At 44.4% G+C, this 144,179-nt stretch overlaps 1 protein-coding gene across 1 annotated transcript; it reads right to left on the bottom strand.

The window, feature by feature from the left end:
* Positions 1-42,568: 42,568 nt before the first annotated feature.
* Positions 42,569-122,709, bottom strand: LOC124795526 (juvenile hormone acid O-methyltransferase-like). Its single transcript, XM_047259597.1, has 5 exons — positions 122,686-122,709; positions 83,506-83,881; positions 68,714-68,846; positions 68,343-68,490; positions 42,569-43,588 (listed from the first exon to the last, which is right to left on the bottom strand). Exons 2-5 carry the CDS (start codon positions 83,874-83,876, stop codon positions 43,407-43,409), a joined length of 834 nt encoding a protein of 277 aa, XP_047115553.1. The 5' UTR covers positions 83,877-83,881; positions 122,686-122,709; the 3' UTR covers positions 42,569-43,406.
* Between the last annotated feature and the right edge of the window lie 21,470 nt (positions 122,710-144,179).

The following is a 144,179-nucleotide window of genomic DNA, read 5'->3' as shown; positions in this document are numbered from 1 at the left end:
CTTTGCAACTGATATTGATCTTCGTATGACCTTACTAAACATAAATTACAGCATCATCTGCGAATAGCCTAAGAGAACTGCTCAGATTGTCACCCGGGTCATTTATATAGAACAGGAACAGCAGAGGTCCCAGGACGCTTCGCTGGGGAACACCTGATGTCACTTCTGTTTTACTCGATGATTTGCCGTCTATTACTACGAACTGCGACCTTCCTGACAGAAAATCACGAATCCAGTCGCACAACTGAGACGATACCCCATAGGCACTGTGGGGCGGCGGGTGGAATAATAGAATAAATGTTTTGTATTTATGCTGTTTGACGTTCTCAACACTGGCTCTCTAACTACAATATTGGCAACCAGAAAGTGATTAGCAAAACGTGAAGCCTGTAATTAGAATTCCTAGTGCCCACTTCATCTGAGAAATACATTTATAGCTACAGCTTATAGCTCTGAGGAATTAGGAGATTGTCTGGGATTCATAATCAAAAACCATTCTCTCTAAAATTTCACTATATTCTGAAAGTCACAGACCAAAAAGAATCCACACAATCCAACTACCAGAGCAGTTCAGAGACTAATGCGCTGATGCCAGTATAACTGTTCAAATTAAATGTTTAAGTGAATGTTCGCCATAATTTGATGATAATGTTCATCAAACGCCATGCTAATAATGGTAGAATGTCTGTCCTGCGGTGGCATGTGAAAATACGACATACGCAAACCAAAGATAGATCATTAAAATCATCCCAGAATTAACACTTCACTCAAAAACGATTTCATGGTTACGTGTATCCTGAGTAACTTATTACGGCATCCGCAGCTGCTTATAGCAATGATACCGACGTGACGTGACTCCCGGCACAGGTGGTGCGCTAATCAGCATCTGGAGAGAACTGGGGCCTCTCTTCTTCTCGCGCAGCATTCTTACATATAAAGCCGCTGTGCGGACGGCTAAGGGAACGCCTGATAAAATCTGCTCTCCCGACTAGCCGCTGGGCTAGTAATGCACCACTTTAAGTTATCGAAAAACTCATTGCTTCCTTTGCTGATGGCCTATGAAGCTTTCAATTTAATTGTACAATCAGCACACAAGTAAGTAATCATTATAAAAGTCTGACATGGCTAAGTCAAATATTTTGGGCGAGAGAATTAATTTAATTACACTACATGCAGTAGACGAGCTCTGAACTTGCTCTTTGGAGATAGGCTATAGCTATAGTTTTGTAGTTATTCTGTTGAAACGTCTCACATTTTTATGATTATAGCGTATCTCCCTTCTACTTAAATTTAAATATCCTAGCTTTATTTATTCGCCTACTTAATCTATCTTGCTTCCTTAATTTCTAAGGCAAACACCAGAAAATCATGAATTTCAACTAAAATTTTAATTTGTGAGATCCAGAATACTGTTTCTACTAAATTATTAAGCAAAAGGAATCTACATATAAATTTTTAAGTTTCTAGCTCTTTTCTGTTTTGCCAATGATTTTTACAGAAAAACATCCAAATTTCGAAAATGCTTAAAGTTATTGAGCTGATATCCAACACATATTGATTTTGTATTACTCCTGACATGCTAGAAACGTTTCAGGTTATTTACTTCATTTTAAAGTAATGCGTAACATTTATGACATCAGAGCTAGTTACAGTGGACTGGCTGGCACACAATGGAAAGACTGATGCGAATTTTATAAGGTGTGAGTAGGCTGCTTCCCTACATCACCCTCTACTTAATTTTTTTTATGTAAATGAAAAAAAATTAATTACAAAAAGGGAAGCAAGAGTACAGCTTAACTCCCTATGAAAATGAAAATTGAAATGTAAACATATAGAAATATTAAAAGAAAACTTATTACCTACTTCAATTATTTAAATTGCTGGCATGTTCACTGCCTCTTAAGCAACATTATCACTCAAAATTTAAGCAAAATCAATAAAACACTTTGGCATACATATTGCCTTAGACAAACAAACACATAAAAATATGTAAAATTATAAGAATCTTAGATCCATTAAATACATTTTTACATACACAAATTCAATGAAAATAAGTTATTCATGATGCATAAACAGATGATTATATCTTAGTAGTCTTTTCTAAACCTGAAAGAGAATTTTACAAATAATTTTTACACACGTGGTTGTAGCCGCTTTGGCTGGCCTTCTACACTTCCATTCACAAGGGTAGAGGAGGGGAAGTTGCTATGGTGTGCGTCCTTCAAGTTCACTCTAAATTACATGGGGAAAGGGGAGGGGTCACTGTGAGTTGTGTCCAAGTCACTCCACGCTTTCATGCAGCTACCAGGCTGCCATTATCTGGTTTGTCCTGTAGAACAAACAAAAAGAGTGCCTCAGACTCTGTTCAATTAATATCTAAGGGTGGGTCACAATGAAATGGGGATATACACATTTTATCTTCCAATATGTTATTAGAACAAAGTCAACAGAACTTTTTCAATTTTACTCTCGCGCTTACTTAACTGTCATAAAATCGGTAAACAAATGGCTCAAAAAGCCGTTAGTCACGAACTAGAGAAAATTTATGCTAAAGGCATACAATCATAAATCCTATTTAATTTCAATTTATTATTTCTGGGCCGGAACACTGAACCAATGCTCGGTACATTCCTGACAAATCTGTACTTTATTTACTTAACTGACTCATCTTCGATTACCTTATTCTTAGAAATAGTATGAGTATAATTGATTAGCAGTTGTCTTCTAAGCCTCTTTGTACATGTGAGTAACTTGTGGTAATAGTACAGTTCTGAGTGTTCAAAATACACTACGTTTAGTTGACTACTAAATCCACTTATTGGTCCTCTGCTGCTGTGTCAGTTCCACATCTGCAGTTATGTACTTACTTCATCGAAGTGTATTTATGCTGAGCTATAAATAATGTTTTACGTCTGCCATTATGTTACTGAATTATGTTGCTAGTGTATGTACTTATTTAACACTCACTCTATTAACATTTTTAACGCATAGGATAGCACATTTATTTCATATTTATAGTGTATTGCAGCTGATCAGTTTGCCCACGTTGCAATCCATTTCCACTTGATTGGATGCTGAAACCACAGGTAGTCTCTCTCGACCTACCACTAAAGTCCATTAAGTAATTATGGCCGAGCATAATGCTAAATTCCTTAAGCCTATAGGACACCATGAGCTGCTCTGTCTCATCTAACATAAGGGTACCTATGGTCGCACTCACGCCTCCAACTCATAACCTCAATACGTGTAGGTGTGTCCTGTCACACACTACACCAAACAACGGCCGGCTCCAACCTTATAAATATTTCAAGGACGTGTCCTTCACGTCTCAACCACAAACACTGTTCAATTCTATTACACTGCCATTCCTTGCTACACAAGGTGAGTTCATTCTTACAACTTATCTGCATATTTTTCATAACACTAAGCAATCTCTTTTACTATCAATTAGTTAGCTCTACAGCATACAATAGGTTTCACTGCCACTTCAGATCCTGCTTGTAAACGAATTTGTGTATCTTTTTAAATTACTGTTGGTGGACCATTTCCAATAAAACAACAACTTTGTACGTATAATTTTACCAGGGTTCTATACATACTTGTTACTCAAATACCTTTGTATCTTAATTACATCGTACTTCTCTGTTGTTTATGTCACTGTTAGGTTTGTCACATTAGGTATTTTCTTCACTAATCGGTGGATAGAATGGTTACAGAACTCATGGCTTGATAGCCATGACGGAAAATTTTTGTATTGCAAAGAAGGAGTCGAAACTTTGGTGGATAGGAAAGATGAAGATAGAGTTAGACCTGAAATGGGATAGAAGATCTCACTCAGCTGGGACTGCACAGCTGCCACACTATGTAGAGGTTACAGAACAACCTCCTCCCTACAGAATTCATTAGCTTAATGGTGGCTTGATAGTCATACCGGAAGATTTTAGTATTTGAGAGTAAGAGCCGAAATTTTGGTGGATAGGAAAGATGAAGAATGAGTGAGACCTGAAAAGGAAAGATCTCACACAGCTGGGACTGCACAGCTGCCACACTGTGTACAGGTTACAGAACATCCTCCTCCCTACAGAATTCATTCACTAACTATGAACTTCTTTAGGTCGATCACGTTCCTGAGACCGAATAGCTTTTTACTCTTAGGGTACTCTAGCCTATATACATTGGCATGTGTTTTTCCTATGATCCTGAAAGGTCCTTGGTATACGAACATGAATTTCTTTGTTTCTGCATTTATTTTCTTTCATTTTTCCTTGGTTTTGACAGGGACTAACTGACCTATTTCAAAACTGGTGGATACAGCTTTTGCGTCATGACGCTTCTTTCTTTCTAATGTTCTTTTCCTTATATTTGCCCTAGCCCTTAACTTCTTTTCGTCTGTGGATATTTGCGTTAGAATAGGGAATTCTACCGTATCTGCAATCACATTGTGTTGTTCTTGGCCAAATATCAGTTCGCAAGGCGCAAAAACAGTTGGATCATGCCTTAAGTTGTTAATTACATTATCAAAATACTTCATGTGCTCTGCCCAACTTGAGTGTTTCCGAGCACAATAAGTCCTGCAAAGCCTATTCAATTCTCTCATAATACGTTCACTCATATTTCCTTGGGGTAAATACGCAGATATTTTCAGATGTTTCACTCCGGCCTTATCCAGACATTCTTTAAATCTATCAGAAGTAAATTGAGGCCCACTGTCTGGCAGCAAATTCTTCGGAACGCCAACGTTCACGAAGAAATCTTTTTCCAACTTTTCTACCAACGTTTTTGCATTTGCTATTTTAATTGGGTATAGCTTAACATATTTACTAAATCCATCCACAACAACAAAAACATGGGTGCACCCACCTCTCGAAGCAGGAAGATGGCCAAACAAATCACAAGGCAGTAATTCTAGGGTTTCAGTTGGCTCTACTGAATGCACATCCCCTTGTATTCTGGTGTTAGCAGCACGGACTTTCTCGCATACTACACAAGATGCTAGTCGCTTGGCAACACGGCGGTATATGTTGTCAAACACAGCCTTCTCTTTTAATTTGGCAATGCACTTCTTTGCACCGTAGTGCCCATACCTCAGGTGTACATAGTCGATTAGTAAGTCTACATGTTGTGAGGGAAAGCACAGCTTCCACTCTGAAACTTCTACATTTTTCCTTCTAAACAGAATACATTTATGCAGACAATAGTATTGCGAAACCTTAGGATAGTTCGCATTTCCTAAATAGCTCTTCACTAATTTCAGCTGGTCATCTGCATTCTGCTCACGTCTCAAGTTCTTAATCACCCTCTTTAATGCACGTTCTTCCTTTACTTCGTGCAACGCAAACATTCGTACTTCACTTGGGTCAGTTGCTATAATTCCCGGGTCATCACATAGCTCCGCACTTCTAGATAACTCATCAGCTACCAGATTGTCTTTCCCTTGAATATACCTAACCTCAAGGTCAAACTGCTGGAGATACAATGACCATCTTACCAAACGAGCATTCCTCAACTTACAGGTCTTTAAAAAGGTCAACGCCTTATGGTCACTGTAAACAATTATCTTGTGACCTAATAGATACTGCTAAAATTTCTGTACCCCAAATACAATTGCCAATGCTTCCAGTTCTGATATGCCATAATTTCTCTCTGCTGCCTGTAAAGATCGACTTGCGAAAGCTATAGTCTTGTGCACTTCTTGTTCGTTCTCTATTTCTACTTGGAATATCTCCACAGCTATACCATATACCATAGCCACTAGCATCAACAGACATACAGAATGGTTTTTCAAAATCAGAATGATGTAAAATAGGACTATTAATGAAAGATTGTTTAAGTACCTCGAACGCCTGTTGGCGTTCTGCTGTCCAAACCCAAGGGGTATTCTTTTTCAGCAGGAGGTGAAGACAGGGTGCATTAAAAGCCTGATCACTAACAAAATGCCTATAGAAGCCGAAAAGACCGAACATCGATCACAACTGCTTCTTGTTCCTGGGAGCCTCAAATTTTTCAATGACTGCTAGCTTGCCTGGGTCAGCCAGAATACCTTTTCCACTTATCATATATCCCAAGAAACCTATTTCCTCTTTAACGCACTCTGTCTTTTCAATCTTTAGTTTCATGCCACCTCTCTCAATAGCCTCTAACACTTCCTCTAATAAAACTATGTGTTCTTCCCAGGTAGGAGTTGCTATTAACAGATCATCTACGTAGACTGTTATTTTATTACTTACGGCTGGTCCTAAAACATGGCACATCACACGTAAGAAGGCACAAACAGAGATATTAAGTCCGTAAGGTACCACACGGTATTGGTAACAAACTCCTTCGTACAAGAAAGCTGTGTAATTCCTTGAACTTTCCGCCAGTGGCAAATTTCAATATCCACACGTGATGTCCATAGAGGTTAAGAATTTTACTCTCCGGAATTTTTGCAATCACTCGTCCATGTTCTGCGCTCTATCACTTTCCCTAACCACCATTTCATTCAACCAACGAGCGTCCAAGACCAATCTGACACTTCCGTCTCTTTTTGGTACAACAACAAGAGGATTATTGTACTCACTGACCGCTTTTTCAATCACACCCCACCCTAGCATTCTCTGTATCTCCTTTAGAACCGCCTTCTTCCTAGCTACATGTATTTGGTATGGCTTCCTGAAAAACACTTGGCCAGGTTTCACCTTTAATTGACATTCATAACCTTTGACCACGCCAGGTCGATTTGAAAATACCTTATGATGCCTTTTTAAAACCTGTCCCAGTTCTTCCTTCTGATTAGCTGAAATTTTATCGATTTCCTGCAATTTAGCTTCTATTTGGTCCAAATTAATTGCAACTTCTTCTTCTGTGTTTAGCTTACTTTTACTAAGATTAACACCTTCGTCCCAATATCTCCTATTTTTCAGAACCCGTATAGGCAGCTCCCAAGTTTCATCATTAGTTACTACATGTTTATCAATAAAAGGTACCGTAATTACTGCGGTTATCGGCAAGACCAATTTTAACTGGCTTCTTTCAAAGTCAACAACACTCTGATATTTCGACAAGAAATCTATGCCAATTAAAATCTCGATACTGAGATTGTTTACAATTAAGCATGGATGATCAATTAAATTACCATCAATATCGAAGGACAGTAAAGCTTCTTGCTTTACCGTTTTTGACACCTTGCCAGTAGCACCAATTATTCTTAATCCTGATACCCTCATTACTGTAAGCTTGTCTTTACCACGTAATGCATCAAAGAAGGACTGAGATATCGCACTCACCTCACTTCCACTGTCTAATGGACAACGTACATTGATACCCAACATATTCACTATTATTATAGGGTGGCTTATTCTAGGTTGTACAGGTGGTTCCTCAAACTCATCCAATAGTTCCTTTTGGATTTGTCCCCAACTAAAGTGATCGACATCTGTCTTCATTACATTTAGGTCAAAGTGTGTAGGGGTTTCCTGAACTACATTTTCAGCTGCCTTTTCCAGTCGGTCTATTAATTTCAAATCGAAACACCGCACGACTTCATTACATTTAGTTTCCTGAACATGACCCAAATTACTGTAGTCTGACCGATTCTTCGCCTCCAGACCGGGCATAACACTAGTTACAGCTAAACCACTTTCACTATTATCGCCGGGTTCCTTCTCCAGTGACAACTGGTCACAGCTACTGGGTTCATCGACCCCCAACAGGCTATCCTCTACATTCTCACTTACCTCCTGTCCTAAATCTATTAGCACAGTATCAACATCCTGCACAGGCACTTTAGATAAGAGCACATCATCCTCATCGTAAATATAAGCATGAATTTCTTCTGCTTCTTCACCTGACAATTCAGTATTTTGTAGCTCTCCCCTACCGTTACACTGCTGCGCCTTCTCTTTCTCTTCCCACTTAGAAAGCGTCTCTAACACGGTATCTATCATATACTGTGAGTGGTTTAATATTTCTGCAGTATCCTTGGATGCTACCGACCCATCATCCGAATCCTCAGTTTAAGTATTCTGATCTGTCATACTAATTACTGTAATTACTGGCTTAGGAAAAGCAACCGCCTGGTGAGCACCAGTATCCTCACAGACAGGAACTAGTTTTCCAGCCTCTGCCTACTACTGTTACCTTTATTTGCATTATAGTTAACTGGCACAGCATTGCTTTCAACATTGTTGTTTACTTGTACATTTTTGTTAGGATCAAAATTACTATCATTTGGATGCCATTGTTGGTTCTGGTAATTATTTCTCCAATTCCTACCTTTCTTAGGATGGCGAACACCTGCTGTTCTGATGATTACATTGCCATTCTGCTCGTTCTTAAAATTACTACTAGTGTTATTAGCATTTCTGTTATTACATGCTTGCTCCTCATTGGCAGCCACACGCTCTACACGTTCCAAATATTCAATGAAACGATCCAGATTGTCTCTAGGGGCAGATATAATTCTAGTTTGCCAATACCATGGCAGTTTGGCTTCAAGACCTAGTATTATCATTTCAGGTTTTAGCTTTTCGGCCAAATGTGAGAAACGTGAGATCCATGACCTGGCAAACTCTTTAATAGATTCCTTGCCTGCATTGAAGCGCTTTCCACTCCAAAATTCTCTCAACACTTAATTTTGCTTATTGCCAGACCAATACTCATTAATGAAAGCTGTTTTAAATTCCGCTAATGTTTTACACTTCAACATAACATCAGCTGACCAACGCGTGGCGTCACCCGCTAAATGGCTTCTAATAAATGAGATTTTCTCTCGTTCAGATCAAGTTGGTGGAATCACATCATCAAAATCGTTCCAGAAATCTAGCGGGTGGATATTTTTATCTGGATCGAACCGCAAGAACTGCCGACACCCGATAAAAGCGGCGTTTGCAGCTACAACTTGTTGCATACTACCATTACCAGAAGTTACTGAAGCTACTTTACTCTCAATGTCAGCAATGTTAGTACTAATATTTTCTACTCTCATTTCAACATTATCTACTCTTTGCACAATATGAGTAGTATCAGTTTTGATTGCGTCTACTTCTGCTTGACATATGTTTACTTTTATATTAACATCTTTAAACCTATCTGAGCACAGTTCAGGTTCCGCCTCGATCTTTCCTGTTAACTTGTGCTCCAGCTTCGCATCTCCCATTTGGAAGTCTTTGCGAACCTCAGCAACTTCGGATTTTACTTTTTTTATACATCTCAGATAACTGTTGAGCAACCTTTTTCTTAATATTCTCATGGTTGTAATCAATTTTATAATTTAAACTGTCCAGATCCTCTTTCAACTTATTGCAGCCAGTCTTGAAGGAAGTTTCTAATTCAGCTTTATTGGATTCTAATTTATTGTCCATTGCGTCAAACCGTTTATTAAAATTGGTTTGGCTGGCCAAAATCCTGTTATTTACCTCAATTATATCAGATTTTACATCAGCTGTCATTCTAGCGTTACTGGCAGCTATTGCTTGTAATATTACATTTAAATCAGTAGCCCCAGTATCTTTGGGTTGCTCACTAGCTGGCTTTTTATTACACTCAGGTGACGAAAAACTAGCTCCAACACCAGAATCATCAAAACTAAATGAAACTTCTGATTGATCAGTCATATCTAACTTCTCCTTTTTAAACTCTACCATCTCTGATGACTGTTTCATTTTTAATTCATCAGAGAAACTATCATCCAATAACTTAACACTTTCTGATTTCTGCTTTACTATAGGGGTCTCTACTATTGAATCGTTGCCCTTTTTCACACTACTGTCAGGAGACACTAGTTCGGATTTCACTTTAACATTACTATTTTCATGCATATTTACACTTGAACCGTTGTCTGGATTTACTGTTCCTTCAACAGACATAGGTCCTGATTTAGGTTTAACTTCTGTTTCCTTTTTGCGGTTCCATCGCCGACAGTCTTTTAGAGCAGGTTAGTAAAAGTTTTAACAGCCTTTCACTTAACTTAGTTCCTTCTGCACGACGTATGGCGTTGCCGGCGCGGCGTACCAGGATTACTGATGTGACGGCACCTCGACAACTGCTGTGTTGTGGGCGTAGCTCGCAGCAGCAGACGCGGCTCCGGTCGCTCCGACGGATGACTGCGGTGCGGCGCGACTGACTTCTCGCGATGCCAGTAGTGCAGCTAGACTCAGCGCCAGCCCCATCAATCCAGATGCGTTGTTAATCCAATTGCGTCGTCCACATGCACAGGTAACACTGTCTATCACTGTTCCATTGCTCAGTTGCGTGTCGCATCTCACTTCCAAATCCGAATATTTAAAAATCACTTTCACTTTTACTCAGTTTGTTTCCTGGTCGATTAGCAACATATGTGGGACAGCAGGTGGAATAATAGAATAAATGTTTTGTATTTATGCTGTTTGACATTCTCAACACTGACTCTCTAACTACAATATTGGCAACCAGAAAGTGATTAGCAAAACGTGAAGCCTGTAATTAGAATTCCTAGTGCCCACTTCATCTGAGAAATACATTTATAGCTACAGCTTATAGCTCTGAGGAATTAGGAGATTGTCTGGGATTCATAATCAAAAACCATTCTCTCTAAAATTTCACTATATTCTGAAAGTCACAGACCAAAAAGAATCCACACAATCCAACTACCAGAGCAGTTCAGAGTCTAATGCGCTGATGCCACTATAACTGTTCAAATTAAATGTTTAAGTGAATGTTCGCCATAATTTGATGATAATGTTCATCAAACGCCATGCTAATAATGGTAGAATGTCTGTTCTGCGGTGGCATGTGAAAATACGACATACGCAAACCAAAGATAGATCATTAAAGTCATCCCAGAATTAACACTTCACTCGAAAACAATTTCCTGGTTACGTGTATCCTGAGTAACTTATTACGGCATCTGCAGCTGTTTATAGCAATGATAGCGACGTGACGCGACTCCCGGCACAGGTGGTGCGCTAATCAGCGTCTGGAAAGAACTGGGGCCTCTCTTTTCTTGCGCAGCATTCTTACATATAAAGCCGTTGTGCGGACGGCTAAGGAAACGCCTGATCAAATCTGCTCTCCCGACTAGCCGCTGGGCTAGTAATGCACCACTTTAAGTTATCGAATAAATCATTGCTTCCTTTGCTGATGGCCGATGAAGCTTTCAATTTAATAGTGCAATCAGCACACAAGTAAGTAATCATAATAAAAGTCTGACGTGGCTAAGTCTGACGTGGCTAAGCCAAATACTTTGGTCGAGAGAATTAATTTAATTACACTACACGCAGTAGACGAGCTCTGAACTTGCTCTTTGGAGATAGGCTATAGCTATAGTTTTGTAGTTATTCTGTTGAAACTTCTCACATTTTTGTGATTATAGCGGATCTCCGTTCTACTTAAATTTAAACATCCTAGCTTTATTTATTCGCCTACTTAATCTATCTTGCTTCCTTAATTTCTAAGACAAACACCAGAAAATCATAAATTTCAACAAAAATTTTAATTTGTGAGATCCAGAATACTGTTCCTACTAAATTATTATGCAAAAGGAATCTAAATATAAATTTTTAAGTTTCTAGCTCTTTTCTGTTGCGCCAATGATTTTTACAGAAAAACATCCAAATTTCGAAAATGGTTGAAGTTATTGAACTGATATCCAACACATATTGATTTTGTATTACTCCTGACATGCTAGAAACGTTTCAGGTTATTTACTTCATTTTAAAGTATTGCGCAACATTTATGACATCACAGCTAGTTACAGCGGACTGGCTGACACACAATGGAAAGGCTGATGTGAATTTTATACGGCGTGAGTAGGTAGCTTCCCTACAGCCCGCAGCTTGATTAGAAGTCGCTTGTGAGCAACGGTGCCATAAGCTTTCCGGAAATCTAGAAATACGGAATAAACTTGAGATCCACTGTCGATAGCGGCCATTACTTCGTGCGAATAAAGAGCTAGCTGCGTTGCACAAGAATGGTGTTTTCTGAGACCATGCTGATTACGTATCAATAGATCGTTCCCTTCGAGATGATTCATAATGTTTGAATACAGTATATGCTCCAAAACCCTACTGCAAACCGACGTCAATGACATAGGTCTGTAGGTCGATGGATTACTCCTACTACCCTTCTTAAACACTGGTGCGACCTGCGCAATTTTCCAATCTGTAGGTACAGATCTATCGGTGAGCGAGCAGTTGTATATGATTGCTAAGTTGGGAGCTATAGTATCAGTGTAATCGGAAAGGAACCTAATCGGTATACAATCTGGACCTGAAGATTTGCCCGTATCAAGCGATTTGAGTTGCTTCGCAACCCCTAAGATATCTACTTCTAAGAAACTCATGCTAGCAGCTGTTCGTGTTTCAGATTCTGGAATATTCCATTCGTCTTCCCTGGTGAAGGAATTTCGGAAAACTGCGTTCAATAACTCCGCTTTAGCGGCACAGTCGTCGGTAACAGTACCATCGGCACTGCGCAGCGAAGGTATTGACTGCGTCTTGCCGCTTGTGTACTTTACATACGACCAGAATTTCTTCGGATTTTCTACCAAATTCCGAGGCAATGTTTCGTTGTGGAACCTATTAAAGGCATCTCGCATTGAAGTTCGTGCCGAATTTCGCGCGTCTGTAAATTTTAGCCAATCTTCGGGATTTCGCGTTCTTCTGAACTTCGCATGCTTTTTCCGTTGCCTCTGCAACAGCGTTCGGACCTGTTTTGTGTACCATGGGGGATCAGTTCGATCTCGTACCAATTTATGAGGTATGAATCTCTCAATTGCTGTTGCTACTATATCTTTGAATTTGAGCCACATTGAATTTCTTGAGATGCGAGATACATCGTCGGCCTTCTGATTTTCCACTCCTGAGCGTCTCAGTCTGAACAGTGTTGTTATGAATTATTTTCCTCATTCTGTACAGACCAACACATATGTAAAAGAATTTATAGTTTAAACTTTCTTGTGTGATCTTTTCTGGTCATCAGCAACTCTCGATTGTCTGCTGCAAACCACATTTGCCTTATGGTGCCTTTCTGGTTTTCTTAGCGTTCCTTAGCCTTTTCTTTGGTTCGATCTAGAGCACACTTCTCTATCTCATGATGACGTTTATGACGGACATGTGGGTAGTCCACTACCTCACTTCGTCTGTCGGTGGGCTGCTGATTCTGCAGTGTCAGTTTTAGTGCTAATCCTATCGCATCATGAGGCAAATTATTGATTATAACCTGGAAGTCAGTTAATTGTTCATCCCAGAACGTGTGACGGTTGTGGCAGTAGAGGCGCGACCTAATTTTACAATTTCCCTCATAATATTCTCACCTGTGTACGACTCCAGGTGACAGCGTGAGCCCTTGTTCGTCATGACACTTCTTCATGTTCGCGAGCGGAACTAGCATCCATCGCCGGTCAAAATTCTTTTCGCTCATCCAACTAACAGAGAGTGCCTTTCGGTAGCTCTGTTTACTGTTCTCCCAGTGGCGCTTCTCAGTGGGGCGAGAGTCACAAACTTTGAAGTGAGCTCAACGGTAACTAAAATACACTGGCGTTCCCTACCTGAATTTTGGACAAAGCTGAAAAGATCCGAGGTGGTGATGACATGCAAACCCTTCTACACTATGGGATACAAAGGTGCAATATGAGTAACAGTCATAGTTATCACCATCTGCTTAACACCTTCCTAATGCACATCTCCATTTGTTAAAATACATGGATTCTCGTTGTTTGTAAAATCATTTGCTTGGTCTGAAATGCGCATGACTCAGGCGAGTGCATCACACAGGCTTGTAACGAATTCCTCTTGCTCACACACCAAACAGTTGCTTTCGTCAAGTTTATTCTGCCTGAACAGTGCGTTGCTTCCACCCAGATAGTATACTCTGATATTGGCAGCATCGCCATATCGCCATCTTAATTTGACATCTCAGAAGATGGGATCCGTGTCCTGTTCCCGGCCGATATCGACAACTGCAGTCCCTAAAACCGTTCAAAAGTTTCGTTCTTCTTGTGTAGAATATCGAAACTTCTCTCCTTAAGTTCATTATCATTTTCTCTGGTTAACCCAGTGGGTGCTCTGGACAAGGAACCTGCCACAACATTGTCCTTTTCCTGGTACATACTCGATGCGAAATATAAATTATTGGAAGTATACTGCCCATTGAGAAAGCCGTTTCTACGTTAATTTTGCACTCACAAGAAATTCTAAAATTCTGTGGTCACTCCAGTCTTCGTTCATTGTTCCGATCAAAAGTTTGGTGAACCCCCACACTACTGCCAGTGCCTATAGTTCCGTCACTTAGTAGTTCCTCTGTGTTATTTAAAATATGACTCCCTAACGTTATTGTTTGTTTATGTATTACACCACCTTCTTCCACCACTTGGAAAAGCCGTACCCGGGGACAAGTATGAGACGCTTTCGTAGAATGCAAAATTATTTACTCAGATCGACGTGGAACAGAAGTGGAGCCCTTGCTAACGCTTCTTTAACCAGGTCAAACTCTCGCTGCTCTACTTCTGTCCAACTACATGCACTGCCTGTCAGTAGGCAGAAGCTGGTAATCGTGACTGTCTCTTTTATGAACATATTATAGAAGTTAATTAGCCGCAGGAAGGGGCGTAATCGCCTCTTGGTTCTGGGTAACGCGTAGTTCTCTATGACCTCGAGTTTTGTTGCGTCCGGCAGGATACCATCTGCGGAGATTACGTGCCGCAGGAATCCTACCTCTCGACCTCCGAATTCTGACTTCATTAGGTTAACCGTAATTCTGTGATCCTTGAAAACACTAAACAACTGATCCAGTACCACATTGTGTTCCTCAAACGTCTTCTTTTCGACGAGTATGTCATCGATATACAACGTCTCTGTGTCCCTTACAGTAAACCCCTTGTGTGCGAGGTTGCAAAAGGCCAATGATGTTCACGGCACCCGACGCTTCGCATAATGTCTACCATGCTACCACAATATTAGCTGTTAATGCCAACAGGGGACGGAACTGAGGGTATCCAAAAGTTGAGCACAGCATGAGGCCACGGAGAGTAACTGAACTGGTCAGTCGACGAATAACTCGCAGCAGTGCTACTGTGCTAGTGGTGTTGACACAAATTAGAACAATGGCAATAATAAACAAAGCAAACATTGCATTATGTGTCCAATAATAATTGTCGAATTTGGCACTTCGTCAGAAAGGAAATCAAGGAATTTTGCAGAGTGAGAAAGAAGTGGCAGATGACATATTAGCGTTTCTACAAGATGGTCAATGGAATATGTGGTGTTGTATACGCTCAACTATCCGGACAGTGTACCTTACGTGAGGGGTATAATGATGAGCCGGCCGGTGTGGCCGAGCGGTTCTAGGCGCATCAGTCTGGAACCGCACGACCGCTACGGTCGCAGGTTCGAATTCTGCCTCGGGCATGGATGTGTGTGATGTCCTTAGGTTGGTTAGGTTTAAGTAGTTCAAAGTTCTAGGGGGTTGATGACCTCAGATGTTAAGTCCCATAGTGCTCAGAACCATTTTTATAATGGTGACGATAAATGCTTAACACGTGAAAACGATATTGAAACGGGCGTCGAGCCATGTAGTTAATCTTCCTTGTCGGACAGGAAGTCACAAATCCCGCCTCCAATGAAACTTAATAATGGACAATCGTTGTCCAAGGTGCTGGCACTAAACATAATTACGTACGTGGAAAATCATCTGCAGCAAAATAAAAAAAAAGATTATGAACAGATTTCGAATAAGTCTGCAGCAACATGATCTTGTAGTGCATAAGAAAAACTGCGGTATTTTCAAGGGAGGACAAGACGCACTTGTTACAAAAATTTTTGTTTACACGTTTCAAAGATACTCGATACAATTTACAGGATGTGCACGATAATGAACTACTATGTTATGGGCATCAAATTGCATTCACATAGATTACAGTGATTTCAAAGCTTACATAACTTCAAACAGTGCTACAGAACTGGAAGACGTAAGACGACGAAATCTCAAATAAAGTGTCAACTTGATGATACACTACAAACTGCGGAATTGGCAGAAAATTTTTAGATGAGATAAACAAACTTATCCCATCGATCAGTAAGGAATTTGTTTTAAACTCTGATCAATCGGGACTAAATGCATATGAAAGACTAAATGCATATGAAAGACGCTATGGAAATTGGAGGTACGAAGAGAGTTGTGTCAACATCAAGTAACATCAATGCCTTAACGCATTCGTATAAAGTTGTGCCGACTGTTAATCCAGGTGGAAAATTGGCTGGCAAGTTATTTATTGTGCTGCGAGAGGTTGGAGGTGCTCTGCCTCCTATGATTCTTTCTCGTGTGCATGTTCTTGCAAGAGCGACAGAAAATTTTTCATCATCGCAAGCAAGAGTGGGAAAATGCGCGTAAGAGAACTATAACTATGTTATGGACTGTGTTTTTGCCAATAGCTGGTCAAAATTACTTGATTTTGCTTGATTCCTGGTCTGCGTATGAACATTATTCTAATTTAGAGTAAACTATCCCTCCTGAAAAACATGTGTCATTGGAATTCATACCACCTGGAACCACGGGAAAAATTCAGATTCTGGATGTTTGTTTTTTCCATGTTTATAAAACATACTATCGCACTATCTACAGCTACGCCTTAAAGGACAGACGCGCCATTTTTCATTCTGTGTTCATGGTGCAAGTTATGATTTGTTCTGAACATTTCTTGACTGTCGACGATGTTCATTATGTGAAGTGTAATACATAGGCCCCATAGAAGGTGAATATCTGCACCTCTCAGACATTTATTTTCTGTCGCCTTCGTGATGCAGATGGTGAGTCATTAGTAGCTAATATTTTTCCTGTCTCAGCACATTCAAATGAACCCAACTAAAGATTGAACTTGTGACCTCGCACTCAAAGGGTTCCTTGTTAGTGTTTCTGGGAACCTGGAACCCAGCGCCCTAATCAAGACAGGTGACTCCACCTTTACTCCAAACGGCAACGTTCTATGCATGTAGCACCATCCAAAACATAGAAATTCTGTGTACTGTCGGCACACAGGATGCAGTTCAGCCAGCCAGTAAGTAGTTCCCAGATGCACTGAAGCTAATACATGCACACCATGGGACCGTTGTAGCAACTCCTCTAATTTTTCTCGCCTACCGATTTCTGTCTCAATGATCGTGTAGATCTGATGTAAATCCAACACCAAACGAATAGAACCGTAATTTTTAATAATATACAGTAGATGTTCGTTATACGAGCTGACTGCTTCTTCAAGAAAACCTTCTTGCTGCATGTCCCATATTTCCTTCTGCACCTTCTGCTTACCCAGCAGTGAAACTAAACAGAGATTAAAATTTTTTGGTATCCTTTATTTTAAACTGATATTGGAACATTCGTATCGTCCCTGGTGCATCAGGAAAAGTACGTGAATCTGTGCACAGAACCCTCCCTAAACCATTCTTAGTACCTCGAGATTCAATATGCTGAAGTTTCTTGGTAATCTCATCCCCTATGTTTAGCGGTTCATCGCCACCTGGACCTACAATTCTCAGAGTTATGTTATTTGATCATCTATCCTTACTTGTGTAATCAGTAAGATACAAGCTCGCTTTTTGGCATGTAACTCCAGCCATAACACATCTACTAAATGCATAGCCTTGTCGTACTAGAGCGTAAAATCTAGGCCTAATACGGCTTCAACTGTTATCCCGTGGCTTATCTTGATGTTTGTACTGAATATGTGCCACTGACACCTGAAGTCAAGGTGGACTTTTTCTTTTATTTCGGCAGATTTGCCGTGAGCAGCACTATTAAACTTCATGTCTTTCGCTCTGAAAATCGGTCAAAGTCGTTCCCAGTCACAAACATGACATGCACATTTATCCAAACTGATATCTGACTCCAAGTGTAAAATGCATTATAATTTCCTACATTTTATATTAAATATTGGGTAACTAATGCTAATTTCCTCTTCTTCTTCGCTTAATATTGTTTGTCGAAGCTTCTGGATATCAACATATAGCATCTTTGTTTCCCTTGCACTCAGGGTAGTGATTTCTGTAGCAGAGGATTCCAATCAGTCATGCCTCTCATTATTTCTTTCACCGTAATTCCTCTGGTTATGGCGTGAGTCCAGATTATATCTCAATTATTTTCACACCCTCTCTTCCCTGATCATAAAATCTTCCGTAATTTCGTCTCTCATCTGCCTGTACGCTGATGCCCACGAACCGCGAGTATCGTTCCTATCCCATCTATTTCCATCTTTGGCAATCGATGCATCTCTCGACAGTTCGAATTAGGTGGTCCTTCTTTTGGTGGCCCGAAGTGCATTTTCACAAATTGCAATGGTTCTTTGATGTCAACCTCATTATCATGACCAAACTCGTCAAGCAAATGCAAAAATGTTCCTTCATTATTGATTCCACGACAGGCCAACGTAACATCTTTCTTTATCCTGTTAAGGAATTTTGTTTTGGCACATCCATATTAGCATTCTCTGCTCAAACGAGGCACCTAGGATTTAGTTTATTTTGACCACTACTTTAAAGTATTGAGTTGGACTGTGAAACTGTGATCCGACATACAGCTCCATTATCAAAATGATGCGTTCCAGTTTCTCTTGCGCCCAAAATTCCTGTAGAAACACCTTCTTGTAAGTCCTGCATTTTGCTGTACTCACTCGCATCGTGGCGGCTTACGATTTTCAAAGACATTCACAAATGCTATTGATTTTATAGCCGGCACATCATGACCTCAGAAGTCCATCCTGGAATTGTTAGATCCAAATTTTTGACGCACACGATTCCCACGATTCCTCTCTTCGGGAACAGCACAGAAACAATAGGTTTTCTAATTTCCTCCTCTTTGAGATCCTGATCACTCATCCCTACCAGCACAGCGGAGTGTACATACACAGGTGGCAATACATGGTCGCCGCGTGCAAGACTATGTCTGACGGTTATTTGATGTAACTCCTCCTCTTCCTCCTATCCTCTTCTTCACTCATTAACGTCTCCCCAGTCCTCGTACTTTCGGCTGAACCAACATTACGCTGACTCTCATCAAACAATTCTGCCAACGCTTCAGACAGCGACAACACTCATATTTCATCCAGTTCTTTCAAGTTTTCAGGAACAGTCCTATCTGAACCCGTATCACTACGTAAAGACTAATGCTCTGTTAATTTCTTGACTTATGTTATCTGTGACTTCACCTTTCTACTCTTTAATGACATCAGTATCCTTAAGCAACTCGCAAGTTGTGTCCTTCACCTCCTGATCTAATCTGCCTAATTTATTATCGTTAAGTACTCTTTGTTCCTCAACTAGGTGTTTCATTTTGTTTTCGGATTTCTTAATTTTTTCCCAGTTCTTTTTATCCATTGCGCCATCTTTTCTTCATACCCTTGTAACTGCAGTCCTAATCTCTTGAAATGTTCGCTATGTTCTTTGAATTGTTTGCCAATCTTTGTAAATCATGCATCATTCTTATCATCTTGTTGCCTGTTAATTAGCTCAAGTGCTGCAAAATTCTCTTCTGTCTTTTTGAAAAATTGTTCTGACATTTTGAAGCTCATCGGTAATTTTATATCGTTCTTCCGTCTTTTTATGACGCTTATCATTATTTTGATATTGGCGCTTGTTTTCTAATATCATTTTGATTAAAAAGGACTGGTCATCAAAAGGTGGTGGTGAAGAAGGAGCAGGTGTGTGACTGGTGACACTTTGTGTCGCAACCTCTCATCCAGTGGCTATAGACATTTCAGTTGTTGGTGACACTGTCACATTTTCCTCGCACACCAACTCAGCTCTACACTGTTCTCTGTTAATCTGCATGTTATTAAATTCAGTATTCATTTCTAACGATCCTTACAATTTACTTTCATGTCTTTCTCTAAACTCAGTACAATGCGAACGGTCTTGCACAAATTCCATATTAACTTCACTTTCAAAATTACAGATGACTCTTCTCTATCAGTTGTACTAGTCTTTTCTAATCAATATTCTCGAGCGTAAGCTAACTTTGACATAACCAAACACTTATTCTCTAGTAACTAAATTCCAAACTTGGACGTGCCACAAAACATAATGAAAACATGCTGAGGAAGCTGCCTCTTTCAAAATAATGAATGGAATTTGTTTGATTATCAGGGTCGCTCGGGCAATCGTGATATAATTGTTTACTGCTGTTACTCCTACGTAAACAGGATCGATGTTCACCGTATGAGCAAAGTTCGTGCCGGGCCAACATTAAATGAAAGGCTAACCCCTAGTTTTGTGCGATCATACAGTAGCAACCATTTCTCTGCGATTTTTGTCTCATACTAAGAGGCAATATATTACTCGGATACTGTTACTATTTGAGAGATCCCTTGTGTAATGTAATTTCATAATCATTAAACACATATGGCAATATTAATTTGAGGGTGGAGCGACAAAAAAGAGCGACTCAACTAGGAATCAGTTCCAGCAACAGAACTTTTTTTTACAGATAATTCCCTCTCCACAAAGGATTCATTACATCACGGAGAAACATTAGTTCACTAAGGTCCGTTGCACAATGCAATGTTTAACTAATTAATAAATGATCACAAAGGATTGTTGAATTTGACGCATGGGAAGTTAATAAACGAAATTGGGTCGATTCGTCCCTAATAATCCATCACGTACAGAGAGGAGAAATCCTAAGATCTTCTCACATTAGCAAAATCTGATTATTTCAGTAATATATGAAAAGGGGACGATAATCATGTACATAGGGATTCGTTACACTCAGTGTAAATAGTACCATACAATTAAAGAGGCAGCTTACTATTAGACAAGGGAAGGACAGAGCCACTCCGTGAAGTAAAACACATTACTTCCAATAAAACTGGTTTACTGAGAATCGTAACTGAGTATATAGGGATTCTTTACAACCAGTGAGTTGTGCGCTTTCTAGTAGAAAGGATTTTTAACTGTAAAAAACACACTCGTAACACGTGGTGGACAGTACAACACAAAGGTTTGTTTCAACCTACCAGATGTATAATATGTAAACAAGAAACCAAAAGGACCGCACTTCCATATAAGGAGAGAAGTTTGCTGAAGGCAATTAAATGGAAGAATAATGAAAGGAAATTTGTACTTGAAGGGAACAGTACGGTGAACCATCACTCACCATGCAAACAAAAGAATTCTGCTACATCTGAACAAATTCATTCTCGTTGTATGTCATGACAAGTTAACACTCAGTGAAATCACTGGCATTCATATTGAAATATAAAATACCAAACTTAGTAACAACTTACATACTAAGCCTACGTGGTTGTTAATGGACTAAGGACAGAACATATTTGCAACATTCCATGTAATATGTCAATTTTATTAGAATGAAAATGTGAGCCTCACTAATGTATTAACAATTACTAGCTTCACATGAAAGCATTGACTTATATCTACCACATCCAAGCCTGACTTGGTCATGTTCCAGAGGCACAGCAAACTCACACGAGAGCAATAACCACAAGAGTGATTCAAGAAACCAGTCCCCAGACGTCCGTTGTAGAACAAGCCTCGTTTTTGCAAGGACGGGGATGGTGATATTCGGCTATCCTATAAAAGGGAAGACTCCGATTTTGCAGGATGCTCTGTTACAGGACATGTACGGGATGGAAATATGTTATGGTTCGAACCAAGAACCAGGGAAACTTCTCTGACCTACCTTGCTATATTTGAAAAGAAAAAGAACCTTCACCCTAACATTAGTGTCATATAGACAGACATGCTAAACATGGAAGGGACAACGAAATGCGTCATCTCCAATTAAATAAAACAGAATAGTTTCTTTATATCCTTTTCCCAAATATCTGTACAACTTCCCCAAGACAGCAGGGGCAACAAAAATTTATGGTATTAGCAAGCCATGAAATCATAAATTGTGAAAGGGGCAGTAAGATATAACCCATTCATCATACTGGTACTTGGAAAAAATTATGCAGTAACTAACTATTTTTAGTCTATCATAAAGATTTAGTACAAAGAAATTTTTCTTTGCTGACGTACTGTAAGTATATCAGAAATATTAAAGCGGAAAGAGAAATTATCACCCTGGATCGTTAGCGCTTTTATTACGTAAATAACAAAACATTAAAAGCAAGGTTATCATGTGGTCAACATTACAAGGAACAAAACATTAAATAATAGAGTGGAAATCAAAAAATGCAAAATTTTTGTTAAATTACCTTTCTTATATCAATGAAAATAAATATTTATTTCTGAAAAACGTAGGAAGTTCTAAATGCCACACATGTATTGGGAAAAAACGAGGTGAGTGCCAACGAAAGAAATCAAGCACTTCTCAGTTTTTTAATAATAAGCAGATACACTTTTCAGATACTCTGTCCTATGATTAAATTAGTTTGAATCATTCTTTTAACTTTATAGAGCGCAAAGCAATTTTAATTGATTAACTGTTCGAAAAATGTTCTGCATTATCTGTTGCAGATCCTTTTTCTTTTCAGTTGACAAGTTGTTCTTACATTGTTGTGACTGTAAAACGAAGTTCTTTATTACTTATCGTCGATGTACCTCTAACGACACGTTCATGGTATGGCCACATGGGAGAGACGCTCTTAACCGCTCCGTAGATCATTATTTAATTGCCTCCATCCCAGCATCAAGTTGATGATGGAAGTTGAAAGGGTCTTGATTTACAGAAAGGATGATGGGACACTAGGCTATAGTGTTTATCGACAGCACACGTACACGGACCGTTACCTGCGTGCATCGACCTGTCATCCATCGTTCCAAAATACCGCGGTTCTGCGGACTTTGGCAAGAACAGCTTATGCTGCTTCAGATGCAGAGAGCTTCACACAAAAGTTGGATCATCTTTAAGTTATGTTCAGAAGAATGTGTACACAGACAGATAGATCCGTTTTGCTTTCCAGTTTGGACCTTCGCGGGAACCATTAGAAGATACATTAAAATCGGTGGTATTCCTATCTTTTGCTGGTAACTTATCTTGGAGTATCAGAAGAGTTTTAAAAAGGTATGAAATCAAAAGTGTTTCTCGTCCGCCAGCCAACATTAGAGCCCTCCTTGGCTCAGTGAAGGATGACTTGGGATCAAGGATGCCCGGTGTGTACAAAATCCCCCGTAATGGTGTGAAAGCTTATGGTACATTGGTCAAAAAATCCGTACCATTCTGTACCGATGTGTTGAGCGACAGTGCCAAGCACGTTTATTTCATCCTGAGAAATCTGCAATGGCAGAGCACTGTCTTACCGAGGGACATAAAATGTTGTCTGAATAGACACAAATGGTTCCTCCTGCGTCTCGCTATTGGAACTTGTTTTTCTTTTTTTTAAAAAAAAAAAAAAAGAGTCCATTGAAGTTCAGCTATCTGACAATCTTGTAAATAGAGACGCGGGTCATGTTTTAAGAAAGATTTGGAACCCCAATGTATCAGACATTAAAAACCAGCGATCTTTGATTCAGCGCTCCGAATAGTTTTTGACAGCGATTTATAGACTTCGCTAGCTTCTACCAATGGGGCGCTATTTGTTCGCTTGCTAAAGAGGGCAGTTACGACTATTTCTTGCGCACGTGCTGTTGGCCATCCGCGGCGTATAATGACCCGTCGCTCGCTGTCTGAATTCAGTTCGGGCGACTTCGTGCTCCAGCATACTCACCTGAATATGGCGGCCAAGTGCATCACGGAAACATCGTGTCAGGATGACTTTACGATCCGGCTGCAGACCTGAGAAAAATATTATCAATACTTGACCATTAGTAATCAAATTGGCAAACACATCAAAACAAGAAACTAAGCATGGCAGTCGCTTTTAATTCTAACAACTGAAATGGCAAACTAAGTGTTCACATGGTGTACCTACAAACATTAATCTTTTGTTACTGGAAGCTCACACAGATTACACACTAAGAGAACAGGTTGGCAAGACATAGTCTGTCATTACAGATTATAAAAACACACACTCTCAGTTATGGATAGTATCTGCCCTGTGTATTTATCTGCCGCGTTGCTGAGAAACTAGAAGACGCAGGCCCACAATGGGGTGCGTGGGCAGCGATGAGCGGGGATATAGGGCCTTGCAGCATTATGGAAAGGTGGAAGTCTTGTTTTACCTAGAACGTGCCGTTGCTCCATTGGGTACAAAATAGCTGGAAGGCAGTGGCTTAGGCTGTGGAGTGTTATTAGTGCCTTCACGCCCGTTGGAGTGTAACCGTCAGCTATTCGACTACTCTAGGAAACAAGCCTGCTCGGTAAACTGTTGCTTGTCTGCATTGTGGATTCTTCGGTGAGCCTTTTTCTGTAACGGCTAGTAATTTTTTTCTGAACTCACGTCTGACCCAGTGAATCCTGCTTGCTTTTGGATCTAGCTGGTATTTGTGGCCATTTCTGCGATATTCTGCTGTGAGCGAAGGGACTGGTTTGTATTTTTCTACCAGGCTGTGTTTAGCCGATTTTTTCAACACGTCATCGCGATTTGTGGAGAAAATGAACTGTAATTTGGATTTTGAGCTCTACTTCTGTTCACAAGCCTGCACTGACTGTTAAAATTTTTCTGTAAACTACTAGTCTGGTGCATTACCCATTCAGTGCTTGGCAGCCTTGTTTGGTTGGTATATTCTAGTGCAAAAGTGTTAAATTCTTCTTATGTGTGTGCTATCTTGTTTACTGAATTCAAGAGCGAACCCTGAAAGGGGTCTCACTATATACTTTACTTGGTCTTTTGGCTTTCATCACATCATTGTCGGTAATGCACCTGTGGAAAAGGTACATATTGTTGTAAGTCATCTGCCCAGTTGATGCTAAAAAATGGCTCTCAGGAGTATGGGGCTTAACATCTGAGGTCATCAGTCCCATAGAAGTTAGAACTACTTAAACCTAACTAACCTAAAGACATTACACACATCCATGCCCGAGGCAGAATTCGAATCTGCGACCGTAGCGGTCGCGCGGTTCCAGACTGAACCGCCTAGAGCCACTCGGCCACACCGACCGGCAGGTTGAAGCTAGTATTTGTTATTAGCTGCTTGCCGAACTATCCATCTGACGGTTACGCCAAACGTTATCAAAAATTTTCACTGCTTAAGATCTAACAGCAGTAATTTACATGACAACCTGTGTACTGTATTACAGGACAGATTTCAGATCCTGTCGTGTAAACTAACACGCATGTCATTGCTATAGAGCTACATAATATGCCACCTATGATGGGCTATAAAAGCGAAAACCGGATTTGGGAAATAAACATTTCTAGTACATCTCGTGGTGTACGGAAGATGTCCTTTAATAATTATTTGAAAACTGCGAGCAAAAAGCATTCAAAATTATATTGTAATTAGTTTGTTTCCGCTTCTGTCCACCGGGCTTAGTTAATGCTATCTGTACATTGGATCGGCTACTTCCGTCGTTTGCTTGCCTGTAACCCTGTGAGATCGAGCCCTTATTTTGGCGTTCTGTATTTCAGCTATATATGATGCCGGCCTGGGGGCCGTTCTAATTACTTTCCCTTGTGGTTTACTACATCTGATTCTTTCTTATCCACGCTGAAGTAAACGTAAGCAACACCGTCTAGAGTTGGCTTTTAGCATAAATTTGTTTCGGACGGTTGCGGCACCCAGTAAGTTCCAGGCAACTTGCCGTAAAGGTCTGACGAACTTCCCACGTTGCACGAGGTGTTTTTGATCGGCCATTGCGGCGTAAATCTCACTGTGTTTATAAGCCTGATAGTGCCTCCCTGCAGAAGCATGTCTGGACCTAAGCTTAAGTTCCCTTCAAATAATTACTAATGGGCATCTCGTATTCTTAACTGAATTTCGTGCAAAATCCTAGAGCACAATCACCCATTGTAAAACGTATTTGCATGGCCACAGGCTGTTGATTCTCTTAGAAATTCTTCCAATCCATATGTGGCACACAGAAAACCAGTGCTTAACAGTATTGGTTAAAAACGGTCTTGGTTGCAATTTTAGTTTTTTTATTTTTCAACGACGCGTTTCACCTTATTTAGGCATCTTCAGGTTATCTTAATTTGGTGTTTCTTAGAAGAATCCTTTAGTCAGTATAGCCAAAGGGCATCGTCGAATATATCAGGCCAACAGCGCCTTCGTTAAACTCAGTAAAAGCTTTTCTAGATGGGCGCGAGTGACACCGAGATCTGCATAACGCGTTCCCGTTCACAGGAGCGAGTCACAGAATAAGGCGGGGGCTCACATTACAATGCAGCCACTGTCACAAATTATGATTATGATGATGATACAACACAAACACCCCCTCCCCCCCCCCTTCCCCGGGCAAAGAAAATCCCGAACCCGGGACCTCGTGATCCAGAGGCAGCAACGCTAGCCACTAGACCATGATCTGCGGACTCTTATGGGGGAGCGCGAGCTGTTCTAAAGCTTTGACCAGGCCCTTTTCAGTCAACGTGTTACTTCATTTTGTTCGCATCTTTATTATCATTTATATGATACTGGAGAGTATCTTGTAACACTTAACAGAGCGTAAGAGATGTTTTTGGGAACGATTCTGGTGTTCACCTAACGACCCGGAAAAACCTCCTCAAATCTTGTCCAGAAATGGAGGAAGCTGTACAGGGCAAAAGTGAAGTGGCAAAACACGAATATAAGTTACTGAGGACTCTGAGTGAAGAGATTGGTGCGGGAGAGAAATCCTGGCAGGCTCCACCAAATCAGTCAACTATTTATAACTACAAAAAGTTTAAAATTTATAGTATTCCGGCAGTCGAAAAGGTTTCAAGAATGTATGAATAAAAAAATAGAGTAATGTTAAGATGATGGTTTTAATGCCTCGTGTGTTCTACTTACAAGGGGAGGCCACGACGTTTGGAACGCGGATTTTGTGCAAACTTCGTACACTCGTAGTACTCCATTAGGGCAACAAAATGTTTAAGCAGTAGCGTGTACTTCCCAAGCGTTATTGAGAAAATCGCAAGATAATTTCCGTCGTCAAATGTGTATTGTGCGTGGCCATTTTTACCATGAAGGGGCAGCAGACGAGATGTTAGCGTTCAAGCCCCGTAATCGCTTGATCGAGTCCCGTTCGTCAGTTTTTTCTTCCAAAACAGTCATATTCTTTACTATGTATATTACAACTGATATAATGGGAAAAATACATGTAATCGTATGAACTTTACAATGTTATTTGGCAATCTACAAATTTTTAGTATCACAAATAATATAATATTCGTAACTATCGATTAGCAAACGACCAAACACAAAGTGATGCTGAAAATGTGTAGTTGTCCGTGATCTAAGAAATCCCTTATACCTGGAAGGGGCCCTAAACTACTTGTTGCCTGCAAGTTTTGACCGGCACAGACGGCTTTCGAAAGATGTACAATTAATCGTCGCATTCTACAGGCAAGCTAAAAATTTGATTAAGCGTCTTCAGAATTGTTCTTATTTAATCGAAAGAGAACGAGAAACTACTTCTCATGAAGACGCTATTCAAATACACTCAATACTGCATGACCAATTATCAGCGCCGATATTTAAGATACTTCTGTGTTATGCATGGTTTGCTTCCAAATGATTGGCTGAAAGAGGGGTTTATGAAAATGTTAACGAGGTTTGTTTTTCCACGGAAAACCTCAAAAGACCTTGCGTATGCGGAAAAATAGCTTCACAAGCTGCGATATCGTCACGAAAAAACAGTGACCCGTATATGTAGTAAGTTTCCTTTAATTTAAATCTATGGTCACAAACTTTTTACTAACAGATTACCGGTTTCGGTCTTTAATGACCATCATCAGATCTACAGCAAAAATGGGAAAAACATAAATGCATTCGCACACTGTATACAGCTTAAGAACAATACATGGACCATAATGAAAAGTAGTACTGACAAAATTTACATTTGTGCGCTTTAAATATGAGGAGGGGTACCTGTTTCATAAAAACAAAGTCCTAATGTAGTGCACCCATAGTGGCATCGTCAAATGTTAAATTCAGAATCAGCACCAGCATCGTCAAATACATATAAATAACATCACATGCACGAGTCATGCTGTCAGTTCTACTACTGTTTAAAACAAGCTGCCGTACAATAGCCATAAGATGTTTGTTTTGTAAGTTCACCAGATGTCGCTAATATCGGCATACACTAGTGTATACAGTGTGCGCGTGTATTTATGTTTTTCCCATTTTTGCTGCAGATCTCATGATGGTCATTAAAGACCGAAACCGGTAATCTGTTAATAAAAAGTTTGTGACCATAGACGTAAATTAAAGGACACTTACGGAAAAACAGCATTTATTCAATGCAACTGGTGCCGTTTAACTTTATGTTTTCCATGTTTTTACGAAAAATACCATCGTGCAACTTGTATTGGTAATGTCGAAAGCGACGATTAATTGTACATCATTCGAAAGCCGTCTGTGCCGGTCAGAACTTGCAGGTAACAAGTAATTCCGGGCTTCTTCCAGGTATAATGGATTTCTCAAATTACTGACAAGCATACATTTTTAGTATCGCTTTGTGTGTTTGGTCGTTTACTAGTCGATAGTTATGAATATTATTATATTTGTGATAGTAAAAATTTGTAGATTGCCAAATAACATTGTAAAGTTCATACGATTACACGTATTCTTCCCATTATATCAATTGTAATATAAATAGTAAAGAATATTGCTATGTTGAAAAAAAAACTGACCAAAGGGACTCGATTGAGCAATCCACCAAGTACGGGGCTTGAACGCTAACCACTCGGCTGCCGCCGCTTCAAGGTAAAAATGGCCACGCACAGGTATATATTGGACGGCCGAAATTATCTTGCGATTTTCTCAATAATGCTTGAGAAGTACGCGCTACTGTTTAGACATTTTGTTGTTCTGATGGAGTACTACGAGTGTACGAAGTTTGCACTAAGTCCGCGTTCCAAACGTCGCGGCCTCCCCTTGTTAGTCTTCTCCCGCTGGGTTGCTACTGACAGAACGCTCATACAACAATGTGCAACTGTCAGAAAAATACTTCTTTGGGATGTTGTTCAACTCGCGCTCCACATTGCCTTGAATGTTGGTTACGACGTCAGAGTGTTGACTACTGATCTGAATTTCAGCATTTTGTTGTTTTGTGATAGTTTCGCATAGATAACATCATGTCTCGTCACCAGAGACGATTTTAACCAAAAAAGAATCGAGTCGCGGCATGCGCCCACATTGATTGCTTTTGTTCAGGAATCAAGGCAAGCAAACTTAACACTCATTTTCCTGTTCTTTAGAAATTCTGAAGGATGTATTAAACTCGTGATTTAGAGATTTTGCTCCATTGCTGTTTGTGACAACAACTTGGGACATTATGGCCGCACGCCCACGCATGCTTACGACTGACTTGCCAAATGAACATCCGTTGTTTACAGTTTTTAGTTCAAGCTGCTACCATGGTTACAGCACTGATGTCACTTGTATGTCAGGAACAAAAGCAGTTTTAGAAACCTTTGGACCGGCGGTACATAGATTCACAGTAAAGAGCTCATACTCTCCATGGCCGCAGTTAACACACTGTAATGCCACGGTGTTTAGCCGGAAGAGACTCAGTTCGAATCCTGGTTGCGAAACAAGTTTCCCCGGGAAACGAGCGAGTATATTTTCCTATCACGGACCACGTCAATGTGTCGGGAAGACCCGAAGCCTCTCACACCTCCAGGTACGAATGAGTGCAATCGTCGTGGTTGTACTAAAAGTAGGCTTAGCAACTTTTAATCTTTTGTAAATCACGCTTACAATGATATTCGACACGTCTAGGTATTACAATTCAACAACAATAGAAATAGCGCAATTTTTGTATGTAGCCATTTACATACGTACAGGTCAAGTTTGACACGAACGGGGTAGGTAGTCGGCCATGGCCTTATAGTATGTACAATCCTGGCATATTGCTGACGTAATTTAGAGAATCCACGGAAAACCTGTATCACAATGGGCAGATGACGATTGGAGTGAGGAGTCTGCAACCTACCGAATACACGGCCGACAACATCTTCCCATTCTATTCACCTCTAGTGCACAATACGTCTTTGTTATTTAATAATATAAAATCCTAGCGCTACATTATTCATTCATTTCTTCCTCCCAGTCACTGAACACATTACACACGACATGAGCGAATTATTTCACAATGTAACACTACACGCACTATCAGTTGACTTCAAGACCATAATGATGATGTTTCGTTTCCATTCTGTGAACAGCTACTTCTCATTTACTAGCCTAAAAACTGAGTCAGCATCCCTCTACAATAAGTGTGATGTTGAGCTCAGAAGAAAAGCTGTTACAATGTTGTACATTGCACAGTTTTGGGAGTAAAGTTTTTCAGGAAATAAACGTATGAGACAGTGTTATGTGAAATAATGGATTTATTATTGTTATTACGGTTATTATTATGTTCATACATTTTTTACTACACCCCTAATCTGTGTTATCTAAGTAATCCTCCGCCGTATACAATGTATTACGTAACATGTACTTTGTCTTTTTAAATAAGTTCGTTTCAGTGATCTTTTTAAACTCTGTGTAACTTACTGTAAACTTTTATCCCTAGGTAGAAAATCCTATTTCTTCTTCATTCTTTCTTGGGAAATGTAAGGTTAGTATAGATCTTGTTCCATGGTCATGGGCAGAGCAATCTGTGCAGCAATGTCACATTTGATGTACTCAGATTATCTAGTTCAGATTTGCAGTATTTTGAACAGACCTTAACTGTGTGTTCAAATATTTTCGGTTACCATTTTTGAGAGCATTTTCCGTAGTTTGAAAACCGTGTTCACATTTCGTGCATTTGTCTCCCAGTGCATATGAGAAGTATGTAACTGGAAGACACTGTCTGTTACACACTGATGAGGATACTCCCAGGGCATATCCTGCTGATGTAATTCAGTTTGCAATTATCTGAGTGTGTTTACACGACTTCAGTTGAGAATATGCATTCGTACAAATTTTGTATTTATTACACTGTTTGTAGAAGTGCCATCTACATTTAACTTGAGTGTCATTTTTCCTCTTGAAACTGATATACGTAAGATTCGTTTTATTTATGTTTAATGTAACTTTGGTTGCATACCATCTGTAATCTTCCTTGAGAGTTTCATCCGCTTTCTTTCAAAGGAGTTAACTTTTTTCGTAGTTATTACAATATTGATGTTACCAGCAAAGCGAATACTCGTATTCCTAATGATTTTAGCTTACTTAGTAAAATATTATGGTCCGTAGCATCAAAAACTTTAGACACATGACACACTCAACCTTGTCAAGACTGTCAAGTGTAACTTCTGTGATATTTTCTGTGGCTGGTTCTTTACTTTTGCTACTCTGAAACCCAAACTATTATTCACTCAGAAGGTGAACTAAATAGTTACGCTGTTTTTCATAACTCGCTGTATTACTTTTGAGAATGATGGCAGCAGGCTTGCCCGTTTTAAATACTCTTTATGACAGATGCTCGTATGCTCTTTACGCATCGTTTCCGTACACACACTTATACTCAGTCTAAGCCTTTTATTTTTTAGGTTTTGTATAGTTTTGCTGGGGTCATGCTGTGGAGGAACATCATTGTATTTACTGCATAATTATTTGGAGGTGATATATTGGTTTTTATGAATTTTAATTTCTCTGCAATTCTTGAAAAATAGTCATTCACATAGTTTACATCTTTTATTAGTATGTTGTTCTGATTTTGTTTGTTTGTCCCTATTTCTTTTTAATGACCTCCGGCTTATTCGTCCATTGGATGGAGACGTTAGGCTTGGTAGTGGCTTTTACGGCCTTTAGGGGGAGTAAGATAGCGAGTTCTCTCTCTCTCCCCTCCTCTTCTATCAACAACTCAAACACGACGCCACATTACATAAACACTCGTCACAGCCAAACATGCACACGGCTAAGACACATTCGTGACATGCTGGACTGAGGAAATTCATATTTCACTGTCCTGCCGTCACTCGTGGAAATAGGTCGCAATGCTTGAGTTCGTCTGAAGTCCATGCAACAAGTGTAACTCACTGAGCTGATTGTGGCCGCTAAACATATGGTTTCTGAGCTGTGGAGAGATAACGTCAGATGTGTCAGCAAATCAACCACTGTGTAGGTTTTAGTAACGCCCACATTCTTGTCTCGGTCAACACTGAGACCAGTCTCTGAACTTCTTGTTCGGAGTATTACCCACAACAAAACAGTTAAGTCCAGTACAGAGTACACGTTTTGGTAACATAAGCCAAATTTTCCTTCCCTAAAATAACACCTCCCCTTCGACTGGTTTGATGCTTTTTCCGACCCTATTTTGATATGTCTGATCCATCGACTTCTTTCTTCATGTTTTGTATCTACTAGTTCTGCCAAATGCACATTGCCCATCAGTTTCATTTTCAACAACCTTTTGTGCCAATTTGTGTTTTGTTCCTCCGACTATCATTGAATTTGTACAGATTATAGTTCGTCTTTGTTGCTGTGGCAGTCTGTTGTCACATTCTGTCCCAAACCATTGAATTTTTTTAATTCACTTTTCAGTTTTACCTTCAGTATGGCATATAGTTGGATGCTTCTTATCTTGTACCAGTCGGGTCATTTATACATACATGCAACATCGACATCCTCCAAAGCTGTATTAGTCTGCTATGTTTTCTCAGTTGTTCCCTCCAGGGCGTGTGTGCCTCAACAGATACACTGATCGATCAATAGCTTCTGCTGGCAAACGTTTTCTACATCGTTAGTTCCTTGCAGATCGGTTTTAGTGGATCTTTATTTCATGCTTTCTTTGTCAGTCTTACCTTCAACATCTCGTACCACTATGACGTACGTGCTGTGTTGATATGGTAAGAATTTTAATTCCCACAATCCATCTATAAATCGGCCCTATCTTCATGTCACAGTCTGCGTTTGCTGGGTGTTTTGATTTTTAATTGTTGTCTTCGGTACTATGACACCGCTTATAAGTGTTTCATTCATGTACTTCTGCTCATCAACTGTAAAAAACTGCCTTTCAGCGCCGGTAATGTAAAACTTTATTCTGCTACACGTCTCGCGTAACTGAATAAAATATGACAAAATTTCAAGGAGTGAGGTAGAGACGGTATCACTTACGCAGAAGCACCTAAATAAACTTTACAATGCTGTACCATTTTGTTTAGATAAACTTTTGAAAAATTAGTAGTTGTTATTACCAGGTTCTTTTGAGCTTTTAATCAGAGGATATGCCGAAGTTTTTTGTAAATCGGTACGTCCGAAGTGTGACATATAGTCACCGTAAAAGAGTTTAATCAACCTCTGAATATCCCTGCTGTAACTGTTTTTACGTAACAATATTTTTCTAAACAAAATAAAATGTATTACCCATCACTTCACTTCCATCTGTAGACGTGCTGTTAATATACGAGGGTCGTTCAATAAGAAACGCCTCACATTTTGTTCTCAGAACGTATTTATTGTTAAGAGTCAGACAACACATAACATGTCTTGTCCACGTCCTGTTTCTCTTCATAGTCTCCATCACGTTCTACAGCCATACGCCAACGTTGTGGAAGAGAACGTATTCCCTGTTGGTAAAAGCTCTTGTCCTACAAGCGTAGCCATGTTTTCACTGCATGACTGATACGCTCGTCATCTTCAAAAAGGGGGTCCCCCTGGAGTGTCTTTAAGCGGCCCAAAGAGATGCAAGTCCGAGGGTGGCAGGTCTGGACTGTAGCGTCGATGAGGCAATAGGCAATGATGTCCAACCCAATTTCGTTGTGTGTTCCCGGGTTCTCAGACATGCATGTGGGCGTTCATTATCGTGTTGGAGCAACATTTCTGCTGGATTCTTGTCTTCGACCGAACGCGTCGGAAACGGTTTTTGAGTTTATTGAGAGTCTTCACGTATGCCTCTGACCCCCTTGGCATAACATCCACGAGAACGACGCCATCAAAATCCCAGAAGACTGTCACCACGATTTTTGCGGAAGAGGGGGTTGTCTTGAATTCCTTCTTTTTTATTGGATGAGGATGATACCACTCCATAAACTGCGTTCTTGTTTCCGCCGCAAAGTGGTGCACCCAGCTTTCGTCCCCCGTAACGATCCGTGACAAAGTCGTCTCCGTCGGTCTCAAAACACTGCAACAATTCAGATGAAATGACCTTCCATTGAATCTTGTGCTCAGCTGTGAGCTTTCGTGGAACCCATCGTAAGCACCTCTTAATATCCGAGACGCACTTCCATTGCTGACCGACAGCTGTAGAGCCAATTGTCGAGTTGTGATGCGCAGGTCTGGCATCCGCTCGATTCAGCATATCTGGAGCACTGGTTGTGACAGGACATCCCGAGCGTGGCTGATCATGGAGCTCTGTTTCTGCATTTCCAGAGGCTGTAACTTTCTCTATCCATCGCCTAACTGTGATATCAACTGCAGCATCTCCATACACTGCACACAAACGTTTATGGATTTTCACCACGGTTTCTTTTCCTGAATGCAAGAATTCAATAACAGCACGTACGAAAAAATGTGTGTGAAATCTTATGGGACTTAACTGCTGGGGTCTTCAGTCCCTATGCTTACACACTACTTAACCTAAATTATCCTAAGTACAAACACACACACACCCCCATGCCCGAGGGAGGACTTGAACCTCCGCCGGGACTAGCCGTACAGTCCATGACTGCAGCGCCTTAGACCGCTCGGTTAATCCCACGCGGCTACAGCACGTATGTAGAAGCCGTTTTGATGCTGTACTACGGCTCTGCCGTCTGCCAGAACGGTTCGAAACTTCCCCGGAGAATAGAACAAACATCAAATGTAAAGTACCAACAAGGACGTTTGCCTATGTACATTAGTGGCTTTTTTTAAAAAATAAAAAAAGTGGGGGGGTTACTTATTTAACGACCCTCGTAATTTCGGAAAAAGATTTCTACGGAAGTAGCTGATAGATTTTTTAAAGGTTACTTGCAATAAACCAGTACTATATCGTCTGTGAAATGACTATCCCCATAAAAGTTCTTTACGCAAAGATGTGCATAATTGAGGCGAAAAAATGTTATTTTGAAGGAGAAAAGACTGTTGAAAAGCAACTGAGCAGTTTTATTTTAGTTGCAATGTTCTGCATAATTTTTCGCTGCCGTAACGATTTACACCGATGACACAGTAACCCAGCGCCGATGGGCGCCGTTGGGCGAGTGCAATCGCTGACTGGCGCCACGCAGTCGGCTAATGGCCAGCTGTGTGATTTGAATGCAGGTTGCTCGGGGTGGACGTCGCTCGACTCACACGGTGGACGTGAAACATAATACAAAATACCGGAAATGAATTATTGTGCTATCCACACAAAAATAAACATTTCGTTTACTTATAGAGTGTGGCTGAAGCGGGAAAGTGTGTCAAACTTCAGGTTTTGGGACACGACATCACCACAATTATGTACACTAGAAATAGAATTTCAAGAATTTTGTCAATATTATTTACCAGCTGAGATCGTCTTTCAAGAAAATTTTGTCACTAATGCGAATGCACGTGAGAGAGCTTCATTACTTTGGGCGTCTTACTACAATCAAGCCTTCTGCAGTACAGAACTTTCTCATTTCGTCTTCTACTCTGCCGTAGATAATTTCAATGTTTAGCAGTCTACTGTGTTTCCTTATATTACCGTTCATAACACTCACCGCAGTCTCTGACATCAACAACAAGGATCTGCCATTCTGGCCTGTGACAGGCATTGACGCTATAGTGCTACAACGATGAAAAATAATATTACGACGATGTCAAACCTTATTTTCATGATATAAAGGAGAACTGGCGATATTAAAAATGTAATTATAATTTTATTATTTTAGTTTTTGTGCTCAGTGAATCAAAGACTTTCTAGTGCACGAAATTAACTAGTAGTTTTTGTACTACGAAACTACACTCCTGGAAATTGAAATAAGAACACCGTGAATTCATTGTCCCAGGAAGGGGAAACTTTATTGACACATTCCTGGGGTCAGATACAGCACATGATCACACTGACAGAACCACAGGCACGTAGACACAGGCAACAGAGCATGCACAATGTCGGCACTAGTACAGTGTATATCCACCTTTCGCAGCAATGCAGGCTGCTATTCTCCCATGGAGACGATCGTAGAGATGCTGGATGTAGTCCTGTGGAACGGCTTGCCATGCCATTTCCATCTGGCGCCTCAGTTGGACCAGCGTTCGTGCTGGACGTGCAGACCGCGTGAGACGACGCTTCTTCCAGTCCCAAACATGTTCAATGGGGGACAGATCCGGAGATCTTGCTGGCCAGGGTAGTTGACTTACACCTTCTAGAGCACGTTGGGTGGCACGGGATACATGCGGACGTGCATTGTCCTGTTGGAACAGCAAGTTCCCTTGCCGGTCTAGGAATGGTAGAACGATGGGTTCGATGACGGTTTGGATGTACCGTGCACTATTCAGTGTCCCATCGACGATCACCAGTGGTGTACGGCCAGTGTAGGAGATCGCTCCCCACACCATGATGCCGGGTGTTGGCCCTGTGTGCCTCGGTCGTATGCAGTCCTGATTGTGGCGCTCACCTGCACGGCGCCAAACACGCATACGACCGTCATTGGCACCAAGGCAGAAGCGACTCTCATCGCTGAAGATGACACGTCTCCATTCGTCCCTCCATTCACGCCTGTCGCGACACCACTAGAGGCGGGCTGCACGATGTTGGGGCGTGAGCGGAAGACGGCCTAACGGTGTGCGGGACCGTAGCCCAGCTTCATGGAGACGGTTGCGAATGGTCCTCGCCGATACCCCAGGAGCAACAGTGTCCCTAATTTGCTGGGAAGTGGCGGTGCGGTCCCCTACGGCACTGCGTAGGATCCTACGGCCTTGGCGTGCATCCGTGCGTCGCTGCGGTCCGGTCCCAGGTCGACGGGCACGTGCACCTTCCGCCGACCACTGGCGACAACATCGATGTACTGTGGAGACCTCACGCCCCACGTGTTGAGCAATTCGGCGGTACGTCCACCCGGCCTCCCGCATGCCCACTATACGCCCTCGCTCAAAGTCCGTCAACTGCACATACAGTTCACGTCCACGCTGTCGCGGCATGCTACCAGTGTTAAAGACTGCGATGGAGCTCCGTATGCCACGGCAAACTGGCTGACACTGACGGCGGCGGTGCACAAATGCTGCGCAGCTAGCGCCATTCGACGGCCAACACCGCGGTTCCTGGTGTGACCGCTGTGCCGTGCGTGTGATCATTGCTTGTACAGCCCTCTCGGAGTGTCCGGAGCAAGTATGGTGGGTCTGACACACCGGTGTCAATGTGTTCTTTTTTCCATTTCCAGGAGTGTATATATGATTGTTAAGTGAGAACTTATTGTATGTAAGACATTTTGTCTGGGCGAATTTTGTTCGCGTACTGGTCGGTAGAGAAAAAAATGTTTCCTAATCGATGCATGTAATGTGAATGTATAAAGGCTATAAAAGATTATATATATATATGCGGACAATCAAATGGCTCTGAGCACTATAGGGCTTAACATCTGAGGTCATCAACCTCCTAGAACTTAGAACTAATGAAACCTAACTAACCTAAGGACAACACACACATCCATGCTCGAGGCAGGGTTCGAACCTGCAACCGTAGCGATCGCTCGGTTCCGGACTGAAGCGCCTAGAACTCCGGCCGCCCTTGCGGACAATCACCATATTGTATAAGAAAAGGTAAATATAAGTTATTCAAAACAGATATCTCTAAAGTATATCGTCTTGTGATCTCTAAAAGACTGAAAATTGCGGTGTTTAAACTAAACCTGCCCTGAATAACAGCAAAGAACATTTATGTCATCATATGTTTTCTTCGTTTGACCACGGCTGTGATTCACATGTTACCCTTTGTTACGCGACGTGTTGGGAATATTTTCATTATACGCCCAAAAGTGCACACAGCTTTAATCGAACCCGCATCTTTCGGAAACGATAACTATCAGTACAATTACGCGAATACCGTCTAAATCGCAACCGTGATCACAAAAGTGTTTCCTGGACCTGATTTTTATAAATGTGTAGACTTGAAAGCGAACAGCATTGCACTAACGCTGGCTCGCAACAATTGAAAGAAAACAAAAAAGGGACTGAACAAATTTAAATTTTAACGCCGTCAGCGTTACGAAATCTGAACGACGTAAGTTAATTAAATATTAACAGGAAGAGAATTATTAAATTTTAAAAATTAAATCGTAGCAAGAATTTAAAGCATTTTAGCATCATTACGTTTCTTTGCATTAGTACTTGAGTATCATAATCATATCTATTTAAAACACAGTGCGTAAATAAAGTTGCCAACTTTTTAATTATTATTATAGCAGCAATTCAAAGCCGACGGACAGCCTTGTTGTTTGGAAGTGACATGGTGGAGCATGGGGTCAGCACATCGCTCTCCAGGCGGACCTTTAAGCACCTGCTTCTCACGGCAGTGTCTCCTTAACTGGCACCACAAGGCTGCTTGGACCTCGGTCCTGTTCTGTCGGCAAGAGGAAATGCCTGAAAATACTGGTGATAGATCCTGAGTCCTCTAGAAAGCAGTCAAACACGATGACCACACAGCCATGGAGGCGTAAAGCATTGTACAACGTGTCCCAGGACAAATGTTTAGTATTCAGGGATACTACAGGAATGATAATTCGAAACAAAAAATCTCTAGCAAGCATGGCATGCCTTAAGAGCTATGACCACTTCGTCTCCGGAACTGTGAAACTAGTTTCTTCTACTGCAAGCTCTTTGCTGTCCACATTTTGAGAGGTGTTGGTATCGATCAAATCAACAAAAAATATTCGTTGAACATGGACTCTACAGTGCATACAATAAGAGCGAACGCAATGCGGTGGCCGTTCTGCCTATCTGAGTAATTGCTACTAGTAACTTGCATAGCCGCCGATAATGTGTGCCTGTCTTCTGGGCGCTTCACATTTTTGGTCAACATGCGTACTCCACACTTTTTTTCCATTTCGTCTATTAAGGAAACCTGGTAAGGTTAACTCCCTTTCGCAAATATTTCTTTGCGATGCTGCTTCTTTGATGCTATGTGTGTTTCTAAATTTTTGATTTCTAAGCTGGAGCTGCTTGTTAATTACTTCTCCGAGAATACCTGAAGGTCTGTTTTGTTAACCTATTGTTAGTCGTTCTACGCAAATGTCAAGAAATCATTACCCTACTATTATTTGCAGGAGTCTGTGCCTTTTGGACGAAAAATTACCCGAATTCTTGTGTTCTATTACCTGTTTCTCTAATTTATAATTCAATGCTATGTATGCACTTCGATAGACGTATTCTGTCTACAATATTGTGTTATGCGATTCTTTTCTTTTTTCCTCAGTGTTTTTACTGAAAATACAGTACTGACTATTAAAACTGCTACACCAAGACGAAATGCAGATGATAAACGGGTATTCATTGGACAAATATATTACACTAGAACTGACATGTGATTACATTTTCTCGCCATTTGGGTGCATAGATCCTGAGAAATCAGTACCCAGAACAACCACCTCTGGCCGTAATAACGACCTTGATACGCCTAGGCATTGAGTGAAACAGACCTTGGATGGAGCGTACAGGTACAGCTGCCCATGCAGCTTCAACACGATACCACAGTTCATCAAGAGTAGTCACTGGCGTATTGTGACGAGCCAGTTGCTCGGCCACCATTGACCAGACGTTTTGAATTGGTGAGAGATCCGGAGAATGTGCTGTCCAGGGCAGCAGTCGAACAGTTTCTGTATCCAGAAAGGCCCGTACAGGACCTGCAACATGCGGTCATGCAGTATCCTGCTGAAATGCAGGGTTTCGCAGGGATCGAATGAAGAATAGAGCCAGTGGTCGTAACGTATCAGAAATGTAACGTCCACTGTTCAATGTGCCATCAATGCGAACAAGAGGTGACCGAGACGTGTAACCAATGCCACCCCGAGACGTGTAACCAATGGCACCCCATACCATCACGCCGCGTTATACGCCAGTATGGCGATGACGAATACACACTTAAAATGTGGGTTCACCACGATGTCACCAAACACGGATGCGACCATCATGATGCTGTAAACAGAACCTGGATTCATCCGAAAAAAAATGACGTTTTGCCATTCGTGCAGCCAGGTTCGTCGTTGAGTACACCATCGCAGGCGCTCCTGTCTGTAATGCAGCGTCACGGATAACCGCAGCCATGGTCTCCGAGCAGATAGTCCATGCTGCTGCAAACGTCGTCGAACTGGTCATGCAGATGGTTGTTGTCTGGCAAACGTCGCCATCTGTTGACTCAGGGATCGAGACGTGGCTGTACGATCCGTTACAGCCATGCGGATACGAAGCCTGTCACCTCGACTGCTAGTGATACGAGGCCGTTGGGATCCAACACGGCGTTCCGTATTACCCTCCTGAACCCACAGATTCCATATTCTGCTAACAGTCATTGGATCTCGACCAACGCAAGCAGTAATGTCGCGATACGATAAACCGCAATCGCGAGAGGCTACAATCCGACCTTTATCAAAGTCTGAAACGTGATGGTACGCATTCCTCCTCCTTACACCAGGCATCACAACAACGTTTCTCTAGGCAACGCCGTTCAACTGCTGTTTGTGTATGAGAAATCGGTTGGAAACTTTCCTCATGTCAGCACGTTGTAAGTGTCGCCACCGGCGCCAACCTTGTGTGAATGCTCTGTAGCACGTCATCTTCGTGGTGTAGCAATTTTAATGGCCCGAAGTGTACTAGCTGACAAACACGGCATTGCGGGAGTATCCATTTTCCCAATTTTTGGACTAAATGATGCTGCTGATGACTGGTTTGCGGGGCGCTGAACTGTGCAGTTATCAGCACCCGTACAGATTCCCCGTCTCTTCACTATCCATTCTCGCCACTTCCCCAACAACACAAAGACCCAGTCCCCGGGTGGCGTTTTATATTAGAAACGTACAGTTGCTGTACGCTGGGTGCAGCTGCTTCACGTATCTACAGCGCTATTTCATAAACGCCTGTGGCAACGCCTCTCCATCGCTCTGCACTCTGCTATTCCTTTCGCCTACAGCCTTTTGCGCTTCGTAGTTGAACGTTCTCGAAAGTGCTGCCAGGTGTCAGGCATTTCTGTAACTGAACTCGATTGTAGGGCTGTCTTAGCAGTAAAGAACAAATGAAAATTCCATACACGATGCAACATTTTTTCACGCGTCTGTTTTTATGACGCCATATCTCCTAAAGTATGATAGGTTGGTGGTTCTTACCCCCATAGGGATTGTTGTCTGATAGTAAAGGTTAAGTGCAGCAACTTTAGTTGTAATCTGTGCCGTGGTTTGCGAGTAGATGAAAACCGACAAACAAACAAACGCTCGTGCGTTTATGTTGATTAGTTATAATTTCAGACGCATATCCTATTTTTCGAATCTTCTCATGAATGGAAGATTTTTTCCGACACATTGTCTCGAATTATCTTTCCTCTAACTCTTTAAACTCTATTTCACCACCGTCTTTCATATAAATTTCGTTGCATTTCTTACGTCGAATAAAAATTTAGTTTTCATAGCAGAGGCTCTTAAACCTGCCCTATCGGATCTTTTTTTCAAAACACAGACATATTTCTTTGAAATTTACATTGCAGAGCGCGACCCCTCCCGCCGGTGGTTAGAGTCCTTGGTGTGTGTGTGTGTGTGTGTGTGTGTGTGTGTGTGTGTGTGTGTGTTTCTTAGCATAAGTTAGTTAAAGTAGTGTGTATGTCTAGGGACCGATGACCTCAGCAGTTTGGTCCCTTAGGAATTCATACACATTTAAATCGTGGAGTGGAAAGTTTTACCTCATACTCGATATAAAAATGGTACCACTATATGACACTGCAGTGGTTATTACAAATTAAAATAAAAAATTCGTACAGAGTAAGAAAGCAGACCAAGGAAAGAAAACAACATTCATGCTACCAGTAGCAGTTGATGGCAACTGAATGCGGTTAAGCATCAGCTGAGGCATCAAGGAAAAAGGAGAACTGTGAACAGAAAATAACGCGTGCCTAAGTCCATCCTCTGTTGCTGTGGCAATTCTCGTAAACTACAAGCTGTTACTTCGTGTTCCGAACCAAGTACAAATTAACAAAGAGAGAGGGATGTGGCTAATGCGAGGCGTTGGTGTGGCTGGTGTGACTTGTGCGACTTTTTTTTTTTTTAGTTTTAAACGTTAATTTCAAACAGACGTTACTTTGAGAGCAATATGATTCAAATGTTCAAATGTGTGTGAAATCTTATGGGACTTAACTGTTAAGGTCATCAGTCCCTAAGCTTACACACTACTTAACGTAAATTATCCTAAGGACACACACACACACACACGCACACACACACATGCCCGAGGGAGCACTCGAACCTCCGCCGGGACCAGCCGCACAGCCCATGACTGCAACGCCTCAGACCGCTCGGCTAATCCCACGCGGCAAAAATATGATTACTTTATTTCTAAGACAAAGTTACTCTTTCGATTACTTGAGTGTGGGAATTAGGTCAGCATTAGAAAATTATTTCAGAAATCATCTGAAGAGAAATTTATTGTATCCACTTAGCAGTTAATACAATAAATACATGCAATTAACAGGCTATGAAAATATTAGGGTAAAACAGTTTGAAAGACCAAGTTCTGAGACGTTTTCAGTAGCTTTAAGTTAAAAATCATTATAAATAGTACACACGAAATAATGGATTGCCAGGTTGCATCATCGTTTACTGTTTCTAGTGGTAAAAAAATAATTTTTAAATACTGCCTATAATTAAAAGTTACTAATTATTAAAAGTTACCAATTTACGTTACAGGCTTTTTAACCAAGTTCCTTTCACAACACCTATCCTTACGTAAACAATGTTTGTTTCCACAGCTTATTTCTTGTCTGTTACTCAGGAGCACTACCTTCCTACATTCGGCATTTATATGAAGCAAATAATAAAAACGGGAAAAATATTATTCTTCTCTATTACCTCTATGACTAGATTATTTCTTACATAGACACACACACACACACACACACACACACACACACACGAGATGCACTATAAACGGTAGAGCGGTAGAGCGTCCTAAGATCCGACAAGGCAATGTTAAACCACCATTGACGATTGCTTCATGGCAGTGAAGAAAAATCCTGAGCGTTCGTCGTGAAAGTTGTTTCTGGAGTATATGCCGGAGGAATATAATTTTGGGCCAATCCTCAACTCATATTTTCAGTCATAGTATAATTCTGCTATTCTCTCATGTATACTAGTTTTTGTGAGAGAATGGCTTTTGAATAACGCTAGGCAAGTGTTGAAGTATTCTTGTCAAGAATGAGTTGAGATGGTATTCCACAAACTCATATGAAGGACAGTGGTCGCGAAGTAGCATGGATTTAACGAGAACGTTGCGCACACAGACGATACGAGGAAAATAGAGTAAAATGCGAGCTTTTCGAATCATTAGAGATCATGACTGCAGAAGCCACCAAGCTCAGGCCTTGACTGCATGGGCGAACATGGCGCTGTACGGCAAGGAGTAGACGGTGCCGCCCGGCAGTGTGTCAGCGCGTATCGTGCCGTTACTGTAGGCCTCTGCCACGCAGTCTTGTATGAAGGCCTCCAGTTGTTGCTGCGGGATCCTGCCGACGAACGGGTTTATCGCAGTTATCGTGTCTGCAACACACAAAGCAATGCGATCTACAGACAGGATCATGTACAGCGTGAATAATGTGTAATTGTTCACCATGAATATACTTGCAAGTGTGGAAAATATAGAAATTGTCATTTAGAGAAGTAACATGTACATCTGCATCTAAATGGTCATTCCGCGAATCACATTATGTGCCTGGCAGAGGGTTCATCGAACCACTTTCGCAATGATTCCATTATTCCACTCTCTTAACAGCGCGTGGAAAAAAACGAACACCTGTATCTTTCCGTGTGAATTCTTATTTCCCTTGTTTTATTATGATGATCGTTTCTCCACATTGAAGGTCGGCGTCAACGAAATACTTTCGAATTCGGACGAGAATGTTAGTGATTCAAATCTCGTGAGAAGATTGCTCCGCAATGAAAAACGCTTTTGTTTTAATGTTGTCCACCCAAATCCTATGTTATGTCGCTGACACTCTCTTCCCTATTTCGCGAGAAGACAAAATGTCCTGCTCTTTCTACTTCCTTGATGTACTCCCTTAACCTTTTCCTGTAAGGATCCCACACCGTGCAGCAGTACTCCAAAAGAGGATGGACAAGTGTAATATAGGCAGTATCTTCAGTAGATCTGTTGCGTCTTCTAAGTGTCCTGTCAATTAAGACAATTCTTTGGTTTGCCTACCCCACAACATTTTCTGTGTCTTCTTTCCAATTTCATTTGTTCGTAATTGTAATTCCTAGATATTTAGTTGAATTTACAGCCTTTAGATTTGACTGATTTATCATGTAACTGAAGTTTAGCGGATTACTCGTATGGATGACCCCACACTTTCGTCCGCAGCTCGTGGTGTAGTAACTAGCTTTGCCGCCCCTGGATCACGGGGTTGGTTGATTTAAAGGGGGAGGGGGAAGAGACCAAACCAAGGTCATCGGTCCCTTGTTCCCAGTAGAACAATTACATAAGGGAAAGAAGAAAACAAAGACGACGTACTGTACAATAACAGGAGAAAGGAAGAACCAGAAGAAAGAAGGACAACAAATACTACAGTGGTCAAAACAGGACAAGAAAACCACACCATCAGCTATCGAGCCGTCGGTGTAAACCAGAGCCCCGGAACACTTCAAGAATCAAGACGAAGTGGCAGCAGAAAGCCGAAGAGTTAACAGAGTCCTTAGGGCTTCGGCCTACGTCTACACGGACGTGTACGTGAATGGACCTCGAGGAAAGGTTGTCAAGGGAAGGACTCCAGACAGAAGCGATCGCACGCGAACCGCAGTCCTTAGCCCTGACCTGGGCCGCCTACGCAGGAGGTGAACCGCCGTGGTTGGGAAAAGAAGACGGTTATTATGTCCAGGAGCGCTATGAATGTGTGCAACGTAACTGGCGAGTAGTTGTGCACGTCTGATCTTCAATGTAGGGACTCCAGCCTCCACCAGTACGCTTGTTACCGGACTCGTCCTAAAAGCTCCTGTCGCTAGTCGAACTCCGCATTGGTGCAATGGGTCGAGCAGACGCAATGCTGAGGGCGCCGCCGAACCATAAGTCACAATCCCATAGTCAAGGCTGAAATGAACAAGAGCTCTGCAGTGCTGCAGCAGCATTGAGCGAGCTGCGCGCCAGTTGGTGTTGCTCAAGCAGCGAAAGGCGTTGAGGTGCTGCCAACACTTCCGTTTAAGCTGACGAAGATGAGGAAGCCAAGTCAAACGAGCGTCGAAAATCAGACCTAAGAATCGATGTCTCCATTGCGGTGAGTGGATCCTAATTAAGGTAAAGTGCTGGTTCCGGATGAAGGGTACGACGCTGACGGATATGCATGAGACACGTCTTCAGGGCGGAAAACTGGAAGCCATGCTCTACAGCCCATGACTACTGCTTTTGGATGGCTCCCTGTAGGCGACGCTCAGCAACACCAGTAATGGAGCAGCAGTACGAAATGCAGAAGTTGTCTGCAAACATAAGGTGAGATGGAGGGCCCGACAGCTGCTGCTGCACTGTTAATGGCCACTAAAAATAGAGACCCTCAATACAGAGCCTCCTGGGCATAGATGGAACTATGGGAGGCACCAACTTCGAACCGGAAAGTATGGAGCGACATGACGTTTTGGATAAAACCCGGGAGTATGGCCTCGGCGACTCCACTCATACAATATGGCAAGGATATCATGTTGCTAGGTCCTGTCGTATGCTTTACTTAAATCAAGAAAGACGGCAACCAGGTGTTGGCGTCTGGAAAACGCTGTTCGGATATCAGACTCGAGGGAGACAAGATTATCAGTGATCGAGCGACCCTGCCGAGGAACCGCCCTAGCATGGAGCCAGTAGGCCACGTGACTCCAGGACCCAGCCCAACCGCCGACACACCATACGTTCCAGCAGCTTACAGAGAACGTTGGTGAAGCTGATGGACCGATAGCTATCCACATCAAGCGGATTTTTACCGAGTTTTAGCACCAGAGTGATGATCCTCTCCCGTCATTGTGATGGAAAGACCCCATCGCACCAGATCCAGTAGAGGATGACGAGGAGATATCGTGTGTTGTCAGACGAGAGATGTTTGATCATCTGGCTGTGGATCCGATCTGCCCCAGTAGCTGTGTCGGGGCAATGTGCAACGACGCTGAGGAGCTCCTCCTCTGTAAATGGAGCATTATAGGGTTCATTGTGACGTTCAGTGAACGAGAGTGCTTTCCTTTCCATCCGCTGTTTGAGTGTGGGGGATAATTCTCTGAAGCGGAGGCTCGAGCGTAGTGCTCAGCAAAGAGCTCGGCAATTGTGTTTGCATCGGTTCAATATGGTTCAAATGGCTCTGAGCACTATGGGACTTAACATCTATGGTCATCAGTCCCCTAGAACTTAGAACTACTTAAACCTAAGTAACCTAAGGACATCACACAACACCCAGTCATCACGAAGCAGAGAAAACCCCTGACCCCGCCGGGAATCGAACCCGGGAACCCGGGCGCGGGAAGCGAGAACGCTACCGCACGACCACGAGCTACGGACTTGCGTCGGTTGATAACACGCCATTGATGTTAATGCCAGTAACACCTGTCGGGTTCTGGTACCCACAAACATGTCTGATCTTCGTCTAGACTTGGTAAGGTGACACATGGCACACAATGGTCGAGACGTACTTCTTCCAACACGCCTGTTTCCGTCTCTGGCGAACGCGAGCATGGAGCCGCTTAAAGGCTATTAGGTGCTCTAGGGAAAGGTGCCGCTCTTAAATTGCCACAGCGACTTCCGGCGACCACCAAGGGCTGTCTTTCGCCGGGGGCACCCTAGACAGCGAGGGATCGCGTTTTCCGCCGCAGAAATTATCTTTGGTATGACATGTTCAATCAACATCGATGGCACCACTTAGGGGAGATTCAACGGTGACAGTAGAGGTGAAGGCTACCCTCTCTGCCTTGTTTAAAGCCCATCTGGGTAGGTGTCCGTGGGTATGACATTGGCGGAGTGACAGCACGATGGGGAAGTGGTCACTACCACACAGGTCGTCATGTGCTCTCCAGTGGATAGATGGGAGAAGTCCTTGGTTGCAAATTGATAAATCAATGGCCTAGTAACTAACATGTGCCACACTGAAATGTGTGGCAGCCCTAGTATTTAAGAGGCAGAGGTCGAGTTGGGACAGTAAATTTTCGACGTCACTGCCATGACCAGTAAGCATGGCACTACCCCAGGTAGGGTTATGGGCGTTAAAACTGATTAATCATTTCAGCCAATACGTTCAGGGGTACCGCACCATCTGGAGATAGATATACGTCGCAGACCGTTATTTCCTGTGTCGTCCTTATCCTTACAGCCCCAGCTTCAAGGAAGTTGGGAGGCCGCACAGGTTCACTAAATACCGAGTTCAGGACAAATGCAAACTCCACCTGACACACTATTATATTCGCTACGGTTCTTGCAATATCTCCTGTAGCTTCAAGGAGGTGGGTTACACTTCAGGGTCGCCTTCTGCCACCGATCGAGTATTTGTATCCATTTCCATTGTGGATGAGGCATCAGTTAGATCCAGGTTCTCAGGGGACACTGAGATCTCCACCTCATCCACAAGTGCAGAATTGATAGGGAGTGATGGTGTTCGGACCATCAGAGGGTCCTTTTTCTTGCTTCTCTTTAGGGTCTTACTGGGAGGACTTCTCTGAAGTAGCTTCAGACACAGAGAAAGGCCATGAAACTCTTCGTCCAGCAGCTTTTGGCTTCTTTAGCCACTAGCAAATGTTCGCTATCACATTGGGGGAGGGGGTCACAAGGGACCCCTTCCATGTGATAGGAGCCAGAGGAGGCTGTTGCTTCCCGGGCTGGGGGAGGGGACCAATGTCCCATGCATTTGGGGGGCCTTGCTCCCGAAGTAGGTACACTGGGAGCAATGGAAGATTTTCCCCCTACCAGCAAGGGGGCAGATGTATTCTGGAGGCCTGGAGGACCCACAGTTCGTGGCACAGAGTGTTGTATGACTGGTACTTGTGATGGCAATGGTGATGTAGCTGCAGCATATGTGGACATCAACCGAACAGGGTGTAACCATTCAAATTTACGTTTTGCCTATTGATAAGTCATCTGGTCCAGGGTCTTGTACTCTATTTTCCGCTCATTTTGGAGTAATGTGCAATCTCGCGAACAGGGGGAGTGCTGCTCTCCACAGTTGATACAATTGGGAGGCGCACATTCAGTATCTGGATGCAGTGGATGTCTGCAGTCTCGACATGTGGCGCTGGAAGTGCAGCAGGAAGACATGAGCCCAAATTTCCAGCCGTTAAAGCAGTGCATAGGGGGAGGGACGTATAGTTTAACGTCACAGCGGTAAACCATCACCTTGACCTTTCCGGGCAATGGATCACCCTCAAGGTCCAAGATGAAGGCACCAGTAGCAACCCTGTTGTCTTTGGGTCCCCTGTAAACGTGCAAGATGAAATGAACACCCTGCCGTTCTAGATTGGCGCAGAACTCGTCAGAATGCAAGGAGAGGTCGCAATGGAAAATAATCCCCTGGACCATGTTGTGACTTTTGTGCAGAGTGACGGAAACGGAAAATCACCCAGCTGGTCACAAACGAGAAACACTTAGGATTGGGCTGGGATGCTGTCTGAATCAAGAGTAGACTGCTTCTCATCTTGGACAGCGCTGTCACTTCCCCAAACTTATCCTAAAGGTGTTCAACAAAAAACTGAGGCTTCATAGGTAGAATGGAGTCCCCATCAATTCTGCTACAGACTAAATACTGAATACTCTTTCTGTAGCCCTACGTTCCTCCCATGGTGTAGCGAGGGAGGGGAGCGATTTAGGGTCATATCTGTCAGCATTGTACTCGATCTTGCCCTTCTTAAAGACTACTGGCGCAGTACGGTCACCACCAAGAGATGACAGTCCGCTTCATTGTGGGTCATCAGCCCTGATGCCACCCACTCCAATCAGGGGCTCTCCCAACAGGCATCACCCAGTCACAGCAAAGACTACCTGGTATGATGGCCATTGCTTGGAGTTCTGATGCCCCAGGAAGACCGTCATCTACTGCTTGGTATACACGGGGAGTTTGCAGCTCAGGCATCAGCAGTGCGATCCCTGTGCTGTCAGGGGGCTACCACCAAATGGGTACATGAAGTCCCCACCACAAGGGACTGGTACTGCGCTGGATATTGGGTGCAGATAAATCCAATACTGTCATGGAGGCGAAGAGGACAGGGGACAATAAAAGAAGATGACATACCCTGGAATGTGTTGGGTTGGGTTGTTTGGGAAAAGAGACCAAACAGCGAGGTCATCAGTCTCATCGGATTAGGGAAGGATGGGGAAGGAAGTCGGCCGTGCCCTTTCAAAGGAACCATCCCAGCATTTACCTGGAGCGATTTAGGGAAATCACGGAAAACCTAAATCAGGATGGCCGGACGCGGGATTGAACTGTCGTCCTCCCTGGAATGTGTGCTCGCCCAAATAGTTGAATTGCAGGTGGAGATGCGAAGCCATGACAAGAGGTTCAGGAGATCGAATCTAAGGGCACTATGGATAACACACACACACACACACACACACACACACACACACCACGTAAGGCGTCCTTCCCCATATGGCCCGCACTTCTGTAGAATTTGGAAAGTGGCAGGTCAAACCACAAAATGGGACCTGAACTTATAGGGCCGAAAAGTGTGAGACACCTTTTAGTCGCCACTTACAACAGGCAGGGATACCTCAGGCCTGTTCTAGCCCCTGGACCCACAGGCGGAGAGAGCGTCTTTCAGCTTTCCCCACAGGCCAGTCACGCGACGGGTCCCCTGCTGAATCCATCGATTATGAAACAATTCGTGAATATATACTGTAGTATTTTGTGCACAAAGGGCTGGACAGCTTCCTCCTAGTCTGGAGGGGAACGTCTTTTAGGGTCTGTGGAAGATTGTTAGGAGGCTGCAATACTTGTGCGCGTTCTGCTAACAAAGGACCTATGAACTGATGGTTCACTATTCCACACCACATGTTTACACTCAATGGACTGACGTTCCACCCGACGATGCCAACGGGGATTCTCAGAAGACCAATAGTGCATTTTTCGGCGGTTCACCTGGCCATGGCTTCATCACTGAACGATACATGATTGTTCTGGAATATTCTGTCTTAATACACATGTACAGAAGTTAATACGATTCTCATAATCGTCTCCATGCAGCTCTTGATAGAGAGGGAAGTGGCAGAGCTGGAATCGATGTCTATGGAGAATGCGTATGACACTTGCCTGACTTGTGCGATTGCGCGGGAGCTAACACGCGTATCAACTGCAACAGCAGCAAGGATGTAAATTTTCCCCTCTTCTGTCATCACGTGTTTCCTTCTGTTTGGATGTCTAGGTGTTACACTATCACTTTCACGTAATTGGTTGAAGAGGTAACTAAGTAACTGCCGAAATGGTTCACGTCTATTGGGATATCTTGACACATATACCGTACAAGGACGAACTACATTTTTCCTGCACTCTCCATAGACGATGAACATGGTGACCTTCTTGCACTGGTAAATCCCATCGTCTACTCATGACCTCCTGCTTGGACTGTCACACTCATTAGTAAGTCGCAATGCATTCAAGGAACACACAAGCACGCTAAGTTGCTGTTTGAACGGCACAAACCAGTGTCGGTGCAGAAACTGTTCAAAATAGTGTAAGTAGGCTGTTTAGGTTTTTATGTTGGTAACGCCACGTAGCACTCTGTATGAAAATCACTGACTGTGCTGTGTGAAGGCTGTTGTTGGTTTGCATTGTTGGAATTCGCTATTGTAGTGTTGGGCAGTTGGCTGTTTATGGCGCGTAGCGTTGCGCAGTTGGAGGTGAGCCGCAGGTAGTGGTGGATGTAGGGAGAGAAATGGCGGAGTTTTGAGAGCGGATGATCTGGATGTGTGTCCATCAGAGACAGTAAATTTGTAAGACTGGATGCCATGAACTGCTAGATGACTTTTGAACACTTAAGGTAAATACATTGTTTGTTTTCTATCAGAATCTTTCATTTGCTAACTATGCCTATCAGTAGTTAGTGCCTTCAGTAGTTTGAATCTTTTATTTAGCTGGCAGTAGTGGCGCTCGCTGTATTGCAGTAGTTCGAGTAACGAAGATTATTGTGAGGTAAGTGATTCATGAAAGGTATAGGTTAATGTTAGTCAGGGCCATTCTTTTGTAGGGATCATTGAAAGTCAGATTGCGGTGCGCTAAAAATGTTGATCAGAATAGGTAAAGAGCGAAATGTCTGAGTACGTTCAGTTCTGCTCAGCTGTTTGAAAATCAAATAATGTAAGAGGTTTATCAGCACAGTAATTCATTGATTTTTCTAAGGGGACGTTTCAATAGGATATCTCATAAACGATTTGCATTAGAATCCTGCAACAAGCACCACAGACGTTCTAATTTACTCTACTTTTAGTTTTTATTTCAATATGCTGTTTCGATTTTGAAATCTTATGCATGCACAAAAATACACTTCATAACTATTACTACAATCTTTTGATTGGCTAACAACACGAGCCTATGATTACCAATCCATTCTGTGAAAACTGCAGATCAGTAGCACTCCCCATTTGCGCAATATCTGCAGTACAAGATTTAGGTGTGTCACCCTGTATAGCCGGCCGCGGTGGACGAGCTGTTCTAGGCGCTTCAGTCCGGAACCGTGCGACTGCAACGGTCGCAGGTTTGAATCCTGCCTCGAGCATGGATGTGTGTTGGTTAGGTTTAAGTAGTTCTAAGTTCTAGGGTACTGATGACCTTAGACGTTAAGTCCCATAGTGGTCAGAGCCATTTGAACCATCCCTGAATACCCCACGCACTTCCAGTTATTGCACCCTGTAGTGCTACAACGATGAAAATTAATATTACGACGATGTCAAACCTTATTTTCATGACTTAAAGAAGTATTCATGATATTAAAAAAGTAATTATAATTTTATTATTTTCATTTTTGTGCTCAGTGTATCAAAGATACATCAAAGATCACAGAAGACATTAGCATTGTTTGTACTACGAAACTATATATGATTGTTAAGGGTTAAGCATGTAATAATTCGATGTAAGACATTTTGCCGAGTCTGAATTTTGTTCTCGTACTGGTCGGTAGAGAAGGAAAAGTTCCTTAATCGATGTAAAAAAAAAAAAAGAGAGAGAGAGAGAAGGTAAAATACAAGTTATTCAAAACAAATATCTCCTAACTGCAACGTCTTGTGATTTCCTATAACTATTACTTGCAAGGTCTAATCTGAGCCTGTCCTGAATAACAGGAAAGAACATTTATATTATCATATATTTTCTTCGTTTGACCACGGTTGTGATTCGCATGTTTCTTTTTGTTACGCGACGTGTTATGAATATTTTCATTTTACGCGCAAAAGTGCACACAGCTTTAATCGAACCTGCGTCTTTCGGAAACGATAACTTTTAATCAGTACAATTACGCGAATACCGTCTGAATCGCAACCGTGATCGCAACAATGTTTCCTGGACCAAATAATTCTTATAAAATGTGTAGTCTCCAAAGCGAGCAGCATGGCACTATCGCTGACTCGCAACAATCGAAAGAGAAAAAAGTGCTTAAATAAAATTGCCACCTTTTAATAATAGGATGCTGATCCTCCCACTGGGTGGCGTGTACCGCCGGAGGATCATACACGATTCCACCAAATATGTGAACAATACACTAACGTATGTCGCATTACCTGTCACTCGGGCGCAACGGACCGCTGTGAATACAAATGTGTGCCCCTTTTTCAAAACATGGACTTACGCCACTTTCAAAATAAAAGATCAATATACCAAAATAGTAGACTAGAGCATTTGAATACGACCGCCGCTCCGCGGCGATAAACAGGAAAGCAGCGCCTCCAGATGAAAGACAGCATGAGTGAGCGCCGCCACGAAACAGCAAAAACTACTCTCAGCACCAGTGGGAAAGTGTTAATGCAGGCATGCTGCACTATATCTCTATGATTAACAGTAAAGGACTTCGACAAAATTTGGCTGCTTCATCGTCTAGGCTTTCACTTCCATTACACAAAAACTCACCTACTCCACTCTCCCGAACACCAGTCACACTCGGTGTCAGGAACTCTGTTGGAGATTGAAGTGGTTGAGCAATGGAGGGCTTCGACGGTGGTTCTACGTGTGTGACAACAACAAATGCACGTAGCAGTAAGAGCGTGGCTTATATGACTAAGTGTCCTTGTATTCTTGCCTTTATCCTCTTCCTGTCATTTTGTTCCAGTTACGTCAGGGATAGACTGAGTTATGATGCCTGAGGGAGGGAGGGGGGGGGGGGGGGTTCAGAGGGAGAAACCTGCGACACCGGTTGTGTGTACCAAATGTAATCTACCTGGGAACGCAGCACCGTGCGCCGAATCGAACGATATAGCATAGTGGGTACACCGATACTGAAGACATTAACGCCAGGCAGTAAACTAAAACTCATTGCTAAAGCAAGAGAATTTAGGTCATCGTAAACAACAGGCAAATACAAGCATGGGTAGATGTACAGGCTACTACATTCCAACATATCTGTTTACAAGTGCATATGACAGGTCTATATAAAGTAGAGTGAATGCTGTAGACAACGTTCAGCCTAAGAAATATAACAATCGGTAAGAGACAAAGAACCTATAATGTTGTAGTATGGTGACCACTGGGCCAATATGTGGTGAACACTGTTAGTTCTAATGACGTGGATGTAAACAATGGCAATGCTGACAAGGAAGAACAATGACCAAGTGTCGCAACAGTATCGTTCAGTTACAGTTTCCTGGATTTGAATCATGCAACACTGAGGAACCAGCAAGACACTGAGACGTCACAGGTGCAATATCAGTTACTGGCCGTGATGTCAAACCGTTCCAGGGTCCTCGAGATACAATGATCATGATAGCAAAAAATCCCCTGAGGTACCTGTCCAAGCTAAAAATATGACTTAAGTGAGAAACGCATCACGGATTCAAGAAAGTATTAGACGTATCTAACATGTATCTTTGGTGAAGAGGGCAGCTGAAAAGTTACTGTGGCCGAGGATGTAAGTCAGCTATATCAGAGAGCTCATGTTGCATGATACGCTTGTCTAGTCGCTCGGGCTCAGAGGTCTGAGAGAACTGAGATTACTATAGTAAAGTGAGTCACAGAACAATGGATTTTTCGTAGTAATGTTTGAGAATATGACCACAGCAGTGTTACAAAGGACTCGTTCATTTTATAAAAAATTATTCTTATTTGTTCTGACAGCGATGAGGTCGCAAGACCTCTAGCCAAGGCACTTGACGATATTCAGTGCCCCTCATATGCAAGTCAAGCAAATTAAAAATACGATAAGAACGATTAAAACGTAAGCGCACAAACGCACACACACTTAGCATAAAATAGAAAACCCGTTGTTGCAGCCCAGTCCTCCGCCCTCCGCACTTAAGGACGAAACTGAAAAGTCGCTGTTACAACACTGGAGGAGGAACAGTAAAACAGCAAAAATCATCCACCAATAGGGAGAACTGTTCAGGACTCCTTACCGTAGACGTGATACTGTTTATTACCATGGCAAAGAGGGTGACACTTAAAACACTGCCCTCGGGAACACCACTCTGCTGCTCAAAACAATCCGACACCACGTCACCAACTCGAAACCTAACAAAGCTCTTTGACAGGGAGGATTGTGTGAACATGGGTAAATGGCTACGAAAGCCCCATTGACAGAGTTGCACGAGAAAATTCTGTCTCCAAGTAGCAGGAGCAGCAGAGTCAGTTCTGGATTTCTTACAAGACTCTGCCTTTGGAGGTACTGAGAGCACGGCATCAGTGGCAACATTCGCTGTCTTTGATGGTCTTTAAGGATGGGGGGAGGAGGCTATGGGCCCTGAGACAATTGCAGTACACAGACAAACGCAGGAACGCAGGTACTCGTACTAACACTAGCGAACCCCATTTTCAACTTCTTAATGGCCGAAGTGAAATATGTATTGAGTGTGGGAGGCTGCAGGCTTATTAAATCATCTGGGCTTCACCATACGAGATGTGCTTCAATTTTTTAATTTCCTGTATCTTTCTTTCTTCAAGGAAGACCCTGCAATTCCTACTCCAGACAGGGTGATCCGCAGAGCAGTTTACACACTTCGGAGGTGAGGAGCTATCAAATCCTCCGTGGGCGGCAGTATCAGATTTGCCACAACTGGCTTTACCCTTACTTCAGAAGGTGGTGTGCTCAAAGCGCTGTCATTTAAAACAACACATTGGGGTGGGGACATAGAGCTACACAATTAGACGAAGGAAACATGACTTGAGATGCTCTGTAAGTTTCATGCTATTGAAGACAATGATGAACGAGTCAGATTTTATTAGATCCCTATCTGCCCCTTCCAATATACTTTGCACATCAACGATCCCTCCTTGAACCCTCTCCGTTCCTCCTTGGGGGTCTACCAGATCCCTACACGACAACACGGTTGCTACAGGTCAATGGGTTGTGGGGTTCCGGTTCTATGGCACCTTCTCCAAGGCATTTAGCTTTCCAGAGATTGTTGCTTATTGAGAACTAGCAGTTTCAACGAACAGTGTGCCGTTACACAATTGATGGATTTCAGCGTACCTGTGAAGACCTCCAAACGTTTATGAATAGAAAAAGGCGAAACCTCAAAACTGCCCTCATTCCGTTTAACAATCAAAAACACATTCTTACCCGCAGCAGTTGTTTTATTACTATTCATGGACAAATTCTGTGAAACCTCTGAGTCTGGAGGACTAGCTACGTGAGTCCTCTTATTTTATCGGGCACTTGTCTACCAGCGACCCATCCTTTCAGGTGGGTGGAGAAGGAGAAAAATTTGAAGGTATCATTTCGGTATCACAAGCAGTTAGAGAAATAAAACTGAGCCCCGTGTGCCAGAGTAAGCTGTATAAACTGAGATGCGCCAAGTTCCCCACCAATGATTGTTCCACCGCATCAGCGATGCATCTTATTGGTTCGCTGCATACCTCGAGATTGAGGGCTTTTTTTTATTTACCATCCCCACAATCCGGGCAGTCAAGTGAAAATCTATTCCTTATCACACACAAAATTCCAATGACATGTCCAGAGATTACGGTGACAGTGGCTGGTGGCGCTTACCATTCCCCATCTCAGCAATCCCGGGGTTGCGAAGCCGGTGCTCGGCGAACGAATACTTAGCCGCTGAGGGCCAGAAACATCAATGAGGACTCTGTTATCCAGACAACGACCAGCTTTCAGGAAGTATCGATGGCAATGAAAAATGCGGCAGTGCTTATCTTTCGCATTGGCCGTATCTTTAACCTTGCCCCAGCAAAGCAGCTAAGGAAGTAAGAGATTGAAAATACCGCTTCAGTTGTAGATTTCTTTTATTATTACACGACCGGTTTCGGGCTCTTATAAGCCCATCTTCAGGTGTCGTAACTGTGCTCTTGCCCCCGAGCACCGCCGTGGACGTGTACTAGGCGCGGTGTGTTGCCTAAAAGCGCAGAACAGGGAGTTGCGGATGTACTTCCAATAGGATTGATTATAGGGAAATTAGATTGAGTCATCACGGATTCCTCACTCTGCCACTGACTCCACAAGACCGCCAGACGATTCTCGTGCCACCTCATAGCCCAAGGTATGAACTGATGTCCTCCCAACACTGTACTGCTGGGATCCAACACTGCTAGAGGAATTGACCAAGCCATCAGTCCAGCGCTACCACCATCTCACCAGGGTGACCACCAACCTGCTTTGCTCTGGACACCTGAGTGGGACACTGCCATGCCATCTTTATTCAGCAACAGCACTGGTCTTTGATATCCTGGATAATGACACTGGAATTTTGTGTACTTCTGAAATGGTCCCAAGCATCTACATATATAATCCGCTATCCACCAAGCGGTGTGTGGCGCAGGGCACAATTCGCTCCAAGGTCACGTTTCCCCCTCTGTTCAATTCGCGGATCGCACGAGGGAAAAACAACTGTTTGAACGCCTCAGTAAGAGCTTTAATTGCCCTTATCTTTGAATGGTGATCATTGCGCGATTTGAAAGTTGGTGGTAATAATGTATGCTCTACATCCTCTGTGAAGATCGGATTTTGGAATTTAGTGAGCAACCCCTTCCGTTTAGCGCGTCGTCTATCTGCAAGTGTGTCCCACTTCACACTTTCTATGAGATTTGTAACGCTCTAGCGGTGGATAAATGTACCAGTCACGAATCTTGCCGCTCTTCTTTGGACCTTCTCAATTTTTTGAATCAGACCCAACTGGTAAGTGTCCCATACAGACGAACAATACTGTGAGACTTGAATTAACGTATTGTAAGCAATTTCCTTTGTTGAAGGACTGCTTCGCTTCAGGATTCTACCAATAAACCGCAATCTACAGTTCGCCTAGCCCGTTACTTCTGTAATCTGATCATTCCATTTGAGATTATTTCGAATAGTCACACCCAGATGTTACCGCTTCCATTTATTTTGTACTCTTACATTAATGGGGATTTTCGCCTTGTTATACGCAGTAAGTTACACTTACTAATATTGAGAGATAACTGCCAGTCATTACACCACGCATTTGTTTTCTGCAAATCCTCACTGATTTATTCACAACTTACGTGTGATAATACTTTCCTGTAGACTAGAGCATCATCGGCAAACAGTCTAATGCCGCTGTCAATACCATCAACCAGGTCGTTTATGTAAATTGTAAATGTTCTGCTGTCTAGAGATCTGGGTATTTTGCCAGCCACAGTATTACGTCAACACTATGCAGACAATAGAGACTTGTCATGTGTAGAGAAGCATCGTCCGGTTGAAAAATTACGCCGCAGTTGTAGCACGAGAAGGCACACCACATCTGTGATGATGTGTCATCAGAGTTCCTTCACTCACTACGCCAGCCGTGATTTGATTTATGCGCAGGTTTCTGCCATACTTGCCGATGACAACCTTCCATTGTAGTGTGGAGCCGCGTCTAATCACTTAACCCAATTCGACATCATTCATCAACAGTCCAGGCTTCTCTGTAATGGCAGCACTCCAAACAGATAGGCTATACATGGGACGGTAACTCCCATCCAGGAGCTGTTAGTCTGTGAGCAACGGTGTGGGATGACACAGAATGTTGCAGGGAATCCGTTACTTGTGCTCCGATGGCTGGCGTAGGTATGAAAGTGTTACGGAGTGACTGGTGCACAATACGACCATCTTACCTTGCGGAGGTCGCAGGTGGTCAACCAAAACCTTGACAGCAGTATGCCCATAAAGTACAGCAACAGGCTACTGTAACATCCGAATGCCACACAAATCTGGATACTGCACGACTCTAAAAGCGAACGAAAAGGAGACGCAAGACGAGGCGCCGGCCGGTGTGGTCGAGCGGTTCTAGGCTCTTCAGTCTGGAACCGCGCGACAGCTACGGTCGCAGGTTCGAATCCTGCCTCGGGCATGGATGTGTGTGATGTCCTTAGGTTAGGTTTAAGTAGTTCTAAGTTCTAGGGGACTTTATGTCCCATAGTGCTCAGAGTCATTTGAACCAAGACGAGGCCCATTTCAAACTGTTAGGTCGTGATAAAGCTGACACACCCTAGTATGCGAAATCTCAATGTCATTTACAAAGGTCACTCAGCGTCTTGTGTGTGCTTCACTGTATCAGTCAGTGAACTTTAACCTGCTTGCTCCAGTCAAGTCTGCCTCCTTCGACAATTTGTTTTACCCCCACACTTACTCTCACTACCTAATTAACAATCCCTTGATGTGTCAAAGTGGGCCCTATCAACATATTTCTCCTTTAATCTATTCTTGAATACATCTACATCCATACTCCGCAAGTGGAGAGTACCTTGAGTACCGCTATCGGTTCCCTTCTATTCCAGTCTCGTATTGTTCGAGGAAAAAAGACTGTCGGTATACCTCTGTGTGGGCTCTAATCTCTCTGATTTTATCCTCATGGTCTCTTCGCAAGATATACGTAGGAGGGAGCGATATACTGCTTGATTCCTAGGTGAAGGTATATTGTGGTTTTCGCTGAGACGCTAGACACTGTACGCTTTATTCCACAGTCATGGCTGAAACGGAGACGTACAAAGATTTACAATTATATTTACGCACAGTTAAGACGCAAGACTTAACTGATTCGTTATTACAGCTATGACATTAGGTCAAGCTAGAAGAGGTATTGTAAGATCCAGAGAATCGGGAATAGATTAAGAATGTGAAGACCACGTCTTTTACCTAGTCGCTTAACTGAGCGTAATCGCGAGGAACAGGATCGAATAACCAAATATTACACAGACATCTTCAGCAAAAATTCGTGGCTCGTCAGTCGGGAGTTTCCGCAGTTTCCGGAGTTTGTTAAGTGTTGAAATTTATCACAGCACTAGAGATTTAGTACGCTATTTCACTGCCTGTGTTGCTCAGAATTGCGCTGCATTGTGGCTTCGGATTGTACGGGAATGTACATAATGGATGTAGGAGTGCAGGCTGTACACACGGTTGACGAAGTTTGGATCTGGCTGTGAAATGTTCTGATAGACTAATGGTAGGGCGACCACCTGCGATAAGCGGGAAATCTGGTTCGTGTGTCGGTCCGGCACAAATATTCATTGTAATTCAGTTATACAGTAGATGGTTATCCTTATTTGCAACTGTGAATACTTTTTATTTGGGGATTTATTGAAAGCTAGACATTTGTTGTTTAAGAGTCGTTTCGTCTTTTTAGTGCCATTCAGAGTAGAGAGATTTTTTGTATGCTGTGACATCTGTTTTATTAACTTAAATGAATATCCAACGTTATCGCGGAATGTACTTTTTGTTTTCGGACACTGTAAGGGGGTTACCATGAAACGCTATAAGAGAAAATATTTCATTGAAATATTCTCCGATCAACATTCAGCACGATACAAGGATAACCTCTGACTCCTTTTTTGGAAGAAGTTTGGTGTCCCTTTTGATACTGAGCAGAAGTCGGCACACCTGCCTGAGCCGTTCGGTCTAAGGCTGCGGTCACAATGGCACAGATATCGGCGGATTTTGCCGACTACAGACGTCGGCCGAAGACGGACAATCTTAAAAAAATCAGTAATCCACTACGTGCTGCTACGAAACATTGAGTGTGAAAAACTGATACGTTTAGTCAAACTCTATGGACTGAAATCGCAGGTTCATGGGAAACCAGAAGTAGGCAAAATCTTTATTGGAATTTCATGTATAAATTATAACACAATAAAAATAATTTGTTGAAGTGGGAATTAGGGCGTATGGTAAGTTTCTGTAGTGGATCTTTCTTGCGTTGTGGTAAGTGGAAATTAGCTGTCAACTAATAATAATTATTATTATTATATTCCTTTCGCAGACGTTATGTCTGGTTAAAAATGGAAAGTGACGCGGACTTTGATCAAGCGTGACTTCCTTTTAACTGTGTGGTATATGTTACATTGCATTTAGGAACTTTCGGGAAATTGAACATTTATCAATAATTACAGATTTCTGTAGTTGTATATATACGTTTGGATGTAGCTGTATTGCGTTGATGTACCGGTGGATATTGTGTGGTATGACTCCTGCAGTTGATAGTATAATTGGTACAATGTCAACTTTATCCTGATGCCACGTGTCCTTGACTTCCTCAGCCAGTTGGATGCATTTTTCAATTTTTTCTCCTGTTTTCTTCTTTATATTTGTTGTACTGGGTATGGATATTTCGATTAGTTGTGTTAATTTCTTCTTTTTATTGGTGAGTATGATGTCAGGTTTGTTATGTGGTGGTGTTTTATCCGTTATAATGGTTCTGTTCCAGTATAATTTGTATTCATCATCATTCTCCAGTACATTTTGTGGTGCATACTTGTACGTGGGAGCGTGTTTTATTAGTTTATGTTGTATGGCAAGTTGTTGATGTATTATTTTTGCTACATTGTCACGTCTTCTGGTGTATTCTGTATTTGCTAGTATTGTACATCCGCTTGTGATGTGATCTACTGTTTCTATTTGTTGTTTGCATAGTCTGCATTTATCTGTTGTGGTATTGGGATCTTTAATAATATGCTTGCTGTAATATCTGGTGTTTATTGTTTGATCCTGTATTGCAATCATGAATCCTTCCGTACCACTGTATATATTGCCTTTTCTTAGCCATGTGTTGGAAGCGTCTTGATCGATGTGTGACTGTGTTAGATGATATGGGTGCTTGCCATGTAGTGTTTTCTTTCTCCAATTTACTTTCTTTGTATCTGTTGATGTTATGTGATCTAAAGGGTTGTAGAAGTGGTTATGAAATTGCGGTGGTGTAGCCGATGTATTTACATGAGTGATTCCTTTGTGCATTTTTCTAGTTCCTGCTCGTTCTAGAAAGAATTTTCTTAAATTCTCTACCTGTCCATAATGTAGGAGAAGAGAAATTTGTTAATATCGAGTATTTCTATGGAGTGTAGCTTTTTTTTGTCACCTGTCTTCTGATTGGTTTGATGCGGCTCGCCCACGAATTCCTCTCTCGTGCCAACCTCCATCTCCGAGAGCACTAGAAACATACGTCATCAGTTATTTGCTGGATGTATTCCAACCCATGTGTTCCTCTACAGTTTTTTGCCCTCTATAGCTCCCTCTAGTACCATGGAAGTCATTCCTTCGTGTAGTCACATATGGAAGTGCAACATGGACGATAAACAGTTTAGACAAGAAGATAATGGGAGCATTTGAACTGTAGTGCTACAGAAGAATACTTAAGATTTAATCTTGTAGCTAAAGAAGAGGTATTTAATAGAATTGGGAAGCAGAGAACTTTGTGACAACTGAAGTAGAAGGGATCATTTGGTAGGACACATTCCGAGACCCCAAGGGATCAGCAATTTAGTGCAGGAGGGAAGTGTGGGAGTGTTAAAGTCGTAGAGGGAGACCACGAAATGAATACAGTAAGCAGATTCAGAAGGATTTAGGTTGCAGTAGTTACTCGGAGATGGCTACACTCGCACATGAGATAGTTGCATGGAGAGCTGCATCAGACCAGTTTTCGGACTGAAGACCGCAACAACACATCACTAAAACTCCATATTTTCGTACAAACGTGTAAATATGACTGCTTTTGGTACACTGCTGGAATTTTATTTTTAGATTTTATGGAAGCAGGAACAAAATTTTGGAAGATGGTTCACACTATCACGAGAACTCAGGCAAGCCATCCGCAGGAATGTCAGTGCCGAGGCTCTGCACTTATTAAATACGAACTGTCACTGCAGTTAAAAAAGAACGTTTTTAAACACCAACCTTGTAGGCTGAGTTGGTTCCAAGTACACATACTCTCTGTAGACAAGAAAAACATAGCGCAGCATCATGGACTGACAGTGATATAAGGAAGTTTGTACAAGGGCTTGTCAGAGTAAGAAAACCACAGCGGATTTACTTTTTTTTATTTTTTGCAGCAGTTAGCTACGTCCCCCAACTACTTCTCTACATTGTCGCTGATCCGACAGACATCTGTGGCAACGCTGTACTAACTTTCCAATAAAGGGTCTCTGCATGAGCCTCTTCATGATTTTGCCGTACCACACAGCTTCATTTGTTTGCCTCTGGCACTTCAATTGTTGCTGCAAGTCGTCTCTTACCCTAGATGTAAAGAAGAAAAGCGAAAGGAGTGAGCAGCTGAGTGTTTGTGGTGGGCACAGTATACTGTCCACACTTCTTTTTAACATTTCGCTAGGTTATTGGTACTTGTCGGAGCCCCCACACGCGTGCTTCATACATTTAAGTGCCATATTTCAATGTATCTGTTCCTTCCACTTCTTGTCCGACCAGTTGAATGTATGCAAGGATTTCATTGTGTAGATCCGTGGGAGTGTAGCAGTCTGCCACTGTGAGAACAGCCAACTGTAGGAAACAGCTACCAGGTAGCGTTGAGGTTTCTGTTTGCCTTTGACGAACCCTTTGTATAGGTTGGTACCACAATAGGGGTTCCTCTAACCACTTCCGTAGGTACTGGGAGCAATTGTGGTTGGAGAGCGAAATCTCGTGGAAGTGTTCCGTACGACGTGAAACGGGTGAGACACACTGACGGTCAGTGTGCATTTTCGGTGAGAAGTTAATGTGTTTTATATAAGTTTTTGAAAGCCAGTCAACGTAAATGATTCCTTTCGTCGTTCATAGTTTATTAACTTGTGTGGCAAATTTTACTTGCTACTTCGCGAATGTTAAGTGCGTTAAAATCCAGGGATGGTGTAGGCTATGTTCAGTTGAACTGTTAAATACGTGGAGCCGTGTTGAGTTCATTGGGATTCAGTTCATTTTGTTTAGCATCCCCTTTCACAAGAGCATATATATTGCGTATGATTTCCGTGACTATTACAGTTTTGCGCAATTCGTCTCACTCGATAACTTTCTTTTTGCACGCTTTTGTTTGTGAGGACCACGTGGTCGTGATCTAAACAGAAAGTCTACAGTGTCAAGGCCAAAGTGATCTTACGATGTAGAACATCTGAATTAATTGTAGTTCTTATTTCTGCTTCATTTTTATAGCAATTAACTTTAATACAAATTTTACTCATTTATCCCGCATGTTAAAATCAGGGGAACAATCCCTCTTGCTACCCACGTGTGTTGTTGTTAAGGTTTTTAGTTCGTTTTCTTCCTGTTAGTCTCTCCAGTGCGTGTGAATGTAAGTGTTAATGATTAAACCATCCTTTGATCATTCCTCTTCCACAGTTCGAGGACCTTGCAGGGGACTCCGAAGTATAGTTCTATGTTTAATTAATATGCGACGAAGTAGGTTGCAGGCAACAGCAACCTTCACTCACTATACATGTACATATTCATGTGTGCAATTGCATTTACCGATCTAACAAATGTTCTTTTGCCAGAATTTTTGTTTACGGTATCACTGCAAAAATTCCGCTTCATGTTTCATCCAGCTCTGATGTACGGCAGATCCTACTGCATTCCGTTTTCGCGACAGTTTTATTGAGGTCATACTTTACCCCCAATATTCAGATTAATTGTAAAGATACCTCTCACCAATACCTTCGCCCAAGAAAGCAGCGTCCTGCGTTTTCCAATAGTTTTCTACAATAGACTGCAGGCCGCTGTCTCTGCCAAAATTGTTGTCTTCATAGCCAGCGGTTCATGTGAGCAGAGGTGAAAATCACAGGGAGCCAAGTCTGGGTTGTATGGTGGGTGGTAAAACAGCTCTGTGGGTGGGTCCTCATTGCCCCTGCAGTGTGCCAGCATGAAGACAAATGCATGGCAATTACGTTATGTAGTGCTGCATGAGATCAGACGAAAACTCTCTGAAGGCACCCATACTTGGCGGAGTGCACCGTTTTCTAGGCATCTTCATGCACTCAATGTGCGTTCGTAACTGAGAAGAGTGACGTGACGCTATGAGCATAGTCGACACACTGACTCATCTGTGCAAAACTTCATCGGACTTTCACTGTGGTTTCCATGTCGCAACCGATCGTTCAATACTTTTCGAATAACCCACGTATTTATGCAGAGGGTATTCGTCAACCAGTTAATTTTAGTCCTTATGTAGCATGGTCAGCCATTGTGACCACATACCTAATAGACGGATGTCCTCTTTTGACACAAATAACAGCTGCGACGCGTCCGCGTTGTGGCATGGAAGTAGTGAGGTCTTTGTTAGTCGTTGGAGGAAGTTGACACCACATCTGCACACACGAAGTTACCTAATATCCGTAAATTCCGGGAAGGAAGGCCACATTCCAGGTATGTTCCATCGGGTTCAGATCTTGCTAATTGGAAGGCCAACATATCAATTGGAACTCGCCACTGTGTTCCCAGAAACACTCAACCACACTCCTAGCCTTGCGATATGTCGCATTAGCTTTCTGAAAAATGCCACTGCCGTCGGAAAACAAGATCGTCATGAAGAGGTGTACGTCGTCTGCAACCAGTGTACGATACTCCTCGGTTGTCGTGGCGCCTTGCACGAGCTCCATTAGACCCATGAATGCCCATGTGAGCGTTTACCAGAGCACAATGCAGCAGCCGCCAGTTTGTCTCCATCCGGCAGTACAGGTGTCAAGATGCTATTGCCTTGGAAGACGACGGATTCGCGATCTCTCATCTGAATGATGAAGGTATCGAGATTTACACTCCCGGAAATGGAAAAAAGAACACATTGACACCGGTGTGTCAGACCCACCATACTTGCTCCGGACACTGCGAGAGGGCTGTACAAGCAATGATCACACGCACGGCACAGCGGACACACCAGGAACCGCGGTGTTGGCCGTCGAATGGCGCTAGCTGCGCAGCATTTGTGCACCGCCGCCGTCAGTGTCAGCCAGTTTGCCGTGGCATACGGAGCTCCATCGCAGTCTTTAACACTGGTAGCATGCCGCGACAGCGTGGACGTGAACCGTATGTGCAGTTGACGGACTTTGAGCGAGGGCGTATAGTGGGCATGCGGGAGGCCGGGTGGACGTACCGCCGAATTGCTCAACACGTGGGGCGTGAGGTCTCCACAGTACATCGATGTTGTCGCCAGTGGTCGGCGGAAGGTGCACGTGCCCGTCGACCTGGGACCGGACCGCAGCGACGCACGGATGCACACCAAGACCGTAGGATCCTACGCAGTGCCGTAGGGGACCGCACCGCCACTTCCCAGCAAATTAGGGACACTGTTGCTCCTGGGGTATCGGCGACGACCAATCGCAACCGTCTCCATGAAGCTGGGCTACGGTCCCGCACACCGTTAGGCCGTCTTCCGCTCACGCCCCAACATCGTGCAGCCCGCCTCCAGTGGTGTCGCGACAGGCGTGAATGGAGGGACGAATGGAGACGTGTCGTCTTCAGCGATGAGAGTCGCTTCTGCCTTGGTGCCAATGATGGTCGTATGCGTGTTTGGCGCCGTGCAGGTGAGCGCCACAATCAGGACTGCATATGACCGAGGCACACAGGGCCAACACCCGGCATCATGGTGTGGGGAGCGATCTCCTACACTGGCCGTACACCACTGGTGATCGTCGAGGGGACACTGAATAGTGCACGGTACATCCAAACCGTCATCGAACCCATCGTTCTACCATTCCTAGACCGGCAAGGGAACTTGCTGTTCCAATAGGACAATGCACGTCCGCATGTATCCCGTGCCACCCAACGTGCTCTAGAAGGTGTAAGTCAACTACCCTGGCCAGCAAGATCTCCGGATCTGTCCCCCATTGAGCATGTTTGGGACTGGATGAAGCGTCGTCTCACGCGGTCTGCACGTCCAGCACGAACGCTGGTCCAACTGAGGCGCCAGGTGGAAATGGCATGGCAAGCCGTTCCACAGGACTACATCCAGCATCTCTACGATCGTCTCCATGGGAGAATAGCAGCCTGCATTGCTGCGAAAGGTGGATATACACTGTACTAGTGCCGACATTGTGCATGCTCTGTTGCCTGTGTCTATGTGCCTGTGGTTCTGTCAGTGTGATCATGTGATGTATCTGACCCCAGGAATGTGTCAATAAAGTTTCCCCTTCCTGGGACAATGAATTCACGGTGTTCTTATTTCAATTTCCAGGAGTGTATTTCATCTTGCAACGCTGTAACACCTCGCCAGCATCCAATGTCGATGGTCATGTACCAATTTCAGTCGAAACCGCCAATGTTGTGGTGCTAACATTGGCAGACGCATGGGTCATCGGCTGCAGAGGCCCATCATTTGGAATATAAGGTGCGTTTTGTGTTCAGACAAAATCCAAATGGTACACAAATGGCTCTGAGCACTATGGGACTTAACTTCTGAGGTCATCAGTCCCCTAGAACGTAGAGCTACTTAAACCCAACTAACCTAAGGACACCACACACATCCATGCCCGAGGCATGATTCGAACCAGCGACCGTAGCAGTCGCGTGGTTCCGGACTGAAGTGTCTAGAACCGTTCGGCCACCGCCGTCGGCTGTGTTCAGACACCCTTGTACTCCACCCAGCATTGAAGTCTGATATTAGTTCTGCAACAGTTCGCCGCATGTACTGTTTTACCAGTCTGTGCAGCCTACGACGTCAGTCATCTGTCATGATAGGTGGCCGCCCAACCCCACGACGGCTAGACGTGCTTTCACCTTAGTTTCGCTACCTGTTTAAGACATCACAGCACTCCTTCAACACCCGGCAAGTCCTGCAGATTCCGAAATGCACGTGCCGAGCTGCTGGGCCATCGTTATTTATCCTCAGTCAGACTCGGACAGATCGCGCGCCTTTCCCATTCCACACACGGACAGCACGCTCGCTGATACTACATGCACCGTCCATGTGTCTGACTTGCAGTCGTTCCTCACCAGGTGATGCTGATGTCGCATGGACGAATATATCTGGACAGTAGGTCGGTCGTCATAATGTTCTGGCTGATTAGTGTATGCTACGTACAAATTTTATTTTTTCCTAACTCAGGGAATAAACTAAATTCGCCGTGCTTTAATGACGCAATTCTTTCCATCAGTTCTTTCAGTGCATTAGTTTTAGTTTCTGCTTGTTCGCAGCAGATGGCATCATCTGCAATTTGGAAGCCGTTTACCTCAATGGCAGCGTGTCTTCGAGAAATAAAGGTAATTCCTGTTTGCGCTCAGTAATTTCGGATTAGAATTTGTTTAGAATTGCTGTAATATATTAACGTACCACACAATATCGAGTAAGTGATTATTTCATCACATTAATACACTGACTCATACCGATGAAGCCGTGGACTACATTTGGCAACGACCTGTACTTTCATAATTTTTAGATGTTTTCTGCGTATTGCACGTATTTCTGTTATTTTCAGTTAACTATTATTCACTATTAACAAGTTCTAAAATTTAATTTACTAATCCCGTTTTGCCCAGAACAAAGCACTGACCACCAATACAAACTTTTCGTTCATAGAATCTAATCTCTAGACTGAGGAGTTTAAGTGGTACAATAACGGTATCAGTCTTGATGGCTGTCGTACAGAATCTTAATCCAAAAGAAAAAATTCTATAAATGTTCTGTAATTACTCCCACATTTAATTTATATTCAAGCAGACCTCACATTCCTCGTACCCCACGTGATACAATAATTTTGTGGATGATTTGTAACCCAATGTAATTCACGGACGTACCTCCGAATTCACTAAGCGTGTCATTAAATTATGTATTCCAGAGTAGCTTTCTACTGTTATATTAAGTTACTTGTTGGTAATACTTTGTCGTACCATTTACTGCTTCAAAAGAATGAATTATTGTACTAGAACCATCTGAATCTTTAATGAACGACTCCACTATACTCTTACTATTCTCATTCCGTATTTGTGTCGTGTGTTCCGTGAACTGTAGTTCACTTACTTTTAACTTTTTGCTCATCCTTGGAAGAATAGCTGCTGTCCTCATTGCGGCATGTTTTTACGGAGATACCAGCTTCATGCAGGTATTTCGTCAGAACGGCCACTGGATTTTCAGTGAGTACGTAAGGTGGCTCGAACTGACGGTAATCCTGGAACAGACCAAAGTTATTCCCTCTTTTATCCGGCCAGCACAAACACACAGTTACGCTCTATTTCTAGCTGGGAGTGTCAGAGTATTTTTTTTTTTTTTTTTTTTGGTGTGACTGAATGCATTAGACAGCCGTTAAGTTCTATGGCTCTACAGTCCATTAGACCTAAGTATTAACAATCATCGTGACTTCTCCACCCACGAAAACATTAATTGCAGCTTACCATCATGTAGGCACTCCACCGAGAGGACTTTGCCAGTGTTTCTAACATCATATAGATGGGACTGCCGGTCACGATGATCAGAACTGTTTCACCTCCGGGAGACAGAAGCTTACCGATGTTCTGAAGGGCGAGTCTGCAACGAAGAGTTTCTTATCTGAGTGACCATGTTTTTTAAATAATTGAATTTTTACAGACTTAATAAAACAACTAAAAGGCACATGCAATACTTAACAAAAACAATCCAAAAATGTTTATGTTAAACAATTTGATAGATGTGGACGTGGGAGGCTATTCTGAGCGAGTAGCAGGAACCAAGTTCCTCAAAGCTCAAGAGCCAGTTTCTGGCCTCAGTTAATAAAAAAATCTATGCTGAAAATCTGTACCAACATTTTGAAGGAATTACTAAATATTACACTATTGGCCATTAAAATTGCTACACCAAGAAGAAATGCAGATGATAAACGGGTATTCATTGGACAAATGTATTATACTAGAACTGACATGTGATTACATTTTCATGCAATTTGGATGCATAGATCGTGAGAAATCGGTACCCAGAACAACCACCTCTGGCCGTAATAATGGCCTTGATACGCCTGGGTATTGTGTCAAACAGAGCTTGCGTGACGTATACAAGTATAGCTGCCCATGCAGCTTCAACACGATACCACAGTTCATGAAGAGTACTGACTGGCGTATTGTGACGAGCCAGTTGCTCGGCCACCATTGACCACACGTTTTCAGTTGGTGAGAGGTCTGGAGAATGTGCTGGCCAGGGCAGCAGTCTAAAATTTTCTGTATCCAGAAAGGCCCGTACAGGACCTGCAACCTGCGGTCGTGCATTATCCAACTGAAATGTAGGGTTCACAGGGATCGAATGAAGGGTAGAGCCACGGGTCGTAACACATCTGAAATGTAACGTCCACTGTTCAAAGTCCCGTCAATGCGAACAAGCGGTGACCGACACGTGTAACCAATGGCACCCCATACCATGACGCCGTATGAAACGCCAGAATGGAGATGACGAATGCACACTTCCAATGTGCGTTCACCGCGATGTCGGCAAACACGGATGCGACCATCATGATGGTGTAAACAGAACCTGGACTCATCCGAAAAAATGACGTTTTGTCATTCGTGCACCCACGTCCGTTGTTAAGTACACCATCGCAAGCGCTCCTTTCTGTGATGCAGCGTCAAGGGTAACCGCAGCCATGGTCTCCGAGCTGATAGTCCATGCTGCTGCAAACGTCGTCGAACTGTTCGTGCAGATGGTTGTTGTCTTGCAAACATCCCCATCTGTTGACTCAGGGATCGAGACGTGGCTGCACGATCCGTTAGAGACATGCGGTTAAGATACCTGTCATCTCGACTGCTAGTGATACGAGGCCGTTGGGATCCAGCACGGCGTTCCATATTACCCTCCTGAACCCACCGATTCCATATTCTGCTAACAGTCATTGGATCTCGACCAAAGCGGGCAGAAATGTTGCGATACAATAAACCGCAATCGCGATAGGCTACAATCCGACCTTTATCAAAGTCGGAAACGTGACGGTACTCATTTCTCCTCCTTACACGAGTCATCACAACAACGTTTCACTGGGCAACGCCGATCAACTGCTGTTTGTGTATGAGAAATCGGTTGGAAACTTTCCTCACGTCAGCACGCTGTAGGTATCGCCACCGGCGCTAACGTGTGAATGCTCTGAAAAGCTAATCATTTGCATATGACAGCATCTTCTTCCTGTCAGTTAAATTCCGCGTCTGTAGCACGTCATCTTCGTGGTGTTGCAATTTTAATGGCCAGTGGTGTATTTACAGCGTCTCAGTGGTAAAATACGTTCAAAATGGCTCTGAGCACTATGGGACTCAACTGCTGAGGTCATCAGTCCCCTAGAACTTAGAACTAGTTAAACCCAACTAACCTAAGGACATCACAAACATCCATGCCCGAGGCAGGATTCGAACCTGCGACCGTAGCGGTATTGCGGTTCCAGACTGCAGCGCCTTTAACCGCACGGCCACTTCGGCCGGCGGTAAAATACGTGTTTTCTTCTTGTTGGACTAGAAAATCAGAGCTAATCCAGAACTCTTAGAAATTCAGTACTTGTGTTAAGCAAGAGAGATTTTCAGTCAGTGAGAAATACAATAAACAGTATAATATGTACCCGCTACACTGCGGGTGTTCACAAAGTCGTGCAACATTTTTTCTCGGCAAATTTCAATTTATAAATATGTGACCCCACGGAATATTTCCGCTTCAGGCCTTATCGTTTCATGATGTTCCGATAGATGGAAGCGCTACACGTAGCCTTCAAAAGAGGGGGGGGGGGGGTCTGTAACGGGGGTGCGTTCCTAGTACAAGACCTGTCACTGTGTTTCTTTTCCGGAAATCTAGATCATCGCAGATATTCATAGGCACTTGCTGAATATCTACTGAGACCTGGCAGTGAACAAAAGCAGCTGAGCCGTTGGGCGTGGCGTAACGTATCGCAGTACGGTCGGGCAAACCTGTCCGATCTCCGGCATGCCGACCGGTCGCACAAAGCTGACTCCCGGAATGCTGGAACGTGCAGAGGACACTCACATCCGAGGTGATCGACGGATTTGGAACTCTGAAGGTGTTTAATGTCCTCCCTCATGGTGCTACCATCAGGGAACTAAAGAAACGACTTAATCACGTTCGTCGGCACAAAAAATGCAAACTGACTACTGCTTTTCCATGATAATACAACACCTCAAACAAGTCTTCCCACACGAGAATGAATGGATATTATATTGAAAAATAAGATATTGTAGCCAAAAGAAGGGGAATAATTTAGTGTACTGGAATCCCGAATAAAACCAACCTGCTTTCAGAAAAAAGTGTGTCCCATTACTTATTGACGCCCTTCGTAATACGTTTGTAAGACAATGGCCTCACAGTTCTCTGCAGAGGCCATTCATGTAGTTATTTGGTGCCACTAATTAGGGACGTAACCTCAAACGGACAAAACTGGGCAATTTTTTACAAATACGGTGATGTGTGTACACCACTTAACATCATTTATCTGTAATACTCTGTATTCGTGTACAATCTTTGCGTGTAGCTCAACTATTCTAAAGACTGAAACTGAAGGAACAACACCCTGAAGCAGACAGTTATGACCAGCAGACTCACGAGAGTCATGGATGCTGTATTATTAAAACATGCAGACTTACTGAGTCATTTCCCCGAATTAGAAGCTGCTGTGTATGTTCTTCCCTAATGCAGACATGGAGCTAAACTTAATTAATTGAAGCAACAGAATGGAACAGAATTCAAGGAACATACGGAGCTTCATTTTTTGTGTATCCACGGAACACGAGTTGAGTATCAAGTGCCACTGATCACACTGCCTTTATTTTAGCCACGAACCTATCCATTCCACTACGTCTTAATCATTACATTGCAGTCGAATTCGCCTTAACACTATTACAAATTGGGACGTATAAGTGTTCTGTAAGCCATCTCTTTTGAGCGAAGAGCAGTTTCGCAGTATTCTAACAATAGACGGTTTTATAGCGTTTGATTTATCAGCAACTGAGGCTACGCGATTGCTCTGTTCCATAATTTTCGCAGTGTTGCTTCCATATATTTATTGAAGCTGTCATATGAATTCTTGATGCGCCTCAATCTTGTAATGAACATGTATCACAATTTTACGTTTCGTGATGTTCGCGACTTTCAGTTTATCTGCATTAAGATCTAGTGGTCAGTAGTGGCAGCAGTTTCTTATTTTGTCGACATTTGATGCGACGTTACAGAAATTTTTACTGGACTGAGCTCAATCATATACCGAACGGCATCATTTTATTGAAACGTAGCAGCTGTAGCTAATTTTGTTCGATGAATCATAGTGTACCATGAACAATAACGTTCCTATTACACTCATTCGGGGATACCAATGTCAGCAGGTGACATTTCATTGGTGACAACGTGCTGCGTCGTTTCTTTCACGAACACTGGAGCTTGCATAATAAACTAATTACAAAGCTGGTTAAGAACTGAAATAGCTTTTTTCTTTGAGTCATGGCTAAATGTGGCCGAACACTGATTCCTCTCTTTTTCCAACCTATTCTCATCCCTTACCTTATCAGTCCACCTAATTTCCAACATTATGCTGTATTACCACATCTTAATTACTGTATTCTTTTCTGTACCAGTTTTCCCACCATCGATGTTTCATTACTGTACAATGCCGTGCTCCAAACGTACATTCTCAGAAATGTCTTCTTCAAATTAAGGCCTATGTTTTATACTTGCAGACTTCGCTATGCCAGGATGGCCCTTTTTGCCAGTGCTGATCTGGTTTCTATGTTTTCCTTGCTCTGTCCGTCGTGGGTTACTTTGCTGTCTCAGTAGCATAATCCCTTAACTTCATCGGCTTCGTGACCACCTTTATGAAGTTACGTGTCTCGCTGTTCTCATTTTACTGTTTCTCATTACTTTCGTCTTTATTCGATTTACTCTCATTCGCTATTCTGTAGTTAGTAGACTGTTCATTCCATTCAACATATCCTGTAATTTTTCAGTTTCACTGAGGATAGGAATGTCATCAGCGAATCTCAACTTTGATATCCTTTGACCTTGCATTTTAATCCCACTCTTTAAAATTCTTTCAATTTCCGTCATTTATTCTTTAGCGTGTAGACTGAACGGCAGGGGCGAAAGACTGAAATTGATAGCTGTGACATATTTGGCGAAAATCTAGATAGACTGATGGGAAGTGGAATGGGGGGGGGGGGGGTGTTTGCCGCAGTATGTAAGAAGTTCAAATGAACCTAGGTAGTAATTCAAACGGAATGCAACGTTGTCTAGGAAAGACATTACCTATGTAGGGTAAAAACTGGTAGCTGAATCCTGTTGATCACCAGACTCATCTGCAGATGCAGCCGATAACTTTTGAGTTAGTTTAAATTCACTAGTACGTAAGTTCTCTAATCATAGTGACATCGAGGGACACCTATCAGCCAACCGACAATAGGGAAAATTGTTTTCTTAAGAGGCATGTGTGACAAGCCGTCCTGCGAAACATTACTAAATGCCTTTCCTAAGTACTACCTAAAACCGATTGTTCTAAAAGCTACTAATGATGGAATATTGATTCGATCGAACAGCAAGGAATAGACCGGTTCTCGTTAACGACGTCCGCATTGAAAGTAGTATTAGTGACCATGCGAAAGATGTAACAATAGTGACTGCCAAAGAGCGAACGGCAACTAGAACAACTACAAAGATTTATATGTTCAGCATACTAGATAAAATGCGGTAGTGGCGTAACTCGCCAAGGGATTTTGAGCGTTTCGCTCTGGTGAAGATCCTGGACATTAACTGTAACCCAGCTTTGTTTAAAGCAGTATATATGGCTGTTGAGAGAGAGAATCGCTGTGTGAAAAGCGCTTGGCTGTAATGAAGACAATGTGTGAAACCTTCAGTGACTACCGTTGCAGAACGTCATGGAAGGATGTCTTGCAAAACACCAAAAAATATTGGTTCTATGTAAGTGCTCTTAGTGGAGCGAAAGTTAATGTTCAGACACTCATTGATAAAACGGAAACTGAAGTAGAGGGTTGTCAAGCAAAAATGCTGAACTGTTTTCATATGTTCCTTTACAAAGAAAGAACACTACATAACAAAAAGTGACGCACCCGGAAGACATGGTCTAGTGTCAGTTTAACTTCAACACGGACACCCGTCAGGTGGTGTGAAAATGATTAGAGTTTTATTCCTCTGCGATAGGAAAACAGGCCACGAGAATCTATTAGTGTCTTCTACGTTTAGTGTTGTTGCCGGTGCTCGCAGGGGATACATAAGGGGTACGAACGGAGTGATGATTGAATAGTGTGAACGACACACAGATGCCGCCTACACTTTAGCATTATCACAAATTCACAGCTTGTAAAGGATCTCATTGTGGTTCTCCATTGCGCCGTCTGGTAGAATCGCTCTATGTCCATATTTGTGAGGAATTCGTATGCGACAGTGTCCCGATTTTAGACTGCATGGGATTTTAAGGACAGGCACATTCATTGTCAAGGTTCCGGTCGACACCATCTGACCACAACAAGGGAGGATTCCCGTGTCGTCCACCCAACACTTCGTAAACCCTTTACGTCAGAACCTGCCATTCGTGAACAAGTGATGGACTCCCTCCAGCATTCTGAGTCATTCCGCACCTTTGGTCGACGCGAGCAGCAGCTCGACAAGAATTACTCTCCCATGTGAAGGCTGCCGTTAACACCACTAAAAAAAAACTCGATCTGAAAACATGGAATGCTGATGAATGGCTTCGCACTGTGTTCAGTGATTAACCGCGCTTATACCTAGGATGAGTGTGGTGGTTACCTGGGAAGAGGTTCCATTCTTCCTTTGAGTGGTACACCGCTGTTACTCCTGGCATCTTAGTGTGAGGAACCGTAAATTATGACTCGAATTTACAGCCTGTAGTTACTGGAAGAGCTCTAGAGTGCAACTGCACGTCACGGATATTCTGCGTCCTCATTTGTTACCTTTCAACTGACAGTATCGTGGTGCCATTTTTCAACAGGACGCTCTCGTCCACACACGGCACGAATTTATGAACTGCCTGCTTGATGATGTATTCTCGTGCTCGGCAAGATCCCAAGATCTGTCCCCGATAGAACAGGTTTGTGACCGGCTCGGATGTCAACTCCATCCCAGAGCGTGTCCAGGGTCTCAAGCACCAATGATAACATTTATGGAGGCGATACAACAGCTTCATGATACCATTCCCAACGGAATCAGTGCCCGCATTCAGACCACTTAAGGTGCAAATTCATACTGACAAGTGGGGTTATACTGCCAAATACTTCGTGAATTTAACTATTTTTTTAAGGGAAGGTTTACTACCTTTTGGTTCAAAAAATCGATTTTTTTTAAATTGCATTTTTGAATCCACAAAAGTGGATAGCATCCGCCCCTGCGATGGTTTTTTCCGAATACGGAGCGGAAATGTTTGTTATTCGCGGTTGGACAAAAAATGCACCTGCCTGAAATCGGCCTTTCTCGCGCACCAGTTTTTTTTTCTTTCGGAGGACGAATTATTGTACCGGTGCTTGGGAGGAAACACAAAATTCAACTGAAAGTTTGAACGCGTGTGTTCGGCAGTTAGCCCCCAAGCATTTGCATTCTGGTGCTAAGACTGTGGAGATTGCGACTTACCTGACAGTGATCAGCTTCAACGAAGGGTATTCACCAATTTCGAAGACCATCACAATGATGGACGTCACCCTGGGACTATTCGACGCAGTTCGCCAAGCATTCGCGCTACCACCAGATTCAAGCGGCCGGGAAACCGCTTATCACCGGCCATACGAGCGGCTCTGGAGTAGCGCAGGATGGCCCAGATCGAACAGAACGCCCTCTATGTGGAAGAGGAGGGACTAGTTTGTGGACCCGGAATAGCAGATTGAACGTAAGTTGCATAATATTGCATTTATATGTAGTCAGAACTTCAAACGCGCTTTTCTCGAAATGATTTTTTTATCGCGCGGTATGGTAACTTCAAATCTACTGAACCGATTGGCATGATTCTTTGTTTCCGACGAAGCTAACTAAATTGTCTACGAGTTTTACCACTTATTCCGATCCATCAACTATAAGTATTTTTACTAAGTCGAAAAATCTATGGAAAACCCTATTTTTTCAAATGGCCGCCATTTCCTTTCTTATGGTCCAAATAAATTAAGCTAGGTACAACTCAAAGACTTTTATATACTTCGCTAACGTCGACTCAATGTTTATTTCAGACGAGCCGGCTGACCTGTGACATACCGCGCGTGGAGGTCTACATCGAAATTTTGTTTCGTTCCGCCTTTGCTATTCGACATTTCCGGTCGAAAAAATTCCAGTTTTTAGAGAAAATAAACATTTTGACCAAATTTGATATTGGTATCTATAACACATCCCGAGAAAATAATTCTCAATGAACATGCTTTCTTCTCCTTAAGAACTGAAATACCTCTCATCCTGTGAAGTATCCTTTCGTTTATTCTTCCCAACACTTTTAGACAGTGTAGATCTTAGTATGTGTATTGTCAAAAGCAACAAATCTCTGAGGTCTAACAGGGCGCCAGAGCCCGATGTAGTCCGTATCAGATCCTATACCAAATTTCTGGCTGAGTTAACCCCTCTTTCAACAATGATGTACCGTAAATCTTCTAACGAAGAGTTGTGCCCGTTCCTGTGAGACCCACCTGCAGAAAGGGTAGCAGAAGTGATCCGCGTAACTGTAGTTTAATATCCTTGACATCTATTTGTTATAGAATCCTCATCTTAAACGTAATGATGCATCTCTAACAGAATAACTTCCTAACACCAACCTGAAAGGATATAAATAATATCTATCAAGTGAATTCCAACTAGCGTCTTTTAACATCCTGAAACCCATGGACCAAGACAGTCAGCGAGATGCAGTACTTCTCAATTTCCGAAATGTCTCCGATCAATAACACACGTACGCTTATTGTCGAAAGTAGGATCGTACGGGATATCAAGCAAAATATGTGACTGGATTAAGAATTTTGTCGTAGGGAGAACGGACTAAGATATCTTGCGTGAAGACTACTCGACAGATCTAGAACCAACTCTTTTTTAACAAAATTTTGTCATCACAGTACATACATACACAGTTCATTACAAATTGTAACACAGTTCACCACGGCTGGATGTCAATGGGAAGCAGATTCTGGAGAGGGATACCTCGTTCGTCCTGCTGTTGCTGCGTCCTGATGTTGATAGGAGCCCACCGGGTTTGTCGTTAAACAGTTTGTTGACCGGCCTAGTTGCCGACGTTCAACAATTTTTTTTAAGGCTGCGTCAGATGATTAGAGAATCCACAAAACTTTCATATTTCGGAATTTTCCTTTTTTTCTCGTGTTCGTCACGTCCGTTAGAAATTGTAATTTCTCGGTGTGTCGCAGGGGCAGATGAAGTACGCTGTTTGGGAAACTATCTGTGTGGTGGCAGATCTCTTGCAGGCAGGGAATGGCTGAGAGTTTTGTGCCGTGATTGTCCTTGCGGCGAAACGCTTTGGCGCAGTTCTGTTTATCAGGCTGAGTATTAGTTTACTAGTTTTCCAAACATCTCAGACAGTCCGACACAGAATCCTATGCTCCACAGTGTGTGGTTCATTGCGTGAGTCGAAGGTGTGTCAGATTAGGTGCACGTCTCCTAGTTTTTTTATGAGTCGGTATCGTCCTGTTAACAAACTTAGGATACGTGCTGTGGTCTTTGTAAGGAGACAACCGCCCCTTACGTATTGAAAACAATATATCTTTGCCTCATGCAGGTCGCAGTTGGTACTATCGATAGTCGAGCGCCCAGTGCGCCAGAGGGTAGTCGGTGTTGAGATTCCGAGCAAGTAAGTTGTTGGCTGCTAAGAGAGCAGGGCGGATTTCGGCAGGACGACCGACCGCGTTTATAGTTTTTTAACGGCTGTTCGTGTCACCCAAAGCCGTGGGCCTGACCTCCAGCAAAAACAAATTGCGTTAATTGAGGGATTTGTTTGATGTATTGAAGTGTTCATTTGTGACTTGTGATTACGCGACAACCGCACCGGACACCCACGATTTGGACTGCAGTGAGGATTGCGTATGCAGTGCCACGTGTAGAATTTTGGCGTGTGACGATATTAATAGGCGATCTGTGATCAGTTAACCGGTATTGCTTTGTCAGACGAATGGAGTAACTGTTTCATTCGTGCTGTTTGGACAAAAGATGTAGAACATTAAGAATGAGGTATGTACCGATTATTGCTACCTGACAGCCTAATTAGCTTTGATGGATTTGATACGAAACAACTCCCGTGCAAATATTAACAGATCAGCCTTTATCAGATGCACACGGTCGAACTATTTTAAACTGTTAGGCTATAATTCACTAGTCAATAACGGTGGGTTGAACAGGGAGTGTTTGAACTTCTAGTGATAAAAAACACGGTGAGACATTTTGCCATACGATGTTCGAACCGAACAACTGCGGAAATTTTGACTCCGTGCCATTTTTGTGTGAACTGCCTCTGACTGCTTGAAAAAATGAATAGATTTTCAGTCAGATGTTGACAAGATTCCATAGTGGAGCAAAGACTGGTAACGTGATTTATATGTACAGTAATGTAGGAGGGTGGTTCAATAAGGTGTGCAACAGTTTTTCTGAAAGCAGGTTGGTTTTATTAAGGGCTCCAATACACAATATTATTCCCCAGCGTTTTGGCTGCAAAATCCTGTTTTTCAACATAGTCTCAGTTCAATCCGACGCTCTTACGCCACCTTACTGGGAGAGCCTGTATGCCAGCATAGTACCACTTCTGGTCGACGTCTGAGCCAACGTCTCGTTGCATTAACAGACTTCAACTCATCGACGGACTGCTACCGCCGAGCCCATCCTTCACGGAGCTAAAGTCGGAAGGTGCAAAATCCGGGCCGAAGGGAGGATGAGAAAGAACAGTCCAATGACGTTTTTGGGCTCCTCTCGGGTCTGCAGACTTGTGTGAGGCCCTGTGTTACCATGGAGGAAGAGAAGTACGTTTACGTTTTTTGTAGCGGTAAACACGATGAAGTCGTTTCTTCTGTTTCCTGAGGGTGTGCGCTGCCGACCAGGGCCAATGATTCGCCGTGCTTTTATTTACTACCATGTCTCCGTAGACATTCTGCAGCTGTTTATCAATATCTGCGATGCTCAGTTTATCCGCCAAAAGAATCTCAATGACAGTTTTCTGCATGGAACGCATCTCCGCTACAGACGCCATTTAGTAGGCCACATATAGCGCCCCAACTATACGAACTTCATAAAACTGTAACAGCTGAAGAAAATATTCCACGGGATCCCACTACTAATTCCTCAGTTTTTCCAATGAAATTGGCTGATAAATTTGTTGCATTAGTTATTGAACGCCCCTCGTACATATGTACATGTAAGCCATCGTACGGTGCATGGCGGAAGGTGCACTGTACCACCACTAGTCATTTCCTTTCCTGTTCAACTCGCAAAAAGAGCGAGGGAAAAACGACTGTCTGTATGCCTCCGTATGGGCCCTACCTTCTCGTATCTTATCTTCGTGCTCCTTACACACAATGTATATTGGCGGCAGTGGAATCGTTCGGCAGTCAGCTTCAAATACTGGTTCTCTAAATTTTCTCAATAGTGTTCCTCGAAAAGAGCGCCGTCTTCCCTCCAGGCATTCCCATTTGAGTTCACAAAGCGCCTCCGGAACACTTACGTGTTGTTCTAACAGACCGATAACGAATCTGGCAGCTCGCCTCTGAATTGCTTCGATGGCTTCCTTCAATTCTGACTACCTGTTCCGGATCTCAAACACTCGAGCAGTATTCATGAACAGGTCGCGCTAGCGTCCTGAATGCGGTCTCCTTTACAGGTGAACCACTCTTTCCTGAAGTTCTTCCAATAAACCAAAATCGAAGATTCGCCTTCCCTATCACAGCTCGTTCCATCTCATATCGCTTTGCAACGTTACGCCCAGATATTTAAACGATCCGAAGTATGACACTGGTAAATCCGTATGAGAACATTACAAGTTCGATCTTCCTACTCACCCCCATCAATTTACATTTTTCCACATTTAGAGATAACTTCCATTTATCACAACAACTGGAAACATTGTCTAAGTCGTCTTTTATCTCCCTACGATTACTGAAGTTCGACATCTTACCATACGCTACGGCATCATCAGGAAGCCTAGACCCCCGTTCTCCGAAACACACAACATTCCACCATTGCACCGGTAGGTGGTCGCTGAAGTATGCCCAGAGCTTACGGTGACAGAGGGTTGGTGGCACTTACCAGTCCCAACTCAGGAACCACAGAGTCGCCAAGCCCGTACTCAACAAACGAATGCTGAGCCCCTGAGGGAGTGATTTCTGGGGTAGTTTGCACTCTTGCTGCTATTGCTCCCAGGTTAGTACGAAGGTGATCCAGTCAATAATGACATCAGTGTTAATCAAAGCGCATACCCCTCCAGACGCTATCCCAGGTCCGGCACAGTTCTGACGGAACAGAACCACAAAAGATTGGAGAGTGCTCATAAAGGAAGTACGTTTCTTGAGCAGCAAGACAGAATATAATGAGAGGAAAGAAGTTTTATTTCCGGTAGGTGACAGGAATATCTGTTACAATTCCAAAGCATTATCCTGTGGTTGGATATAAAGAAGTCGAGGGGAGGTCATGTCACAGAGACAAGACTGGCGTGACATCCACAAATGGCTTGTCAGGTTGCGAAGGGGGAGATGGGACCTCTGGGGATACGAGGGAGTGGGAGGGTGGCCTTGTACTGGAACTTTCGTTTCCTCCTCCTCTTTCAGAGGTCGAGGAGGGCATGGCACAGAGGAAGAGCAGGCTTCTGCATGATCCAGAACTGAAAGAGTATGCGACATTGGGGTGCACAGATGGTGTGTCCAATTGCTGAACAGTGGTAGCAGGACTGTGGCCTCACATATGCTGGGAGCTGGGAGAAGAGCACCTGGTGGGGAGGGTGTGGGAACTGCAGGGGATGGGTAGATGGAAGTGGGGAAGAGCTGCATTATGAAGCGGAAGTGGGGGTCGGGGGAAGGCTGTAACAGAGGCAAAAGTTGAGGAAATCGATACTGGTTCTTATGTTTATGCCGAGCCTCAGCATAAGATGGACGATCCAGGGACCTTTACTCAGCGACCCCCTTCTTGTAAACTGGGTAATCTGGTGAGCGTGGAGAGTGGCGGACATGGCAGTTTACACACACAGATGGCAAAACACAGGGGCTTATCTCACGGAGTGGGTGGCCACAGTCACCAAACAGAGCATCTGTCGTACAGCAGGAAGTCATATGCCCAACATGAAAGCACCGAAACTACCTTATGGAGGGCAGGATGTAAGGCTTCACCTCCCTTGGTAACACACAACATTGACCACCTCTGGGAGTGTATTCCTTTGAAAGCAGGAATTAAGACGCCAGTATCAGTCTGGTTGTCTTTAGGACCCTTCAGCACACGTGAAACAAAATGAACGCCACTTTGCTCCAGATTAGCCCAGAGTTGCTAATCAGTTTGCAGGACTAGGCCTTTTGAAAAATCACTCCCTGGACCATGTGCAGAGACAGGCGAGGGTTATTGGACACCAGGACGTCGACAAGGCGATCTCAATCACGAAGGGCTGCAGATATGGTGACAGCAGAAGCTTTGTTCAAAAGGGAGCCCTACTGCATCTTACTGAGAGACTCCACCAAACTCTACATTCTCTACAAGAAACAACTGCCTTGAGGCGGTGAATGTGTCTCCGTCCATCCTAGTACAGACTATGTAGCAGGGATAGTCTATCATCCCAAGATGGCGAGCCTGGCCCTTCTCTCAGTGTGTAGCCATGGAATGGAAGGGTCATAGGAAGCAGCACTCAATGACCTATCACTGAGAGATGGCTCTATGAGAATGGCCAGAATTTTGCAACTTTATACGCTTCATGCGTCAAGCATCGGCCTCATACCAACCACTCCAATCAGGGGCTATTCCCATGGGCGCCACCCAGCGACATCAATGGCCATTTGGCACTGTGGCCATTGCCAGGAGTTCTGATGCTCGAGGATGACAAGGATACTTGGGGGGGGGGGGGGGGAGCAGTTCAGGTATCAGTAGTGTGATAACTGTTATCAAAGGGCTCAGGCAGATTAGTAGGTAACAGCCCCACCACACAGACTGGCTGCATGAACTGGTAACCCAGTGGGGTGGAGGGGGGATACAGCAGGAAAGGAAGAAGGGATTGAAGGGAGGGGAGAGGAATCCGCGCCATAGACGCTAGGGAGAATGTTCTTCCCCAGGTGGCTCACATAAAAGACTGAAAATTTAGGAGGTCAAATCCCAAGGGGGAACAAACGTCAGAAAGGATGAAAGAACAGGCAAGGGGATGAAAATCTTAGGGAATACAGAGAACCAGATGGATAAGCAGGTCCACATAAATAAAAATACGGAGAGAGGGGAAGGAGGGGACAGTGAGGAAGGAGGCATAAAGGGGAGGGAGGGGCATGATGAAGGAAATGCAGCGTGGGAAGGAAGGTTGTCCTGGAATAGGTCGGGGACCATGTGCGCCATGCACGAACTTACAAAAGAACTGCGAGCCCCCTGAAGAACGGAAGTGGGGTAAGATTCAGATTTCGGATTGACTTTTGTAAGTCGTTCAAAACACATCATTGCTGTCGCTTCGTGGGGAAAAAGTAAGCAAGAAAGGGAAGGATAGTGTCGCAGATTGAGAGAAGAGGTTCACAGATGTGATAAAGAAAGTCGAGATACCAGAAAATCATAGCCAGATGCAAGAACACCTGCAGACAATCGATGCTTGGTGCAAGTGGTGTCAACACACTGTCATTGTTATCAAATTTAACATATTCCGCACATACAGGCAGAAAGACCCATTGTCATATCGTTACACTAAAGGCGCTTAGTCGGTGGACCCAGCCACCAGCATTAAATATTTACGCATTCACAATAGCTTAAAATGTCATTACCACATGAAACTCACTGAACAAAAAACAAAAGCTTTGAGTTCTCTGGAAGCGCCCCAAAGAAAAATTGTTCATTAGCAAAAATAAATAGATCAAAAATCTGATCTTCTTTTCGTCTAGTCAGCGTGGAACATACTAGGTAGGACCGACCGAAGATACAAAGTAGAGTACCTTCTTTGGCAAATCCAGCAATTTCAGGCGAGACATCGCTCTTGTCTTTTGGGACTAATAACGTATCTAGCACAGTGCGTGATAAAACTGCTTACCTCTGATCCTGCACCCAGTGCAGACAGAAGAAGGAGAACACCTTTGGGAACGGTCCTAGCCTCCAGACGTCGGTTTCTTCAATACGCCGCGTGCCAATGTCCAGCTGACGGAAGCACAGACGTGGTCCGGAGAACCTGTCTGCAGCCTTGGCTACCATGGCGGGGCTGATGTCTACAGCAAGGACACTGACGCCTGGTGGCAGTCGCGGCAGCAGCTCTTGTGTCGTGACGTCACCAGCACCGCAACCAACGTCCAGCACAGTGCCTTGAGCGCACCGCCAGTCCAGCGCCGGCCACAGCTCCTGCAGCACCTTGTTCACGAACTGTTGCTGAAGGCTGCTCGATTTGGCGTACAACTCTGCGTCATCCATTTTACCTGTAAGATTACTCTCATTGTTGTTGCCATTATGAGTGAGTCTTTTACGTATAGTGAAAAATCAAGTTCCTTGGGTCCTTACAAATTTTTTCTACTTACTGTCGTTGGTATTATAGTTCTTGAGATGTTCGTTTATTTAACCTTTAGCCTTTAATTTTAATCCCACATCTGAACCTTCCTGTTATTTGGATCATTGCTACTTCGATTTACAAATTGAATAGTAGAGGCGACAGGTTACATCCCTGTATTACACCCTTTATAGTCCAAGTACTTCGTTCTTGGCCATCCACTCTTACTATTCCTTCTTGGCTCTTGTACATATTGTATATTTCACTTCTGTCCCTGTAGCATACCCCTATTTTTCTCAAAATCCGGTACATTTTGCACAATTTAAAATTATCGAATGGTTTTTCCAGGTCGACAAATCTTATGAATGTGTCTTCATTTTTCTATAGTCTTGCTTCTATTATCAGCCGCAACTCCGGAACTGCCTCGCTGGCGCCTCTACCTTTCCTGAAGCCAAACTGATCCTCATCTAATACATCCTCAATTTTCTTTTCCATTCTTTTGTATGTTATTCTTGTCAGCAACTTGGAGGCATCAGCTGTTAAGCTGATTGTACGATATATCTAGCAGTTGTCAGCTCTTGCAGGCTTCGGAACTGTGGGATGACATTTTTTTCCGAAAGTCAGATGGTATGTCGCCAGATTCACACATTCTACACACCAGTGTGTCATTTCCCACAGTAATTTCTACCTCATTTGATCCTTAGTCCTCCGGAGCTCTTAAAATCTGATTATAATGCTGGATCCCCTACCTCTTCCAAATAGACTGTTTTTTCTTCTGTCACATCAGACATATCTTTCCCCACGTGGAGGCCTTCAATGTACTCTTTCCATCTATCCGCTCTCTCCTCTGCATTTAACAGTGGCATTCCGATTGCATTCTTAATGTTAACACCCTTGCTTTAAATTTCACTGAAGGTTGTTCTGACCTTGCTAAGTGCTCAGCCAGTCCTCCTGAGAATCACTTCTTTTTAGATTTCTTCACATTTTATGCAACCATTTCGGCTTCGCTTTCCTCCACCTCCTATTTATTTCCCAGCGACTTTTATCTCTCTATTCCTGAATTTCCCTGAACATTTTTGTACTGCCCATGGTTTCTTTACAGTTACCTTGTTTGTTCCCATGTTATCCTTTCCAACTTGTCATTTCCCTTTTTAGAGATGGGCATTCCTGTACTTTTTTGTTATGGTTTTAGGGCGCAAAACTGCTACGGTCATTAGCTCCCGTTCTGTGACTTAGGAAAAGGTAAAAAAACGAAAATGGAAACCAGCAGCAATGGAAACGAAACTCAAAAAATTGGAGAAACTAAAAACAGAAGGAAAGCTTAAAAAACCACTATAGAATGGGGGTTAGTTGTCCCCAAAAAGAGCTTCAAATGACTGACGTCATCTCACTGGCACTAATAAACTCGAGAACGCGATCGGCTTTGCGCGTGTCATCTGCTAAAATGGAAGATATATCAGGCGACAGCTGTAGACGGGCGCGTAACGGAGTGAAATAGGGGCACTCAAGTAAAATGTGTCTTACCGTCCACAGCTGAGAGCAGTGGGGACAGAGTGGGGGAGGATCGCCGCTGAAAAGATGTCGATGACTAAAAAGACAGCGCCCTATCCGGAGTCTAGTTAAAATTACCTCCTCCCGACGACGCGTTCGGGAGGAAGAGGTCCAAGTACAGGGAAGAGCTTTCACGTCCCGCAATTTATTATTGGGAAGTGCCGACCAATGTGCGTGCCATAAAAGAGCAACACGACGACATAAAATTGTACGTAGATCGGTGAAGGGAATCATGCGAATAGCTGGCTGCAGAAGAGATGGTTGGTTGGTTGGGGTTTAAGGGACCAAACAGCAAGGTCATCAGTCCCTTGTATCAAATGTGGTCCATTCCGCTAATGTGACATCTCAGGAAAGTCAGAACAATAAAAGGGAAAAGGCTAAAAACGTAAAAAGGCAGTCATGTTGTCAATGGTAAAAAAATGAGGGAAGTCAGCAAGAAAACGAACCCAACGCTATGCTGAAGCAGCATTGGCAAGACCACCTGTGACTTAAAAGGTGCAACCGCTAGAATGTAGAAGTACGTATGGGAAAAGGAGACTAACCAAGCCTTAAAAAAAAAAAAAAAAAAAAAAAAAATAGAGGTAAAAACAGAGTACAAGATGAAGAAAAGAGGATCTCGGTCAGGGAGGTGAGTCGGGAATCTCCAAACACGGCTTACAGTGGGAGACACCCAAACACTCACCGCCCTGCCCCAACACCAGAGAGAGATTAATAACCTTAAAACTGAGAATAAAAACCACTTTCCCGGAGGAAACTGAGAACTAGAGAGACCATCTGGGAATCGTCAGTGAACATCAAAGGTAAAGTGTGGGGGAGTCTGTACTTAGCACGCAGAGCCAAAAGAAGGAGGCAGTCAACCAAAATGTGGGCGACTGACTGGAAGGCTCCACAACCACAAAGTGGGGGTGGCTCATCACGCAAAAGAAAACCATGAGTCAGCCTGGTATGGCCAATGCGGAGACGACACAGTGTGGCAGAGTCCTTTCGGGAGAGGCGAAAGGAAGAACGCCACGGGCCTCGTGTCACCTTAATCGCACGAAGTTTATTAGACAGGGGAGTACCCTCCCAAGAATTGGCCCATGACTGTGTGAAGTGGGATTTGTGTGAAGCCATTAATCCGCTGCAGGAGGGGTTACAGAAAACGGGGGGTAAGTGACTGCTGCCCCAGACAAACGATCAGCGAGCTCATTACCCAGGACACCCACATGGCCAGGGACCCAATGGAAGTCAATAGAACAAGCAGCACAGTGAATATCAGCGAGATGGTCATGGATGGCAGAGACCAAGGGATGGCGCGAAAAACACCGGTCAATAGCAAGATGGCCACTCATCGAGTCCATACATAACAAAACACGATTGATTTGGGACTGTTTAATAAAGGTAAGGGCCTGGGAAATTGCCATCAATTCCGCAGTAAACACCCCACATGTAGGTGGCAGCAGATGATTTTCCGTTCCAACTGAGGACGTGAAGGCATACCCCACATGATCAGCAGATTTAGAGCCATCAGTGTAAAAAACAACATCCCGAATCTCCCATAAAATTTGGCGGAAAAAGGAATGGAACACCATCGGGGGGGATGGAATCTTTCGGACCTCGGCGGAGATCCATCCGAATTCGAGGCCGAGGAACTAACCAAGGGGGGGGGGGTGGAGGGGAGAGAGCGAGGAAGACGGGACAAAGAAGGAAGCAGAAAATCACGGCAAAGAGACGCAAGGCGGAGCCCAACCAGTAAACCCGCCCGAGGGCGGGAGTCGGGTGGGCGACGTCCATGGTCTACGAACAGGATAGAATAGGAAGGATGAGTGGGAGAGGAACGGATAGTGAGGGCATAAGACACCAGAAGCTGGGACCGCCGAACAGAAAGGGGAGGCGGATCCCAGTTTCAACCAGGAGACTATCAACAGGGCTAGTAGGGAAGGCACCGGTGGCCAAACGGATACCATGATGGTGGACTGGATCCAGCATGTGCAGTGTGGAAGGAGAAGCTGAACCATAAACTTGACAACCATAGTCCAAGCGAGACAGAACTAGAGCACGATAAAGGCAGAGGAGGAGGGAATGGTCCGCACCCCAAGAGGAGTGGGCAAGGAAGCGAAGGACATTGAGTTTACGGAAACAACCTACCTTCAGAAGTCTGTTATGGGGCAGCCAAGTGAGCCTGTATGTCGTAAAGAAGACCCAGGAAACGAAACTGTGGGACCACAGGCAATCGTTGTGCATCGAGATAGAGCTCTGGATCAGGGTGGATCGTAGTATGGCGACAGAAGTGGACCACCCGCGATTTTGAAGGAGAGAATTGAAACCCATGTGAGAGGGTCCATGCAGAGGCACGCCGTATAGCTCCCTGGAGCTAACGTTCTGCAGATGCCATCGAGGAGGAACGAACCCAAATGTAGAAATCATCCACATACAGGGCAGAGGCGAGCAAAGGACCGACAGAGGCCACAAGTCCATCGATAGCAATGAGCAAAAGAAGGACACTGAAGACAGAACGCTGTAGGATGCCCGTCTCCTGGCTCCATGGAGAACTAAAAACAGTACCAACTCGAACTCTGAATGACCGATGGAACAGGAACTGGCGGATAAAAATCGGGAGTGAGCCCCGAAGGCCCCACTGATGAAGGGTAAGTAAGATGTGATGGCGCCAGGCTGTGTCATAGGCCTTGCGAAGGTCAAGAAACACTGCAACCAAATGGCGGCGCTGGGAAAAAGCCTGCCGAACTGCGGATTCCAAGAAAAGTAAATGATCGATTGGAGACCGTCCATCTAGAAAGCCACACTGTAAGGGGGCAATAGATCCCCAGATTCGAGGACCCAATTGAGCTGACGAGCTACCATCCGTTCAAGTAACTTACAAACAACATTGGTCAAACTAATTGGCCGATAGCTGTCAACAGATAGGGGGTTCTTACCAGGCTTAAGGACAGGAACCACAATGCTATCCCTCCACTGAGAAGGAAAGTCACCCTGGAGCCAGATACGATTAAACACCTGAACATGATGTTGCTGTTGTGGAGCACTGAGATGTTGAAGCAGTTGGTTATGAATGGAATCTGGGCCAGGGGCCGTATCATGAGAAGAAGATAGAGCAGAAAGAAATTCTCATTCAGTAAAAGGTTCGTTGCAAGATTCTGACTCACAAGTGGTGAAACATAAGGTGGAAGCTTCAGCCTGCTGTTTCTGGTGAAGGAAAGGAGCTGGATAGATGTTCTACAAGAACTAATGGGTCCATACAAATGCCATCTGGGAGGTGAAGGCCTGGGAGGGTGGACTGCCGATGGCAACCTTGGAGAGAGCGAAGTGTAGCCCATACCCGTGACAGAGGGACAGTAGAACCAAGGGAAGAAACGAATCGTTCCCAACATACCCGCTAGCTCTCTTTGATTAAATAATGGGCTTTAGCGCAGAGGCGTTTAAAGGTAGTCAGGCTGGCTACGGATGGGTGCCTCTTAAAGTGTTGCAAAGCTCGACGGCGACCACGGATGGCAATGGCCGTACTCCACCATGGGACCTGCCGGCGACGAAATGGTCCAGATGAGCGCGGGACAGCAAGGCTAGCAGCGCGAAAAATCGCATCAGACACGTCACGTAGGACATCATCAATACAACCCGACAAAGAGGGAGAAAACACGACCTGTGCAGTGTATAGAGGCCAAACGGCGCGTTGGAAAGACCAACGATGTAACCTGTCCATCGGGAAGTGGGAAGGGAGCAAGATAATCAACGTGAAATGGTCGCTATCACAAAGGTCATCGTGTGGCAACCAGTTTAATGAAGCGAGGAGAGAGGGAGAAGAAAGAGAAAGATCAATGGCAGAAAAGGTACCATCACCAGCACTGAAATGAGTAGGGGAGCCATCATTAAGAAGGCAATAAACTGGTCTATGAAAAGACCTCGTCTGGATGGAAAGGCACTGCCCCACAAGGGATGATGAGCATTAAAATCCCCAAGGAGATGGAAGGGAGGAGGAAGTTGCTGAAGAAGGGCAGTTAAGGCAGCAGGTGTAAGATTCCTGTCAGGAGGCAGATAAAGATTGCAAACCGTGAGCGCAGAGTCTAACAGCAGCCACTTCCAATGTAGTTTGAAGAGGAATCCATGTGCTAGCAATGTCTGCACGGAGCAACGTACAAACGCCACCAAAAGCCCGCAGGGGTTCTACCCAATTTCGACAGAAAACACAGTACCCACGGAGGGTGGGTGAGTGAGCATCATTAAAATGAGATTCCAGGAGAACCACACAAGCTGCAGAGTAAGACGAAAGAAGGGATTTCAATTCCGGAAGGTGACGATAGTATCCATTACAATTCCATTGGAGAACCACAGAACGATGATTTAAATGGGGGCTGAACACGCTAAAGCCAATCATACCGCCGGGCCCCCACCTGTCACCGACAAGGAGAGGGTGACATCCATGAACGACAGGTCAGAATTCGGTTGTGAAGTCGGGGCTGGGACCTCCGGTGACACCAGAGGCTCTTTGTCCCAGGACTTATGTTTCTTCTTCTTTTCAGGCTGAGATCGAGGAGGACTGTGTGGCATAAATGAGCCAGCTGCAGCAAGATCAGGAACAGAAAGAGACCGAGTGACCTGGGGGCCGACAGACCGTGGCTCTCGTGATTGTCGCGCGGCAGCAGACCTTTGGCCTGGAAAGTAATGGGAAGGGGCATCCCAGGAGAGGCGCCCTTGACCGGCAGACGCCGAAGGAGTGGGACACTTCTCCGGCTGGGGAGGGGGAGCAGCCTCCAGAGGAGAAGGCGTGGGAGTCACAGGGGAAGGGGGAGGAGAGGGGTCCGGGATTGGGGTAAGGAAGGGGGAGGAAGGGGTGAAGATGTAACTAGACGACATGGACACAGGGTGAAGACGTGTATACTTCTTAGGAGCCTCTGTGTAGGTTAAACGATGGAGGGACTTATACTCCTGTATCTTCTTTTCCTTCTCATGTACTGGGCAATCTGGTGAAAGTGGAGAATGACTGCCATGACAATTTACACACATAGGAGGGGGAACACAGGGACTCCCCTCATGGAGTGAACGTCCACAGTCACCACAGAGAGGGGCCTGAGAACAGCAGTAAGACATGTGTCCAAAACGCAAGCACTTAAAGCACCTCATAGGAAGTGGGATTTACGGCTTCACATCATATCGATAAGCCATAAACTTAACTTTATCAGGGAGGGTATCCCCTTCAAAGGCCAGGATAAAGGCACTAGTATCAATGCGATTGTCTTTAGGATCCTTCTGAACATGCCAAACAAAGTGAACACCCCACCGTATGAGATTGTCCCGAAGTTCCTCATCAGTTTGAAGGATAAGGTCTCTGTGAAAAATCACATCTTGTACCATTTTTAGAGACTGGTGGGGGGGGGGGGGGTAATGGACACAGGAATTGTGCCAAGATGGGTACACATACGAAGGGCTGCAGATTGGGCAGCTGAAGCAATTTTGATCAGCAACAATCCTGACTGCATCTTGCTCAGGGAGTCCACTTCGCCAAACTTGTCTCCATTGTGTTCCACAAAGAATAAAGGTTTGTTATTGGTTAAAGTATCCCCATCAGTCCTGGTGCAAACCAGATAATTGGGAAAGGTTTCGCCCCTAGCCGACGGGCCTGACCCTCTTCCCAGCAGGTAGCCATGGAAGGGAAGGCCGAAGGGGCAAGAGAAGCAGCACTTGAAGCAGCAGTTCCAAGCAGAGAGACAGCCGCAGAAGAACGGCCAGAGTTTTGGCCCCGTATGCGTTTCATTTGCATTGCGTCGCCCTGATACCACCCACTCCGAGCAGGGGCTCTCCTCATGGCCGCCACCCAGCCACAGCAAGGGCCGTTTGGCACAGCGGCCATTGCCGGGAGTTCCGATGCTCCAGGATGACGAGCAACCACTCGAAGGCATGCATGAGGAGGTCACAGCTCATGTATCAGAAGTATGATCCCTTTGTGTTCAGGGGGCTCAACCAAAACGGTACATAGCGACCCCACCACATGGGCTGGCTACCGTGCTGGCTATGCACCCTACAATCAGACAACGACGTGAAAGAAAAGGTGGAATGTACTAGGAGGGCGCACATCAGAGACACTAGGTAAGGTGCTCTTCGCCAAATGGCTCACACTACGGAGGAGAAATTTTGTAATGGAGGTCAAACCCTAGAGGGGGACCCGGGAATGCCAAAATGAGAAGATAATTACGCAACAAAGCCGAATTGTAAAACCAACAGAACCAGGAGGATAGCGGGGACCAACATATGCAAGGACACCAAGAGAGGGAGAGGGCGACGGGAAATGGAAGGGGGAAATGGAGAAATGGAGGGGGGAAATGGTGGGAAATGGGGGGGGAATTGGGGGGGGGGAAATGGGGGGGGGGAAATGGGGGGGGGAATGGGGGGAAGGAAAAGAAAATGCAGCCCTGCAGAGAAAGAAGGCTGCAATAGCTTGGGGCCCCGTGCTCGCCACGCACATATCCACAGAAGAGTTGTGGGCCCCCTGGGGGGCTGAAGAAGAGAGACTGCAGCCTTGGCTGCTATATCGGTCGCCTCATTGCCACAGATACCAAGGTGTCCTGCGATCCAGAGGAACGCCACAGAGACGCCCTCCAAGTGAAGCAAGTGTAGGCAGTCCGGAATCAAGTGGACCAGAGGGTGGACAGGGTAGAGAGATTGAAGACAGAGGAGACAGCTGAGAGAATCTGGACAGATAACATACTGTATCCGCTGATGGCGATGGGTGTATTGGACAGCCTGGAGAACAGCGTAAAGCTCCACAGTATAAACCGAACACTGGGCGGGAAGCCGAAATCGATTTGGGGTGTCGCCAACAATATAGGCACTCCCTACACCAACCGATATTTTTGAGCCATCAGTTTAAATAAATGTGGCTTCCTTCATTTGTGCACATAGAGCAGCAAATGCCCGACGATAAATAAGTGAAGGGGTAACATCCTTGGGAAACTGACAAAGCTCACAGAGCAGGCAGATCCAGGGTCGGAGCCAAGGCGGTGCTGTACCCCAAGTTGTCAAGAAAGTTTTAGGAAAGCGGAAGGAAAGAGAATGGAGCAATTGACGGAAGCGGACTCCCGGTGGTAGTAGGGAGGAAGGGCGGCCTGCATACCCTAAGTCAAAGGAGGCGTCGAAAAAATGTCATGGGCCGGATTAGCAGGCATGGAAGACAGATGGCTAGCATAACGACTCATAAGGACAGCTCGCCGATTGGACAGCGGAGGTTCAGCAGTCTCAGCATAAAGGCTTTCCACAGGGCTGGTGTATAAAGCTCCAGACACTAAACGTAATCCACAGTGGTGGATAGAGTCGAGACGCCGAAGAATACACGGCCGAGCAGAGGAGTAGACTATGCTTCCACAGTCCAATTTCGAGCGCACTAAGGCGCGGTAGAGGCGGAGAAGGACCACTCGGTCCGCTCCCCAGGAGGTACCATTCAGGACACGGAGGGTGTTGAGGGATCGCAGACAGCGAGCCGAAAGATAGGAAACGTGCGAGGACCAGCACAGTTTTCTGTCAAACATAAGACCCAAGAATTTAGCGACGTCCGAAAACGGAAGGTTGACAGGTCCTAGATGTAACGAAGGTGGAAGAAACTCCGTACGTCGTCAAAAATTAACACAGACGGTCTTACTGGGAGAAAAGCGGAAGCCTGTTTCGATGCTCCAAGAGTGGAGGCAATCGAGACACCCTTGAAGACGTCGTTCAAGAAGGCTGGTCCGATGAGAGCTGTAGTAGATCGCAAAATTGTCCACAAAGAGGGAGCCCGAGGCATCAGGAAAGAGACAATCCATAATTGGATTTATGCCAATGGCAAACAGTACAACACGTAGCACGGAGCCCTGGGGTACCCCGTTTTCTTGGGAGGAAGTACAGGAGAGAGTAGTGTTCAGCTGCACTGGAAATGTGCGCTCTGCCATAAATTCGCGAAGAAAAAGAGGCAGCCGACCTCGAAAGCCCTAAGAGAACAGTGTGTGGAGGATGCCTGCCCTCCAACCGGTATTGTATGCTATCTCCAGATCAAAAAATGTTGCTACTCTTTGGCGTTTCCGGAGAAAATTGTTCATAATGTAAGTGGAGAGAGAAACAACATGGTCAACTGCAGAACGATGCTTTCGGAAGTCGCACTGGGCAGGTGTTAAAACACTGCGGGACTCCAGCCACCAAGCTAAACGGCAATTCACCATTAGCTCCAAAACCTTTAATACACCACTCGTGAGAGAAATGGGGCGATAGCTAGAGGGGAGATGTTTGTCCTTTCCAGGTTTCGGAACTGGAACGACGATAGCTTCCCGCCATCGTCTGGGGAAGGTACTGTCGGTCCAAATTCGATTATAAAGGCGAAGGAGGTATGATAAACGCAGCAACATTTGGATGTGGATACCATCCGGTCCTGGGGCGGAGGAGCGAGAAGAAGAGAGTGCATGTTGGAGTTCCCGCGTGGAGAAAACAGTATATGTAACTTTCGCGATTTTGAGAGGAGAAAGCAAGAGGTCGCACTTCCGCTGCACGTTTCTTTGGGAGAAACGCTGGCGGGTAATTTGAAGAGCTCGAAATCTCAGCAAAGTGTTGACCCAATGAGTTAGAAATTTCGACGGGGTCCACTAATGTATCATGCGCGACAGTGAGCCCAGAGACTGGGGAGAAACTAGGCGCGCCAGATAACCGTCGAATCCGACTCCATACTTCCGAGAAGGGTGTGAAGGTGTTAAATGAGCTAGTAAAGAAGTCCCAGCTTGCCTTCTTGCTATCGCGGATGACGCGACGGCATCGCGCACGGAGCTGCTTATAGCGGATACAGTTGGCCAAAGAGCACGTCGCCGCTCACGTATTGCGTCACGGCATGCCTCGTTCCACCAAGAAACTGGGGGGGGGGGGGGCGCCGGGGCAATTCGGAGGTGCGTGGTATTGAACGTTCCGCAGCTGTAAGAATAACGTCTGTAATATGAGTGACCTCATCGTCGACGCTAGGAAACAGACGGTCATCGAATGTTGCTAGTGACGAATAAAGTGTCCAATCGGCTTGGGCAAACTTCTAGTGTTGCGGGCGCATATATGGCAGTTGTAGCTGCAATCGAAGGACACATGGACAGTGGTCACTCGAGTGTGTATCATCAAGGACGAACCATTCGAAGCGCTCAGCTAGCGGAACAGTACCGACCGAAAGGTTCAAATGAGAGAAATTTGTCGTGGAGGCAGACAAAAATGTGGGGTCCCCAGTGTTGAGGAAAACAAGATCCGCTTGGTGGAAAACGTCTATCAATAGTGAGCCACGCGGATAAGGATGTGGAGATCCCCAAAGCGAGTGGTGGGCATTGTAGTCCCCAACCAGCAAATAGGGGTGTGGAAGCTGACCAAGAAGATGAAGGAGATCAGCTCGTGCCATTGGTGTGGACGATGGAATGTATACAGTACAAAGAGAGAAGGTGTATCAAGAAAGGCAAAGGCGGACAGAGAACAGCTTGGAAGGAAGTGTTTAAGGGGATTGGGTGATAATGGAGAGTATCTTGGAGAAGATTCATAAGTCCTCCTGTGCTGGAGTGCCTTCAACAGAGGGGAGATCAAATCCGACTGACTGAAAATGGGGGGAAAACAAAGCGGCCGTGGGGACGCAGCTTTGTTTCCTGAAGACAGAAGATGACCGGCGAGTAGTATCGTAAGACGATCGACCATCCCGATTGGCTCGAATGCTGCGGATATTCCAATGGATAATGGACATAGGGTGGACAGAAAATGGAATAATGTGGCCAATGTTGCTGTCAACGACTGCTCAGAGCTTGCGACCGACAGCGTGGAACGGCATTCAGCCGAAGGCAGAAGATCCTGATCCATAGGTTGTTCAGGAGCAGCTCCTGCCACCAGCGATCGGCCGGTTGATCGGCCGCCAGCAGTGCGCCTCGGCGACACAGAAGACGGCCGAGGGCGGCTACCGCCAGGTGGTGCGGTAGATGAGACACGCCGTGGCAGAGAAGGAGAGGAACTGGGTTTCTTATTAGCCTTCTTGGAAACAGGATATTTAGATGAAAGAGGAACCGATGGTTATGAAGTTGGGGTACGTAAAAAATCTTCACAAGTAAGGTCTTTTTTGGAAGTCAGGCTGTTGGGCTCGAGATTTAACAGAACCCGATGAAGGGTGAGCCGTAGAGTGAGCAGGCGAATGTGGGGAGGTTGAACGGGCGATCTTTGCGCTGGCCGATCTGACGACTGTGGCACTAAAGGTGAGATCACAAGTATGCGTGGCCACCTCCTTTGCTGGCCGAGAAGAGGCAAGGACAGTGCTGTATTTACCTGTCTGAGACACAGTGGGGACTGGCGAATAATTTTCGAGCAGCAAAGGTAGACACCTTCACTCTGATTTCCTGAATGAGCTTCTCGTCTTTAAAAATGGGGCAATCTCTAGAGGAAGCAGCGTGGTCAACCATACAGTTGATGCAACGCGGGGATGGAGGTGGACAAGCACCCTCATGGGCATCCTTGCCATACGTAACACATTTGGCCGGATTGGAACAGGACTGGCTGGTATGATTGAACCGCTGACACCGATAGCAATGCATAGGGTTTGGGATGTAAGGGCGAACGGAAATTATCTCATAGCTCGCTTTTATGTTCGATGGGAGGTGAACTCTGTCAAATGTCAGAAGACAGTACAGGTTGGAACGATGTTCATGTCAACCCTTTTCATGACTACGAACAGCCGTTACGCCCTGGTCCGACAGGTAGTGTCGAATTTCCTCGTCGGACAATCCGTCGAGGGAGCGTGTATAAACGACCCTACGTGAGGAATTTAAAGTGTGGTGCGCTTCCACCCGGACAGGGAAGGTGTGGAGCAGTGAAGTACGCAGCAGTTTTTGTGCCTGGAGGGCACTGACTGTTTCTAACAACAAGGTGCCATTTCGTAATCTGGAACAAGACTTTACAGGACCTGCAACTGCGTCGACACTTTTCTGAATAATGAAAGGGTTGACCGTGGAGAAGTCGTGACCTTCGTCGGACCGAGAAACAACAAGGAACTGTGGCACTGATGGAAGAACTGTCTGTGGCTGAGACTCTTGGAACTTACGCTTGTGAGCAGACATAGTAGAAGATGAGGAAACCATTGCGGAAGTATCCCCCATGATTACCGGCGTCTCCGATGGCGCGCTCCTCCCTTGTGGGGGCCCTAACTGAGGGCACTCCTGCCTTAGGTGATTGTTCACACCTCAGGTCACACCTCCTGAGAAACCGACAGAGGGACCAATCAGCACTTTCGGAAGGTATCAGCTCGGGTAATCACCCCTCCCTGGGCCTGGCCGTTACCAGGGGGTACGTACGTGTCCTACCTGTCTACCTGGGGCGGGGAATTACACGTTACCCCGTCACCGGCTACACATGGAAACGCGTGGGTCGGCCTTCAGACACGCACAGGGAGGAAAAAAGGGAAAGGGAAAAACAAAGAAAGGGAAAGGAAAGAAGAGGTCTCAAACGCCGCAGCGGAGAAAAGGATGAAGAGAAGAGGTAAGGAAAAGAGAAGGACAAAGGAAGGATGAAGACTTACAAGCGCAGAAAGCGAAGAATGTGTTACATTTTCGAGCGTCCGTCTCTGGACCTAGGCACTAAACATACTCCCAGAGGGGGAGAAAGGGAACGAAAGAGGCAGTGGTGAGGGGGGGGGCGAAGAAGGGGGATGGGGAAGGATGCGGAAAAGGATGGTATGCAGACCAGAAAGGAAGGAGGGCCACATTAGCTCGGGGTCCTGTGCTCGCTACGCATGTATCCACAAAAGAGTTGTCGACCACCTGGGGGGGGCATTCCTGTTGATCTGTACTTCATATTGAGATATTCCTTATTGCTTTATCTACAGCCTTAGTGAACTTCAAACCGTATCTCGTCATTCGTTGGTACTTGTGTATCCCACTGCTTTGGGTACTGATTCCTCCTGACTAATCTCTTAAACTTCAGCCTAATCTTCATCACTACTACCTTTTGATCAGAGTCTGTATCTGCTTTTTGGTAAACCTTACAGTCCAGTATGTGGTTTCGGAATCTGTCTGATCACGATGTAATGTAACAAACCTTTCCACATCACCCAGCCTTTTCCAAGTATACCTCATCCTCTTCTCATTCTTGAAGAGTGTTAACTCTAACTATCTGAACCTTTTTCCCGAACTCAGTTGGTATTCTCTCCTCTCTCATTACTTGCACCAAACGCATACTCTCCTGTAACCTTTTCTTCTACACCTTCCCTGAAACTACATTCAAATACCCCATCTCTCTAAGATTTTTATCTGCCTTTACGTACTGCATTACCCTTCCAATATCCTCACGTATTTTATCTCTTCGTCTTCAGCTTGCGAAGTCGGTACGTATACCTGACTTATCGCCTTCCGGGTTGGTTTGCTTTCGATTCTGTTAAGAACATGCCGTAACTGTTCACAGTAGTATACTGTCATACCTTCCTATTCTTAGCGAATCTTACTCCCGTTATACCATTTTCTGCTACTGTTGATATTACCCTATAGTCATCTCACCAAAAATCATGCCTTCTTTTCATTACACTTCACTGATCCCTACTATATCTAGATTGAGCTTTTGCATTCTCCTTTTCAGATTTTTCACGTTTCCTTACCGCATTATAGCTTCTAACATTCCAAGTCCCGACTCTGAGAACGTTATCCTTTCGTTGAATAACCAACTTTTTGTCACCTTGCCCTTGGCAGTCCCCTCGAGGAGATCAGAAGGGAGGACTATTCTGGACTCTTTTGCCAATGGAGAAATCATCATGGAACTTTTTGAATTACAGGCCACATGTCCTGTGGATAAAGTTGTGTATCTAATGCAGTGGTTTCCATTGCCTTCTGCATCTTCATGCCGTTGATCACTGGTGGTTCTTCCGCCTTTGGAGGCAGTTTCCCCACCTCAAGTACAAGAGAGTGCCCTGTATGAACTGCTTATGAACACACAATCAAAGACGGTAACAGTGAGAGATGTGTCATTTTGAAAGACAATGTCAGCGTCGATACCTCAGAAAATAAATAAATCAACTTAGAACATATTTTGAGATGACACACTTTTCAAGCACAAATTAAATATTATCCCATCTACATTGTCTGTAAAACTCAGTGAAATATATGTTTATCGTAATATAAGCAAAATCATTATGAAAATATTACTTTTTAAGCCTTGCAAACACGATAAGACATCAAAATACGCCTAACGCAGGACTTGTCTGATCATCCGCCGTTGGTACAAATGCTAAACAAATGTTGCAACACGTATTAAAAGGCTGTTATTCTCTATAACGATTAGATATGTAGCTGCAGTTGTGGAAGTTGTGTTCTAAAATTTAGTGGGTCACTATGGGAAATGTGAGATTCTACTAACCCATGATGCTGTTTCAGCAGAAATGTATGCGTAATATCAAGCCCTCAACCACATTTCTCATGTTAGAATTTCCAATAAGCAAAGCCTGAACAAAATTGCTGTAAATATTACGAGGTATGGATGTAGGTTGCAGTAAGTACTGGGAGATGAAGAAGCTTGCACAGGATAGAGTAGCATGGAGAGCTGCATCAAACCAGTCTCAGGACTGAAGACCACAACAACAACAACAACACTGCAGTGAAGAATGACAGTTCTGGTTTGCAGAGAAGATGGTGCTGACCATTACATTCCTTAACAGTAATTAAAAGGGAAGAGCCAAGTCATTGTATACATACCCAAATAGTCTGGCACAGGGATCAAACACGATCCATTCTGTAGAGGTCTCCATCCTGGTAACATTTTCTGTAGCCAAGGAAGACGTAAAAGTTTCCTGTAGGTGCCTATCTGGACACTATACAATCTAAAAGCTAGTTTCCAACAACATTGCACACTCCTGAGCTTGGTATTTGACGTACTGTATAAATATAATAAGGAAGTTTTACTCTACAATTGGCAGTCATCCATGTTAACCAGTCATGCCCCAGCTGTCTTATCTCAGGGTATAAATCTAGGTGTCACCGAAAATACGAGACGTCGCGTCCAAGAGAACATAACATTCCGCCTGAGTAACTTTGTAGAACACCGAAGCAGGCAGGCCCTGTTAACGTAGATTTGTAGCACAGTATCAGGAGAACATTACGTGAAACCCAGGTGAGGCGTGTATAAATTAATGACGTATCACATCTCGCAAAGAAATGATGGCAAGCAACAACATAACGAAATAATTTAATGATGAATTCCACGAGTTGTGTGTGCCAAATCACGACGGACAGATGCTACCGCTGACGGTATTGTGGAGAACAGTCATACCCTGCAAAGACTCCGTCCTCAACAAATCCCATCTTCCACTCTGACCACCTCAAAATACCACGTATTACTTTTGGCCCTGATACCTCCCTAACTCCTTTCAGCATCATTTCCACATCCGAGAAACACCAGCATCCTCGCCATCCCCCCACCTCCACTGCCTGATAAAGAAAGGCCCTCGGATCACATCAGAGGTAATGGTTTCCAAACAGTTGTAATCCTGCTTTAGAGCTCCGTACAACCCACCATATCTACAAAGACTCAAATGCCCCCTACCTCATGCTAGTCTTCATTGAGTCTGCCCCTCCCTCGATCACCTGCTCAAAGAGGGAGCCTGATTGACAACTGCCAACATTAAGTCGAACCCTCCAACCCCCCCTTCCGTCCTACCATTGCCAAAACTACGTTGTTTATAATGACCGCCTCACTCCCGAGTCCCTCCATCTGTCCTCATTTTAGAGACCCACTTCTTCAAACACTGTCCCAACCTCACCTCCCACCTGCAATAATACCCATCCTAGCTACTTAAAAGTGCAGGGCTAAACCTCACCTGTTAAATCAGAATTAACAGTCCCAACCTACCCATCCTAATAATTCACTCTGCCTAATTCCCAATCCAAAGACATTAACAGATTCTTCACCACTGCCCTCCAAAATATCCACTCCGTCTAACAACTGCGTGCCTTACAACAAATTTCTCTTGCCACTTGCTCTGTTTTCCATCAACATCCGGACCACTTACTCCCAAAACCAAATCCATTTTAAGAGCTTTCAGCATTGCAGCGCGTCAGCAATCGTAAGTATCGAAATAATTATGAAATATCCGCCTCGATTGCACAAACTACCTGATGTTTACCTATGTTTCTTCAAGAACAAATATAAAACAGCTTGCCTAAATTGGCATAGTCAAAGGCTAAAATCAACACCTATAGCGGCAAGACCCCATACAAAATTTTTACAAATATGCGGTACATATGTATCAAGTCAGTGTTACTTATCTCAACCTTGTGTGTGCTGCCTTGCACCAGCCAACGTACGAAGGCCACAGGCTCTCTCGGTGGAGATCCTACGATCTCCTGTCGCTAGTCTAACCCCACAGTGGTGCACAGGGTCGAGTAAATGCAAACCTGAAGGTGCTGCCGAACCATAAACCACACTCCCATAGTCAATTCGGCATTGTACAAGGTCTCTATAGAGTAGCAACAGCATAGATCGATATGAACCCCAATTGGTGTCGCTCAGGCAACGGAGGGCATTGAGATGCTGCAAGCACTTCTGCTTAAGATGACGAAGATGAGGGAGCGAGTGATGAGAGATGTTTAATCTGGCTGTGGATCCGATCAGGCCCAGGAGCTGTGTCGGGGCAATGTGCAAGGGCACTGAAGAGCTTCCACCCTGTAAATGGGGGTTAGAGGCTTCACTGCGGCGTGTAGTGAATGAGAGGACGTCCCCTTCCACCTGCAGATTGAGTGGGTGAAAGGCCTAGGGAGGGGGAGGAGAGGGAATTCTCCGACACAGACGCTCGAGTAAAGTGTTTGGCAATCGCGTTTGCGTCGGTAGATAACAAACCATTTATGGTAACACTGGGGACACCTGCTGGAGCCTAATTCCCGAAAAGACATTTGATCTGTGCCCAGAGTTGGAAGGTGACGTATGGCACCCAATGGTCGAGACTTATCTCTCCCAACACTCCTGCTTCCGTCGTTTGGTATGTAGGCGAACACGGGCATGGAGCTGTTTAAAGGCTATGAGGTGCTCCAGGGAAGGGTGCTGCTTATGCCACTGTACAGCTCGCCGACGCTCCTTAATTGCTTCAGCGACTTCCAGTGACCCCAAGGGACTGCCTTACGCCTCAGGCACGTACAGAGCGAGGGATCACGCTTTCTGCCGCAGAACCAATTGTTGTAGTCACCTGCTCAACCATCACATCGATGCACATCATGTTACCGTGTGGTGGAGATTCAACGGTGACAGCAGAGGTGAAAGTTTGCCAGTCCGCCTTGTTTAAAGCCCATCTGGGCAGGGGTCTGTGGTCCTGACGTTGGGGCAGTGACAGGAAGGTGGGGAAGTGGTCACTAGCACACAGATCATCATGTGCTCTCCAGTGGATAGATGGGGGAAGTCCTGGGCTGCTAATTGATAAGTCAATGGCCGAGTAACTACCATGAGGCACACTGAAACGTGTGGCAGCCCCAGTGTTTAGGAGACGGAGGTCGAACTGAGACCGTAAAGTTTCGACATCTCTGCCTCGGCCAGGAAGCATGGTGCCACCCCACAAGGTGTTATGGGCATTAAAATCTTCCGAAAGTAGGAAAGGTTTAAGGAGTTGATCAATTAGGCAGCATCCACAGGTAATGCACCATGTGGAGGAAGATATACATTGTGGACAGTTATTTCCTACGACGTCCTTATTCTGACAGCCACAGCTTCAAGAGGGGTTTGAAGGGGCACAGGATCATTACAGACTGAGTTTAGGACATAAACGCAAACTCCACCTGACGCTCGATTATAGTTGCTACATTTCTTGTAATATCCCTTATAGCTGCTGAGGGCAGGGTCCGCATTGCCACGAACCAGGTTTCCTGGAGGGAAACGTAGATATCATGTGTAAAGCTTAACAGCTGCCATAGCTCAGCCAGGCGGTGGAAAAAAGCGCCGCAATTTCACTGGAGGATGACATCGTGAGACTGGGAAAGCATGGAACATTCAATGAGGCAGTTTACGCCTCAGTCACCTGCTGTCACTGACTTACTGCCTGAGCAGTCTATATCCATTGTGTCTGGGGGTCTGGCGAGATCTAGGTCAACAGTGGATGCCAAAATCTCCACCCCACCCTCAGATGCATAGCTTGTAGGTAGGCAGTGGTGTGGGTGCCACCGTTATTTCCTTTGTCTTAGAGGTTTTCTTTTTCGGTTTCTCTCGCTGTTTCTTGGGTTCCCTGGCTGGGAGGACTTCACTGGCTCAGTTTCCAGGAAATAGGATGAGTGTGAAGCCCTAAGACCAGCTGCTTTTGGGCTCTTCAGCCACTGGCAGGTGTCTTCTTTCCCACTAGCAGAAACCTGGGAAGGGAGTGACCCTAGCGAGAGAAGCCAAATAAGACTTACGCTTCTCTGGTTTAGAAGTGGGGAAGGACATCCCCGATAGTTGGGGGGGGGGGGGGCGTGTTGATCCTGAAGTAGGTGGTGCAGGGACAACAGGGAGGGAAATGCCCCCCCCCCCCCCCATCAAAGGTGCCGGTGTAGTCTTCCAGTTCTGAGAGGTGACTTGGGCTGGTGGAGCTGATGGTGCCAGAAGTGTTGAAGCGTCGTCTAAGACGGTATCATAGGCACAGGATGCAGGCATTCAAAATTTCTCTTAGCCTCACTGTAGGTCAGTCGGTCCAGGGTATTGTACTCCATAATTTCCCTTTCTTTCTGGAGAATCCTGCAGTCCGGCGAGCAAGGCAAATGGTGCTCTCTGCAGTTGACACAGATGGGAGGCGGGGCACATGGAGTATTGGGATGTGATGGACGTCCACAATGTCGGCATGTGACTAAGTACAGTGGGAAAACATATGGCCGAACTTCCAACACTTAAAGCACTTCATCGGGGGAGTGATATAGGGTTTTACATCAGAGTGGTAGACACTTGGGCAATGTATCACCCTCAAAGGCCAAGATGAAGGCATTGGTGGCAACCTGATTATCCCAAAGACTCCAGTGGACATGCTGAACGAAATGTACACCTCGCCACTCTAAATTGGCGCACAGCTGATCATCGGACATCAAAAGAAGGTCCCTGTGAAATATGATACCCTGGATCATATTTAAGCTCTTATTAGGCGTGATGGTTACAGAATATCCCCCATCTTGTCACAACGTCTGTGAGTGGGCAGAGACTGCTGTTTTGATCAAGACTGACCCAGATCTCATTTTGTACAAGTCCTCCACCTCCCCAAACTTGTCCTCTGAATGCTCAACAAAAAACTGAGGCTTGATTGTCTTGAAAGATTCCCCAAGAGCTCTAGAACATACAAGGTACCGGGGTGAATAAGATCCACTGCCATCCTTAGCCTGATATTCAAAAAAAAATGGTTCAAATGGCTCTGAGCACTATGGGACTTAACGTCTATGGTCATCAGTCCCCTAGAACTTAGAACTACTTAAACCTAACTAACCTAAGGACATCACACAACACCCAGCCATCACGAGGCAGAGAAAATCCCTGACCTCGCCGGGAATCGAACCCGGGAACCCGAGCGTGGGAAGCGAGAACGCTACCGCACGACCACGAGATGCGGGCCTTAGCCTGATATTCCTCCCTTGGTGTGGCCAGGGAGGGGAACGATTCGAGGTCATACTTCTGAGCATTGAATTAAGCTCGTGAACACTTGGAGACTGCTTGTGTTTCACCACCAGCAAGGTATGATGGACTATACTTCATCACGTGTCACCCATCCTGATGCCACTCACTCTGACCAGGGGCCCTCCCCATGGGCGCTACCCAGCCACAGCAAAGGTCACCTGGCAGGATGGCCATTGCCAAAAATCCCGATGCCCCAGGGGGATGGGCATCTACCCCTTGGCATAGACGGGGTGTTAATGGCGCAGACATCAGCAGAGCGATCCTTGTGTGGTTAGTGGGCTATAACCAACAGGGTACATGGCGGCCCCACCAAAACAGACTGGTTACCATGCTGGATATCAGGTGCTAAGAAGTCCACGGTCATCGTCGACGCAGAAAGTGACACTGCATAGTGCATGGTGGAAAACGCACCCAGGATGGTGTCCTCGCCCAGGATATGGAGAATGGGTGGGACTGCAATGCAATGATGAGAAAGTGGGCTAAAGATCTCAATGCATGATGGACACAATGAACCATGTAAAGCGCCCTTCCCCAATTGGCTCGCTCTTCGGGAGAATTTTGAAGAATGGAGGTCTAACCCTACAGGTGACCATCACATAAAGGCCGAAACGAGTAAAATTGCTTTTAGTCGCCTCTTGTGACAGGCAGGAATACCTCGGGCCTAACCCCTGGACCCACATGTGTCAGCACCCTCGTTTATAGCTCTCCATCCCTTCATCCACACAACATGCTCCCTAAGCTCCCATCCTGGTGCAACAGCAATACAGTATCCTATACCATAACATCTGCTCCCTACCAACAAACAAGCCACTTTCCATGCACACCCTCTCCCAAGACGTTGATACCTTCATCCTTAATTAAATATTCCTCCACCCATATCACACCAGTTCCTCCCTGTATCCTCCAATGTACAGATAATCCCCTACCCTGGCCAGACATGGAGTTTAATTGGCCACCATGAAAACATCTGTTCAGCCACAACTCTCTATCAATAATCCCACCGAAGACCTTATCCTTAGCCTCTTCTTCAAAACCTTAACTGTTACCTGTGATACTATATAGACATTCGACCTAATCCTTCCATCTACTATGATTTCCTCACCCACATCGCCCACACCTTTTCCTCCTATGTTGTTGTTGGTGATCTTAACATCCATAGTAGATCCCCCACAGAACTCTGGTGGTGGCGTCAGTTTACAGAGCTCCTCCAACGTGACGTTGTCCCCATCCCATCTGAAAGCAACACCACCCTAGATGCCATTCTCACGTCTGCGAACCTCCTGCAGAAGTCCTCACCCTAGTTGGAAGTGACCACTTACCTGTCTACACCTTATCTTTGACTCATCCTCATGCGCCCCATCCCCACCTCTTTCCGAAAATGGCGCACAACTACTCCTGTGTTAACTGTAATGCCTACAGGGAACCTGTAGATGGGAAGCAACCCCCTAACCTTCCAGCAACATGACGATATCCCCATGCCACAGCTTTTCTGCAGCAGACCTTGTCAGTTACTATATCTGCCCATATCCCTACTAAAGCCATATGTTCTTATCGCCCCACTATACTATCACAAGCTGTACTCCCCTTCTTGAATCTTTTCGCTTATATCGCTTCTTCCTCTGGAGTCGTGACTGGAACACACTCGTATGCTACCATCAACTACAACAACACATTAGAAATTTACTCCATGCTGAAAAACGCTGGAACAGGCGCCAGACACGTACCAGACGCAATGCTACACTCCCAGTTAACTCAAGTACTGGAAAGCATTCCATCGACTTACTGGCATCCATCCCATACCATCCCATCCCTCATTACCTGATCCTTCACAACAACCTTCCCTTACCTAACGACCTGAGCGAAGCCAAACACTTTGCATCCTATCCGATATATTCTCCACCTCTGACAACCCTCACTTTGGCTCGTTCCTTTTCCATACTGTTCATAAACGCACAGATACCATAGTCCACCTTTGGATCCCAGCTTCTGATACTTGACCAAAATACCAGACACGCCAATCACTTGAAACAAGTCTTTCACAGGAAACAACACATTAACTGGTCACATCCGTAGTACCTGTCAACACTTCAATGAATGCCGTATCTTCTTTTTCATCACCCTTTAAACTATGTTTAACACTTCCTTTCCACAAGCTACTATTCAAACCTGTGAAAAACCTCCAGAGTCCCCCTTTTTCTCAAACCAAACAAACGCCTACCAATACCTCCTTGAACTGCTCCTTTTGCCTCACCACATTGTTTACGAAGTTCTTTGAATAGATCCTCTCCCGACGCATCCACCACCATCTGCATCAATACCATCTGCATCCTGTTACCCAGTGTGGCTTCCGTCTCTTCCTTCTATGCTGCTGATCAACTTCTGAACCTCTTCCATAACCGAAAAGCCAGCAGACCAGGAACTGCACCATTGAGATGGTTTAGGACACACACACACACACACACACACACACACACACACACACACACTGAAGTGAGGCAGTGCACCATGTTTTATCCACATCCGCTCACAAACAGCCAAGTGAACGTTCTCCAAGAACTCTGAACACTTTTCACGAACCTCTAGCACAGGTGGCCATGCAGATGGACACGTAGAAGATATGGTCCAATGAGATTGTCACCTACATTGCAACCCAAGGTATTCACAGCTAAACGTACTTGATGGTGTGAGTACTACAGCATGAAGGTTTTCCTCATCCCTCACATGGCTATTCCTGCAGTTGGAAATACCATCACAATCAAATGAGGCCTCGTCAGTAAACAGCCTTATTTGGAGGAAATCTGGTCGATCAATCCATTGTTATAGCAACCACTAACACAATGCGACCCTTAGCGAAAAATCAGTCACAAGTATTGCGTGGATTCGTTGCGGGTGATAAGGGTGTAACTGTTAGTGGAGTGTTCGCCACAGGCTAATATGTGCAGCGCCCCTTTCACATGAAATACGAGGAGTACTTATAGTGGGACCGCTGCGACACGTTCAAGCACCTCCTCTTCAAAATTGAGTGTACGAGTGGTCCTCATTTTGCCAGTCCCTCGTTCCTTATTTCCAATGAACCAGTCTCCCGCATTCGTCGATCGAGAGAAACACTCATCGTGACGGATGATGCCTGTTAGGAAATCGTTCCCTGTAGGGGCTTTTCAGCAGCGAGAGCGTTATAATGTACCTGCCCGTACAGAAGATGCATATCAGTGCGGAGCTTTACCGGTACTGCTCCATCGTGTTGTACTGTATGTCTCTGAACAGCAGTGAGTAATGAACGGGTGTGTCGATACATAGCTCGAGCGTTTGGGATCCCTATCAGTTCGGATTGAGGGAGGACGTAGAAGCAATTCAGAGGCGGGCTGCTAGATTTGTTACTGGTAGGTTTGATCATCACGCGAGTGCTACGGAAATGTTTCAGGAACTCGGGTGGGAGTCTCTAGAGGAAAGGAGGCACTCTTTTCGTGAATCACTACTGAGGAAATTTAGAGAACCGGCGTTTTACTGCCGCCAACTTATATTTCGCGGAAAAACCACAAAGATAACATAAGAGTGATTAGGGCTCGTACAGAGGCATATAGCAGTCATTTTTCCCTCGTTCTGTTTGGGAGTGGAACAGGGAGAGAAGATGCTAGTTGTGGTACGAGCTACCCTCCGCCACGCACCGTATGGTGGATTGCGGAGTATGTATGTAGATGTAGCACATTCTGTCATGGGACAATTTAAATACGATACAACAGAGCAATCTTATGGACTAGTAAACAGAACCTGCATCATGACTTCCTAGTAATCAGGCGCGTCGTCCTGTTTTCCTTGCTTGAAACAAAGAATCTGAACAACACAGTATGTGTTAAGTTGTAGGCATGTTACTTGTAAATAAGCTGGAAAACAGTAATGCTGGACAAAGCAGTAGAAAATTATCTTCCGTATCTCCTTAACCTGGCTTCACTGACCCCAGGTTCCCTACCTCAAATTGTTCACTGGAATACTCTCTATGTCCTGTTACATTTTTGCACGCACTTACGGAAACACCCTGTGTAATCTGTTCATATGCGTTCCTTGCGTTAGTAGTGACTCATCTGTTTTCTATGTAGTATAGTAGCACCCCCTGCGTGTATCCAAACTGCACCACAAGTTATTCGTAAGGTGAGCTGTAGAAGGGCGTAACATTGTAAATCACTCTGTAATTACAGCTTGTAACATATTGGGATAGAGATAGCTGGGACTCGGCAACTCGCTTAACTACCTTCCCCATGACCCATCTATCTTGCTCCACTTATTCCCCTCAAGCACATCACAACCTCACAACAATTCGTAACTTAACACGCTTCTGCTGTGCTGAAAACAACTCTTGTAAGAATTTTATACTTAAACACTATTTTTAATAATAAGCGATTTTTCCATCCCCCTAAACACAACGACTAGTCCTACAGAAAAAATAAACAGAACTTTTTTAGAGAAAATTTTGTACAGCTGGAGAAATCGACCGTGTAGGAGCATTCACCGAGTGTTATAGACGACATCACAAAATTCGGGGACACGAAAGTTCTTTTCGTGGACGTCTACATGTATACTCTGCAATTCACACTTAAGTGCCTGGCAGAGGGTTCATCGAACCATTTTCATACTACTACTCAACCATTCCACGATCGAATGGCGCATGGGGAAAAGGAACGCCTAAATCTTCCCGTTCGAGCTCTGATTTCTCTTATTTTATTATGGTGATCATTTCTCCCTACGTAGGTGACTGTCAACAAAATATTGATAAGTTGGTGATTGAAATTTCGTAAATAGATCTTGCCGCAAAGGAAACCGCCTTTGTTTCAGTGACTGCCACCCCAACTCGCGTATCCTATCAGTGACATACTCACCCCTACTGCGTGGTAACACGAAGCAAGCTGCCCTCCTTTGCACTTTTTTGATGTCCTCCGTCAATCCAACCTAGTAAGGATCACACACCGCACAGTAATATTCCAGCAGAGGACGGACAAGTGTAAGGTAGGTTGCCTCTTTAGTGGGTGTGTCGCAACCTCTAAGTGTTCTGCAACAAAGCACAGTCTTTGTTTCGCCTTCCCCAAAATATTATCTATGTGGTCTTTTCAATTTAAGTTGCTCGTAACTGAAATTCACAGGTATGTAGTCTAATTGACAGCCTTTAGATTTGTGCGATTTATCGTACACCCGAAATTTATCGGATTTCTTTTAGTATCCATGTGCCTGACCTCAGACTTTTCTTTGTTTGGTGCCAATTGCCACTTTTTGCACCATACAGAAATTCACTCTAGATCATTTTGTAATTGGAATTGATTGACTGATGAATTTACTTGACGGTAAATTACAGCGTCTTCTACAAACAATCTAAGGAAGCTGCTCAGATTATCACGTAGATCATTTATGTAAATCAGGAACAGCAGAGGGATTATGTCACTACCTTGCGGAACACCAGATATCACTTCTATTCTACTCGATGATTTACCGTCCATCACTACGAACTGTGACCTCTCTGAGAGGAAATCACGAATCCAGTCAATCGACAGAGACGATACTCTATATGCACGCAATTTGATTAATAGTCGCTTGTGAGGAACGGTATCCGAAGCCTTCTGGAAATCTAGGAATATGAAATCGATCTGAGATCCCTTGTCGACAGCACTCATTACTTCATGGGAATACTGCGTTGCGTAAGAGCGATATTTTCTTAATCCATGCTGTTTATCAATAAGTCATTTTCTTCAAGGTGATTCATAATGTTCTAGTACAATATATGCTCCAAAATCCTACTGCAAATTGAGGTCAGTGATGTGGGTCTGTAATTCAATGAGTTACTCCTATTTCCTTTCTTCAATATTGATGTGGCCTGCGCTACTTTCGTCTATAGGAACAAACCTTTCGTCAAGTGAGCGGTTGTATATGATTGCTAAGAAAGGCGCTACTGTGCCTGCATACTCTGAAAGGAACCTGATTCCTATACCATCTGGACCGCAAGACTTGCCTTTCTTAAGTGATTTGAGTTGTTTCGCAACACGTAAGATATCTACTTTTATGTCACTCATGCTAGCAGCTGTTCTGGTTTCGAATTCTGGAATATTTACTTCGTCTTCTTTCGTGAAGGAATCACGGAAAACTGTTTAGTAACTCCGCTTTAGTGGCACCAACATCGGTAACATTTCCATCACTATCGAGCAGTGATGGTGGGGACTGTTTTTTGCCAGTAGTGTACTTTACATACGACCAGAATCTCTTTGGGTTTTCTACCATATTTTGAGACAATGTTTCATTGTGGAAACCATTAAAAGCATCTGTCATTGACGTCCGCCCTAATTTTCGAGCTTCCGTGAAATTTAGCAAGTCTTGGGTATTTTGCGTTCTTCTGAAATTGGCATGGTTTTTTCGTTGCTTCTGCAACACTGTTCTGTGTACCATGGTGGATCAGTCCCGTCTCTTATTAACTTGTGCGGTATGAATCTATCTATCGCTTTGAATTTGAGCCATATCTGATCTACTCTTACATAATTAGCTTGGAAGGAATGGATACACTTTATTATGAAGGCATCAAGCGATTTTTTATCCGTTGTTTTAAATAGATACGTTTTGCGTTTATTTTTAGTGGTTTTGGTTGATATGGTTTTGAGCCTCGCTACAATGACCGTTTGTTCACTAATCCCTGTATCCGTCATGACGCTCTCAATTAGATCAAGTGTGTTTTCACAACCATTTACAATTCATTTGGGCTCATATACTGATTGTTCAAATAAGTTCTCACAGAAAACGTTTAGTACATTTTCGGAAGATGTTCACTGTCTGCCACCGGCTTTGAACATGTATTTTCGCCGACAAATCGAGGGTAGATTGAAGTCTCCACAAATTATAACTGTATGAGTTGGGTACTTATTTGTAACGGGATTCCAGTTTTCTTTGTACCGTTCAGCTACTGTATGATCTGAGTCGGGGGGTCGGTAGTAGGAGCCAATTATTATTTTGGTCCGGCTGTTGATTATAACCTGTACCCACAGTAATTTGCAGGAACTATCTATTTCAACTTCACTACAAGATGAATTACTACCAACACACACACACACACACACACACACACACACACTCACACTACAAGATGAATTACTACCAACAGAATTACTACCAACAGACACACACACACACACACACACACACACACACACACACACACAAACACACCACCACCTACTTCATTTAATCTATCCTTTCAGAACACGGTTTGCGCATCTGTAAAAATTTCGGCAGAATTTATCTCCAGCTTTAGCCAGCTTTCTGGTCCTGTGAAGATTTCAGCTTCAGTGCTTTCTATCAGCGCCTTAAGCTCTGGTACTTTTCCCACACAGCTACGAGTAGAGGTACCACATACACTTGTTTGCGGAAGCTATACACAAACACAAAGAGGAAACTAGCTTTAAGCTCAAGGTGAACGGATCCTGTGCTGCACCGAACGACCATTGCGGGTAGCAAGGGGAAAACCGGACCAGTGATGTCCACAGTAAGGCCCTCCGAGCCAGGGACGAATCCGCCTAAAGGGGGGGGGGGGGGGGGAGGCGTGGGAGGGTGGAGATTAGTATCGAGGTCCAGTGTGCCAGACAGCTTGTGGATTCTTTTTTAAGGCAGTTTTCCATATCCTTCGGCGAAAGCGAGCTGGTTCCCCTTATTCCGCCTCAGTTACACTATGTCGGCGATTGCTGCGCAAACACTATCTCCATGTACGCGTACACCATAATTACCCTACGACGCAAACATTTGGGTTTACACTCGTCTGGCATGAGACGTTCCCGGGGGTCCACTGCGGGCCGAACCGCACGATAACCCTGGGTTCAGTGTGGGGCGGCGGTGGGGTGGGTGGACTTCTGTAACCTGTTGGGTTGTGAACCACTGAGGGCTACAGCAGGGACGACGCCTCTCCGTTGCTTCTATGTCCCTGGCTCAATACATACACAATACGAGGCCCTTCGATGTTGGCGAGCCAGGTGCATATAATCTGTGACTGTGAGCTCGACTCCAGTCCACCACTAGCAGTCGAGGGCGAAGCTTTGACAATGTTGGTCACTCGTGCTGGCGAACATCAGAACCCTAGATAGAAGCCAACAGGCAGTTTGTCAGTAAGTGGCCACTAAAGCCTCAACAATTTAGCAAGTTTCATGTAGTTCACTTTAAATTAATTATAAAACAGTTTAGATCGCAAGGCACGTGTATTAAAAGTTGGCCGGTTTTGATCATTAAATTATCATCCTCAGACGTTTTAGTGTAATAACAGATGATATCAAAGAGGATTACGTAGAAAGAACTTAAAATTATCTATAAAATTAGAACTCTGCTGTACCCATATTGATGGACAATGGCTGTGCCAGGAGTAGGAACACAGATTCCATCTCCAGTCATAGTTCAGTTTGAGTAACCTATGTTTTGTAATTTTGTAGCGAATATTAAGTACTTCTTACGTATCCCTCTAATTTATATCCTGTATTATATTACAGTTTAACGTCTTAGGATGATAATATAATGATCGATGTCAGTCACCTTTTAATAAAGGTGCGTTGTGATATAAAAGTTTTATAATTAATTTCAAATGTTATTTTGTAATCTCACTAGGGGTAAGATAGATACTGCCTACAGGAAAATTAGAGACCTTTGGAGAAAAAAGCCACTTGTATGAATACCAAGAGCTCAGATGGAAACAGAGTTCTAAGCAAAGAAGGGAAAGCAGAAAGGTGGAAGGAGTATATAGAGGTTCTGTACAGGGGCGATGTTCTTGAGGACAATATTATGGAAATGGAAGAGGAGGTAGATGAAAATGAAATGGGAGATAGGATACTGCGTGAAGAGTTTGACAGAGCACTGAAAGACCTAAATCTAAACAAGGCACCGGGAATAGACAACATTCCATTAGAACTACTGTCAGCCTTGGGAGAGTCAATCCTGACAAAACTTTACCATCTGGTGAGCAAGATGTATGAGACAGGAGAAATTCTCTCAGACTTCACGAAGAAAACAATAATTCAAATCCCAAAGAAATCAGGCGTTTACGGTCGTGAAAATTACCGAGCTATCAGTTCAAGAAGTCACAGCTGTAAAAATCTAACGCGAATTCTTTACAGACGAATGGAAAAACTGGTAGAAGCCGACCTCGGGGAAGATCAGTTTGGATTCCGCAGAAATGTTGGAACACGTGACGCAATACTAACCCTACGACTTATCTTAGAAAATAGATTAAGGAAAGGCAAACCTACGTTTCTAGCATTTGTAGATATAGAGAAAGCTTTCCACAATTTTGACTGGAATATTCTCTTTCAAATTCTAAAGATGGCAGGGGTAAAATACGGGGAGTGAAAGGCTATTTACAATTTGTACAGAAACCAGATGGCAGTTATAAGAATCGAGGGGCACGAAACGGAAGCAGTGGTTGGGAAGAGAGTGAAACAGGGTTGTAGCCTGTCCCCAATGTTATTCAATCTGTATATTGAGCAAACAGTAAAGGAAACAAAATAAAAATGCAGAGTAGGTATTAAAAGCCATGGAGAAGAAATAAAAACTTTGAGGTTCGCCGATGACATTGTAATTTTGTCACAGACAGCAAACGACTTTGAAGAGCAGTTGAACGGAATGGACAGGGTCTTGAAAGGAGGATATAAGATGAACATCAACAAAAGCAAAACGAGGATAATGGAATGTAGTCGGATTAAGTCGGGTGATGCTGAGGGGATTAGATTAGGAAATGAGACACTTAAAGTAGTAAAGGAGTTTTGCTATTTGTGGAGCAAAATAATTGATGACGGTCGAAGTAGAGAGTAATAAAATTTAGATTGGCCATTCGAAGGAAAGCGTTTCTGAAGAAGAGAAATCTGTTAACATCGAGTATAGATTGAAGTGTCAGGCAGTCGTTTCTGAAAGTATTTGTATGGAGTGTAGCCATGTATGGAAGTGAAACATGGACGATAAATAGTTTGGACAAGAAGAGAATAGAAGCTTTTGAAATGTAGTGCTACAGAAGAATGCTGAAGATTAGATGGGTAGATCACATAACTAATGAGGAGGTATTGAATAGAATTGGGGAGAAGAGGAGTTTGTGGCACAACTTGACAAGAAGAAGGGACCGGTTGGTAGGACATGTTCTGAGGCATCAAGGGATCACAAATTTAGCATTGGAGGGCAGCGTGGTGGGTAAAAATCGTAGAGGGAGACCAAGAGATGAATACACTAAGCAGATTCAAAAGGATGTAGGTAGCAGAAGTACTGGGAGATGAAGCTTGCACAGGATAGAGTAGCATGGAGAGCTGCATCAGACTTGTCTCAGGACTGAAGACGACAACAACAACAACATGCAACAACAAAGAAGTGACCTTAAATGGCGTCCCGCTCCCCCCCCCCCCCCCCCCCCCGCACCCCTCAACACTCTTAGCCCACCGTTCAGGAGATTTAGTATGTTGTTCATGGCCCTTCGCCCGTATCACTGTACTTTTTTGGTCTTCACTGACGACTACATGTCAGTGTTGCAAGCCCTTGACCAGGCTACAAAGGCTTTTCGATCGTGACGTTATGTATCCGACTGTAGGCGCCACAGGTACCTCGAACTTCCGACCAACCGGTTTTCCACTGTGATATTATAAGACTATAATGAGAGTTTAATGCTTCCTATTTAAATTAACCACTGTATAAAGGCATTTTTTCTTACAGAAGGAGTGCCAAGTGCAACGCTATTACAGTAGACAAGGGAATGAATGTTCCAAATATCGTCTGCTGCAAGGGAACGCCCAAAGATGCTATGTGTGATTTATATATGAAAGTCCACTGCGTCCACTCCTCCCTTCCTCTAACTGAATTGTAGGCAATTTGCTTACCTCGTGTCTTGTAGACTTTGCCCCCAACTGGTTCCTTCGAATTGGTTTCCTCTCGCTCGGTTGAGAGCTCTGACACTTGTGCCGTTCACAGTGCATAATAATGTGGCAAGGGGGTAGGTTTAAAAATGGACCAGCCAGGTTAGCCGAGAGCGCTAATGCGCTGCTTCCTGGACTCGGGTAGCCGCGCTGGCCCCGGATCGAATCCGCCTGGCGGCTTAACGACGGAGGCCGGTGTGCCGGCCAGCCTGGATGTGGTTTTTAGGCGGTTTTCCACAGCCCACTAGTTAAATACCGTGATCATCCCCGCGTCCCGCCTCAGTTACACGGCTCGCAGACATCTGAACACATTCACACTATTCCATGGATTACACTAGACACCGACAGTTGGTGTTCACTAATTCCGTCCCGGGGGATACGGGGTGGCGGCCACCCCTTAAATTAACCTTGCCAAATCCGATTAACCATGCCGACCCTGCCTCATTGCTGGAAAATGGCACAAGCAAAAGAAAGGGGTGGGTTTAAAATGCTTAAGCATAATAATAGCAAAGTTTTAGGATGCCAACTAACTGTTTCATTTCACCAGTCTCAAAATTAGTAGAACTATTTCTACAGGTAATCTATACTTAATATTCATAAAGAGATTCCTGGTCATTAATCATTAGTTCCCGAGTACCGCAAAAGCCTCAACAATACTTTGAACGATCTCAGAATCAAAATGACATCGCACAATATGTTTTCCGTGGCAACTTTAAGAATTCTCTCTCTATGCGTGTTGCCACCTCAAAAACCGATCGTAAACTGCCTTGGATTAACACGAGGCAATTTTTCAACAAACTGTTCCATCTTTACACGGGATCACGTTTCGTACATGGCTTCACGTATTACTTCCTCAGAAACCTATCGTAGACTAGTAGTGAGCGATCTTAACAGTTTGGCGCCTGCTCTCTCAGGGAGCGCTGGCAATTGGTCCATCCTTTCCATCAGTAAGCACCGACAGTGCCTAAAATTTGTAATCAGCAATTCCTAACGAACTGTGTGAAGTAGAAATTATTAGTAACAAGTTCCCAGTACAAGTAATGTTATCAGCACGGCTGGAGCTTTATACTAATGTCTGAACATTAAATATAAATAATAAAAGATTCGCTTCTTGGCGCCCAGTGTGTTTGCTGAATTCCCACTGTCTCTCTGCTCAAATGTAATCAACGTGGAGAGGGATGTGGCATAAACGCCACAGTATTTCGGACCAGACCTATCTACACAGCTGATTTTCCCCAGTCGTTCACCAACAGCGGATGTGTTGTTGCCTTGGATGTCAAGTGTTCTGTTCCTTAACGAACTGTTCAGTATTTCAGTAGCGTGATCAGTACCAACGTATAAGTGGTACTTTGTTCTTAGAACTGCAAAATCAAGTCAGCTAACATCTACGCTGTTGCCAGCCGGCAGCATAGTGGCGTTTGGACTGTGTGCAGTGTTTCGTATGCGAATCTGACGTATTTGGGAAATTAATAAAAAATAATACGAATGATGATTACTACTGATCTGTATTAATGTTAGTATTAGTGTATCATTTCAATTTTATATAATTCTTTCTTTATGGGCAACAATTTCAGTATGTACGAGGGTAATCCCAAAAGTAAGGTCTATTTTTTTTTATAAGTACAGAACAATGTTTGTGTGGCAGTTGGTCACACTGTTATGAAGAGTGCTTCACGCGCTGTGTGTAAACATGTGTACGCCGCGCTGAGGCGCTCAGTCTTGGCTTGGCAGCCGTTGAGAATGGAGTTCCCGTTGGATGTTACCGCCAAGTGTGAATTGCGCGCAGTTATTCGGTTTTTGAAGGCACATGGCACTGCGCCGATTGAAATACATCACCAGTTGACGGAAGTGTATGGTGAGTCGTGCATGGATGCCAAAAATGTTCGTAAGTGGTGTAGAGAGTTTGCAGCTGGTCGGACCGAAATTCACGACGAACAAAGGAGAGGGAGATCGTTAATTTTTGAGGAGACAGTGTTGAAGGTTGAGCAAACCGTGCAAGATCGGCGGATCATCCTGGATTATCTCTGTACTTTGGTTCCTGAGGATTCCCGAAGCACCGCTCACAGAATTTAATGGAAACATTGAACTACCGGAAGGTGCGCGCAAGATGGGTGCCACGCATGCTGACTGAGGACCACATGCGGCAACGAGTTGATGCTTCCCTCGCATTTCTTCACCGCCTTGCAGCCGAGCAGGACAACTTCCTGGATTCAATTGTCAAGGGTGACAAAACCTGGGCATACCACTTTACACCTGAGACTAAGCAACAATCATGCCATTGGCGGCATCTTCCTTCACCAAAGCCGCGGAAATCCAAACAAACACAGTCTGCCGGTAAAGTCATGACAACCTTTTTTTTTTTGGGATCGGAAAGGGATATTGTTGGTCGACTTTATGCCCACTAGGGCCACAATTAACGATGACAGGTACTATGAGACTCTGAAAAAACTCAAACGGGCAATTCAGAACCCGAGAAGAGGAATGTTGAGCAAGGACGTACACATTCTCCATGACAACGCTCGCCCACACATCGCTCGGCAAACCGTTGCTCTCCTGCAACAATTTCAGTGTAACATTATCACTCACCCACCCTATAGTCCTGACTTGGCGCCCAGTGACTATCACCTATTCCCTAGGTTAAAAGAACATTTGGCCGGAAAGCGATTCATCTCCGACGACGAGGTGAAAGAAGAGGTTCGTCACTTTCTGAACGGCATGGCGGCGAACTTTTATGACATGGGCATACAAAAACTGCCACAGCGTCTACAAAAATGCATCGACAGAAATTGTGATTATGTCGAAAAATAGCTAAATGTTCAAGCTGTAAACTGATGTAAACCACTGTAAAAATAAACAGGTCTTTGTACTTCTAAAAAAAATAGGAGACCTTAGTTTTGGGTTTACCCTCATATAACCAACCTTCTGTAAAACCTATTGTGATACATTAGTATTATTTTGATTGTTCCAGAAATACTGAAAAGAATATTAGCTATGTACTTAAAATATGGATTCTTCGCCTAGAAACGCTAAGCATCTTCATGGTTCTTGTGCTTTTACATCTACATGATTACTGCGCAATTCACCATTAAGTGCCTAGCAAAGGGTTCATCGAAACACGATAAGCCGTTTCTCTCCCGTTCCACTCTCTAATGGCACACGGAAAAAAATGAACTTAAACCTTTCTGTGCGACCTCAGATTTCTCTTCATTTATGATGATGACCGTTTCTCCTTATGTACGGGGCACAAACAAAATATGTCCACATTCTGAGGAGAAAGTAACATCGAAATTTCATGTGAAGGTCCTACCGCCGTGAACAACGCATTTGTTTTAAAGACTGCCACCGTAATTCGTGTGTCGTCTGTGGCAAACACTTCCGCACTTCGCGATAATACAGTACGATTTATCCTCTTCTGAACTTTTTCGAAATCCTTCCTCAACCCTACGCCATGAGGATCCCAACCGCACAACAGTACTTCAGAAGGAGGTGGACACACAGTGTAAGAAATCTCTTTCGTAGACCTAATACATTTTCTGAGTTCTGCCAATGAATCGCGGTCTTTGGTTTGCTCTCCCCACAACATTATCAGTGTGATCGTTCCATTTTAGCTTATTTGTAATTTTCATCCTTAAGTATTTAGTAGAATTTAGAGCCTTTAGGTGTGTGAGATTTATCGTGTAAACGAAATTTAGCGGATTCCTTTTAGTGTTAATGTCAAGGACATCTTACTTTTCATTATTTTGAGTCACCTGCCACTTTTTTCATGGCACAGAAATCTTATCTAAATCATTTTGCAATTTATTTTGATCAGCTGGTGACTTTACAAGACGGTGAACGACAGCATCGTCTGAAAACCAAGATGGCTGCTCAGATTGTCTCCTAAATCGATTATTTAGATCACGAACAACAGAGGGCCTATAACACTTTCTTGGGGATATTGGCCAGATATTACTTCTGTTTTATTCGACTTTCTGTGAAGAACTATCTATGACCTTTCTGACAAGCTCACTAATCCAGCCTCTCGACTGAAGGTTTGATTAGAAGTCGCTTGTGAGGAACGTTGTCAAGTCTTCTGGGGATCTAAAAAATATGGAATCAATGTAACATCCTATGTCGATAGCACTCATTACTTGGAAAGAATAAAGAGCTAGCTGTGTTTCACAAGAACGGTATTTTCTGAATCCTTATCGGTTGTCAATCGTTTTCTTCGAGGTAATTCGTAACTTTCGAACACAGTAGACATTCCAAAATCGACGTTAATGATACGGGAGGATAAAAAAGGGAAATGCCCCGACATGATTTTCCAGTTGGATTAGTTAAGTAGACGGCGAACACCAGGTCAGATGTACGGTTTGTTCATCTTTAGTGTGAAGAATGATGGGGTGAAAGCTCTTATTCAACACAGTAATGGTAAGAAACGCATTTTACCGTTACTACTAAAAATGATTCAGACAGCATCAGAAAATTTCTTGTTCCACCTTCTGAAGATTTTAAAGAGAAAATAGGTGAAGTTCAACTCATTAAAATCTGTCACTCGCTAAGACATGAATACAGTTACGTTTCCTGACAGGCAAAAAATTTAGATTCAGTATTATAAATGGCGGAATCGGTTTCAAAGGTGTAGTTAGATAGAACAAAAATGGAGACTCACGAGTAAAGTTTTGGCGCAATATTATATAGGAACTGTCGTAAGAAAACAAAGATCTTAATATTCCATTTTAGTATATATTCACACTACCAACAAAAGTAAAAAAAAATTGTTCCCATTTGTAGTTATTTTCTTTGATGAAGGAATAGTAAATTACCTATTTAGATTGTTATAAAGTACCGGATGTGGATCAGAGTCCACCAGGAAAACGATTTTCAAAGCATTGCAAAAACTTTGTCTGGAGCTTACTAATGTTAGACATAGTGCTGACAATGCTTCGGTCAATTGTAGGTCAGGTGATTAATGTTCAACGTGCCGTCGATGATGAGGTCATTAGAGATGGAGCATAAGCACAGAACAGGGAGGGATGGTGAAGGGAACCGGCCGTGTATTTTCAAAGGGACTATCCCGGCATTTAACTGAAGCAATTTAGGGAAATTATGAAAAGCCTAACTCGACATTGCTGGACGCCAGTTTGAACTGGCGTCGTTCCGAATGGAAGTCCAATGTGCTAACTCTGTCAATTGTAGTCACACTTGCTTGCTGTTTCAGAAGCTACAAAATCTCATCCTAAATATCGTTAAAGCTTACTGCTGTTATCCAGCAAAACACTACATGAAATTGCCTTAATACTGAAAGTCTCGTTGGAATGTTTTTGGTGAATTTTCTTTCAGTGCTAAAGAGTGGAAGTGCTTAAGGCTTTGCCTTTGTTAAGATAGTCGTGCCGTATTTCGCAATGCAATAGTTAGGTGAGCAACTTTAGAGCCAGCTGTGGAAAGGCTTTTGCTTGATTGGAAAGCAGTCAAAGGGTATTTCCTGCCAGAGTGCAGGAAGCTTATCTGATCTTTTGTTGCTAGTGAACGAACTGGTCTGCTACTTTTACTTTGTACGTAGTTAACTAAATTCGTAAACGTATTAAATTTCTGGAACCCAACTACATACCTTTTGTAGAATTATATCTTATGGTCACATTGAAAGAGATTAGATCACGTAAAAAAATTGTTTCTTCGCAGTAGAAGTTAAGGGAGGAATGTGAAAACCAAATGGGGCTGAGAAAAATAAATTCAAAAATGAAGCTCTCATAGCTGAACATATACACTGGTTTGACTACGAAAACCCACCTTTTCAAATTTTCTGTTAGTCGATGTGGGAATAACGATCATATATGAAAGGCGGTGAGTGTATAAACCAGAGTGTGTTTATACGAAGATCTGTACACCAAATCAAACTTTGGTGGATGTAAAAGCTTGACTTTGTAATTGTTCTAAAGTCAAGTCTTTAGTCCAACTTCTTTTCATGGTAAACGCTTTTAACGGAGAAGAAACGCCTAACATACAAATTACCGGGAGGATAATGGTGGTTCCATGCAACAATGCGTATAAAAGTCTTCTGTCGCATGACATACTTATGGTCTGACGCTAGAAACAAATTAAGTATCGATGTAGTTAAAGAATTATGTATTCGTTGTAATTTGAAGTTTGCAGCCTGCAACGACTTTCACCAAAAATTTAAAGGTAACAAAAATTTGCTGAAAGCCTTCGCTAGCAATAATAAATTTAATTCTTAGTTGTCACCAAGAGTGTTATTGTGTTCACCTTCAGCTCAGAAAACTATTTCGCCAAACAATATTCAGGTCAATTTAATGTGGCAACCCTATTTGTCATCGTAAGCCAGTAGTGCTCTCGCCGACAGCCTTCATTTCCGTGCAGTTTCGTAAGCTACTTGAGTGCTACTGGTTTGTAGTAATGTAAAGAAGTAACAACGAAACTCTGTTGAAGGACAGTCATCGCACATGGACTGTGGTGACTATGTATGCGAACTGGTTGTGTGGGATTTCCGTACGGAATAAATGCAGAGGGCCTTTCAAAAATTTCAAAAAGCGGAATCGTAGCTGAACAGCAATCTTCCTTGTCCACCTGACGAAAAAGATGCACACATTGAAAAACGAATGTATAACTTTAGGGAGAGAATACACGCAAAGAAACTGCAGGTTTTCAATTTTTTTAAAAAGAATTTCAAGTCGCAAATATGCCAAATCTTGAGAATTCCAAGACCACTGTTTAGAGGAGCTGTTGGTACAACCAAGAAACCTGGCTATAGTTCGGAGGTTCAACTGAGTGAAAAGATTTTGAAATTAAGTGAAGATAATAGATTTTTGAAAGCTAACGATGGGTCCATGCTTATGGCCGGAACATTTGACAGCTGTTCGGAACAGTTCAAACTGTAGACAATACAAGTCTACATCGATAATTCCTTGACGAGGTAAAATTCTTCCCATACGCAGGGGTTCACACGTTATTATTAGAATACTTTCGACCGGGAACTGGTACAACTCTTGACCTAGAACAGCAACTGGAATCTCAACAGCTCAGAAACAGCGCGTAAAGTTACTGCAGAATGTCGCTGGATATGACTGCTTCTCGCAATCAACGACGCTGGAATGAATTTCTCACACTTTAAGCATCACGTGAAGATAACACACAAAAATGGTTCAAATGGCTCTGAGCAGTATGGGACTTAACATCTGAGGTCGTCAGTCCCATAGAACTTAGAACTACTTAAACCTAACCTAAGGACATCACACACATCCATGCCCGAGGCAGGATTCGAACCAGCGACCGTAGCAGCAGCGCGGTTCCGGACTGAAGCGCCTAGAACCGCTCGGCCACCGTGGCGGGCGATAACACATAAAGGACAGGTTTTTCCGTTATTGACCTAAAACTACTACACTGTCAGTTAACCACTATGCACACCGCGCAATAAAACAGATTCGCATATAAGATCAGATTAAGGAGTTGAAAGCTAGCCATAACGGATACTGATAGGACGTTGTCATGGTTGAGACTGAATAAAACTCAAACTACGTCATTTATCGCCCAAGATTTTTAAGTGAAATACATCTGAAACGAGACGTAAAACAGTTCCTATAACTTTCCTGAAAGAGAATGTGTCAATTTCCTTCCGGGATTTAGAAATACCCGCTCTGATACTTTTTGTTACTAACTAGTGGGAATTTTCAGCAGAAAAGTCGTACGTACTCACAGCCCAGGGGCTTAGACGACTGTGTACCGCTCCGTGTACTGCGATAATCTGCTGGCGCGCTTAAACCTACTCAAGGTTGGGTCAATTTACCGGCCGGTTCGACCAGTTTTGCCTTCACGTGTCACGACCGACGCCACTAAGCGATTGCAGCGCCACCCTGTCCTTGTGAGTTGTTTGTAAGGTCATTGAGTTTATGTGCTACGAGATCCTGTTTCTTTTTACAAAGAAACAAAAGCTGGGTTTGCATTGGCTGTAACAAGGCCAAAAATGCCGAGAGAAAGCTGTGAACAGAGAAGGGGCTAAAGCACTGGAAGAAATTCACCCACGTTTTATTACTTATGCGGCTTGGAGCTGACGATTTTTCGTAATTATCTAAGATTTGATGAATCATGCATTTCGGAGTTGCTGAACATCATCAAACGAATGTTAACTAAAACGATTACAGCCTCTCTCGTGGTTGTAAGCTGCGAGGAAAGTCTGTTGACTACATTACCGCTTCTAGCCTCTGGCAGAAGTTTAGAAGACCACCAACCAATTCAGTACCGTAGTATCGCCACAGTTATTAACTAAAATGATTCCCGTACCCTGCAACGTGATTGGTAGTTGACTGAGGAAATACATCGTGGTGAAGCAAAATAAATAAAACAAACGGCGTTCATATAAACGTAATTTATTTATGTAAACAGCATAAAAGATGACCTGTAAATTTAAGAAAAACGACACATGCTGGTGGTGTTCATCACCTAATAAAAACAACAACAGATACAAAAGAAATGAAGCATTTAGTAGTCGACAGAACTGTAAAAAGTTTACCACACTTTGCTCTTCGTAGCAGAGGACTAGATATAGACTGGACGTTCAAATGGGTCATTTCTTGCGTCTCGATTGCTACACTCCTCACAATACGTGTCCCCTTAAACTCTTTCCATACCCGCTGTCTTTAAAGTTTCACCTGCCTCGTATGTATGTTAGAAACCATTTAATCCTGCCTGCAGTGACAAAAAATGAACCTTTTGTTGGGCGGTTGGCACGACAGCACTACACATGGTTCAGTTGGTTGGGTGGAGTGGGGCTGGGGGGGGGGGGGCGGGGGGGGGGGGAGGTTCACCTGGTATGCTCCTAAACGCCGGACATCCCAACAAGTCCTGCAAGTCTGGAACTTTATTTATTTATTTCCTTAACAGTACAGAGTAACCCACCGCCTTGAAATGTAAGGTGGGTCGGATGCTTCTGAATCGAATAGCAAAGACTTCTCATTGTCATAGTCTTATTAGTATACAGTTGTTAATGCTTTTTTAAATAATATAAAGAACATAATGTATAAAGATTTCTCTGAGGTTACAGCGAATTGAATGCTTAACAATTGTTAAAAGGGTCCCATATAATTTGTTACTACTTACCTGATGAGAATATCATTCAATTTATACAATGCGAATGTCAAATAAAAAAAAGAAAATAAAAAACGTAACACAATGAGAGTGGTTAAGAATAATTTGTAGTGTGTAGAGGGAAGTGGTATGCTGTATTTGGATGAGTAATACACTCTAACAAGTAAGTAGCATGTTGGTTAGTAATGGCCTATTTCTATCTATTTCAGATGAGAAGGTCTCGGTACAACCTTGAGCTATTCTCATCTGATACGGTTTGCGCTAATGTAAGTTTACACATATTATACAGATTAAATGCTGATTGAGCACTTCATACATGGAATACATGAATTTTAGCTTCACATGAGAAATACACTTATGTCTGTAACTTGTTAGTTGAAATAGAATACAGGGTGATTCAAAAAGAATACCACAACTTTAGGAATTTAAAACTCTGCAACGACAAAAGGCAGAGCTAAGCACTATCTGTCGGCGAATTAAGGGAGCTATAAAGTTTCATTTAGTTGTACATTTGTTCGCTTGAGGCGCTGTTGACTAGCCGTCAGCGTCAGTTGATGCTAAGATGGCGACCGCTCAACAGAAAGCTTTTTGTGTTATTGAGTACGGCAGAAGTGAATCGACGACAGTTGTTCAGCGTGCATTTCGAACGAAGTATGGTGTTAAACCTCCTGATAGGTGGTGTATTAAACGTTGGTAAAAACAGTTTACAGAGAATGGGTGTTTGTGCAAAGGGAAAAGTTCTGGACGGCCGAGAATGAGTGATGAAAATGTAGCATGCATCCAGCAAGCATTTGTTCGCAGCCCAGGAAAATCGACTCGCAGAGCTAGCAGAGAGCTGCAAATTCCACAATCAACTGTATGGAGAGTCCTACGAAAAAGGTTAGTTATGAAACCTGAACGTCAACTACCCGAGGCGATGGGTCGGCCGCCAGGCAGCCCGTGACAGAGCACTTCATCACTGGCCTCCAAGAAGCCCTGATCTTACCCCCTGCGATTTTTTCTTATGGGGGTATGTTAAGGATATGGTGTTTCGGCCACCTCTCCCAGCCACCATTGATGATTTGAAATGAGAAATAACAGCAGCTATCCAAACTGTTACGCCTGATATGCTACAGAGAGTGTGGAACGAGTTGGAGTATCGGGTTGATATTGCTCGTGTGTCTGGAGGGGCCCATATTGAACATCTCTGAACTTGTTTTTGAGTGAAAAAAACCTTTTTAAATACTCTTTGTAATGATGTATAACAGAAGGTTACATTATGTTTCTTTCATTAAATACACATTTTTAAAGTTGTGGTATTCATTTTGAATCACCCTGTATAGTTCATTGCTAATTGAATGCATTATTCCTTAAATAACTTAATACATTTCTGATATATGAAATTCATTGATTACAGCTTTGAATAGAGAAGAGAATATACACTCCTGGAAATTGAAATAAGAACACCGTGAATTCATTGTCCCAGGAAGGGGAAACTTTATTGACACATTCCTGGGGTCAGATACATCACATGATCACACTGACGGAACCACAGGCACATAGACACAGGCAACAGAGCACGTACAATGTCGGCACTAGTACAGTGTATATCCACCTTTCGCAGCAATGCAGGCTGCTATTCTACCATGGAGACGATTGTGGAGATGCTGGATGTAGTCCTGTGGAACGGCTTGCCATGCCATTTCCACCTGGCGCCTCAGTTGGACCAGCGTTCGTGCTGGACGTGCAGACCGCGTGAGACGACGCTTCATCCAGTCCCAAACATGCTCAATGGGGGACAGATCCGGAGATCTTGCTGGCCAGGGTAGTTGACTTACACCTTCTAGAGCACGTTGGGTGGCACCCGATACATGCGGACGTGCATTGTCCTGTTGCAACAGCAAGTTCCCTTGCCGGTCTAGGAATGGTAGAACGATGGGTTCGATGACGGTTTGGATGTACCGTGCACTATTCAGTGTCCCCTCGACGATCACCAGTGGTGTACGGCCAGTGTAGGAGATCGCTCCCCACACCATGATGCCGGGTGTTGGCCCTGTGTGCCTCGGTCGTATGCAGTCCTGATTGTGGCGCTCACCTGCACGGCGCCAAACACGCATACGACCATCATTGGCACCAAGGCAGAAGCGACTCTCATCGCTGAAGACGACACGTCTCCATTCGTCCCTCCATTCACGCCTGTCGCGACACCACTGGAGGCGGGCTGCACGATGTTGGGGCGTGAGCGGAAGACGGCCTAACGGTGTGCGGGACCGTAGCCCAGCTTCATGGAGACGGTTGCGAATGGTCCTCGCCGATACCCCAGGAGCAACAGTGTCCCTAATTTGCTGGGAAGTGGCGGTGCGGTCCCCTACGGCACTGCGTAGGATTCTACGGTCTTGGCGTGCATCCGTGCGTCGCTGCGGTCCGGTCCCAGGTCGACGGGCACGTGAACCTTCCGCCGACCACTGGCGACAACATCGATGTACTGTGGAGACCTCACGCCCCACGTGTTGAGCAATTCGGCGGTACGTCCACCCGGCCTCCCGCATGCCCACTATACGCCCTCGCTCAAAGTCCGTCAACTGCACATACGGTCCACGTCCACGCTGTCGCGGCATGCTACCAGTGTTAAAGACTGCGATGGAGCTCCGTATGCCACGGCAAACTGGATGACACTGACGGCGGCGGTGCACAAATGCTGCGCAGCTAGCGCCATTCGACGGCCAACACTGCGTTTCCTGGTGTGTCCGCTGTGCCGTGCGTGTGATCATTGCTTGTACAGCCCTCTCGCAGTGTCCGGAGCAAGTATGGTGGGTCTGACACACCGGTGTCAATGTGTTCTTTTTTCCATTTCCAGGAGTGTAGTTCTGTCTGCACACAATAACCGAGCAGTACATGTTTGCTTGTGTGTAGTATATTTTAAACACTATGCAGGATGCCATTGGTGAGGAGGAGCCTCGGAATAAAAGTTCTTCGAGCCTTCTCCTCCCAAGTGACAATACCTTATTACTACAGTCTTAGTATTCGGTGCCAGTGTTTATTTGTTTTATGATTGTTGTGTTGTTTGTGACTGTGTTGTGGCATGCAGTGTCATACACTGTTGGTTTTGGTCCCTTATATGTTGATCCCTTCTGAGTCATGTTCACTTAGCGTTCCTTCTTCGGTTTCGGAATCTGTGGTCGTGTTTGCGTCCTCCCATGTGGTTTGTTGTGTTGTTTGTGCTTATCTACGCCTCCTTCCATATGGGTTTTGGCGCTTGTATTCTTGGTGCAGAGTGTTCGGTACAATATCGGCTACGCTATTTATTTTGTTCCAGTTATCGGAATTACGTATTATTCTGGCGATGTCATTGTCATTCTGTATAGGTATCACTTGTGCTAGCGTGTTGTAGAGCAGTGTACACATGAACATCGACGTTTCGAACGCACATTGCGGTCCATGGATTCCGTTCCCGGGCCACGTCTGGCTGAGGGTCGGCTACGTATACTGAAGCGCGCGGCGTTTGCCCCGCTTCGGAGACCTGCGAGTGTCGTGGCCGCCTGTGGGGCCGGCCGCGTCTCCTTAAACGTGCGATGCGCGCCCGTCGCCTGGCGGTTCGCATACCGAAAAAACGAAAAAAATAAATTAAGAAAAAAATAAAAAACTAAAATTAAAAAAGAGAAAAAAACAAAAAAACTAAAAAAATCAGTGCGGCTCTCGCAGCCGAGCGAAGCAGACGTGCGGTGTGTGCTCTCCGCTGTCAGAGAGAGCCCGCGCGCCTTGTTTACTTTCTTCGGCCGACACTAACGTGACGCCGTAGCGCTACAAGACCATGGCGAACCAATACAGAAGATCAACCTTGAAATTCACATTTCGGAACGACTTTACCCGAAGTCGAACGCTTTTTAAAAGAGGAAGCCAAGATCCCGGCTGCCGACATTGTCGGCATTCACTTTTCGATCTTCAGTAGCACGGTCTATGTAAAGCTCATAAACCAAACTACATGCGACAAGGTGCTTCGTGAGATGAAACAAGAACTCCGCTTCTGCCACGCAGATGGCAATGTTGGCAACGTCGAGGTCGGCCATGCCGCAATGGGACTGCGGACTATACGCATATTCGAACTTCCATTTGAACTCCCGGCGGCAGAAGTTGTAGCGGCGCTCCGCCCCTACGGCACGGTACACGAACACGTGGCTGAAAAATGGTCCCAGTTTAAGACGTATCCAGTACTCAATGGAGTACGCCAAGTGCGCATAGATCTCCAACGACACGTGCCATCCTATCTACAGATAGGAGGATGCCGGGCCATAGTTATTTATGACGGCCAGCCGAAGATGTGTTCCGGATGCGGCAAGAAAGGTCACCTTCGTTCCGCGTGCCTCCAGCGTCGGATCACACAACTCCCACCGAAGGACGTTGCACCACCAGCAGCGAAGACTATTCTACCCGTGACTTACGCGGCGGCGCTCACGACGTTCTCCACACAACAGACACGACCGACCGCTTCAGCGGTACAAGAATCACTTTCCACGGACAAAAACCTGGATGATCCGCCGACCTGGCCAGTGGTGGAAAGTAGTACTACGACTCTGGAGCTACCGAACACGACAGACATTGACGCTGGCAAGATGGCAATTGATTCCCTTATTGTACCGACCGAAGCGTTTGTTCCGGTGGAACGTGAGTCAGTGCCGTCTTCTGACAATGAAGGCCATGTACGGAAACAGCGATCACCGAAACGCCGAAAGCGCCGTCGTCGGACCGTGTCGGAACACAGCGGTTCGCATTCGGCCGGGGAAGAACAACTGACCACTCAAGAAGCCAGCCGCGAAGCTGAGGCTGTTTCCACTGACTCCAAACTTGCAGAACAGACAGAAAAACATGCAGCTTTCGACCATCAGCCCATTGACAGAAACAGTGAGCAGCGGGAAGGTACCAGTGCAGTCAGCGAAGTCGCCCGGTCCCTTACTATCAAACATTCCGAGGCTATGGAACATGAACAGACATCCGCGCCCGCTTCGTGGGCCGAGGACGTCGAGACACAAGATCCCGATCCGCGGCCAGCTGAGGCGCCGCCGGATCATGCAGCATAAGCAGCACAAGGAGGACCGCGTTCGGCGGGGGGTGACATCACTTCCGATGTTCGCTTCTCTCCAACTTCAACATGGATAACCTCGCCCAAACAACGCGTTGCTAGGCTTACCGCCTGGCGACAATGAATATCAACATGATCGGTTCTCCTGTCAAGATCCAACTTTTGAAAGAAACCATACGAGCCATGGGCGTTGACTTTGCTTTCCTACAAGAAGTGAAAACGACTGCACTCCCGCACTTTTACGGTTACGCCACGCATGTGACGCCCGGTAGCCCTACAGACACCGGAGTGGCAATATTAGTGCGTGAAGATATTGAAGTTACCGACGGCACGTTTCTTCCCTCCGCGCGAGGAATAGCATTTACGGCACTCAACACCCGATTCATTCATGTTTACGCGCCGTCGGATACCACAAGACGTCACGACCGCGCCAGATTCTACTCCACAGATGTCGCTCCCCTTTTCCTTGGACGATACGACCACAGCGTCTTCGCGGTGACTTTAATTGCGTACTTCACCCCAAGGACCAAATCCCACATTACATGCCTTGTCCGGAACTGGGTGCGATGATCCAAGAACTTCACTTGTGCGACACGTGGGAAAAAGTCCACGGTAACCGCTCTGGCCACACTCATCTTACCAGTCATTCGGCCAGCCGACTTGACCGCATATATGTGTCACAAGATCTCACACAAGGTGTGGTGGACGCCGAATTATGGCCTCAAGCCTATTCCGATCACAGTGCCTATATCTGCACTATACACCTACGCCCCCAACAAGTCTGGCGCAGCAATGGCTTTTGGAAGCTCAACATAACTCATCTCCAGGACCTGGATTGCCGTCGGCAAGTTGCAGCGACGTGGACTGACTGTGAACGCCGCCACCCACGATACACCTCGACCCTGGAGTGGTGGCTCCTCTGTGCCAAACCAGCAATCCGTAGGACACTTATGCAATATGGCAAGGACGTGACTGCGTGGCATCGACAGACCCTCGATTTTTACTACGCGGCACTCAGGGACCTCGACGCCTGACCCCCTTCCCCGGACAGACAACATGACCAAAGCAGAATCAAGGCTCACATATTATCATTGACGAAGCGCCGACTAGAAGGTGCAGTAGTCCGCTCGCGACGGCACGGCCGAACGGTTGCAGAGGAACCCACTATGCACCACGTTGTGGCGGATAAGCGCCGACAACGCCAACATTTAATCACACAACTCAGGACACACGACGGTCGCTTATGTACGACCCAAGCAACCATAGTAAAGGCGGTGGAGGATCATTTTCGTCATCTTTACAAGGAAAGAACCGTCGATGACGAGGCCACTACTGAAGCGTTACAGCAGGTAACACGTACTATCGACGAAGCTACCATGAATGTACTAACAGAGGAAATCTCACTCGAAGAAGTCGAAGACGCCGTGGACAAAGATGCGGCCAATAAGTCTCCTGGACCTGATGGATTGCCCATCGAATTCTACCGGACTTTCCGTGACATCATGATGCCTCGCTGGGTTATAATATTCCGCGAAGTTATGTCTCCAGACTGTGTTGTGCCGCCAGCGTTTGTAGAAGGTCTTCTCATACCGGTACACAAGCCAGGGGGAGGGCTATCGATTAACGACTATCGGCCGCTTACAATGCTGAGCGCCGATTACAAGATTTTCACCAGGATTATGGCGAGCCGTATTAAGACGACTTTGCCGATGATCCTCGCTCCAGAACAGACGTCGCAGGGGGGAGAAGCCAACATACACATGGTCACTGGTGACTGCAGGGACTTAATAGCGATCGCTTCTGCGTGCCGTCTGAGAGCGGCGATCGTCTCCGTCGATTTCAACCGCGCCTTTGATACAGTGCACCACAACTTCCTCCTACGAGTGATGGACTGTATGGGATTCCCCCCGGGCCTCATCGACACCCTACGGCGTCTTTGGACCGCAGCCAGCTCACACGTCCAGGTCAATGGAAGGACGGTAGGACCAGTACCCATTAAGAGGTCTCTAGGACAGGGTTGTCCCCTTTCTACCTACCTTTATGCAATCGCACTCGAGCCACTCCTAGGGGGCCTTAACCACCGCCTATCTGGCATCACGCTGCGGGACGTCACCTTTCGCTATAGGACATACGCTGACGACCTGCTACTGCTGGTTCGTTCCAATGACGAAGTTCAAAGCGTACTAACCTGGATTGAGCGATACGGACAGGCCGCAGGCAGTCTTCTGAACATCAACAAGTCGGCGGCGTTGGATATTGGGCGTGGTCTCGGACCGGAAGCCCTCGCTCCCCTCCAACCAGTTTCTGATCTGCGATATTTGGGAATCACGTTCAAGAAAGATGTACGTAAAACAGCTGCAGCAAACTACCGACGGTTATTACAGATCAACCGCGCAATGGTGCGACAGAACCTGCTCCGGGACTTGAATCAGCTACAACGTGTTGAATACCTGAACCTCTACGTAGCATCAAAACTCAACCACGTGGCACAGGTCCTCCCACTACCGCTGCAGATAGGTCGCCGGCTTCAGGCGGCCTTCAATTACTACGTTTCCGCAGATCATATCTTTAAAGTACGATACGACACTCTTACCCTCCCAGTGCACAAAGGAGGGCTAGGATTGGTCAACGTCAGGGCGAGAGCAGCTGCCCTTTACATGAGCAACATGAGGAAACGATGGAAAAGTCAATATACCTCTGTCACGGGTCGTTTACTACAGGTTCTGATGCCAGTCTCTAACGTCCCGCCGGTGTCGGTTGCGCACGTCGCACCACAGCTCTCCCATGTGTCGACCTTCATTCTTGACTACAGCTATGTCAGTTCGAACCTCTCCGCCACACGTCCACCAAAGGCGAAAGATTTTTATACCAACCTTCTGCGGGCTGTTCCCCATAACTTGGTGGAAAACAAGTACCCTACGGTTCACTGGCCAAGAGTGTGGAAAACGATACACCACAACTTTCTTTCATCCACGGTGCGTTCGAAGTGGTATCAGATCGCCAACAAAAAATATGCCACACTACAGCGACTTCACACTATTGGACTGGCAGACTCCCCTTATTGCCCAGATTGTCACCTTTTGGATACCGATGAACATCGTTTTACTTGCGCATCATCGTCCGGAGTTTGGCGACTAACACAGAAGATATTGGCTTGTTACCTCTGGGTCACACCTGATATGGTTGACCCTCAGACCCTACTCTGTCCCGATGAAACTTACTTTCCGGCTGCAAAATATCATGCGCTTACATGGTTCAAAGGACTTACCGTCGCCTAAATCTTTAGCGACGGAGAGAAAGAGCAGCTTGATTACTGGTGGTTTCTACAAAATGCTCACAATACCCTCGAACGCACACCGAAATACCGTACGCTCTTCGCAAATTATTTACGCAGCGTTTTCGTTAACCCCCCACTCAGCTGGGGAGTGCCAAGCTGCGGTTAATGTTCTGTGCCGCATCACACTAACGGCTCAACGTTCTGCCTTGTCAGCCATGAACGAAGGAAGAGACAAGCTGCTGCAAGGATGCTGTTTTCCTTGAGGCACTAGCGAAGCAGAATGCCTCCGTTGCAGATGCCCTTCAAAGGCGCTATTGGAGATATAAGATAACGATGGCGAGGCTCCAAGTGGAACCAGTTACATTATTGAAGAACCTTTTAGTTGGAATTACATCAGTGATTTATATTTTTATTTTTTGATTACTCTTTTATGCCACCTTTGTTGTTGTAACACTTACTTGTAACACTTATTTACTAGAATTCTCATTTGTACACGTTCCCTAAATGTAATCATGTAAAAAAAAGTGGTAAAGGGTAGCCTTAACCTTGATTTCCCATATTTCCCCTGGTATATAGGCAGCTCTCTGAGGTGGGTTTACTCAGGAGCCAATGCCTGAAGTGGATCAGATTTTTTGTTATAGGATGAAAAGTGGCGGTGGCACTTAGGTTTTTTTTAGTTCCATTTTCCTAAGGGGCTTCTATAAAAAAAATAAAATAAAATAAAATAAAAGTTGGTAGAGCACTTGCCCGCGAAAGGCAAAGGTCCCGAGTTCGAGTCTCGGTCGGGCACACAGTTTTAATCTGCCAGGAAGTTTCATATGTACGTATTCCTTGTTGAGCAACAATAATGTAACATGCCTTAGTAATCTAATTTTTTGCTTTGAAAGTTATTTTCACGGAATTAAAAAAAATAAAAAAGGGGGGTAGCGTCTTTGATTCATAATCAAAAACGTCTTCGGTCCCAGGTTCGATCCCCGCCACTGCCTAAATTTTGATAAATAATCAGCATTGGCGGCATAAGAAGTCAGCCTCATTCTGCCAACGGCCTTGTCAAAGAGGGCGGAGGAGCGGATAGAGGTTCAGGGCACTCTCTTGTCCTAGGGATGGGAAATTGCCCCTAAAGGCGGAAGAATCAGCAATGATCAACGACATGATGCAGAAGGCAATGGAAACCACTGCATTAAAGACACGTAACGTGTGGCCTGTATTTGAAGAAGTGTCATGATGATCTCTCCATTGGCAAAAGATTCCGGAATAGTCCCCCATTCGGATCTCCGGGAGGGGACTGCCAAGGCGGAGGTTACCATGAGAAAAAGATTGAATAATCAACGAAAGGATAACGTTCTACGAGTCGGGGGGTGGAATGTCAGAAGCTTGAACGAGGTAGGGAAACTAGAAAATCTGAAAAGGGAAATGCAAAGGCTCAATCTAGATATAGTAGGGGTCAGTGAAGTAAAGTGGAAGGAAGACAAGGATTTCTGGTCAGATGAGTATCGGGTAATATCAGCAGCAGCAGAAAATGGTATAACAGGTGTAGGATTCGTTATGAATAGGAAGACAGGGCAGAGGGTGTGTTACTGTGAACAGTTCAGTGACCGGGTTGTTCTAATCAGAATCGACAGCAGACCAACACCGACAACGATAGTTCAGGTATACATGCCGACGTCGCAAGCTGAAGATGAACAGATAGAGAAAGTGTATGAGGATATTGAAAGGGTAATGCAGTATGTAAAGGGGGACGAAAATCTAATAGTCATGGGCGACTGGAATGCAGTTGTAGGGGAAGGAGTAGAAGAAAAGGTTACAGGAGAATATGGGCTTGGGACAAGGAATGAAAGAGGAGAAAGACTAATTGAGTTCTGTAACAAGTTTCAGCTAGTAATAGCGAATACCCTGTTCAAGAATCACAAGAGGAGGAGGTATACTTGGAAAAGGCCGGGAGATACGGGAAGATTTCAATTAGATTACATCATGGTCAGACAGAGATTCCGAAATCAGATACTCGATTGTAAGGCGTACTCAGGAGCAGATATAGACTCAGATCACAATATAGTAGTGATGAAGAGTAGGCTGAAGTTCAAGACATTATTCAGGAAGAATCAATACGCAAAGAAGTGGGATACGGAAGTACTAAGGAATAACGAGATACTTTTGAAGTTCTCTAACGCTATAGATACAGCAATAAGGAATAGCCCAGTAGGCAGTACAGTTGAAGAGTAATGGACATCTCTAAAAAGGGCCATCACAGAAGTTGGGAAGGAAAACATAGGTACAAAGAAGGTAGCTGCGAAGAAACCATGGGTAACAGAAGAAATACTTCAGTTGATTGATGAAAGGAGGAAGTACAAACACGTTCCGGGAAAATCAGGAATACAGAAATACAAGTCGCTGAGGAATGAAATAAATAGGAAGTGCAGGGAAACTAAGACAAAATGGCTGCAGGAAAAATGTGAAGACATCGAAAAAGATATGATTGTCGGAAGGACAGACTCAGCATACAGGAAAGTCAAAACAACCTTTGGTGACATTAAAAGCAACGGTGGTAACATTAAGAGTGCAACGGGAATTCCACTGTTAAATGCAGAGGAGAGAGCAGATAGTTGGAAAGAATACATTGGAAGCCTCTATGAGGGTGAAGATTTGTCTGATGTGATAGAAGAAGAAACAGGAGTCGATTTAGAAGAGATAGGGGATCCAGTATTAGAATCGGAATTTAAAAGAGCTTTGGAGGACTTACGGTGAAATAAGGCAGAAGGGATAGATAACATTCCATCAGAATTTCTAAAATCATTGGGGGAAGTGGCAACAAAACGACTATTCACGTTGGTGTGTAGAATATATGAGTCTGGCGATATACCATCTGACTTTCGGAAAAGCATCATCCACACAATTCCGAAGATGGCAAGAGCTGACAAGTGCGAGCGCACAATCAGCTTAACAGCTCATGCATCGAAGCCGCTTACAAGAGTAACATAGAGAAGAATGGAAAAGAAAATTGAGAATGCGCTAGGTGACGATCAGTTTAGCTTTAGGAAAAGTAAAGGGACGAGAGAGGCAATTCTGACGTTACGGCTAATAATGGAAGCAAGGCCAAAGAAAAATCAAGACACTTTCATAGGATTTTTCGACCTGGAAAAAGCGTTCGACAATGTAAAATGGTGCAAGCTGTTCGAGATTCTGAATGAAGTGGGGATAAGCTATAGGGAGAGACGGGTCATATACAATATGTACAACAACCAAGAGGGAATAACAAGAGTGGACGAGCAAGAACGAAGTGCTCGTATTAAGACGGGTGTAAGACAAGGCTGTAGCCTTTCGCCCCTACTCCTCAATCTGTACATCGAGGAAGCAGTGATGGAAATAAAAGAAAGGTTCAGGAGTGGAATTAAAATACAAGGTGAAATGATATCAATGATACGATTCGCTGATGACATTGCTATCCTGAGTGAAAGTGAAGAAGAATTAATCTGTTGAACGGAATGAACAGTCTAATGAGTACACAGTATTGTTTGAGAGTAAAACGGAGAAAGACGAAGGTAATGAGACGTAGTAGAAATGAGAACAGCGAGAAACTTAACATCAGGATTGATGGTCACGAAGTCAATGTAGTTAAGGAATTCTGCTACCTAGGCAGTAAAATAACCAATGACGGACGGAGCAAGGAGGACATCTAAAGCAGACTCGCTATGGCAAAAAAGGCCTTAATTTGAGGAAGAAATTTCTGAGGATGTACGTCTGGAGTAAAGCATTTTATGGTAGTGAAACATGGACTGTGGGAAAACCGGAACACAGGAGAATCGAAGCATTTGAGATGTGGTGCTATAGACGAATGTTGAAAATTAGGTGGACTGATAAGGTAAGGAATGAGGAGGTTCTACGCAGAATAGGAGAGGAAAGGAATATGTGGAAAACACTGATAAGGAGAAGGGACAGGATGATAGGACATCTGCTAAGACATGTGGGAATGACTTCCATGGTACTAAAGGGAGCTGTAGAGGGCAAAAACTGTAGAGGAAGACAGAGATTGGAATACGTCAAGCAAATAATTGAGGACCTAGGTTGCAAGTGCTACTCTGAGATGAAGAGGTTAGCACAGGAAAGGAATTCAAGGAATTCGTGGCGGGTAGCATCAAACCAGTCAGTAGACTGAGGACCAAAAAAAAAAAAAAAAAAAGTTAGTCCCAGACGGTTTAAATGTACCGGACACGGTCCGTGGCCTGTCAGGAAATGGACCACCCCCTGCTAGGGTCGACATGTTTCAGTTGTAGTCTTTCGTGTACATCAGGAAAGAAATAGTGTACTCGGCGACCCTTATCGGATGCATCCCACTCTCTTTGCCATGTTTGAATCCGCCATTGTTTCATACGTGTTTTGTTCATAATGTTGGTTCCTATAATTTCGGCGACTTTGTCGCACCTGTCCCTCTTAAGCCAGTAAAGTGCAGCTCTATAACGTATTGTTATGTCTATAGGGCAGGTCTCCATTACAACAAGTGCCTCTAGCGACGAGGGGTTGAAGGCTCCGCTCATTCTCAGGAGTACACTACGTTGACCTCGTATTGCAATTGTCTTGTTGGCCTGTATGTTCAGTCTGTGAGTCCAAGCACTTGCGGCGAAGCTTGGATGGATTCAAATATCGCGATGTGGTAGGTCCTTATCGTCTTAATAGGTAATTTGTACTGAGTTGTGTTTAGTCTTGCTAGTTTGTGCACAATTGTGGAGGCTTCGTCAATTGTCAATTTTATATGGTGGTTGAAAGCCTGTTTTTCGTTCAGATGCAGTCCGAGATAACGTGTGGCTTGCTTCCTCTGTATGCTTGTATTGTCTAATTTTAGAATTGGACTCCTCTGTGTCCCTCTGAGCAGTAAATATACAGTTTTGTTGGGAGCTATTTTTAATTTATTTTCTTTGCATCAACTGTTAATTTTCTGAAGCAGTTGCGTGCCTTTTGTCTCTAGTGCTGCTCTCGAGTTGGCTGACACGACTATGAGCAGGTCATCTGCGTAAGCCACCACACCTCTTATCCTCTCGTCACTGTTGAGGGTGTTCAGCAAGGGCTCGATTGCGATATCCCAAAATATTTGTCCGCAGATCGAGCCCTGTGGACACCCCTTTGTTATTCTCTTGACAACCTTCCGTGTACCAGCCCTCCTCTCCGCCACTCTGCCTATGCAGTAATCGAGGAGGCTATTCCAGAGGGAAGCTGATAGCCTCATTTACCTTAACCTGACGAAGAGGGACGGCCACCACAAGTTGTCAAAAGCCCCGGCTATGTCGATTAGAATGGCGCCTTTCCTGTACCTTGCCGAGTGTGTTTAAGAGACAGATCGGTCGGTACGTTTTGGGGTCTGTTGGCTCTTTGTCTTGTGATTTCCTGATTATTACTACATTAACAGTTTTCCACAGCTGGTTGGAGTGGCCGAGCGGTTCTAGGCGCTACAGTCTGGAGCTACGGTCGTAGGTTCGAATCGTGCCTCGGGCATGAATGTGTGTGATAGGTTAGTTAGGTTTAAGTAGTTCTAAGTTCTAGGGGACTGATGACCTCAGAAGTTAAGTCCCATAGTGCTCAGAGCCATTTGAACCAAGTTTTCCACAGGTTTGGAATTCTGCCTGTTAGTAGTGCCTCGTTGAACACGTTAGCCAGAAAAGGTGTGATTTGTGTTACTGATTGTTTTAATGTTTCTGAAAGTATTTTCTCTGGGCCGGGTGCTTTTCGGTTTTTAAGCCTGCTATTTGCCGTCGCTACTTCTTCTTGCGCGAATGGCATGGTTACACTGTCACTGGTGTATGGTTGCCTCATGATCTGTCTTAGGTCAGCGTGGTGTCGCTCGTCTGCTGTTGAGTCATTATGCGGGTGTGGCCTGTTCAGAAGATATTCTGCTGTGCTTCTCCATCCTCTGGTCATTGTGCCGTCAGTTTGTTTTAGTGTTGACAGAACTGTCGGTGTCTTAACTCGTTCTGTTTTTATCTTGAATGGTTGTCCCTAGATGTCGTTCTATAGCTAGTTTTTTTTTACAAAATTGGTCCAGTAGTCTTGCCTTGCTGTCTTTAGTTGTTTTTGGTATTTCTGTTCAGCGTCACGATACAGATCAAGTCTTATCTGTCTTTCAGGAGCTGTCTTTGCTTGTTGGTAGTACTTTCTTTTGTCCCGTCCGTGAATCCTTCCTTAGTCTAGCCAGTTCTGTCGACCACGGTTGTTTCTGTCCACACCCAGTTTTTGCGCGTGGTATAGCTGCTTCCTGTGCTCTTTGTAGGACCTCTGTCAGTACATGCGTTTTTTAATCTATACTGCCTTGAACAGTGTGTAGCGACGAAGCCTTAACAAAATCTCGAACTTTTTGCCAGTGGGCTCTCCCTATGAGTGGTCCATGTTATGTGTATTGATATATCTGTCCGTGGTTATGACAATTGCGTTGTGGTCGCTGTGTGTGGCTCCATCTAATACCCTCCATGTATTGACTAGTGGAAGAGATTTTGCGTTCCCTAGGGAATGGTCTATGTTACTTGCACCACCGGCGTCTCCACGGTAGGTAGGTGGCTGACCCTCCCTATTCAGTAGGAAGAGGTTGCATTCGTTTACCACGTCAAGCACTAGTTGCCCTATGTCGTCAGTTCTACCTGAGTTCCACAAGGGGGATTTTGCGTTGATATCAGTTAGAATGAGCAGCCTTTTTCTTTCTGAGTGTCGTGCAATGTCTTTTACTTTGTCTAAGAAAGGTTCTACATCATAGGAGTACTGAGCGTAAAGAGACGACATGAGCCATACATCCTGTCCGTCTGTTATTTCTGTGTGGCAATGTGTTCAGAACAAAACTGGGTGATCTGTGTTACTATGAGGTTTTTATTAACTACTATTATCGCGGCTTTCGAGTTTGGTGTTCCAGATATTGTGATGTAATGTGAGGGGAGCCCTGAAATTTTCCCGCCTCGCAGAAAAGGTTCTTGAACGCAGGTGATGTCTGCTTTTGTTTCTTCTAAGAGTCTACGTAGTTCTATGTCTACTAGGGTACTGCCCTGGCAATTTAGTTGTATTACCTTCAGAAGGGATAACTAGTGAAAGAAAAACACTTGGGTGTGGTTTCTCTAAAATCCAGAAACACACGTCCATGTGCTCTCACGAAGTCCTTGTATACTTTCTCTAGGTTTAGGCCTTCACCCCTTCGCGCACATGCCTCCTTTAGAAGTTTGCATAGCTCTTTGAGGTTCGCTGGCAAATTTTCAACTCTTAGGATCATCCTGTCAGTTTGTTCTGCAGTTGGAAAGCAGATTTTATCCCCGTTTTCATGCTTAGTTCGTATTAGATAGCGAAGAGCTCTTTGAAATATATCCTAGTTTTCTAATCTGCTAAGCCGTAGGTTGACTTCTAAGTTTTCGTAGTTTACGTAATTAACGGTATTCAGCTTGAGGTCTCCGGCTGTATCTGGTTGGTGTTCTTGACTGTTTGTTTGTTGCTCCGATTTCGAGTAATTTTGTAGTGGAGCACGTCTTTCCTGCTTTATAGTTTCTGGTAGTATGGAGTTCGATGTGTTTTCGCTGAACATTTCCCCTGATAGTAACTTGTTGTTTTTGATCTCTACCGGGGACTTGTCCGTAAAATTTGACTGTTTTATGTCCGTTTATGTGGTGTTTGTGTCTTTCTGTTCAGCTACCTTACTGTTTCGTTTTTCGTAGTGACTGTGTTCGCTACCCCCGTAGACAAAACGAACTGGTGTAATATAGGGTCTACATGTGGTTGTATCATATTCTACTTGTTGCGCGGGTAGTGTGCAATTATTTTGTTTGTGTTTGCCTGTGGTGTTGGAGTTCTTGTGAACTCAGTGACGTCTTCATTCTGAGGAAGTTCAAGGACGTCGTTGTATTTCTCTGTACTATCTCGCAGTATTTCGTCTTCCAGTTCGTCCATTCGTAAAAGGAGACCAGCCTGGAAGATGGCCCAATCAAACATGTGATGTTTCAGGTGCCTGGTGACCCCATATTCTATTGCACCGTGCATGCACATATCGTCTATATAGTTGGTAATGCCGCAGGACCTGCACTGTATTGTGTCCCAGCACTGAGGCATTACATTAGTATCGGTATCTGCTCAAAAAATGGCTCTGAGCACAATGGGACTTAACATCTATGGTCATCAGTCCCCAAGAACTTAGAACTACTTAAACCTAACTAACGTATGGACATCACACAACACCCAGCCATCACGAGGGAGAGAAAATCCCTGACCCCGCCGGGAATCGAACCCGGGAACCCGGGCGCGGGAAGCGAAAACGCTACCGCACGACCACGAGCTGCGGACAACGGTATCTGAATTTGGGCGTTGTAATATCCCCATGTGTTGCCGCCAGGCAACGGCTCGCCGCCAGCCTCCCATCCTGGTCGACGGCGATTGGTACCTTTGCCTGTTTGTGTTATTAGTTGCGTCAGTTCCTGCGTGTGTTAGAGGGATGGGTTTCTGACAGTTATGGTAGCACTCCTTATTAATGGACGTTGTCCAGGACATTGAATTCGGTGCGCTGTATTTGTCTTTCGTAGAGCTGTTTATATGTAGGACAGTCTGGCCCCCTTGCCTTATCGCATGTTCTGTTTCTGTGTTTGCATGGTATACAGCCTACAGGATCATCCTGCCTGCATTCTGACTTTTTGTGTCCCGGTTTTGCACATCTTCCACATACTGGATCTTTGTCGCAACGCTTGGATGGGTGACCGAAGCCCCAACAATTAAAACATTTTTGTACAACAACAAAGTCGTTGATGTACAAAGATTCAAACTGAATAAAAACCCTTTCTTTTTGAAGCAGCAGTAATCGTACTCTTGGCGACACTTCTAGAATATTGTTACTGTCCTTTTGCCTTTTGGTCCTGTTTTAAATTTTATTTTAACCTCGTTATCGAACTCGTCTTTAGTAATGAGTTCGCTGAGGTTTATTTCGTAGAGCTCTTCCAAGAATTCCTGGTTAGTTAAATATGTTGAAACATGGTGCACTGCCAGCAGGGGTCTGAATTTCTTGGGCTCTTCACACCTAATGTCCTTAAGCTGTGCTGCTTTTTCTATTATCTTTTTCTTGTCTACTTGCGAGTGTGTTTGAATTATTACGGTGTTTTCTGTTGACCTGACTGATTTTATTTTTAATTTGTCTTGCTTGGGTTTGATTGTTTTAGTGATGGTTTCTCTCATGGTTCTCGCATCTTGGTTGGTTTCTGATTTAAAGAAAAGTATGCTGGACTGTTTAGCTTTTGTTTCTTTTATGAGTTCCTGTACTTTGCTTTTAGGTTTTGCAATCGGACCGGCAGCCGCAACCACTGCAAATGAGAGTGGGAGGGGTTTATTTTCTGACTTTATTCTCTGATTTTCGGATTTGAGTTCCGCTATTTCTTGTTCCAGGCGCAGAATGCGTTCCTGGGCATCTGGTGCGTTTGCAACCGCTAGCTCTTTTCTGATTCTGGCGTTTTCAGTTCTGAGCTCTTCATTTTGTCCATAAAGCCTTGCTTGACCTACTGCGAGTGTCCAAATTTTGTCTCTAACCTGCGATGTAATTGTGATTGACGCCCTTTTTTGTTTTAGTCCATTCTGGAACTCCGCAAAGATCTCATCCACAGCGCTTATCATTTTAGTTTCCATTTTCTTTCTTTTGGGAATTAACTCTTCGATAGATACCACTCGTCTTATTGCACCCGTGCTCCTGCCCGTCGGAGTCGCATCACTGTTTCGACGTCCTCCGACTGATGTGTAGCTCACATTGATTCCGGGAGCGCGTTCGGCATTTTCCAAAGTAGCAGCGGCTGTCGCCAGCGTGGATCAGGTTGAATGCTCCAGTGTCCGCGTATACTCGAGGACGTGGAGCGTAACTTAGTTACAAGCCGATGCACACTTCCCAAATGCTTCACAGAGTGAGGCAAAGACAGCGCACACCGGACGAAATTTGCTGTACGGCAGCCGATTCCCAAATTCTGGATCCGTTGCGCTTGTAGTGTGTCTCTAAACCGAGTGCAACCAGTACCGTTAAGCGCAGTACGATCTGTGCTTTGTTCCACAGTTTGCCGCGCTGTTACTCGGTAACGCCAGGAAGTAAGAGCCACCCGGTATTTGACAGTACCCGCTGCCAGCTTTCTGCAGACGGCGCCCGCCGAGTCGGCCGCTGCTGTCTGGGACGCCTGACGCAACGAACAGCTGTCGCTCGCGCAGTCAGCCCGCCGCAATCCGCGCTGTCAGAGCCCTCTGCGTCCGACGCCACTGCAACCGGCTGCACTCCACGCCTTCGGCAGAAAGCGCAACGCGTCGCAGCCCACAGAGAAGACGAAACTAGCCACACGGCATGCAAGAATACATTCACTATCACAGAAAAGAAAGACCTCTCACGGTCAAACTACGGTCACCGAACTAGACTTTAACACGTAACGTGACAGATTACGCCTTTAGCTATCCACGCTGAAACTTGTACTAGACTCCGACCACTTTTTCCCACCAAAAACGCAAAAACAAGCGGAGCGCTCGCCGAACACGTCCGCGCGCCACGCCACTCGCCACTAACTGGCACGAGGAACCGAGGCTCTGGAACGAGGAAAAGTCCCCGCACTTGCACAGGGTTGAACTTGGGATCTCCACGGCCAGGGTCTATAGCTCTTTACCCGCTACACCACCACGGCCTCTGACTCAATCTCCTATAGTGCTTCCCAAATATCACAAGCAATTCAATTAGTATAGCTCCTTTTCTTTTCTAGCCAGTGAAATACACTAATGGACATTAAAATTGCTACACCACGAAGATGACGTGCTACAGACGTGAAATTTAACCGACAGGAAGAAGATGCTGTGATATGCAAATGATTAGCTTTTCAGAGCATTCACACAAGGTTGGCACCGCTGGCGACTCCTACAACGTGCTGACATGAGGAAAGTTTCCAACCTATTTCTCACACATAAACAGCAGCTGACCGGCGTAGCCTGGTGAAACGTTGTTGTGATGCCTCGTGTTAAAAGGAGAAATGCGTACCATCACGTTTCCGACTTTCATAAAGGTCGGATTGTAGCCTATCGCGATTGCGGTTTATCGTATAGCGACATTGCTGCTCGCGTTGGAAGAGATCAAATGACTGTTAGCAGAATATGGAATCGGTGGGTTCAGGAGGGTAATACGGAACGCCGTGCTGGATCCCAACGGCCTAGTATCACTAGCAGTCGAGATGACAGGCATCTTATCCGCATGGTTGTAACGGATCGTGCAGCCACGTCTCGATCCCTGAGTCAACAGACGGGGACGTTTGCAAGACAACAACCATCTGTACGAAGAGTTCGACGATGTTTGCAGCAGCATGGACTATCAGCTCGGAGACCATGGCTGCGGTTACCCTTGACGCTGTATCACAGACAGGAGCGCCTGCGATGGTGTACTCAACGACAAACATGAGTGCACGAATGGCATAACGTCATTTTTTCGGATGAATCCAGGTTCTGTTTACAGCATCATGATAGTCGAATCCGTGTTTGGCGACATCGCGGTGAACGCACATTGGAAGCATGTATTCGTCATCGCCATACTGGCGTATCACCCGGCGTGATGGTATGGGGTGCCATTGGTTACACGTCTCGGTCACCTCTTGTTTACATTGACGGCACTTTGAACTGTTTACGTTACATTTCAGATGTGTTACGACCCGTAGGTCTACCCTTCATTCGATCTCTGCGAAACCCTGCATTTCAGCACGATAATGCACGACCGCGTGTTGCAGGTCCTGTACGGGCCTTTCTGGGTACAGAAAATGTTCGACTGCTGTCCTGG

Source organism: Schistocerca piceifrons, chromosome 4 (genome assembly GCF_021461385.2).
Source record: "Schistocerca piceifrons isolate TAMUIC-IGC-003096 chromosome 4, iqSchPice1.1, whole genome shotgun sequence".
Lineage (NCBI taxonomy): Eukaryota > Metazoa > Arthropoda > Insecta > Orthoptera > Acrididae > Schistocerca > Schistocerca piceifrons.
Note: the sequence above shows the minus strand (reverse complement) of the source record. Positions and strands in the feature narration are given on the sequence as shown.

What these genes read in the sequence shown, in the direction of transcription:
- LOC124795526 (XM_047259597.1), bottom strand. Translation starts at nt 83,876, where the DNA reads ATGGATGACGCAGAGTTGTACGCCAAATCGAGCAGCCTTCAGCAACAG. An exon ending in CACTGGGTGCAGGATCAGAG is followed by an intron (nt 68,847 to 83,505) that starts GTAAGCAGTTTT and finishes TCTTCGTTGCAG; the next exon opens with ACTCGCCCTTCAGAACATCG. An exon ending in GGATGAGCAAAAAGTTAAAA is followed by an intron (nt 43,589 to 68,342) that starts GTAAGTGAACTA and finishes TGTGTGTTGCAG; the next exon opens with ACACGATAACTGCGATAAAC.